Below are 144,179 nucleotides of genomic sequence, written 5' to 3'. Positions count from 1 at the left end.
CGCCAGTGCGTCATTTCCTTGATGTACTTGCAGCGTGATTCTTGCACCACTTTGCGCCGTATTTGCAAAGTGACGCATCTAGGCATATGTGTGACCTTGTGAATCCCTGTGCCACATTATACCTGCATCAGGTATGATGTATGCAGGGTGGGCGTTCCCACATAAAGAAAGACTCATAGGAGTGGCACAGTGAAATCCATCAGATTTCACTGCAACAGTTGTAGGATGCCACTGCGTCAGTACCTTATGCCTGCCTAATGGCAGGAGTGTGGGTGACACTGTGCGACAGGGATAGGCTGGCCCATGCATTGCTGGAGTTGTGTCATGCTTGTGACACTACTTCAGCAATGCGTGACTTTTAGCACTGACAGATACGTCAGGATTCCAGACGCATCTGTCATTAATTGCGACATGGAGCGCGTTACAGTGAATACAGCGAATCCATGATGCAAAACTGTTTTGTCGCAGCGATGCAACACCTTTAATGAATGAGGCCCAGGAATGCGCCCTATCTTATTGATGGTATGCATTCCTGTCCTGTAGTTTTGTCGCAGGCCAGCGCAGCAACATTCCTTGGAGCGCTGTCCAGCACCAAAACCTTCTGAAGCGTGGCTCCAAGTGTTTGCACCATTTTTAAGACCAACTTATTTCTGGTCTTAAAAAACTGCCTCTAACTGCAGTTAGAGGTAGTTTTTGGTGTTTTGCACCATACAAGGCATTCCTTGTTAATATTAATATCGCGAAGTGGGGTTAGCGGCAGTTTTTGCACGGGAATGCCTACCTTGAATCTAATTCTCGTTGACTCCCGCTAACAGAAGTGGCGATCTTAAAAATTCACGTTTTTGCCAGAAAACTGCTGCTAACTTAGGTTAGCGGCAACTTGTAAATAAGGCAATATAAAAAGCCACTGTAACCTCAAAAAATTGACGCTACGCCAGCGTTAACTCCTTGCACATATGCCCCGGGGTTTTGGGGAGACTCCTGCCCAGGACCGCCCCCGTGTCACAGAAGCACCCACCTCCCAAACGGCCTGAGCGCCACTTCAGAGTCAGACCGTGTGAGAAAATCTCCCGTGTGTGAAGTACACGCCAGGCATAGCTGTGAGGTAGTGATATTAACTTAATGCAATTATCAATAAGGTCATTACATTTTCTGACCCCTGGCAATGCTGGATGGCACAGGTATTCCGCGTTCCTTGCATTCCTCGCTGTGCAGAATGAGGAAATATTGTGTTGCTGAAAATTCCACCTGCATTCCACCTTTATTTTGATCCATGACAGGAAGATGTGAGAGCAGCGGAAGTGGGTAGAATTGCCTGAAGTGTCACTGCTGCATACTGGTTATTATATTTAAAAATATATATTTCTCTCACCCTTAGTGGAAATGGCTGTGAAATCCAATGACAAATATATGTATGTAATGTGACTGCTCAGTGGCAGAGTTCATCATATAAATAAGAGAAGGGTACATGGCAACTAGTATCTAATTTCACCAATGATCTTTTCACACTGTTATCTGTACAGTGCATATTTGGTTTCATCAAATTTGCCATTCAAAATTTACAAAGTAATGGCAACATTATTAACTTGTCTCTTTCAATAAGCATATGTTCACAGGGAAGAGGATTTCCTGTCACTGAGGAAATTACAGACATTATATTTCTCTAAGAAAGAAACATTTTAATATTCTTTAAGTGAGATGTAATATATGCAGTGTAAACCCACTTTGGTACTTTTATGTGTCTGGAATAAGGTTATCCTTCAGTTCCACTTATCATATATGCACTGTGGAAAGCTGTGCATATGATTCACATGCAAACAGATGTCTAACTAATGTGGCATGTAAAACAATTTGAAAATCAAAATGTATATGCTTCAAACGCAGCGTGTGGAGCTGTTCCTTGACTGGTAAGTGGCAGCCACAACAGATGCCAAACCCAACATTCTATTTTATAATACATTCTCCAAGGAAGACGTCTTGTAAGCTCGATAAGTAAGTAGTGATAACAGGGGTACACATGGGTCTCATGGGATTAGGAAAGGACACGCAAGGGTTGATGTGCTGGATTCACCCCCAGTCAAGAGATCCGGGTTATATCCATTGTTCGTTTGCTCACTGTGCCACCCCAGTTTGGTCCCAGCCATTTGCAAATCAGTCTTGACCCTGCTCCTCATTGGAACAGTCCAGCCCGAACTACCAAGCCGGGTCCTCCCTGGACCGTAAACAAGAATCCTGCGACCAGTTTCAGGGTATCACCCCTCATCAGCCAGGCAAGCTTGTATCCATTGACAGAGCAAGCTAGGGACTCACGTCTGGACATACCGATCCACTTAGGACGAAAAATGCTGCAGCAACTAATGATGGACGGAATGCTGAATAAATCAAACATTCACTGTCAGTCATGAGATCTGGGTTAAATTCATTGTTCTTTTGCTCACAGTTTGGACCCAGCCATATGCAAATCAGTCTTGGCCCTGCTCCTCATGGGAACAGTCTTATGGTATCACCCTGACAAACAATAACAACAAATGTGATGTTATTTTATTTTATGCCAAACACATTTTCGATGGGCTATGAACCGGCACAGTAACAATCAGGTGTATTATTTCTCCCAGCACAGCATTTTAAATGGGTGTAGTGGCGAACACAAAATGATGCTGCACCTCCCGGCAAAATGTGTTGAGAGACCCCTGAAACTCCCATATGTCACAGATTTTATACATCCTGAGGCAGAATAGGGGACCCCCAGGGCCGGACTGGCCGTAGCGGGCACCGAGCAATCCCCCGGTGTGCCGCACGGGTGGGGGCCGGTTTTGTTACAGGGCCGTTTTTGCAGCATAGCTGCAAAATCGGTCCTGTAACAAAATCGGCCGAAAACCGGCCCTGGTAAAGAGCTCGGCCGCTCCCCCAACCCCCTGGGGGGGCCGGCCGAGCACTTTGTCAGGGCCGGTTTTGGTTCCCAGTCCGGCCCTGGGGACCCCTGATGGGTGGGGGGGGGGGTCTCCCTGCACCGCAGGGGCTGCAGAGGCCTGTGTTACTCCCCTGCTGGTGTACAATACCAGGGAGGCTGTCAGACTTTGTGTTCTACAGGTTTACTCATAAAAAAGGAAAACAATCTGTTTCGCATCCGCATCTGCATGTAGAGTAAAAAATTGCTGAGCCAACAAATTAACAGGGAGTGCAGAGCCAAGCCAAGGGTTGTCTCTAGGAGCCCTGCATAAAAAGAGCCTTGAAAATATTTGGCAAGCAAATAATGCATCATGTTAGCGTATGATAAAGTCAAACTTTTGTATTTCCTTACACGCGGAAGGATTTCACCGTAGTACTGCACATTGTACTTCTACATTTAGAGGTATTTATTTGAAGTGGAAGATTTTAAACATGACCTGAGAAACATTCCTGCTCCCATTTTGCTAACAATGTTTTTAATGAGCTAAGATGCAAATCGGTTGTCATGCGTACTCTATATGTCGCTTAGATTCTCATCATAGATGGAGCAACATTAATAAGTTATTAAATCAAACACAGAACGCACATTTTGAACTAACACATTTGAAGGTTTTCTCATATGTGATAATTTAAAGGAATATATTTTCAGGCTGCATAAATTATGCAAAAAAAGAAATAGGGAACCATCGGAAGTTTTAAGTGCAGAGCTGGTCGTTTGTATGGAACACTACACCACACTACCAACACTTAAAAACTGCTCACCTCAAATGTCTGGTTTTCATGCAGAACTTCTAAGCATGGGATTAGCTTAGTGTCATCCACACCGAGCTAGAAACAAGACATAGTCCTTTGCCATTTTTGCAGCAAAGTTTTTAAGCATAGGATTAGCCAGCGCTATGTGATAATGTACAAAAAAGGAGGCCTGGTGAAATAAAGAATTTGCCAAGGATCAAACAATTTGGGAAGCTGGGATTGATCACAGATGTCACAGTTCCATACTGTGTGATTCAGCCTCTAGATTGATAACCCTTTCTGGCATCAAAGGCTAATACTTTGTCCTTAATTCCTCGTGGATGAGAGTGACTGACAGACAGAATCCACATTTTTTCCCTCAGTTTTACATAGCGCAGGACCTGCCCTGCAGCACACCTAAATCACCATTCTGGAATTCAGAAGGTGAACAAAGCAATAAAGACGCCTTTACATTTTGTTTTTATCTGGTCATATTTGCTGTGCATTCAAAGACAGAGGTCAAATAATAGGCTATGACTTGTGGCAAGTTGCTGCTTATTCTTTAACAAGGAGACTGTTGTTTAATTTCCTTTCTCTGACTGAAAATTAAGAAGATTTTGTAAAGCGAACTATGTGACAAATGTGCTGGTACACAGGGTATGTGAAAGGAAAGGATGTAGGATATCAGTTTACATTGTTTTTTAACATACAACCACGTTTAAATACCTGCAAATGAACTGTATAAACATTTCAATTTGTATCAGCAGTAAGGAAAACACAAAAGAAGTCCATTTTGGGGTAATTCTGCAGTGTGATGGAAACAAAGATTTTAATAGGATGAGAACAGACCAATACTCTTTACAGGTCACCAGCTGACTGGACTACAACTACGCACTCTACGCAGAAATCACTGCGCACCTCCTCAAGAGACTGCAGATGATACAGAACGCAGAGGCCAGACTCGTCCTAGACCTCCCCAAGTGGACACACATCACCCTCCACCTCAAGAAGCTTCACTGGCTCCCCATCCAGAGGAGATGCCAGTTCAAGATGCTGATCCACACCCGCAAAGCCCTGCACAACCAAGGACCAGTGTACATCAACCTCCAACTCAACTTCCACCTTCCTTCCAGACACCTGCTCTCCGCCTCCTTCTGCCTCACAGCAGCAACAGTCCTGAAGTCTTGGAACAACCTCCAATTTCATCTACGGACCTCATCCTCTCTGCAGGAATTCAGAAAATGACCCAAGACCTGGCTGTACGACTGAGCCTCTGCAGCAGTACTCAGTGCTTGGATACCCTCAGTTAAATTACATATCTGGGCAAATGCCCTGGTTATTTCAATAGAAAATGTGCTGTCTATAAATGATACTGTGTTGCCACACCATGCTTCGGCAATATATTTTTGACATTATGCACCACTGGCTACATACAACACCCTTAACATTTTCCTGCTGAATGGATGTGGCTCATTTGCTACGGTTTTTCTTTGTATGATGGTTGGATGTTTCACAATCCTCATGACTTCAGAGATGTAACATCGATGGAAGTACCCCGCACTCTGAAAATTGTTCCCGCTCTACTGAGACTTTCACAAACAGGTTAGGCTACTCCTTTTTTCTGGCCCTGGGAGATTAGCCATTCAAGATTCAAACCTGGTTTCCCATGTTGCATGGTCAGTGTCTGTAGCCACAAGGCTACGTCACCTCCAATGAAAGATTGGCTCGTTTTAGGGTTGAGATTCCAAGAGGGCCTTGAGCTGAACAAAAGCAAGACTTTTGGCTTGAGCCTGGATCAAGCTTTCAGTGGCTCACCCACCTCTAATGCAGAGTGTAGAAATGGCAGTAAGATGCCCACCTGTACATGGGCTCTGCAGTCATTCTTGGCACCCCTCTTTTTACTTTTGAACCGCTGGTAACACCCCTAACCCGGTGTCCACAGAGCAGGAGACATGGCATTGTGTGTCAGTAAATAAGAGGCAAATTAAAGCTATTTTTTAATCAAAAAATGTCATCTTCTAGTTTGCTCAGAACAAATGGCTAAATGCGCACCTTGTTGTACTCCAAGTTTTACTAACTCCTGATGGCAACTGTGGCGTGCAGACTAATTTGGTGCTCTGCCCCAAATGGCACGAACATATAATATCCAGAATATGTTGCACTTCCTCACTCACCAACTGTAAGTCTCACAGCCTTTAGAACGAGAACTTCTTCCATGCTTAATCCATTCACTAAAAAGACACCGTGATTCCATATTTCTTTAAAGGCCACAGCCATGCCCACCCAAGCCTTCGCTGTGGCATGTAGGGATTCACTGTTTGTACTGGGTAGCCTCATTTTCCACCCAAAGCATTTCGGGATCTACAGCCCTTCGTCAGGGGTAATTAATCTAAAAACCATGACCAGCAGAATAACTGTCTCCTCCTCTCTCCCTGCGAACACCATCATTGGCACTCCGTAACCTTCTCCATTGCATTCCCTGGCTGTGCGACTTACAGTTGGTGCGTGAGGACGTACCACATAGTGTGGATCTCCTAGATTGCGCCAGCCTGTGGTCCTATTGAGCTCTACATGTTGCAATGAGTTTACATAAGATTAAAAAGCGTAATAACTTAGGGCCTGATTACGAGTTCGGTAATCCATCGGACTGCCAAACCTGTGGTGGAGGTGCAGTGGTGGTCGGGATATGCTGTACTAGTGGTCAGACCGCCTTATTGCAACTACGGCTGTCGGACCATTTTGGGATCCCCGCAACTGCCACGGATCCACAATCCCTGGCGGTCTTGCGGCGGTCTGGGAAGCAATATGCTTGGCGGTGCCACTTCGGCACCGCTAAGCATATTACGAGTTTCCCAGCGCCAGCTTTTTCATGGTGTTGAGCCCGTCATGGAAAGGCTGGTGGTTGACAAACAAACTGGGCCCTACAGGGCCCCCTGCTGCCCCTGTGAACAGGGATGCATGCAGGTGGGCACATGTTGTGCCCCCTGTCTGAATGCACCCTCTTTCCTGCACAGTATGCCGTACAGGAATGGACTCAGGTACTCCCATTGCGGTGCCTTTTCAATAGGAACCACAAATGGGACTGCCGCCCACCCGCCAGACAGCGAGGACACTCATAATCTAGCGGGTGGGCGACGGGCGACGTTGGTGGTCTGGATGTGGGGCTCTGGTGTGGCGGCCTGCTCCCAGACCGCCAAACTCATAATCAGACTCTTACTCACTCCTGAACAGGTCCACAGCTAACTAGTGAGCAGGCCAAAGAAGCATGCACGGTTTTTGTTGGTCTGTATCCAGAGCTCTTACCGTGGCGCACTTCATAGCAGCATTAACATTAACAGCTTTTCGAGTTTAGTTGCAAGGGAATTTCATTAAACACAAAAACGTGCATATCACCTAAAGTGTTATAAAAACTCCAGAATGTGCGAATGACGGGCGCCGGGGTCCCTCGAGTGAGCTGTCAGTGTCCATCATAGTGGGGGAAAGGGCGGGAAGACGTTGCACACCGCTGGTGTGTGGTCCGGGGCCAACGGGCGGGGCTTCCATGCAGTTCACATGCCTCTTGTTTATAAAGGGCCGGAGACCGATCAGAGCAGCAGATGAGGAGACAGAACCTCCTGATGTCAGGAACTACACGGGGATTGCGCTTGAGAAAGTCATGGATGCACAGAGCTCCATCAAGGATTACAGCAAATTGTTGACGGTAGATATGGGGAGACAGCACACCTGCCTAGCCTCGACCGTGCTCATGAATGTTTTGTCTTTTGTGCTGATTAATGCGTTACTGAATTTGAGCTTCAACTCGGGCACCTGCTTTATTTACATCTGTAAGTGCTTCCTGTTGAGGTTTAATTTTTGTGACAGGAGGATAGTGTCAGAATGAATCCTGCCCTGCATATTATTTACCCAAAAAGATGCCACCGTTTTGTGCAATACCTCTACTCAACTGAAGTACTTCTACTGGCTGATCAGTAAGGGCACCTCGTTGGGTAAATGTATAGTGCTTTTCCTACACTACAGCTGCAAAAAGGGCCAGAAGAGTTGTCTCTCGTGACCATGTGTGTCTGTAACGTTGCCACCGTGCCGACAGTCACCGGGGTCACTCGAGTGAGCTGTCAGTGTCCATCATAGTGGGGGAAAGGGTGGGAAGACGTTGCACACCGCTGGTATGTGGGCCGGGGCCAACGGGCGGGGCTTCCATGCAGTTCACATGCCTCTTGTTTCTAAAGGGCCAGAGACCGATCAGAGCAGCAGATGAGGAGACAGAACCTCCTGGTGTCAGGAACTACACAGGGATTGCGCTCGAGAAAGTCATGGATGCACAGAGCTCCATCAAGGATTACAGCAAATTGTTGACGGTAGATATGGGGAGACAGCACACCTGCCTAGCCTCGATCGTGCTCACGAATGTTTTGTCCTTTGTGCTGATTAATGCGTTACTGAATTTGAGCTTCAACTCGGGCACCTGCTTTATTTATATCTGTAAGTGCTTCCCATCCTGTTGAGGTTTAATTTTTGTGACAGGAGCATCGTGCCAGAATGAATCCTGCCCTGCATATTTCTGTTCCGCCGCGGATCGCGTAAGCTTCGACATTTTCGCATTCCGCGCGGAACGCAAAAATGCCAAAATTTCGCAATTTCCGCAAGCGGAACGGAATTTGCCCCCCATCCTTAGTGTCTATAGAACTAGCTACCCTGTAATTGATAGTCATTCTGCTGCTCCTGAAATGATTTTGACACTGTGCCCCGTATACCATCTCCCAGTGTGGAAATTCCTATGTCAATCCCTGTTTTGTAACCCACTCAAGAGGCCACCTGGCGAAGAAAGCCCTACCACCCCATCCGCCAGAAGGACTGCCTCCATATAAGAATGACGACTTGAGGCACTGGCGGAAGAGAACCCATCCCCCTTCCACAATAGAAGAAGTCAAGCAAAGAAGTGTCGCCCATCGCCCAACGCTTTGTCGCATATGCAGGGTCATCTTCCACACTATACCACCAATCATTGATGATTAATAAGTCAGATGCTGCATAATAGCAGTATACCTTGGGTGCGGCAATACTGCCACAATATGTGGCCTGAAAACACACCCAGGGGCATATTCTCAAGAACGTGTGATAATCATCGCAAAAGTAACTTAACGCAACCTACACCATCGCAGTCTACCTAGGAAAATCTACGCCATGTTAACCAAGTATTCACAACACTGCGATACCATGCGATAGTCACCAGATAACGAGTCAAATGGCTGTGTAAAAATCAATGCCACGCCACAAAAATGCGAAACACGAACGCAAAAAAAGTTGCAATGAGGCCAAGCGCGATTCAAAAAGCTGTGAAAACCAGCCACAGGCCTGAAAATCCCACGCGTCTGGCGGGAAAATGCACTATAAAAGCAGAATACGTCAAAAGTGAGCAGCACCATGGATGCACCCTGACCGAGCGCAGAGGCCGATGCGAACCCAATAAGCCCCACAGACCACCAACAAGGTACAATGGGGTCGGTGAAGGCCAGGGAGAAGAGGGAGAAGACGGGGTGCAGTCTGCAGCAACACAAGACCAGCGTCACGGAAGTGACAGAACACTACCAGCAACTCTCCCACAATCAGACTACCTGGAATGCAGCCGAAGTGTCGAGGAGGCCAATGGAGGAGACCAAGAGACGCTGGCATGACCTGAAAACCTAAACCAGGCACAAACCCGCTGCCAACAGGAAGGCAGCAACAGCGACAGGAGGTGGGAGTCCTCCGCCACAGAAGGAGCAGGAGGAAATGGAGGCCAGTCATCAGTGTGGAGATGGTTCAAGGAGGTGGGAGTACGGACACAGCTCGAGAGGACCTGACACAACAACAACAGGTTGAGTAACAACCAGGGACTGGAGGGACGGGGGAGATGGGCACAATGGCACACATGCACAATCAAGTATAGCACACTGCACACCCACAATGACCCAGGATCATGTCCATCATCCCCGTGGCACACTGCAGCACACACACATAGCAATCACAGCACATCCCATGACAATGTGGCACCAAGTGCAATAACGATACTGCAGAACAGGGGACACAACAATGGGTCCGCTCATGCGCAGAAACAGGTCAATCACATTGGACAGTGCAGGGAACTGTGAGATGCATATGCACGGGTACAACCTCACATCCGTCATGTAGTACCAATGTCCACTCTCCCCCCCAAATAGACAGCACCGCCCAAACAGTCACAATGTACATTGTCAAACAGTCTGCATGTAAGCAAGAACAATGCGCAAACATAAATGTCAACACAATGTCAACATGCATCTCTCCTTCAAATTGCAGAGGGACAAAATTACCTCCAGCAGGTCAGACCAGACAACCCATCAGTGATGCCGGAGACGACCACCACACCGCCGACACCGACGCCTTACAACATCTCATGGACTTCTCAGGCAACCCACCCCCAGGAGCAGAGCAGCCAAGCTACATAGAGAAGACCCCAGCCCCTGCACAGACCACACAGCAGGAAGCACCCGCCACCACGGCTGGCTCCCAACACTTCATCGAGGCACACATCGCATTCCAATGCCAGGTGTCAGAATGCCAAAAGGAGGTGGCCGAACAGGTGCGGGTGGGGTCAGAGCTCGCGGAAGTAGATCACATATGTGGGCGTCTAAGTCCCATCAGGGACCACCTACACCCCACAATGGAGACCCACACCGCAACAGATACACATGCATGTGCACATGTCCTGCAATTAACCACGCCCAGAGCCACGGAATCATCATTCACACCCCGACGCAAGACCTCCGTAAGACGGCACAGTCCACTCCTCTTACGCATTGAGTGGGTGACGACAAAGCTACATGTTCAAGGTCTTACCCGCTGCCTGCGGTGGCATTTCTGTGTCCTCTGTACACAGCACAATGTAATGTCGTAGGGCCCAGGGCCCTCATGCATACAACAAGACCACAGGAACAGACACATATATCATGTTGAACTGGCTACGGGCACGTGCGCCCAGCCCCTTTATTGGCAGGGCCACGTGTACAGTGACGCCTGTGCTGGATGTGTGTGGGGTGAGTATAAGCCAGCCCGCAGGGAGTGCTTGGTAATGGAAACAACTTGAACAGTGGACACCAGTGCAATGGCAACAGAAAACACCTGCATAACATGGAGGGAGCAGGAGCAAGGACAGCGGTCACCCAAAATTCAAACAGAAGTGTCCGTGAGTTGCAGTGCACTGAGGTTGGGGCACTAGAGATGAGCACGATCATGTGAAGAAATTGCTAGGATTGTGTCCCTTCGGGTTAGTCCTGATGCAGATGCAGTGGGGTGTGTTACACAACTCCGTTAGTCTGCCAGTACCACTGTTTCGACTCTGGCAGATGGTGGATGGAGTTGGCCCTTGCGATGGTGATGTGTGCCTCCTGTGGTGATGCGACGTCCGGGCCGGTCAGGACTCGATTTGATGTGTGAGCCCTGGTGGTCCGCAGTTGAGGCACAAGGCAGCGGACAGCACAGGGCCACATTGCATGGATGACCCCAAGACCACTGTGACAGAGGTCATCCAATATTCATTCAGGCAGGGTCCCTGACGTGAGCTGCACAGAGTTAGTGGCCCCAGATGCACAGCGGTCAGCACAGGCACCTCCACACGGGACGGTGACTTGCGGTGCACTGAGATAGGGCCACACGGACTGGGCATGTCCTCATCGATGTTCGAGGTGAATGTGGCGGAGGGTTGCGGGGGACATTGAAAGGTGTCCTCCAGGGCATGATGCAGAGGTCTGATGTTATCCAGAAGCAGCAAAAGGAGGAGTGGAAAGCGACAGCCTCGTTGCCACCACCAATTCGGTGACAGCCACATGAGGATGACAACTACCCCCTAGTTCATAGACTCAGACTGCACAAATGTACGACCAGAGAGTGTCCATGAATGTCGGTTAACAGACTTAGTGGCACAGGGGCAGGCAGGGGGTGCAGTCTGCGATGATGCCGGCACACTGATTTGAACTCCGCCATTGCTAAATCAAGACTCTGTGACCTACTGGACCGCAGGCAGCGGTCAGCAGTGGCCCACAGCCACGTTTCGTTGGCTCGCGATGCACAGAGTTAGTGACACCAGGGCAGATGTCAGTAGTGTTTGATCACCTCCGTAACGATGATCCTATTCCCTCAGGACTGCAACGCGTCATCCTCTTATGCCTCTCCTTGCGTGCAATGATATGTATTCTGCCTTTGAATAATCGATGTCCAGTTCCAATTCTGTGACCTACTCGTGCGCAGCGTAGGCCGAGGGCAGTAGTCCGCGTAGGCCCTCCGACACATGTGGTTGTAATGCCATGCACAGACTTGGTGGCACCACATCGAAGGGAGTATAGTGACAAATAACTCTGCCTTAAATAATGTTCACTGCCATGGTGTAATCAAGACTCAGTGTCAAATGTGTGACCTACTTGTCCGCTGTGCATGCCGGTGGAGTACATCAACGAGTAAGGAGTACTGCGGGCCTGTGTTGCAGAGGCCGTGATGGTCTGAGGTGGCTGCCACGGTCGCAGGCCTCAGGATTGGAGATTGCACCAGCACGTGGTGGGCCCCCTTCGACACACGCCGGGGTCGGCAGGTGGGCATTGAGGGCTGGGCAGGGGCGGGCAGGACTGGTTCACAGCGCCGGCCTCGTGGCGGGATGAGAAGCGCTGCCCTGGCAGAGACGTTGGGCATTACAGAAGAGGACCATACCCAGAGTTATGTGCCTTTTAGTCACACCTCTACGCTGGCCTGGCGTACGCCGGGCCAGCCCACTCTGCTCACGCTTATGGGGGGGACATAACAAGCTACGTTTCCGCGATCTTCCCGACTGGCTGGGATGACATGGTTGTGGCCACTGTCCACTATACTCCAAACACCAGGTGTGCGCGTCGACATGGATATGTGTGTGGTCTGCATACTGCAGTCTGGCCAGCACATCCATGCCACATTTGGCATTGGGTACAGTCTCATTCATGGGTCGATTGCCTCCATCGCACATGCCTGGTCCCCACCTCTTCGGACATTCTGCTATTGTGTGACCGAGGTGCCATGCAGTTGATGGCTAATATACATGGCTGGCCAAGGTTCCCACACTGAGTTGTGCTGTTGTGTCTGGTGGGTGTGCATGTTGTATGTGAGCTGTGTGCATTTGGTATTGGCCAACGAGCAGTGCATTTCCGTGGCTAGCATCCTGGTGACGCAGGTTGATGATGGACTGTCGGAAGGTGTAGAAATCATGCACACTGCCTGGGTGGTTTGCGGCGGCATTGGCGGAGATTCCCAAGTGGTCCACTATTGCCTGCACATTGCTGGGATACGTGTGCTTTCTGTTGCGCTTCTTGTGTGCAGTGTTGTCAGGGGCCACTAGTAGGACATGTGTGAAGTCAATTGCCCCCTGACATGTGCGGGAAGCCAGCTGTGGCGTACACACCTTGCTTGGCCTCTGGCTGTTCCTGCGCAGTGTGTGGGAAGTATAGATAGTGGGGTACCGAGCTGATGGTGTCATCCATGACCGTTGTGAGGGACTTGGATTGCCCTGGCTGTGTGACTCCTCTGTCTCTGTCGGATGTTGGTTGGAGGATACCAGAGGCCAACACATGCAGCACGGCCAGCAGATGTGTCTGAGGTGAGATGTTGGTTGTCCGCTGTGTTGGTACCGTCCGCCTGTGGACAATGGTGGTCAGGATGTAGTGGAGGGTTGTCCCTTTGGGCATGTAGTGGGCAATGACATTCTCTAGTGTTGGGTCTGTGTGGTTGGTGCATTTTGGGAGGGTCGCTGTCTTTGTCTGCGCTGCCTCAGTGTTGGTCCGGGGGGGTGGGTGTACGGGGGTGGGGGATCCTGGGGGTGGTGGCGGTGGGTGTTGCAGCCGTCTTGGGTGTCCAGCACGCAAGTTCAGTGTCTCCATGGCATCTGTTGTTCTTCAGGTGTGGATCTGGGTTGTGCTCCCTTTTGTGGTGCAGGCTGCCGTCCGATTTTGCACCAGGTCAGAGCAGGTGTTAGTTTCCTGCTGCTAACGTGCCTTATCGCATGTTTTGTGATCTTATCGCCGATCTGTCTGGTCGTTGAGAATGTTGTGGAGTGGTGTTGTCGTGGCTTTTGGCACGGGAACGCCTACTCTGCATCTCAATAGCGATAGTTGCCGGGGTCATCTGTGGCGATGTTTTTTATGGCTGCTATCGCGGGTAAACTGGCGTTAGGGGCTGTTGACACCAGCTTGTGAATGGGGCAGAACTGTATTTATCTGTTGGAACCACATGGGGGGAACAGCGTAAAGGTAGCTCTGTAGTTGGTATAATATACTGGGCAGCAAGACAATCTTAAAAATCCTCGAGCTGCCCAGCAGAGTCAGAGGCAGTGGGGAGCAAGACTTCAACTACTCTTTAATGCGTGTTTGTATTGGGGCCAAATTGTGAGTCCAGGACACAACATGGTCTGGAGAAATGAATACCCCTAGATACTTAAACTCAGTTGTAGCCAACATTAGCCCAGACGCCCACATCATATGTGGACCCACCCACTGGGAACACCATCCGACTTCCCAACATTAATACAAAGCCCAGAGGTCTCACCAAAGATCTGCATAATCTGTAGGGTGCATGGGGCAGAAGTAATTGTTTCCATAATAAAAAACAGAACATTATCTATGTATAAAGCTATCCTGTTATATAGATCCGTGGTCGACTCAAAGCTCCGTACTTGGGCATCAACACTCACCCAGGCTGCCAGAGGTTCCACGGCCAGTGCAAACAGCAGGGGGAACAGTGGGCACCCCTGATGAGTCCCCCCATGGGTCTTAAAAGGGTCTGAAACCACACCAGCAACACGAAAACATGGGCCAAGATTGACGCTCTGAAGAAGAGCGGACAAGTACTCTCAGCCAACTGAATTGAAGGCTTTATCGATGTCGGTAAGCAGCACAGCGGCAGGTCTCTTAAAATGCTCTGCCATAGCAAGTGCATTGTAAACTTGTCAAATATTATGGTGTATGGCCCTATGGGGCATAAACCCTGCCTGATCAGGATGAACCAAATCAGACATATTATCATTAATCTGTTGGCCTGGGTTTTTGCGAAAAGTTTCACCTCAAAATTGAGAAGATAAATCGCCAGTAGGAAGAGTGGTCTTCAGGTGGGCGCCAGGTTATAGAACTTCACTAGGAAAGCTATCAGGCCCCGGGGCCATCCCAGGCCGCAGCTCCACCAGGGCCATGGTCAGCTCCTCCAATGTGATCTTCTCGTTGAGCTGTGCAGGGCGGCATCAGACAGAGAATTCAGGGGTAGGGTCTTAACGAATTCAAGTCAATTATGTCCATCCGCACGTATAGATTCCCATAGTATGCAGCAAAGCTCTGAGCATCCTCCCGGGGACCCAACAGTAGCCCACCCTGAGCGTCCCGAACCACCGGCACCGGAGAACCCGCATTAGCAGCCTGTCTGTGCAGCATTTTGTAGGATTTATCACCCCACTGATATATGTGGCTCTGCATGACTTGCCATGCTTGTACAGCATCATCAAGGAGCTGCTTTTGGTACAGCTGCTGGGTTTAGCTGAGTTGGTGCCGCTCTACATCCATCACCTTCCCACCTTCAGCCTTCCTCTTCCAACTGACGCATCTGCACCTCAAGTTCCACCAGCTTATTTATTTTACGCCTACGTTCACCTGCGCAGAAGCTAGATCAATTCCCCGAAGTGTCAGTTTAAGGGTTTCCCATAATATTATCCTGGAGGGTGCTATGTCGCCATTGATGGATAACTATTCCATGATAGACTGGTGTATGAGCGCCTTGTACGAGGATTCTACAAGTGCCAAGGTGACTTGCGCCAATGAAATGGAGAGCACTTAGGGCCCACATGGAGCTCAAGGGACACTGGGGAGTGATCAGACAACCCCTGCAGCAGGATGTCTTAACCTGATACTCATTGAAAATATCCAGTAGGGATCAACAGATAGTCCAACCTAGAAAGGGAACTGTGTACCATTGAATAACATGTGATGCCAGGCATCAGTCCAGCCCATTGCAGACGCTGGGGAAAGTAGCCTGGACCCCTGTGATTCCGCCCCTCTCCTTGCTTGCCATCTATCAATCTCTGGGTGGAGGGCATTGTTCCAGTCCCCACCCATCACAGAAAAACCAAATGGCAATTCTCCCCCCAGGCTAATAACACAGACTACAAAGTTTTGCCCCAATGGGCGAGGGGGGGCGTCTATAGTACCCAGTGTAAGTTGTTCTCCATACAGTGCCATAGGTATCAACCAATACTCCATGAAACTGAAAGGGGACCCTATGATGAATTAGGATGCCTGTACCATGTAATCCCCTTGTGAATCACAAGTGATATATTTGTGTATACCCATATCGAGCCAGACAGGGAAACTCTGACCCTAAGAGGTGAGTTTTCTGTAGAAGGAGTGTGCCTGCCGCTAGTCTTTTACCCTGCTTTGAAACAGCACTGCACTTAATCTTGTCAAGAACTCCTTGGACGCTCCAGGTAAGGACCTGGAAATGCCCTGTATGGCCCTCAGGGACTGTGTCAGTCATTGGTATCGATGGTGTACACCCAGGGGCCCTGCTCATGAATCTTGTAGGATGTGAGTGATAGGGATGTGCAGAAACATAATAAAAGAAAATATTAAAGCAAACCTTCTCCTCACCTCACCCCATACTTCAGTGAACAAGAAGTATCTGTCGTGGAAGACACCATCCCCAACCCCCAACAGGGATAGGGGGTGCTGCCAATGGATCCCCATATACCTTCCCCAATGAAGCATTTTTTCCAGGGAAACTTAAACCACGTCCCTCTAGAGGTGCAGTCGTAACACTAATGCCCACATTACAGAAGTATGCAAGAGATCAGCCACTCAAGTGCAGCCGAAAGTAGCAATTCAGTTAAATTAATCAAAACATACATGGAGTTGGTCAGACTATCAATCAACTATCAGTGTTCATCCTCACGGCGTGGATTTCTCCAGTATGAGCGGGACCTATTCCACTGCTTGATGGTGGAATTTTTGGGATGACTGCGTTTGTTACTCAGGAATGAGTCTGAGTCCATTTGCAGCGGAGTATGGGGCTTAAGCGGAACAATCTACTCTGTTCATGCAAATACTTCCTCAGGGGTATCAAAGAAAAGGGTGTGAAAGTACAAGATCACCAGCAGGTGAGTGGGATATAGCAACATATATTGAATCTGGAACTCCCTTATTTTTTGTTTTGCTACCAGGAATGATTGGTGTTGTTGCTGAATCATCTTTGTATAGTCCGGAAATATCATGATATGGCTAGATTAAAAAATGATCTTTACTTGGCTCCAGGCATGCTTGAGTATTTCGTCTCTGTCTAGATAGTTGAGGATTTTGGCGATCACTGATATTGGCTTTGTGCCTGAAGGTTTTTTTTTCACCAAGGCTCTGTGGGCTCTCTCTACCACAAAGCAGGACAAAAGGCACTTTGCAGGCACCACTGATCTGAGCGATTGTGTTAAGAACTTATCCACAAAGGAGCCTTCTCAACCCTCAGGGAAGCCCACACAGCGCAAGTTGTTACAACTGGTGTGGCCTTCAGCATCTTCCACCTGTGCCGCTAATTCCTTCATCACGGCCATCAGAGTAGTGACCTTTTGCTGAAGGATTGTCACCGAATCCTCAACGCTGAATACCTTGGTCTCCTCTTCTGTGATACGATCTACCGCCTTCCAGAGGTCCTGGCGCAGTAGGGCAAAATCAGTTCCAACTGCTCCTATTTTGGCATCCATCATGTTGTGGGATTGTGTGATGGCTGGCAGCAGCATGGAGTTATCAGGGCCAAGCCCAGGAGCCCAACCGAGTCAGCAACCCTGGCACCAATGCTGGTAATCTGATCCACAGTGCTCTGTTTGGCCGCTGACCTGAGACGTTTATCTTTAGACATGGCTAGAGCATCGTTCTGCCCCATATCCAGGAGGCTATGTTGAAGTCTGCAGCGTGCACAACCTACCAGGCCACCTTATGTATCTCCCAGGGGTGGCACAAGCAGTCTAAAGTGGACGGCCCTGCTCTGGCACCACTCGTAGTGAGCAGGGGCTTCCAGGGACCCCCCAGTGAGAGCTCTCCCACACCAACCACACCAGCCACAGCCAGTCCCCGTCCACCAGCTTCACCAAGGCCTGGCCTGACCGCTTATGTGAGCAGTGGACTGACTGCTACGCAACCCCCGAACGGAGTCCTGCGCTGAAGAGTAGACCATCAGGCTCTGTTTCTAAACCAGAAATCACACAAAGAAAATACATATATACGAGAGCACATTTATTGGCATGCAAATTCTGTATGGTCGCCCAAGGGGCTAGTCCACAGCGATAGCCCCTGGATCCAAGCAACATGTAAGGTGGGATACACCGCAAGACTTTAATTGTTGGCCAGGTTGCCATTCCAGCCCAGGAGAAAGTCCCGACCCCGTGGTCTAGTATAACTTGCTGTGATGATGGGGCTCCAGCACTCTCTGTTCTCTGAAGGGCCCCCAATACCACCAGCACAGTCGATGCCATACTACGGCCCCAGGCCAGCACGGCAAAGTCAGACAGGCCCAACTCCAGGTGACAATAGAAAGGAGGGGGCACACGCAGATCAAGCGCAAGGCTGACGAATATTGAGGACCCAAGCCTGCTCCACTAGGAGCCAGGATAGCACATATCCACGCAGGCAGTGCAGCCGCCACTGCCCCGTAGGCCGCAATGGGCCATCACATTAAAGCCACAGCAGGCCCCTGCAGCTCCAGCGCCGCACCCGACCTACCCCTGGGCCACACTAGCCCCAAGCCGGAACCACCTTCATGACTGAGCCCACCCCAGCCAGGGCACAGAAAGACAATCAGTGGCCTCCGTCGCAGGGCCATTCGGTCAAGCTGTCCTCGTCCAAGTCCTGGACACTGCCCTTGCTCCAGCAGCCTCAGCGCCAGGCCCAACTGCAACTCGGGGGCGCTCAACGCTCACAGCACTCCATACTCTCTGGCTACTCTGGGACCCGTCAACTGCCACAAATAATTTCAGGATGCTCCCGGCCATCCCCATCACACCGGGAGCGATGTTAAGTATATTTTGGTGAGGATCTGGGTAGGATAAGGGGAGCGACTGGTGGGAGCTCGCCTAAAACGTGTCCGTCATCTTAGCGCGGTAGGCCACGCCCCTCAAATAGTTCTATTTTAAATGTTAAAAAATTATTGAGTAATATTGACAGTTCTAGATGTTTTGAAACCTTTTAGCCAAAACCTGTCCCAGAAGTAAAAGGGATAGGAAATCGTTGAATCATCTGCCCATGAGAGTTCAATGATGCTTTTAGTTTTAATCAGAATATATTATAATACATTTTTATATATAAGAGCAGCTTGAGGGAGGGAACCATTCCAAATATCTTAATAGGTACATTTCATAGATGGAATATAGAATTAGGGTTTACAGAGAACGTGGAAACATATCACTGAATAGAATCACAAATTAAATTATATTCAGGTAAAAATGAATTTGGTAACTGATATTTCTGCTGTAAAAGGCAAGAGAGGCAAGGTCATTATCATTTCAAAATTGATACATGTATAGAACACATTTTTCTTTCCATTGTTTGAATAGAAAAAGACTTATTATATCCATAAATGAACTTATTACTCGAAATTAGCTAATTCATAAGAGTGAGAAAATAATTCCTTAGTTAGCAAAAACAGAGAATTTTAAAATAGGATAGTTTGCAATATATTGATAATTAGAAGTATGAACAATATCTTTAAAAAAAAAAATCATTAAAAAGGGACAGCATAAAAATCCATTTAGGAATAGGATAATCAGTGTAATCAAGCATCAAAGCACATACTGTCATGACTTTGGTTCAAACAATCCTAGAGGTTTTATTATCCCCAAAGAATTTGGAGAAAATATTATCAATCTGTTTAAAATAGGTCAAAATTATGAAAGGGAATTTTGAAACAACATAAAGAATATGAGGTGCAATCACCATTTTCATAATGTTTAGGGACCCCTCCATGATAAAAAAATAGAGGGGGGTCAAAGTAGCAATTAAGTTCTGCGTTTTGGATTTTAAGGTTGCGGAATCATAGTCAATTTTTTAAAAAAATATTAGACGAAAACCAAATCCCAAGATATTTACTTTTGAAATGACACCATACAAAATTAATATTGCAAAACATGATAATGTGAAGTTTAATGGAAGCTCTTCTGTTTTGATTCACAACTCAAGATCAAACTACGTACTATCCTGGAATATTGCAGACCTAAATAACAAGTAGGGCCATCGAGATTGGGGAAAAAAAAATAGATCAATTTGACATATGCCTATTGCAGGAAACGTGGTACATTGAACCAGCTTTTAGAGCTGAGGGAAGAGGTGTGGTGCCGCAGCCAGGGCGACTGATTCCGGAATCTGGGGATCATGGTTCGATCGCCGGCGGCAGATTAGCCCAGCACCATGTGACTCTGGGCAATAACTTGCTTAATCTTCCCGACAGCCCCCAGCGCCTAGAGACCCCTACGGGTGATTTTTCGCGCTTTACAAATGCGGATTATTATTATTATTAGAGCTGGTTACTTGGGTTTTAGTGCCCTGGTGCAACATAATGGCTCTGGCCGCCCAGCTGGAGGATTACTTTTATGGGTTTGGCTGTTGCTGAGTTTAGATATAAGAACAATTGAGGTTGACTCGTCAGATATTCAAAGTATACGTGTAGCCAGGAGGGAGGGATGTCCCTTTTGTATATAGAACATCTACAAAAGAGGAGTTAAAGTGGCAAGAGAATGTCGAATCTCAGAGGTTAACTCTATAGAGAATCATGATTTTATTAAAGACAAGGAGGGTAGCATTATGCATAACCTTTTATTTACCAATTTCTGAGCAGCACTTTAAAAGCTTCCAGTGGAACAGAATGAATTCCTGAAAAATAGAACATCCAACATAACATAAGTCCTCAACATTCCAGAATCATCCTCTTTTGTTTCTCTTCTTTTTCCCATGACTTTTCACTTCTTCTCTTCCCAAAATCTTCTCCACATTTTGTTCACTGTCTATCTGAAAAAAAATAATCCACAAAACATCTCAAAAACAAATCCTTTTTACACATTCACATAACTCCTATTTATTCGTATTTCATAAAATGTATTACAACATCCTTAATCGTCTCACCACCAACACAGGTGAGAGGGAGAAATAATGCTTCCTCATAGAAACATGAGCCTTGTCAAGCGCCATGAATGTGTGCACATGTTTTCTCATAGACTTAACTAGACCCTCTCCAAATATGAGTCCTTTCAACTCCTTTTTAGCAAAGTTGCACGATTTTGAGTCTGCATTTAAACCTGAATTGGTGTTACCAATAAAACAAATAGCCCTATGGCTCCATCATCGCAATAAATTAATTTCCAGTTTGGTCCCATTCAAATAGGATCCCTCCACCATGTCAAAGATCCTAGAAGAATGACCCAAAACATTCAGCAGTTTATCTTCGCACTACTTTAAAGACCTTTCTAGTCCTTTCCTAGGGTCAGGACCCAACTTAAACAAATAAGTAATAAGTTCAGGGTCTAGATTTGGAGTCATTGTTTCTTTGACATCAATTACTGGAACATTGCATTCAGCTCTCATACGGTTTCTCTCATTTCTTTCTAAAGGACGTCTTATACAGTGTTTAATATAATCTGCCATATGCCCCAATGGTCACCATTCTGAACTCCTTGGGTGCCTTATTTGTGCGGAATTGAATACATTCTGACTCAGAGGAACCTTCAACTCTATTATGCTATTCTTATTCGTACACTCAAATTCTAAAAGCTCATCTGGATCTTCATTATATCCCAAATCCAAAATATATTAGTCTACATCCTCATTCTGACCCCGAACCGACCAGGTGGGCTCTGCCCCCTTCTCCATCGCAGGGTTAACCTGCCTCTCTTTTGTGCCACTTTGGACACCAGACAATGATGAGCTTCCTATTTCTTTTGCAATATACCAGTGTTCTTTTGAGCACCATCTCTGTGTTTTTGTTTTTTAAAACACTTTCCATATGAGATTCCTCCTCCTCAGATAGAGTCCAAAACTCCTCTTCCTCTTCATCCTCTATCCTTCACTGACCTTCTTTAACCAGCCTGCACTTTGCTACCTATTTCCCTCTATATTAATCATTTAATAATATCCTCCTGCACTTCCTTGGAGGTTAATTTCCCACTTTCACTCGCTTTTCTTTACTTTACCTAGATTTATAAAAAAACATTTTTTTTTTAGATTTACACATTTTTCTTTGTATAATTAACCAAAGCGATCGGAACCCTCTAATCGGCAACAGTCAGCTGTTAACTGTCAGCCAATGCCGATCGGACGTGTGTTACCTGGCAACACTTGTTGACGCTTACGCGTTGCTTTCTGTATCTAAAACAAGCCCTAATGCCTTTCACGATACACGCGTTTACCCAGACGCTTGCCGATCATGCTCGGTTTCATTTAGAAATCAACCTGAGCGTAACAGGGCATCCAACTCCAGAGACAGAAAAATATGGGGGCAAGACATGTCTCGAGTGAGTTTTTTTTAAACTCTCCTGTCGCGCTACCTCTAAAACAGTAGGGTCAAAGAAACCTCTGTATAATAAACGTGATAGATTCATCAACCCACTGTGCTGTGTACTGTTACACCAGTCAAAAGACAATTATTGAGTATAAATTAGTACTCATTTGGGGTACTTTCAGATTACAAATTCGCGCAATAACCACTCCACGCTGAATAGCTAGCGTAAAAGGCCATTTATTAGGACAGGGTTGACACCAAATATACAACATAACATCAACAACCCTAAACAATCCCCCCAACCTCATGTCTTCCATTCCTCCATTCACTCCCACACTCCAATTACTCACTCCCACATCACCCAGCGACCTCTTCACTTATCCCATTTGCTTCCTCACTTCTCTTTCAACCTCATCCAGCATCTCCAGCCATTGCACTCCTGCATGATGCACCCCCACCTTGCACCTGTATCCCCCTCCCCGGAAGGGTGAGTATGCCCGTCATGGACTCCCCCCCTCCCAAGTACCGCCAGCACACTACCTCAACCCGTCCTAAACTGGCACGCTGTAACAAATAACCCCTTTCCCACTCCTTAAACAAGTAAGGTGGGCGGGTGATCAAAACTTTCCTAACCCCTAACCTAACGGCGCTGGGAGGCAGGAAGAGGAAGAACTTCCTCCCCTGCCCCCTTTTAAATACTTCCTCAATCCCACCCCCTCAAACTAACTATCCCACCCTGTCCTTGGTCTCGTGCAAATACCCCGGGGGAAGACTGGTCTGCCGACCTTGCTTCCTCATGTCTTCCATTCCTCCAGTCACTCCCACACTCCAATTACTCACTCCCACATCACCCAGCGACCTCTTCACTTATCCCATTCGCTTCCTCACTTCTCTTTCAACCTCCTCCAGCATCTCCAGCCATCGCACTCCTGCATGACGCACCCCCACCTTGCACCTGTATCCCCCTCCCCGGAAGGGTGAGTATGCCCGTCATGGACTCCCCCCCTCTCAAGTACCGCCAACCAGGAAACCCCCGGAGGGCGGTTACCTGCCACACCCAGTTCGAGTGCACCTTTCACCCTCAAATCCATCTACACCAAATTGACTCATTCCACAAACTACTGATGACAGCCCTCAATTCCATCATATAATAGGCGTTACACATATACGAAAGGTGCACTCCATCATCTCTAAAAAAAAAGGGCTCCTCGAGCCGTAATCCTGTGTGAGAAATCACTTTGACACCAGCATTGCTACAGAAAACTCTCATAGCCCTATTCAGCTTACGCCGTGCCCTCTCGACAGCTGCAGGCTTCAATGCTCCCCGCCAGGTCCGGCGCGGTATGAATTCAGTCCAAACAATACAGGAGCCTGCCAGATTGCTACGCATAGCTTCCAAGTCCCGTTGCATCAAATGTAAGAGAGACACCCCGGATTGCTTCACTAAGTCATTCTCTCCCAAGTGGATAACAATCATGTCCGGGCATCCCCTCTTCGACACCTTTTTGGTCAGCCAGGGCAACAGAGCTCCCCAGCGCATCCCGCCCTTGCCCCACCAGTGTACCTCATGATGGCTGCTCCACATGCCAAGGCTAAGGCCGTAAACCTGCCTGTCCGTGTATTTGGATGCCCAGTGTACAAAGGAATGTCCGACAATCCAGGTAACCGTCTTGGCTCCTGGCCCCGCAACGCAACCTACGAAAGAAACAGAGATTAGAACAGCGAAACAAACCCCTTCCATAACGTCAGCTCCATGGCCAAAACCACCGCCCGCACCTGCCTTCATTTGCGCACATAGCGTTCGCAACAGCTCGACCTCCACCTCCCGATCCGCCTAATCTCCTCCCCAGACCACCCTAGCCAGGCCACCGCTGTCGCCGATTCGAAAGGAATTCGTCCCATACTTCACCCGGTCCCTACCTCATTGCTTCAGAGCCATACGCACCAATGCCAGCAAATGAAAAGCTATCACCCGCCTTTTAGAGGCACCTGCAGACAAGACGCTCTCCATTCCCGCACCAGGCAGGCTCCTGCACAACCACTCTCACACAACCATACCCACTTGCCCCTCCCCACATGATCCATTTTTGAACGACCCAACCAGATACCAAGCCGAGCTCCATCCAGTCTCACATCGTCAAACACTCTGCCAGTGGAGCCCCTGGACCCCACCAACTCAGACACCCAAAAGCCCCAAAAAACATCCAAATCATGCACAGCCGGAACAGAGCCAACTCAGACACATCATAACAGCAATGTGGCAACTCCGCCAACACTTCTACCAACAAATCAAACGTAATGGCCTCCCTAAGGGCCCCCCCAACCTCCCCTTTCACCCTCCCCCAGCCTTTCAACATCCTGCTCTGCTATAAAAGGAAATCCCCGCCAGCTTTCCTGCAATCGTAACCTGCGACAGCCCCCTATCCATGCAATCCAACACAAATTGCACGACCCCCTGTTCACAGCTGCGCTGGGACATCCGCCAGGACATACTAATCCAGAAAAGCGCTGAATTCAGACCATGCTAACCGGTAGGAGCGCCGAGTGGATTCAGCTACCGACCTCTCTACCAAGCCCACTGCTCTCACTCTCCCCAAGCCCAGATACCCTCCGGCACCTTGGTCTTGCAAGCCTCTGCTCCCAGCGCCAGCCTCCTGAGACGCTGCCACTGCGAACGAGACAATGCATCCGCAATGTCATTGCTTGCGCCTGGAACATGTTGCGCACGAAAAAGCACAATAAATCGCAAACATAGCAGCATAAAACTTCGAAGCAAGCGCAGCACTCGCAGATCCCTTGCTTTTTGATTGTTCACTAGGTCAACCACCGTCCTGTTATCCACATGAAACAAAACCGATCTATTCTGAAATTCCCTGCCCCACACCTCCAGCTCAACCAGCAAAGGGAAGAACTCAAGGAACGCAATACTCCTGCCCTGTTTCAACCAATGCCCCGGCCACTGCTCAGCGCACCACCGTCCCAGAAAATGCCAAACCCTGCCGTCCCGGCCCCGTCAGAAAACAACTGCACCTGCCATACCATTCTGTCATCCGTGAAATCCAAGGACACACCATTGAAATCCGCCAAACAATGCCAAATCCGCAAATCAGCTCACACCCCCAAAGAGATTCGGACCATATTATGCGGAAGCACCGCCCCTGACATAGACATGACGAGATGCCGGCAAAAAGTCCTCCTGGCCCGCACCACTCGACACGCAAAGTTCAACAAGCCCAAAAGCTGTTGCACTGCTTGCAACGCAATCCTTCGCTCCCCAATCACGTGCAGCAAAAACTCCTGAATCTCCCCCACCTTCTGTTCCGGTAACCGTACCGACCAAGCCATGGAGTCCAGTTCAATGCCCAGAAATGTCAGACAACAGCTGGGCCCAGCCGTCTTCTCCGGTGCTAATGGGACCCCAAAGTCCTGGGCCAGTCGCTGAAACTGCCCCAGCGCTTCTTCACACTCCCCTGTCTGTTCCCTGCCAATGAACAAAAAATCGTCCAAATAGTGAGACACCAGCCGGTGCCCACTTCTGTCCGTGAACGCCCACTGCAGGACAGAACTGAACGTCTCAAACAGCGCACAAGAAATCGCACAGCCCATTGGCAAAACCTTGTCCACGAAGATGGCCCCACCAAACTGCATTCCTAGCAAGGAGAAATCCGCCGGATGGATTGGAAGGAGGCGAAATGCAGATTTAATGTCACACTTCGCCAGCTCTGCCCCTGGGCCGCCCGCTCGCACCAAACCGATCGCATCATCAACCGAGGCATACAGCACCCTGGAATCCTCTGCCGCAATAAAATCATTCACCGAGGCCCCCTCCGGCCAAGACAAATGATGGATCAGTCGAAACTCCCCCTGCTCCTTCTTGGGCACCACCTCCAATGGCGAGATGATGAGATCCGGTACCGGCCATGCGTGAAAAGGACCCGCGATTCTGCCCTCTGACACCTCCTTCGGCAATTTAGCTTCCACCACCCCCAGCAATTCCTTCACGGACTTCAAATTTTCCGCCCATCTCCGCTCCCTGGGACCCTGATAACCCACGCGAAACCCCTCCGAAAAACCCCAGTATAGCTTCAGCGCTGCTTCCCTATCAGGATACCTAGAGAGCCATGGACCCATGGCCCCCACATCAACCGGCATAGGAGCCCTTTGGTCCAGCCTGTCCCCGTCCCTTAGTGATCCGCCATTTCTCCGAGGGAGTGGCCAGTGTGAAACATTGGGTGAGAGGGTGGCGTCCGCCGCACTTAGAACATTCGTGTTTGAATTTGCATGGGTAATGGGTGCAGAAGCCCTTATTGAAGTTCCAACAAGCCCCAATGGTAACTCCACCGGGTTTAGATGACTGTCCTGTTGTCCCTTTAGGAACACTTTGTCCTCCCCCTGAACCCCCTGAGATTCCTTGCCCCCCTGCCCCAGACTGGGCGGGACGCGACTGAAACGGCCGATAAGAAACCGGAAGACCACTAGCCATATGCGTAGATGCCGACGACTGAGTGGAAGACATCCATTGGACCCATAGTTCTTGATCCACCTCCCTCCAAGGCTTGTCCGGGTTAATACTAAGCCTGGCCCTGAACTCCTCGTCGTAACTGAGCCATGCAAAGCCCCCGAAATGCATCTGGGCTTTGCGAATAATGTCCATATATTTCAGGAGCACAATCACCCTATCCGGATGCTTCTCGCAATAGATACTAGCGTAGATCAAAAAAGCCGACGTCCAATTCTCCATATTCACCGGCACCCTCGGCCGCCTAGTCAACTCCCATTCCTCCTCCTTCGAACCCTCCTTGGCCTGAATTTCCCTGTGCAACAGCTTGAAAACGTCCACATACTCGTGCTTCCAAATTCGAGACGGCGTCTTCTCCGATAAATGCGACCCCAATGGCATAGCCAAACCCATATATGGCAATTTTTTGCAATGCTTGTCCCCAGCGTCCTCCTTCCCCTCTTGGTCCCCTGGCTTGTCTGTCTGCACACCAGCACCCACCAACTGCTTCCCTTCACCAAACATCTCCGCCACTTTGGCCGGTGCTTCCGCATCCCGCACAGACCCCTCCCCCACCCCCACGGACCGGCAGGCCTTCTTCCGACCGACGCATCCCACCATGCACTCTCACCTGCAGGTTTCACGGGCACCGCATGTCCCTTTGCTCCTGTGACCGGCAACTGTAGGCTCTCCTTCCGGGTCCCGATGCTCCTGGCCCGCGGCGCCTGTAAAACACCAAGCCATCCGGTTGTCGCCTTCTCCCTTCCCACAGCCACATCACGCACTTCACTGTCCTCCAACTCCTCACTGTCAGAATCGTAATCCAATTGCTCCTCATGCACATCCTCAACATGCCCCTTTCGCACCACACTCACCACTTGCTTCGCACCCTTCCCTTTCATGCCAGGCACAAATTCACAATCCGGTGCTGACGATGGCCGCTCCCTCGATGGAGGGCAGGCCGCCGCGGACCCCCCTGCTGCTTCGCCCTGGCGTTTGGAGGCCGTCTTGCCCCCCGCAGGCCCACCCTTGCCTTTGCCAGCTTCCACTGCTGGCTTGCACCCCCCAGACCGTCAAAGCCTGAGGGGGCCCCAGCGCCATCAGGCCTCTGCGTCACTGCAGTCCCTACTTTGTCCACCCACATCCATTGGCCTCGTGCCCTAGCCCCCTTGCTCTGCTCTCTCTCCGGCGCTGAGTCAAAGCGGCTCGCCTGAGGCACAACCCCTCCCTGTGCACCCCCCCAGCCCATCTCCCTAGCTGCACATAGCACCTGCCACCTCAATTCGGTTTCCTCAATAATCTGTCTCTGCTTGCGGATGCGCTCCTCAAGGGACATATTGTCCCATCTATCTGACCAGCGCCCGCTGCCCCCCCCGGACCAGGCCCGCCCCCCCATCCCGCGACATACTTGGGGCGTTGCTAAATCTTTGCTCGGAGCCCCCCTGCCCTTGCGCCACCTTCAGGGGCCCTTTGCCCTTGCCCCCCAATCCCCCACCCCCACCCTTCCCCCCACCAGAAAGGTCAATAGGATGTTCCCCCCACTGCCCTTCCTCACCCTCAACAGAGTCACTCCCTGACAAGACTAACTCAAAGTCCTCGTCAGCCTGCTCCTCCCCCCGCTCTCTGCCTCCGTACCCTCGCTCGAGTCCTCGTGAAACCTTGCCGGCCCCTGGACACCCAGTAACTCCGCCTGCGCCTTGCCTGAAGCCTTTCCGCCCACCGGGGACACACGTGTGCTGCGCACCTCATGAAAAGCCCCCCCCCACCTGCCACCTCGCCTGCCGTTGCCGCTGCATGTTCAAGTGATGTAGGCGCGGGGAGGCTCAGACGCCGTCCCCCGTGCTTGGCACCTTCCACCTGCCGCCTGCCCCACCCGCGCCCCGCCATACCTGTCTTTTGCGGTGGTGGCGCGTCCAGGCATGCCACCACCGCCGCCGCCACTCCAGCTGAAGTGGACCGAGGCGTACGGTTCATCCCGACCCACGCCTGGTCCAGCACGCTGGGCCGCAGGAGATCTGTTCTCCCGGCCCGGCCCAGCACCAGCAACGCGGCTCTCACCGCCGCCGCGTCTGGCTCCACCATGTCGTGCTCGGCCCCTTCCAGCGCAGTCCTTCCATACCAGTGACCCGTTCCACTGGCAGGTACCCTCCGCCCTAGCGCTCACTGGGACACCAGTAGCGCAGCTCTCCTTCCTCCCGGTCGATATACCGGGTTCACCTAGGCCTAGACCTGCTCAAAACTTTCCTAACCCCTAACCTAACGGCACTGGGATGCAGGAAGAGGAATAACTTCCTCCCCTGCCCCCTTTTAAATCCTTCCTAAATCCCACCCCCTCAAACTAACTATCCCACCGGGGCCCGCAATCTTCCACTTTACGCAAAGAAAAATCTTGTGTGTTACAGTGGTTCAGATCACTTAGTAAGGACCCCCACTTTTTAAAAGAATCTCTCTGTTTTTATTCACTTTGGACCACTTAGGTAAATGCATGGGCTCTTGTTTGTGCGATCCCTACACTCCACAAACTTTCTCGTTCCTCCTACTCCTTCCTCCTTTTTCCACTTTGTTTTCTTTACTTCTCTCTCTTTTCTGTTTGAGGACTGATTCTTCTCAGCTTTATTACTAGTAAGAAGAAACTGGGTGTGTACCTCACTCATGAATTTAAATCGCTTTTCACCCATCTTGGCCTATTTATCTGTTCTAAAAATATGTCTTCTTGTGTTTGTTGTCAACTGAATTTATATATATACCTTTTAACTGTTTCCTTTCCTCAGACAAAAATATAAAGAAAATGGTATACGAGTGATTCTATTTTCCTATTCTTCTGAGGACACCTTTCGGGTTAATTGTGTTTACACACTTGTTGTCTTTTGGGTGGTGTAATAGTACACAGCACAGTGGGTTGATGAATCTGTCATGATTCTGTTTTTATGTAACTAACAAATGCCTGTTTTATTATGAGTCTTCAGTCAATAAGTGCTATATGTGTTTACTTATATGTGATGTACACTTGTCTTTTCATGTGTGCAGTATGGATGAAGCCTTTGTAAGGTGAAACACGTTGGCTGCGATTTTTTGAAAGTACACAATAAAGTAAGAAACTAATCAACAACCAAGACCCACTAGCATCTATTTAATGTCCAATATTGTATGTGTTCTTTGACAAGTGCTTCTGGTTGCCTCTCTATTTTTTGTACTAAAACATGTCTAATGTATGGTTAATCTGCAGCTGACCATTGAGGTGGGCAACGTCCTGTTTCTATTTATTGTTGTGTCTACATTAGGCGGTGTGGCTTTAAATTACCTGGATGCTTTCCTTCCTTGTTTAGTGGCTTAATATTGTAGGAGAATCAGTCTCCAGCCTGTGTGGAGATACGCTCTGAAGAAAGAATTTCAAATTGAGAAGATCAAAGTATTTAGTACAGCCGTTGAGAGTTATTTTATGAATGGATAAAAGATGAAGGATGAAGAATCCTGTTTTCAATGTGAAGTTGTACAATCAAGGGTCCCATAGCGAGAAATTAACTTTGACTAGCATTAGTAGCATTAGATACACTCTGTGAAAGAAAATAATTGTTGCCAGATGACATAAGTCTCTTTTTTTTCTTTAGCATCTTTAAGTGCATCGAGCAGGTCATTAAACTCAAGTAACAACATATTAATATCTCTAGGTTTGGAGGAATGAGAGTTATTCCAACCCCGATGATAAACACATTATAAGCTAATAGGAGGTGAACTGGAGATAATATGAAGCTCAGGAATATATTTTGGTAAGAAGTCTGGGAAAATGGATCCCTTAATCACCTTCTAGTAAACCATAAAAACTGAGGATGTTGCTCTGATTTCTATTTTCCAAATCCTCCATATGGAGTTTGAGTTTTTAATTGTACTGCTCTAGCATAAGGATTTGTGTAGCAACACCCTGTACCATACCAATACATTGCTCCACTTCACCCATTGTGTTTTCCGTAATCTATCCACTATTTGTAGCAATTTCTCATTGCCACCATTCTTAAACGGTGTAAGGTTCTAACTTTATCTAATATAGCATCTAAATTGGAATTAGTAAAAGAGCCTATAGGTGAAGGTTGGTCATTTTAGGTCTCATAGGCTTAATTCCTGAGGCAACCACTTTAGCACCATGAAGCATGTTATTGGCCATTGCCTTGGTTAAACATGTAGTGCTAGGTATCCTGTCATGATGTTTTTACTCTGCTCATAGAATAGTTCACACAAAAAGAACAAACCTATTGTGGTGGTTGTAATACAGGCTGCCAAATAGGATTAAATGTCACGAGTTATAGGCAGACATTACAATAACATGCTAGTATAAAAGTGATATGGATTGGGGTACAATGAAAGAGCAGGAAATCGAAAAGTTTAGAACACCAAAGGCATCACACATTATACCATTAAAAAACACTGCAGAGCAAGAACATTGTGAAGAAGAGCCTTGTTGAAAACAAAAAAACAGATATACCCAAAGAGTATTCATTTAAGCTTCCCAGGACCAGAAACGTAGCCTTCAGCTGAAGAATCATCAGTGAAGCAAAGCTGCATAATGGGTACAGGAACATAAGCAATAAATTACGTACATAGATGCAATAAGATTTCAAATGTTATGGCACGTATTTGGGAAAGTGTCTGCAATGTCAGAAGACCACCATTTAGTAAGTGCACAGTGCATAAAATGGCAGTATTGCATCAAAAGAATGCCGATTTATGGTGGTAAAAATCACTGCGGGAAAACCAGGGGGTTGTTACCCCAGAAGCACAAACATCTCTGAAAGATCGGGGCAGAAGGCAGCATAGTGAAGGAGAAATATGACATAATAAGTTGCAAAACTCTGAGAAAATGCTCCACGTTGCAACTGAGTTCAAAGGACCGCCACCATCTTGCCTGGTGTCCAAGGGACGCCCCCAAAGCATGACACATATGATCATGATATGGCACAAGATCTGGGCAGGGCACATAAAATCAAAAGCTGGCATATAGTGTCAGGAGATCGTATAAAATGGAGGAAGTCACATACATTGTGAGGCATGGCACATGGTGTCAAAGAATGGCAGGCCAGATCCGAAGATGATTTATAGGGTCAGTGGAAAGGAAACATGATCACGGAGGGTTAGGCGACACTACATGGAATAGGTGGGTGGCACACACGGTCATAGGATGGCACATAGGGTCTGAAACTTTCATTAAGGATGGCCTACAAGGTTAGGGTAAGGCACACATTGTATGAGGATTATACAGGTTCAGAATATAGTGTGTGTGATCTCTAGATACCACACCTTTTAAAGGGATGGCACATGGGATCAGGGGTGGCACACATGAGAATGGCCCTGTGAACAATCAGGGCATAGCACATGTGATCGGATGGTGTCACGTATGATCAATCATAGGAAACAGGAGGAGCAGGGTCTAACATAGAATCAGGGAAGAATACAATGGTTCAAAGAATATGGTTATATGGTTTAGGGGATGAAATACTGGAATCAGTGGATGAGACATGAGATTAGAAATTAGCACATAAGATCAGAGTAGAGCATACAGTATCTGAGGATGGGGCACAGTATCAGGGGATAACGCGCAGAATCAAAGGATAGCATACAGGATGAAAGTCTAACATACTGGATCAGAACATAGCAAGCAGAACCAGAAGATAGGGTACCAGATCAGAGGATGACATAAAGGGTCAGAGGAAAGCATACACATTCATAGGATAGAGCACTGGATCAGAGGATAGCATAAATGATCAGAGGCTAGCATGCAGGACCAGAGGATAGGGCTCAGGATCCTGAGATAACACGCAGCATCTGAGGTTCGAAGACAGGATCAGATGATAGCATAGAGGCTCGGAGGATGGGGCGTAGGATCAGAAGTTAGTACCAAAGATATGAGGACAGCATACAAATTCAAAAGCTCCCATACAGGATCAGAGAGGTGGGGAGCAGGATCAGAAGATAGCACACAGGATCAGAGGATAACATACAGGATCATAGGATAGCATACAGAATTAAAGGAGGAGGCACAGGATCAGAAGATAGCACACAGGATCAAACAATAGCGTTCAGGATCAGAAGATAGCATACAGGATTAAAGGGTGCACCACAAGATAAGAAGATAGCATACAGGATAAGAGGATAGCACCATGGCCGGCTCTAGGGTGGTGTGATTGGTGCGACCGCACCAGGCGTAAACTTGGGGTGGGGGCGTCATTTTTGAAAATGTATACTATCATTTTAAAAGCACCTGTTGCCGAGTTCCTGGCCTCCAGCAATTTTCAGACATCAATTAAAACGTCAAGATAACTCCGGTGATTTATCATCTTCCTGGAAAGAGACTGGATGTTTGTCTAGTGGACATTTGGACTCATCCTAAGGTAGTGCAGAGGGTTAAGATGCCTGCTGCTAAGAACGTGTACCATGCAGATTATGAAGCGCATATAATGTAAATAGGTCAGTGGGTTACTGCTTCTGTAAGAGAGCTCCTTTCGTTACTTGTTGTTTCTAAGCAAAAATCCTAACATAGAACATTGAGCTATTACCTATCACCCCAGAGCTGCTGCAAACTGCAAGGTATATGTTAAAGCTATAGGTTTTTTGCCGAGTCTTTCATCATGCTAATCTTGTGAAAAGGGTTCGTTTGGGTAGAAAACAATTCTTATAATGAAAGAGAACCCCTAACAATGATGTTATGTTTTAAATTCTGAATTTGTGCTTTTCCAGAATAAGGACTCAAACTATATTGCCCACTAGTATTGATGACATGTCACACCTACACTAGAACTTGTAGTCCTATCTGATGTAACATTTCCTATACACTGATTTACACACATTTGATTGCCTCTGTGCAATGTGGGTGTGATGTAAAGTGCTCTGACACCTTACACTGGTATGAGTGGTGCTATAAAACTAAATGGCACTGTTAAAGGGTGCTAGTGAGGGAATCCGTGGCAGAGGTGGTCATTGGGGGGGCGCCAACAGACATTGTCGCACAGGGCGCCACCAGCGCTAAAGCCAACCCTGGATAGCACAGAGGATTTGAGGATAGCAAACAGGATCAGAGAGTAGTATATAGGATCAGATGATGATATAAGATTAAAGGATGATGCTCAGGATGAGTGGATGGCAGAGAATCAGAGGAGAGTATGGCACACAGGATCAGGTGACAGCACACATGATCAGAGAATTACACAAGTGACCATCAGATATACACACTATGTGGTGTCAATTGATGGCACTTGATAATGGATCACTGTAAGGGCAGGGCACACACACCGACTGCACATGCTCCAGTAGTTTAAGTTGGAATTTATTTTTTCACTTCCTTCTTAGAGAGATTCCTGCTACACTAGTCCAATAGAGGAAGCCATTGTGCATGGTTGAGTGACACTAGGACTACGTCTATTCAGAGGCAAGCCACAATGAGTTATCTTTCTTTTTCATTCCTCTGGTCTTGTTTTAATTGGTTCTTCTCTCTGTGCTTGCTCCCTTTAGTTTCATCCATTTTATTCTATTTCCATGTTTGAATCCTTCTTTCTCCCTGTATTCCATTCCACTTGCTCTATGTTTCTTTCTATTTAGCTATCTATTGATCTTTCTTTTAATTTTCTTCCCACCTTTCATCCTTTCTTTCTCCCTCCCTTCCTCGCTTCTTCTTTCCCTCCCATCCTTCCACTCTTTCTCCCTTCCTTTGCTCTCTGTATGACTTATCCTTTTTTGTCACTCCAATCTTAGCTTTTACAGTTTTCATTGTTTTACTCACTGTCTTACGCTCTGCCTATTATTTTCACATTATGTTTGTCTCTCTGTTACCTATCATGCTTCCTCTAGCGGTGCATGTTTTCTTCTTTTCTTTTTGCAGCTCAGACACAGCCCGGCTAGCCGCAGACTCCAAGGTATCAACAATTAAGAGGGATCTCTTAAAACTGAGAGAGACAACCCGTTATATGATGTCGCTGGTTCGTTGCCACAAGGAGAGCCCCTCTCTGTGCACGTGGGAGCACGCAAGATTGTGGAAGTGATGATAGTTCTTAATTTATTTTTTAAAAAGTGCAAGGATCCAATGATTTATACAAAAGCTAGCAGCCACTGCTTAGTCTTGATTCCACCTCTTGCCTCTTTAATTCACCACAAGACACTCTCCACTTTTATATGTTCTTTTTCATCCCTGCTTTTTCCCTTCCTCACTGCTTTTCCATCTTTATCTTCTTCCTTCTTTCTCACTTTTGTATTTTTATCTTGCTTGCTCTCTATCAAAGTTAATTGAGGAAAATAAGTTCCATTCTCCAAAAATGAGTGTCAGTAGGACCCACCTGAAGCTAGCAGCACAAATGAACCCCTTTGCTGCTAGGCGTCCCACCCCCGTGCTAAGCCTTTTTTTTGGCTATTTGGGGTAGTTCGCTCTTAGGCCCCTGTAACGTTTTGTCCACATAAAACCCCATCAGTGGTAGCAAGCAGTATATAAATACAAATCTCTTACCCTCTCTTATCATGCCGCTACCCTTCTCTATCCAAATAACTGAATAACATATCCACCACTCAAATTACTTCATATTTCACTATACTAATTTTCATCGCTAATCCGTTAATGGGTTCCGGAGTTATTTTATTGTAACTAACAGTTGAACATAGTAAATATTGAAATTGAGTTGAAAAACACAGCCATTTGTGCCAACGTTTTCACCTGTAACTTCTTCTAAGTATGGCAGATTTTTGGAAGCTGGACCCTTCAGGTTGTGGCGATATATACAACTTGTAGGTTCAACAAGAACCCGAGGAACCCAGAGCCAATAACTGAGCTGCGTCATGCAATGGTTTTTCACTGTGTACCGGGTATATCGCAATTCATTTGGTAAAATATAAAGAATGAAAAATAGGTACCATGAAACCAATATATCCGAAATGGGAACAAAATATAGAGTTTATAAGCAGTGTTTTTTGCCCATCTCTAAAATTGTGGGTCCCCATACAAGCATGTGAATTAGAGATCATTTTTCAAAATGACTTCCATTTTTCCAAATTGTCTTACATTTGGAATGCAGAAATGCAAGGAAAGTCAATTGGTAATAACACTTGTTCTACTATTCTGCGTTCCCCTAAGTCTTCCGATAACAACACTACCTCGGTTGTGTGGGTAGGCCTACTGTCCGCGACTGGAAACAGCCCAAAACGCAACATGGACACATGAAATTCTTCCAGTGTAAACAGACTCTTTTTTTTTGCAATGTTCCTAGCTGTGGATTTTGTACCCTAGCTTAGGCGGCTCCTAGGGAAACATAGTAAACCTATACATTTTTTAAGACTAGACACCCAGGGGAATCCAGGATGGAGTGACTTGTGCTGCTCTCACCAGGTTCTATTACCCAGAACCCCTTGCAAACCTCAAACTTTGTTAAAGAAAACACATGTTCCTCACAGTTCTGTGATGGAATGTCTGGAGTCTGCTTAGATCCACAAACTTCCACCCATGCTGCATTCCCCGAAGTCTCCCGATAAAAATGGTACCTCAGTTGTGTGGGTAGGCCTAGTGCCCGTGACAGGAAACGGGCCATAACACAACACGTACACACCACATTTTTACAGTGAAAACTGACCCTTTTTTGCAAAGTGCCTAGCTGTGGCTTTTGAACCCTAGCTCTGCCGGCACCTAGGGAAACCTAGCAAACCTATACATTTTTGGAAAATAGACACCCAAGGGAATCCAGGATGGAGTGACTTGTGCGGCTCTCACCAGGTTCTGTTACCCAAAATCCCTTGCAAACCTCTAACTTTGTAAAAAAAAAAAGAAAACGTTTTCCTCACATTTCTGTGGTGGAAATTTCTGAAATCTGCATGGATCCACAAACTTCCACCCACCACGCCATTTGCGTTGCAGCGCGCGCAATGTCATTTGTTTTATTTATTAATGTTCTTACCTCCGGTTGGCCGTATGCCAGAGTTTACTACCCCCACCCTTCCCCTACCCTGCCCCACCGCCCCGCAGCACTCCCACTACGAGCCGCGACTGCCTCCAACGTTTTCCTACTCAAAATCCCCTGTAAACTTCAAATTTAGCTGAAACAAATCACATTTTCTACATATTTCTGCGTGGGATCACTGAGCTAGCACAGATGTTCTACCACACAGCATTCCCCTCAGTCTCCAGAGGCTTACAGACATCTAGGGCTTACAGACATCTAGGGGAACCTAAAAAAAACTGACATTTCTGAAAACTAGACACCTATTGGAGTCCAGGAATGTGTGGCTTGCATTGGTCCCCCAATATTTTCCTTTCAAGAATCTATTCACGCACACTGCCAGCCAGATGCTATCCATGCACACAGTCAGCCAAGCAACATCCACGCACACCGCCAGCCAAGCACCAGCCACACCCTCCGCCAGCCAAGCGCCATTCCTGCACATCATCAGAAAGCAGGGCTGGACTGGGAACAACAACCAGCCCTGCCAGATTGCTGCTCGACCGGCTATTGGAGGGGGGGGGTGTGCTAGTAAAAAGCACTGCTCCCACTTTTGTTACTGGGGCCTGATATTGTAGCACTGCTGCAAAACTGGCCCCCAGTGACAAAACCATCCCGGACGGTAAGAAAACCGCCCCCACCTTTCCGGCCTACCGGGGAAATGCCCGGTGCCCTCTGCGGCCAGTCCGGGCCTGCAGCCAAGCACCATCTATGCACACAGCGAGCCAAGCATCAGTCCACGTACACCGCCAGCCATGCGTCACTCCACGTACAACGCCAGGCAAGCACCAATCTATACACACCGTCATCAAGAGCGAGTCCACCCACACCATTAGCCAAGGGCAGGTCCACACACACTGCCAGCAAAATGCCAGCCTAAGGTCAGTACACGGAGACCATCAGCCCAACTCCAGTTTACACACACACACACACTCCCTGGTTTCTAAAGGTTTTCTGCCCCCGCTTGGGTGCAGATGAGACTAAAAATATCACTGAAACATCCAAACATGTGTGCCTTAAAAAGGAAGGGAGTAACCCTTGCCTATAGGGCTTCTCACTGGCATGCCCATAAACATATCCCTGGTGCCTAGTGGACTTTCTGCACCCCACCTTTTTTGGGGGTGAGGGCATTAGCTTGCCCATTCTCGGCAGCCCCAACACCTACGTATAAAAAAACTGCAAAATCCCTGGTGCCTAGTGGGCTTTCTGCCGCCCCGATGGGCAGATTAGGGATTATTGCCCCGCCTTGGCTAATTTTTATGGTGGGGGTGAAGCAATTGGCATGCCCATTCTGGGCAGCCACCACCCCTACGTATATTAAGAAACATAATCCCTGTGCCTAGCGGGCTTTCTCCCCCTCCCGGGGGGCAGATAAGGTGTTATTTCACCTATCTGCCTCCAGGGGGGGGGCAGAAAGACTGTGGCATTTTTGGGGGGGTGGGGGCATTGCCATGCCCATTTTGGGCAGATACACATTCACATAACAAATTTATCCCTGGTGCCTAGTGTACATTCTACCCCCCTGGGGGGCAAGATCAGGGGCTATTACCCCCATCTTTCTCCCAGGGAAGGCAGAAAGATTGTGGAATTTTACAGGGGTGTGAGGGCATTAGCATGCCCATCTCGGGCATACCCCATCCCTAAACACAATAAGAAAAATAATCCATGGCATCAAGTGGGCTTTCTTCCACCGGAGGGCAGATCGGGGGCTACTTCCCCCATCTGCCTCCCGGGGGGGCAGAAAGACTATAGAATTTTGTGGGGATGGGGCATTGGCATGCCCATCTCGGGCAGCCCCCACCCCTAAATACAATTAAAAACACATCCCTGGCATCTAGTGGGCTTTCTGCACCCGGGGGGGGGGCGGGGGTAGATCGGGGGCTGTTGCCCCATCTGCCTCCCAAGGGATGGCAGGAAGACTGTGGAAGTTTGCAGGGGTGGGGACATTGGCATGCATATCTCGGGCAGCCCCCACCTCTAAATCCAATTTAAAAAAATCCCTGGCATCTAGCGGGCTGTCTGCCCCCCCACCCCCAGGAGCGGTTTGGGCTGGCTACTGCCCCCATCTGCCCTCATGGGGGGCAAAAAGACTGAACTGCCCCAAAACAATTGGGGGGAGCAAAGACCCTTGCCCAAGGGACCGCTTCCCCCTCCCTGGTGTCCAGTGGGTGGATCCCTGCTTGGGGATCGCCCTCCTGGTGTGATCCCCAAGCATGGATCCACGTGCTCGGCGGGCTGAGATAGCCCACAGAGCACGTAGAAAGTGAAACTGAAATGAGCCTATCAGACATGCGCGCTGATCGTCATTTCAGATAAACCAACTAAACAGCCTCGGGAGCTGGGGATGCTGTTCACCAAATCCCGAGGCTGTTTACTTGGAAAGGGAATCCCTCTGGTGCCTGCACTATGGGGATTCTCTGTGCCACGGCATCTGATGCGCAGGGGCCGTCAGACGCACATGAGCACTTTTGCGTCGGACGGCTCCTGCTCGTCTGCCGCATAGAAAGGGTTACGTACTGGGTGAGTTTACCTGAGATCTCGCAGTCATTGTGGAAATGGATGTTTTCAGATGGTGCTTAACAGGTACCGCAGCTTGAAACAGTAAAATGATTAGGAAGATGTAGTTCTCCAATGGGGGCTAGACTCAGGGCCGGAGAGGGAATCTTTTGTTGGTTCTCGTTTATGCAAAGTGATGCCATGCAGCGCTATAAGAGACAAACAATAGCAACGACCAACGTTTAACCACAAAATAATTTTTTAACCTCACGTTGACAAGAGTGCAGTTCTAAATATTATTGCATCCTGTAGACAGAAACCCCTCACAATCCATGGAGAGTGAATGTTGTGGGCAAGGGTGTAGGAGACACTAAAGTTCTGAGGGGTTGGAGTATGTGGGTCACAGACTTCCCTTGGAAGAGCCGAGCCAGAACATGTAATCAGGCAACAAATGTCATGAACATTTTTTGAAAAGGACTTTAAAATGAAAATATGTATTTTTCAACATTTTCTAGTGTCTCAGTTAAATACATGCAATTATATCCCTGAAATGTGTGATAATTATTGGAAGCTCTAGATGTAGTGACATACAAAAAGCTAGAAAACGCATGTAGATTTCACCTCTGTAGGTTTACGTTCTGCAAAGCCTTTCTATGCACAATCGTATTACAGAGGTGGAAAACAGTGAGGGCATGTGTTTATTATCATTTTTAACATTAAACAAGGACGCTTGAAATATAAATTATTGCAAAATGTATGATTTTCTTGAAAATTACTCTGAGCAAAAAAACCTCTAAATTAAGGAAAGCAGCAAAGCAACCATCATTATGATGGTTGCTCAATAAACTTTACCAAGAATTACCAATGAGAATTTCAATGGAAAATAAACCTTTTAGAACTAGTTGTAATTTCCTATACCATTGACCAACCTGTACACAATACTGAAATAAAGGTAGAAATAATTTAGTTTTAGATATTTTACTCTAGATGTTTCACATGGTGGGGGCATGCTCTGGAACGGAATATGGCGGACATGTAAGCCCTTTGCTCTGCGCAGGTCCAATTTTAATCCTTTACGATCCGGAGGGCTGGTGGCTGGCCCGGTGGCTGCCTATGGGGTGCCGACACATCCCGTGACACACACTGCTGGGTGGCAGAGGATTCCCGCCATGCTTATCCTGGCCCCCGAGATGGACGGGGATTGCAGTGGCCTCCTATAACACAGACGAGAGGAGGCACTGGCTAGGGCCATGTGGAGTTTGGTGGAGGGTTCCGATCCCGAGACTACAGTAGTGGAACTGTTGGGGGCACCCAATCCCCAGACGTGGTTGCCTTGTACCACCAGGCCCCCTTACGCATATTGGGGCTGCGGCAGCGGTGCCTGAGCTGCCTGCCATGGGCTAGGAGGTGAGAGGGCTTGAAACTTGGACTGGGGCCCGGTGGTCAGCAGAGGTGGGTTGTGTGCGCTAGGGTTATGCCTCCCCTGGACGAGACCCGCCAGGAGTGCGTGGGCATGGGGCCAGTGCCTGCTGGATGGGGACCAGTCCCTTCTTGGGAGAGAAGCTTTGGGCCTGCGGGCCGTGTTAGACCCTGGTGGGGTTTCAGGCCTGGCTGGGCCAAGCAACCCAGGAGCGTGCAGAAGATCCGTGCTCCCTCATGGTGGTGATGCATAAGATGTCCACTAGTCATCCCTGAGATGAACCATGTGTGGATGTGATCAGCCTTAGCTGTGGTACCTGGGCGTGGTCCCTGAGGCCTGTGCCCGCTGCCTGAAACTGGCTCAATCAAGATTGCCCCTAACTGTGGAATATTCCTGGAGCTGCAGGTAGATACAGCCTGCACTAACAATGGAAATCCTGTGGCTGTGGACAACAGGGGCGGCCTAGGCCGGAGTCAGAACCTAGTGAGCCTACTGACTGAAGACGTTGCTGCATAGACTCTGGGAAGTGACTGAGGAGAAGTGCTGAGTTGGGGCCTAGGTCGGAGACCAGAAGAAACACTGTAGAGAACACTGTGTGAATCAAAAAAAAAAGAAAAAATCCTCCAGCTACATTTGATTACTGTCCAGTTGGATGTGAATCCCATCCTGTTTTGCTGAACTGCCCGTATTCTTCCCCACTTGGGCCTGAGTAACGCTGATTGCAGTTATGGGCAAATCTAAACTCAAATAGGGAGCTCCGCAGCCAGAGACAGGAGACTCCTCACTACCACCATTGCTCACTACCACCATTGGGGTTAAAGGACAATAGGAGGTAGATGATACCTCTATCCACTCTCACCTGGACAGGGTCTTGGACGCTGTAATGGACATTAAGGCTACGCTTCAACATGACATTGGTGCAGCCTCTGTGGGGCTGGGCCTACTGCAGCCAGAGCTCCCAAAACGAATAGACCGAGTCATAGATATAAAACAGTCTGTAGAGGAGCTTCTTCCCAAACAACAATCAAGCACAGCGCCTTGAGATCCTTACGGGTGACTAGTCATGCTATACAAGTACCTGATTGATTGATAGATTGGTTGAATTAACAGACAACAAAGTGGGAGTTCTCACTGCTAGAGTGCTCACTCTGGAATGCAGAGCTGAAGATGCAGAGGGCAGGAATCATATCAACAACATTAGAATGATTGGACTTCCTGAAAGGGTTGAAGGAACAGATATTGCATCCTTCCTAGAAAATTGGCTTACAACAACAGTTGCACCTGACCACCCCACAAAATTCTTTGTCCTGGAAAGGGTCTGCAGAGTGCCGATGCATCTCCTGTCACCGGGGAGACCCCTTGAGACAGTGATAGCGAGACTGCTTAAATATAGGGATCAAGACATTATTTTACAGAGAGCTCGCAGCAATGGCCCATTTACAATTGAAAATAGTACGGTGCTGGTGTTCCCAGACTTTATTGCCAAGGTGCAGATTCAGCGTGCCTCTTTTGGGGAGAACAAGAAAGGTCACCGTGAGGAGGGCATATTGTATTTGTTGATGTTTCCTGCCAAACTCTCTATCGTACTAGATGGCATAACATGTTTTTGTGAATCTCCAGAAGCAGTGTGGTCATAGTTGGAGTCATACAAGGTGGGTGCGCCACTCATGATTTCCCTTGGGGAAGTCCGGGACTTCAAAAGAGAGACACAAGAGACGGCTTAGGCAGCCAAACAGGAGCTGTAGTAGAAATAGTATAATCACAAAAGACTGAGGCTGGCATGGACACCCCTTCTGTTCATCGATCAACAGCTTCTGACTTGGGGAGCTCAGCCCTAGGTGGAAAGGGCCTCCCGGTTATAACTCCAAAGTCTGCAGATGATATAATATGATGTCTTTCTCAATTGATTTTCTTGCTCCTAGTATTTGAGTGCGACTATTGGTTTGAACCTGGGCATATAGTCTTATTGCATAATTTGTTCACCTCTAGTTGGGTCTGGGCTAGGGATGGTGTATGGGATAGGTGCTGCGGGGCGCCATAGTGTTGGCTTGCTGTCGGTGGCCCCTGGTGAACATACGCTCTGTGCTATTATTGTTGATGGGCCGGCACGTACTTGGGCTCTTTTTACTATCTTGCCTTTCTCCGCACGGATTGCCCCTCCAAAGAATCGGAAGGGGGCTTTCTCTTAACAATGTTGTTTTTTACAGGTTTGGACGACCAGCCATTGCTGGACGTCCCCTGGGGAGTGGGAGTTTGTAGTTGGGATGTTGTTATTTTGTCTCAGGGGTCATGGATAACTTTGATATTGCTGGGAGGTTTCAGAGGGGCTGGGAGGTGGCAGGACGGGAGTTTTATATTGTTGTCAGCCATGAGAGACCTTCATTGTAATGTAAAATTCTTGTTCTGGAATGTTAGAGGAATGAGTTCTGCCTCCAAACCGCATAGTATTCACTGACATTTGTTTTGCAGAGGAACGCAAATCACGATGTTGCAGGAGACCCATCTTACCGCAGAGGAAGCCAACTGTCTGCGCCGTAAGTGGCATGGCCAACTTTATACAATCTCTTATCCCGCTTATTCCTGGGGGCACTGCCGTGTATTCCGGCAGGAACCCCTTTTGAAACTACCCACTCTCTTATTAATCCGGAGGGCCGCTATGTTCTGGTTAAGGGCAGGCTCATGGGTAGGGAAGTTACTCTTGGTAGTGTATATACCCCATACCTAGACCAACTCTCTTTTCTGTGCTCTATCCATGGCTTTATCCACCCTCATAGCAGATTATCTCATTCTGGGAGGCGATTTTAATTTTGCATCTGATGTTCAATTACATAGGTCCACACCTACCCTACTTGGGACACTGACGTACAAGACTTCAAAGGGATTCTGTGATTGGATGGGGCATTTGGGCCTGACAGATACTTGGAAAGTGCACCACGGAGAGATTCGTGTTTACTCTTATTGCTCACACCTTTATAGATTACACACATGGTTGGATAAGTTGGTTTGCTCAACTTGTCTTAGCCCAAATGTGACCATACTGAAAATCTAGGGAGTGCACTATCAAATCATAGCCCGTTGCTGTTGACATTTCACCCCATTGTCGATCCCCCAGTCATTCCCACGTGGCGCCTTAACCCATCTTTCCTTGAGGATGCATGCTTCAGGAACTCCCTACAAGCTACCATCTCTGAATATTTTTTATTTAATCAGGGTACCACCTCAAATCCCCTTGCTGAATGTGATGCTTTTAAGGTTGTGGTGAGAGGTCACTGCATAGGGCACAGTGTTGGGGTTAAACGAGAGTTTAATAAAGAGCTTACCACCCTGAAGCATAGTTTGCATGACTTAGGTAATAGGCTGGGTTCCGACAACGCTACTCAAGTACAACTCACAGAGATGAAGGGAAGATATAATGGGAAGAGAGGATGTAGCCTTACAGCTAGAGCAGTCAACCTCGAAGCTGGGGAACCGGGTTTGAGTCTCAGCAACGACGCTCAACATCCTGTGATTCGGGGCAAATTACTTAATCTCCCCATGCCTAACAAAAATGAATGGCCTTCTGTAACAAAACTGGTGCTCATGTAAAGAGCTCTGATATCCGATGTCTCGGGTCTAGTTCACGCTATATAAAACTCTAAAAAATAACCAAAAATAAAAAATGCTGCCCTAGAATGCCTCCGGTGCCTTGATTCATGAGAGTACCCTTTTAAAGTACATGGATAGGGGGGGCGATCGGGCAGGCTCAGAGCATGGTCGGTGCGCACGGAGTCTAGTGAAATACCCATAACCCAGATTTTATCAGATGAAGGGATATTCCTTTACTCACCCCGTGCCATTAACACAGCCTTTTGTGGCTACTACGAAACCCTCTACCGGTACCCTGAGGTGATTTGGCCAGATCCTTGGCGGAGCTCCTGGCACCTTTGCCATTTTGTACGTTTGATCTGGTTCTACAGGAGGACCTGGTGGGGCCTCTGACTGTGCAGGATATTTGCCTGGCCATCACAGACACGGCTGCTGGAAAAACGAAAACAGCCCGGATGGATTGCCGGCAGAGTTTTGATTTACATTTGCTCCCGCCTTGACCCCTAGGTTAGAGGCATTGTATGTTGAGTCGTTGCACTTGCGATCACTGCTGGTATCATCTAGGGACGAGCTTGTGGTCTACCTTCCTCAAAAGAAGTCACCTGCCACGCGCCCATCTGTTTTCGCCCCCTCTGTATGCTAAAAGTAGATTTTAAGGTTCTCATTAAAATACTAGCGATGAGACTGCTTCTCCACGCATCAGGCCTCATACATGACGACCAGAATGGATTTATTCCGAACAGGTCCACCTCTGGGAACCTCCGCGGGTATATCATACCCTCTACCACCAGGATATTGGCCTTTATTCTGATGATTTAGTTATGTCAGTAGACCCAGAAAAGGCATTTGATTCAGTGAGATGGGATTTCCTTCATGCAGTTATGAGGCGGATGGGGCTAGGAGATCTGTTGGGTGTGCCAATTATACAACCCTACAGCGAGGGTTAGGATGGGTGATGTCATCTCAGCCTTATATGGTGTGCATCGGGACACCAGACAGGGGTGCCCATTGGCTCCCTTTTTGTTTTCTCTAGCTGTTGAGACCTTGGTAGAGCTCTTCTGACAGAAGGGTGTAGGTCATGGGGTAGTTTTGGAGGGCACGGAACATATCATATTTTTATATGCTGATGACTTACTGCTCTACCTAACAGATAGCCACCTGGGAGTTGCTAATGCCTTGACATTATTAAATGAGCTTTCAGTACTTGCAGGCCTCCGGGTTAACAAGTCCAAAACTCACCTTTTACCCATGACATCAGGGATGGCACAACCACCTGATATGTCATCTGGGCTCACCTGGTCAGCTCAGTCCTTTCAATATTTGGCCATCCAGGTGTTTCATACTTTGGATGATCTTAGAGAAGGCAATCTGGGACCGATTAAACGATCACTGAAGGCCTGTGTACATTTCTGGCGCTACAGTGACGGCTTGCATCTCTCCTTGTCTAAGATGATTATGCTCCCCGTACTCATATTTTTTGTAAATCTCCCGGTCATGATACCCTGCTCTTGGTTTAACACCTTGGATTCCCTACTCCGTGAATTGATATGGGATGGGGCGCAATCGAATCTCCCTGGCAGTACTCCGGAGAGCCCTGGGGGACGGTGGCTTAGGTGCCCCTGATTTTGAATTATACCAGTAGGCCGCTCAGTTTCAGTGGTTAGAGAGTAAGGACCTCAAACTGCTGGGTTCCGATCAGCTGGTTGATAAACAGCAGCTCCTGCTGGCAAAACTCCTTAATCCGAAGGTGGTTATCCCCAGGTGGTCTTATTGAGAGTGGCACTACAGTGCTGGCGGAGATGGTTATGGCGAACAACTAAAACTCCTGTCTATGTTCCAGAACAACCTTGATAGGGTTACCACATGGGGATCTTCTTTCCCCATTCATGAGTCAACAATTATCTAACTGGACGACAGCCGGTCTCATCACAGTGGTTGATTGCTTCCAATTGGGTGAGTTTATCCCACTGAAGGATTTCTTAGCACATCAAGACTTGCCTCCCGACCAGTTCTTGAATTATCATGCTCTGATGAGGACGTTCAGAAATTTGTGGCCCGAGAGTAGACGAGAGCCAGAAAAATATATTGTTCTCGAGACACTGGTGACCTTGGGCTTTGTACGCCACCTCGTGAAGTGGTTATAAAGTACAACTCGAGATGGTCTCGAAACTATTGGTTAAGACCCGGGAGAGGTCGAAAACATTACTGGGCAGAGACCTGATGGATGCTGAATGGGGTAAGATTATGGGGAGCCCAAAGATTAGATCCAGGAACATTAAATTTAAATATGTCCCATGTAACTATTTACACATGACTTATTTGACCCCCCCACAGACTGCAGGTCATGTATGGAGGGGCCTGGGAACCTGTCCCAGATATGGGGAGCCAAAAGCTGAGTTCGTACACATGACGTGAAGCTGCTCGGGTCTGCAAGACTGCTGGAATGCTGTAGTTGCTATAATTAACGGGGTGCTAGCTTGTTCCTTCCCTTGCACAGCAGAGATATGTCTCTTAGGATTGTTCCCTAGAACCAAGGCACGCAAGGTTGGCACTAGGTTTGTAGACCAGGCTTTGGACCTGGAAAGAAGACTTATAAAAATGAGATGGATGGCTGGGGAGGACCCAACGGTGGGTGACATAGGAAAGGGATGTTGACATGTGCCCCAGAACTGAAGAGACAGCACAGATTAGGGAAGATGCGCAAGGGATAAGGCGTCGTCCATTGGCAGACCTTTGGGCAGTGGTGCTTTGAGCCTGGGATAATAGGAATGGTGGCAATGCTGGAGAAGGGTAGATGGCACACACCAATATGAGGGTTTCATGGAACCCCCTTGATGCTATATATTTTTCTAACAGGAAACTGTTTGACAGGGGGGAGGCATCACTGGGGTGTCCTTCTTTCCTCCCCGGCCTCCAGTGTAGGATGTGAATGTTTTGGGACCATTGGAATCACTTTGCCTAAGGCAGGTTCCATTGCACTTTTTTTTTGTTTTCAGACCCTCTGGACAACCATGTTCTTGAGTTTTTTTTCATATACATAGCTCTTTTCTTTGACCATTATGCGTATTGTTTAAGGCATTTCTGAGACTACAAATACAACTCCCAATTGTCAATATATACATAGAACACTAAAGAGTTCCAATCCATAGAATCGCCACAAACATTTTTGGAGGATGTTAGGGGTTACTACCATACATATTAAGAGGCTCACTGAGACAAGGGTACATTTACGAATCTATTGCTGTCATGAAATAGTCCTCGATTACTTGGAAACCATCTTATGTAACTTTCCATTCCATGCCGGAAGCAGATTCGAAGAAGCATTGAGGGTGTGCTCTGATATGATCCAATATGTATATCAGGTATATACTCTTGCTCTTATATGCATGTTTGTACCACTCTATTCAAATGCCAATAGAAAGATGTTTTTTAAATAAAAAATAGGTTCCACATGGTGTATACTTATACCAATCCAAAACATTGTTTTATACAACTACATGCAGGACTAGTGTACACCACTACAAACTGGTCCTGTGGTGAGAGTGTTGCCTCAGCCATGGACTAAGACCATCTGTAGAAAAAAAAATAACATCCTTAATTATGTAGCTAAGAAGATAGATTTTCAGAAAAGAATGCTTCGCTTTGTTATACATTTATTCTTACCATAGTTGTCAGAAATGTTTGAGCTGTTGCCCGCAACATTCTGCTACGAATGGGCCCTGATTGCAATTAGAATGTTCAGATTTTGATTAGCTCTCATAGAAATGTGCAGATTCCCGGAAGTTAGGTGAAGCTCTGCATATGTGCAAGGGAATGCCATTATTTAAATAGACCATTATGTTTGTAGACTAATTGGCTGTCAGGAAGGACATCAAATTGAGTGTAACCTTGTCCCAGCAGCAACCAGGGTTTTACAAGAATAATGTCATATCTGCTATATAATGCGTTATTGTGACATCATTTTTGCTTCCTTAGCTAAGGTTGGTCGCACACTCCACAGGAGAACCCATTTTGCATTGCTAATAACCTTTCTCCCGCCAAACGTGGCACAGTTTAGTCAAGGGTGAGGAAGGTTGTAAGGAGATCTAATAAAGAGTGTTTTTTATAAGTTAGATATGGAAATATCCATAGGCAACGTAAGTCACCAATAACAGAAAATGCAATGAAAAACTTTCTGGTTGCCCAAACTTTCCCAGTGATTATGAAGATGATGGATGATGGCTGAAATCACTCAACAATGTTCAGAAAGTTGTCATTGTGATTCACTTCCACTTTACCTCCTGCCGAGGGCCAGTCAGATGGGCACAGGATAACACTTCCCACAACTGCGCACGCCAGTATCTTCCCAGTCATGCAAAACTGCAGCGGTTTATTATCAAGGGCGTCAGGGCTCTGCCCCCTTTACTTTCGCCTCATCACCAAAATGAAAGTAAAGCGTTTGCTGTGTTGTTAAAATGCACATACACAGTATTCTTTGTTCATGCTGGAGCTTCTGCACACTGCTGTTCTACCACTCACCGTAAGTCATTTCCACTAAGTGACACTTAAAACCTGCTGCTCCCCTCCTGGCCTGGGCTGACCCAAAGTCCACAAATATTGCCGGCTGGTGATCTCACAGCCCTGAGGCCTGAGGTCATCAGCTCTGCAAAGACTACAGCCTTGAGGACCAGTCTCCACCCCTGATGACGTGGGGGGTAAAATTATTCCCAAGCGTTTTAGATGGACGCACCATAGTGCTGGGGTTTCACGTCAATCGGGGTGGAGATAAGAGTAGGGTCACCCCACCCTTTCCCAACCCATCACAGGTGGGAAGCTGAGAAATCGAGAGCCTCATTTACGAGGCCCCTACTGGCACTTTTGCGCCCCCGGAATATCACTTTTTTGATGTTCCGGTGTCACAATGTGTGTACATTTGTAAGGCCATGTAAGGTGGCTTTTCGTGGCCTAATAAATATGTGCCGCTTTCACGCAGAAACCTGCGTGAAAGGGGCGTTCCATGGGTGTTGCTGTGGGTGTTTCCCACACAACACCCATGGGACCTTGCACAATCCCAGATTTACGAGGAATCGCAGGGGTGGCGTTAGGGAGGCGCAACAAAAAGAAACGAAAATATTTCTCCTCATGCTTTCCTCTTTCTATATGTGCTGCATTTTGCAGCACACATAGAAAAAGAAAAGCGCCTGAATGGATTGATTTTGTGCAGGAAGGTGTGCCTTCCTGCACAATATCAATCAGACCCGCAATGCAGGCACCCTTGCACCATGATGCAAGGGTGTATGCCTTGGCGCAAGGCAGCCCAGTGTGCGTCGGCACAGGGAAAAAGGACAGTAATGCGCCGTATCACATAGATACTGCTCTTTCCTTCGGCCGTTGGGCAGCGCAACAGGGAGGCTTTTGGCGCTGCCCTACGACAAAAGCTCACAAATAAGGCGCTGAATCTTTGCAATTTGTCATCAGGAGTTTTGAAGACACAATACACAGACTTGAGGTGTCTGCTTCCAGCGCTATGCTCTCTGAGGGATGCCATTAGCTCCGGTGCGTCACGCATGTATGTTTCACAGTCTTCGGACCCCGCCCCTCCGCCTGGAGCGACTCCTGGTGGCCTCCCGCCCTGGGACCCCCACCCACCACGATGGACCACGCTCGGAACCTCGGCATAATCTAAGACTCCTCCCTCTCCATGAACTGCCAAATCAACGCTATGTCCTCAACCAATTTTAACTGCCTCCGGATCCTACGTAAGACCTTCAAGTGGATCCCCCCAGACTGCAGAAAGACCGTCACCCACGCACTCATCACCAGCAGGCTCGACTACGGCAACGCCCTCTACGCCGGAATCAACAAATCCCTACTACGCAAACTCCAAACCATCCAAAACACGGACGCCAGGCTCATCCTAGGGACACAGCACAACAAACACATGACTCCACACCTGCGAGAACTCCACTGGCTCCCCGTCGAGAAGAGGGTCACCTATAAACTACTCACGCACGCCTACAAATCCCTCAACAACATTGGACCCAAATACCTCAACAACCAAATGAGCTTCCACGCACCCAAGCGGAACCTCCGTTCAGCCGACCTCGCGCTAGCAGAGGTCCCATGCATCCAGCGGAGCAGAGCTGGAGGGAGAGCTTTCTCGTACACCGCAGCCACAGCTTGGAACACTCTCCCAGTAGAAATAAGACGCTCGCCAACCCTACACACCTTCAGACGGGCTCTCAAGACCTGGCTTTTTGAGTGACCGGAGCAGCCTTCCCCCAGCGCCTTGAGACCCTCATGGGTGAGTAGTGCGCTTTACCAACCCTTGATTGATTGATTGATTGATTGACTGTCTGGCAATCAAGAGCAGATCTGGTTGTGGTGTGAAGTGAATGTGGTGTTGGTGCGCACTGCAGGTGCTTAAGTACGCTAGCCAAAAGCGGCTCCTGGAGGGAGTGCTGTGGGGCGGTGAGGCAGGGGAGGGGCAGGGTGGGGGGTAGTAAACTCCGGCATACGGCTGAACGGAGGTAAGTACATAAATAAATAAATAAAACTAATTACATTGCGCACGCTGCAACGCCAAATGGCCATGCAGCGTGCGCACTGTAATTCGTTTTATTTATTTATTTATTTATGCACTCACCTCCGTTCAGCTGTATGCCGGGGTTTACTACCCCCCACCTTGCCCCTCCCCCACCCCGCCTCACCGCCCCGCAGCACTCCCTCCAGGAGCCTCTACTGACGCTAGCTTGAAGACTCCTGACGGTGTACTGCAGCTCCCAATTCTGTGTACCCCGAGGTGAGAGGTTTTTAAGGCTGTGTCTGTTCCTGAAATGCTTTAGATCACCGTACTGAGGAAAAAATAAATAAATATGGGTAGATCTTAGCATGCAGAGAGCAATGTGACAAAATGACTAGAGAAACAAGTTTGTATGAGTCAGCATTACCTCCCGGAACTGCCGCCCAGTTAGTGTCAGGGCCTGCCCTAATGTGATCCGCCTCACATTACGGCTTGTGATAAGCTGTTTTTTAGGCCCGATCAGAAACCAGAAAAGAGGCAACAATATCTTGTGCTCTAAACTTGAACATGCAACAACTGCGCAATTTTTTTGAATTTCAATATTAAATTTGACCCTTTGTAGTGATCTTTTGTTTGTCTACTGGTGAAAAAAACAACAGAAAATTGATTTGCCAAATATTTCAGAAATATTTCAGATTTTTTGTTCTGAGATCTGTGAGACAGGTGGCGCATTATGTTTGTTTGTTGAATACACATTTTATTTTTGATTTTGTGAGCCTCATGGGTCTGGTCTCCTTAATCCTCACAGTAATATCAATGTAATTGCTTTTGTTATTTTAAAACTTTAATAAAGCCCTTTCATTTGATCCATGGCTTAAAGAGCTTGTGTTTGTGTTTTTCATTCATTTCAGTGCAGTGAGGGCGTGTCTGGGCAGTATGAGTGATGACGCCTTTGGAGGGGCGGCATGAGTGCAAACTGACTCTAGAACTGGAAGCGATTTGAGGCGCGTGCTATAGAAGAGTTATATTTAGGAGCAAAGTGGTACATTACGTCTATGTAGGTGAAATGGTTGGAGATGAATGGGGAATACATTGACTGCAGGAGCAGATTGCTATTCTCACTACACATGTGAATGGATTATCTGGTAAGTCAACTTTCTGCACTGTTGTGTTTTGATTCATGCTCATATCACCTTATGCAGACACCTCCCCTACTGTTTACTTTACCCTGGACAATGCATTCACAGTGATGATTCTGCTCCCACCGACACCCACAAAACCCCCCTTTGAGGTCCCTGAGTTCATCTTCTGGTTTGTTTGGGACTGGCATTGGTTGGTGTTGACTTTTCTTTTGGTCATTGTTAGACCTGGCACTTCTTGGCGTGATTACCCTTGACTTTTTGCCTCTACCTCTCCTATTTTTGTCTGGCTTAGATGCTTTGGACACTATCCCCTGCTAAACAGTGACAAAGTGTAAGAGTTCCCTGTATAAAGTTATGGTAATTGGTTGTCCATGATTGGTATGGTTGCCTTACTTAGTGAAGTCCCTAGTAAAGTGCACTGTGTGTGCCAGGGCTGGTAATGCAGCTGCTACTAGTGGGCCTAAAGCACTATTTGTGCCACCCGCACAAGTAGCCTTAAGAAGGGCACTCAGGCCTGCCATTGTTTGTTAAACTGCCATGTTGTTCTGTCAAGTGCATTCACTTGCCAGACCTTACCCTTCTCTTTCTGTGTACATCAGACACCCCTATGGTAGGTCTAGGGTACCCCCTGAACAGGATGCAGTGCATGTGAAAGGTAGGACATGTACTAAGGTGTGTGTCATGTCCTGACAGTGAAATGATCTCCATTTCGTTTTTCACTATTGAAAGGCCATCTTGCCCCTAGGATAGTATGAGAAGGCTGTGTAATATGTTTTCCAGCCTATCTTCCTAAAAGCTTAAGATGGAAAGGTGAAGTTTAGTATGCCTGAACTCACAATGTAATAACACATCTTTTTATATAGGTGGTTTTTGCATTGTGTATTCAGAAGCCAGTCTTTTAGAAGTGGCTGAGATTTTGTGCTCTAACATTTCTGCGTGTCTCTGCTTGGCTGTGGCTCCTTAAACCCTTAGAGGTGAAGAGGCCTGGGTTGCTGCTATAAAATAATTGGCTCATCTCCTGCGGAGTGATTGATAATCTAGACCCCCACTAATTAAAGGAAGAAAGGTGTCAGTGGCAGGGAGGCATTCCGAACTGGTTTGAACAGGGGTCAGTGCCCCCTAAAGCACACAGACTTCAAAGTCATTGAGGGGTGTTAGAACTGGGGGTCTCTAGTTGGCAGAGGTAGGTACCTTTGACCAAATAGGGCCCCTTCCTTCTAGTCAGGGAAAGGGGATTACACTCCTGGATAACCCCTGCTCAACCCCTTGGTAGCTTGGCACGAGCAGACAGGCTTTTCTCAGAGGCAGTGTGTAATGCATTTGTGAACACCTACAGTACTACAGTGAAAATACTACAGATGGACACCACACAGGGTTTATAAAAATAAATATTCTTTATATAGACTTAACATAAGACCAAAATGACAAAAATCCACAATACTGTAATAATACTTCAAGATGGTTCAAAAATAGGTTATTCACTTAAAAGCAGTCCTTAGCAACAGATAACCCCAACTGGAGTTATCACGACCTCAAGGTCAAAGAAATCCCAAAGTACCGCGAGGTGCGTGGCGGCGGGCCCAGAGTTGAAACAGACCCACAAAGAACAGCACCTTGGAAAGGCAAAAACAAAGACAGCTCATGGCGTCGGCGTGGCGGCGTCGGTTCCTTGATTTGGGGGAGATGATGCGTCGGGACATGGATGCTTGCACAGGCAGGGGATTCATTACAACAACCAGGGGAGGCATCGGTTCCTGACTGGAGAGGAGGTGACGTCACAATGGCGCCAAAACCACGGTTCCGTACAATGTCACGATGTCGGTGGATTCTTGACCACCCACGTCGACGATCGGCTCCGCAAGGATGTCGGCTTTGGAGTGGATGCACAGTAGCCGGCGTCGGGCCTACGTTGCAAGTCGGAGCAGCGCTCATGGCTATGGGAGGCTTACGATGTCATTCGTGGGCGTCTATGTGGCACGGCGGCCGGCGTTGAGTCTACGTTGTAAGTCGCTCACAGCATCTTTGCAGATGACAGCGTCACTCGCCGGCGTCGGTGTTGCAGAATTCCCTCTGTAGCAACTAGAACAGAAAGTTCCAGATGCAGGCAAACAAAGGGGGTGAAGTCTGGTATCCCTGAGACTTCGGTCAGGAGGCAAGCTCAAATCAAGCCCTTGGAGTAATATTCTGCAAGAGGATGAAAGTTCTTTAAAAGTTCCTTCTCCTTTCCTTGGCACTAAATAAACCACTGCAGGCCAACCCAGCAACACAGCACACTGGCAGGGGGGCAGTCCAAACTCCTGCAGCTTCCTAAGTTCTTCTCCTCAGCAAGGGTTCGTCTTGTTCCCAGAAGTGATCTAAAGTCCTGGGGTCTGGGCCCCAATATTTATACTGCAAAATCCATTGTCCTCTGAAGGCAGAGGGTCCTGTACCTAGTGCAAACCAGTTCTGGGTGCATACTGCCAGTGTACACCTTCTTCCTTTTCAGTGTGGGCCAGGGTCCTCAGACACACCACAGGAGGTGGAGCCAGCATTGTCGAAGGCAGGCACAGCCCTATTCAGACCCAGGTGCTACTCCTTCCACCACTCTGCATGCAGATAGGTCTATTCAGCCCTGTGCTGACTCACCCTGTCTCATGGAGTCTCCCCAGCCCCTGTCACTCACAAACCAGACATACAATGCACAAGCTAGCAGAGGCAGGCTGGATGATTAGGTAAGAAAATACCTAAGTTCTAAAAGTGGTATTTTCAAACACAGAATGTTAAAACCAACTTCACTAAAAGATGTTTTTATCATTCTGAGTTCAGACATACTAAACTCGAATTTCTACCATGTTCCCTGGGTCAGTTAGGATTATAAGATGTTATAATCAAACTACCCATCCTGGCCTATGGGGACAGGTAGTCTTGCAATAGTGAAAAGCGAAAATGGCTGTAATTCACTATCAGGACATGCCACACACATCAGGGCATGTCCTACCTTTTACATACAATGCACCCTGCCCTTAGACCTACCTTAGGGGTGTCTGAAATGCAGAAAAGGGAAGGTTTAGGGACTGGCAAGTGGGTGCACTTGCCAAGTCGACATGGCAGTACTAGACTGCATACAGTCTCTGCAGTGGCAGGACTGAGACACACTTTACAAGCTGCTTCTGTGGGTGGCACACTCAGTGCTGCAAGCCCACCACCAGCATTTGATTCACAGGCCCTGGGCACACATGGTGCACTATACTAAGGTCTGACACGTAAATCAAATAAGCCAATCATGGAGTCACTAATCAATACATCAATTTAACATAGGGGCCACTCACACTGTGGCACTGAATAGCAGTGGCACAGTGTCCAAAGCATCTAAACCAACAAACATATCAAAAACAGAGGAGGCAATCAGTAAATAAATGGAAGGGAGACTCAAACCAATGGTACCAGGTCTAACAAGGGGTAAAACTATGAGAGCTAAAGCCCCTGTACTTTGGAGAATGGCTTGATCAAGTGTGAAAAGACTGGAGCTACTTCGTGGTCAAGAGGACCTTTGCCAAGGAAGAAACAACTGAAGTGACTGAAGGATATGACTGACCCTTGCTGTGTGATCTGGGACTGGCCTGCAGTTTGCTGTTTCAACCAAGGAAAGGCTAAAGGCACTTTACTGTGTGCTGTGTCCCCCTACTTGAAGGATTTTGCTGTGTGCTGTGTCCTGAAGTAGCTATCCCCAAGGCCTGAGGTGAGCTGGCTCTCTGTTTGGAAACACAGGAACATAAAAGTTTCCAGGAGAGTCTCAGCATGCCTGTTGCAGTCTGAGACCCTCGTAAGAACTGCCTGTGATCGTGGGTGCCTGGTGTCCAAGTGAGTCTCAGTGACACTGTGTGAGTGTGCTTTGTGCAGCACTGAGACCTTCAGGAGGATCGGCCTGTGATCTGGGGCACCTGGAATCCAAGCAAGGATCAGCAACGCTGTGTGCATGTGCTTTGTGCAATCTGGACCCCGTTGTGAGGATTGTCCAGTGATCGTGTGCACCAGAATCCAAGTGAGTCTCATCAACGCTGTGAGCATGTGCGTTGGGCACGGTTAGACCTTCGTGAGGATTTGCCTGGTTATCGTGTTGTTAGACTTGGGGGTCTCTGGTTGGCGCAAGGTCGCCCTTGTGTCAAGTAGGAACCCTCTACTCTACGTCAGGGCGCAGGATAACCCCTTTTGAATGACCCTTGCTCACCCTCTAGGTGCGTGGCGTGAGCAGCCAAGGCGATTCCTCAGGCGTTGTTGGTTAAGCACTTACAATCACACACACAGTAAATACATCAATCCCCCCAGAAACGGACACCAGACTTGGATATGTAGAAAAATACGCTTCTTTATGTAAAAATAAGTATATATATCTCAGCAGACTTATCACAAGACCAATAACGTTTTCGCTATGCCACCAGGTTGTAAAAGCAGGCAAATGTTCTTTGTTCGTAGCTTCAAATGGATACTTTGTAGTCTCTTGCAAATGTTACTTGTGGTTCCAGTACTTACAGAGATCGACTCCTGCGAACGGGGAAATAAGGCGTTGCGGGCCCCGAGCCCGATACTGGAACTTCTTCAGTGATGTGGAGAGTCGGCACAGGTCGGTGCGACTCTCAGCTTGGGAAGTGGTCTTGGGTCCTCGATCAGCGGGTGTGGGCAGGTAGGCAGGCGCGGCCAGCGACCCTCAGCACGGCGGTGCAAGAGGGGTCTCCACAGCGGGGGCGGCGCGGCCTGAGGTGTCCGGGGATAGCGAAGCGGGGTCACAGGGCACGGTCAGTGCAGCTCGATGACCCGGCGTAGATCACAGTCGTCGGACGGTTTCCGGCGGGAGGGGTGATAGCGCGTTCAGCGCGCTCCCGTGGCAGGCGGTGACAGGGGTGCAGGCAACCTAGCCCGGGGACAGAGAGCGGCTCCGGACGGAGCGCGGCTCTCACGGGGTTGCGGCAGGCAAGCTCCTGAGTGTCACGGCCCTAGGAGGGGCGATGAGGGGCGCAGTCTCTTTCCAGCGGGATGCACACACGGCTCGAATCGGAGGACGAGCAAAAGCACAGAGAACCCACTGGTCCTGGGGTTCAGTTCAGGGGGCAAGCTCAGATCAAGCCCTTGGAGAATGTTTAAAGCACAAAGCAGCAAAGTCTTCTCAGTAGTCTCTTCCTCTCCTTTCTCAGCAAGGCAAGCAGCAGGCCAGCTCCTCCAGCGTCTTCTTCTCCTTCTAGTCGGGCAGAGGTTCTTTGTGGTAAAACAGGATTCTGATTTCTTAGGAGCCAGGCTCCTACTTTTATACTGTGATTCTTTTGTTCTTTAGCGCCAGGGGGCCTGGGCCTGGCTCAGTCCAGTTCTGGAGCACTTTGTTATGGTGACTCTGCTCTTTCCTTTCAGCAGCAGGGCAGAGACATCAGCCGCTCCACAGGTGGCGGCGCCGGCTTTGTGGTGGCAGAGCACAGGTCTATTCAAGAGTCAAGGTGTACTCCTTCCACCCATCCTGGTGTCATCTCTCTACCCACCACCTGGCAGCCAACCTGTCTCTGGGGATTCCCCAACCCTGCTCCTTACTGTTGCTAGGCAGAACACACACACACAGCAGAGGCGGACTGAGATGGCCAGGTCAGTAAATACTAACTTTCTAAAAGTAGTATTTACAAACCCAGGATATTAAAATAAACTTGACTACAAGAAGTATTTTATTATTCTGAGTTCAGGCATACTAAACTTGACATTCTACCATGCTCTCTGAGTCCACTAGGGTCACAGCGTGTAGTGACTCCAGCAGCCCATTCTGGCCTATGGAGAGCAGGTAGCCTTCAATAGTGAAAAACGAAAATGGCTGTAATTCACTACTAAGACATGCCACACACATCAGGGCATGTCCTACCTTATGCCTACAATGCACCCTGCCCTTGGGCCTACCAGAGGGGTGGCTAATATGTAGGTAAGGGAAGGTTTAGGGACTGGCAAGTGGGGGCACTTGCGCAGTCCGCGCGACAGTCCCAGACCGCGCGCAGGGTCTGCGGTGGCAGACCCTAGACACATTTTACAAGGCCGCTTTCTGTGGGTGGCGCAACCAGCGCTGCAGTCCCACTAGCAGCATTGGCATTCACAAGCCCTGGCACCCCTGGTGCACTTTACTGGGGACTGACAGTAAATCCAATAAACCAATCATGAACATCAATTACAGGTACACTTTACCTAGGGAGCACTTGCACTGCGGCACGGATTAGCCGTGGCGCAGTGCCCTGAGCGGACAACACCAGCAAAACAATCGAGGCACACCATCAAAAAGTGGAAGGGAAACTCACGCCAAGGTGCCAGGTCTAACATGTGTCCCCTCCAGCTGAAATGTGGGGAGAACTACCCTTACCCAGGGGGTTCCTCGTCACTAAGGCGGAAATACCTGGATAGACCATCAGCGTTGGCGTGATCTGTACCAGGACGGTGTTCCACCGTAAAGTCCATACCCTGTAGGGAGATGGACCACCTCAACAGCTTCGGGTTCTCACCCCTCATTTGCATCAACCATCTGAGGGGCCTGTGGTCCGTCTGAACCCGGAAGTGAGACCCAAACAAGTAGGGTCTTAGCTTCTTCAGCGCCCAGACCACAGCAAATGCTTCTCGCTCAATTGCACTCCACCTACTTTCCCGTGGAAGTAACCTCCTACTGATGAAGGCTACGGGTTGGTCCCAGCCCTCCTCAGTCATCTGTGAGAGAACAGCCCCTACACCATGCTCTGAAGCGTCTGTCTGCACTAGGAATTCCTTGGAGAAGTCAGGGGCCAAGAGCACAGGCGCCGTGCACATGGCGGTCTTCAGGGTGTCGAAAGCTTTCTGACAGGTGTCAGTCCAGATCACGTTCCTGGGCTGCTTCTTGGAAGTCAGCTCTGTCAAGGGGGCAACAATCGTTCCATAGCCCTTGACAAACCTCCTGTAGTACCCAGTGCGCCCCAGGAAGGCCCTCACTGCGGTCTGCATCTTGGGGGGTTCCCAAGCCAGGATGGTCTCAATTTTGGGTTGCAAGGGTGCCACCTTGCCACTCCCCACTTGGTGTCCCAAGTACACCACGGAACCCTGCCCGATCTGGCACTTGCTTGCCTTGATCGTGAGGCCTGCTTGGCGCAGAGCCATCAACACTTCCCAGAGGTGGCGCAGGTGTTCGGGCCAGGTGGCACTGAACACTGCGATGTCATCCAGGTAGGCGGCACTGAACGCATCCAGCCCAACCAGTACCTGGTTGACCAACCTCTGAAAGGTGGCAGGGGGATTCTTCATTCCAAATGGCATGACTCGGAACTGGAAGTGCCCATCTGGTGTAGAGAATGCTGACCTCTCTTTGGCCCCATCGGTCAAGGCGATCTGCCAGTACCCAGACGTTAAATCAAACGTGCTGAGGAACCGGGCAGCCCCCAGCCGATCAATGAGCTCATCAGCTCTGGGGATGGGGTGCGCGTCAGTCTTCGTTACTGAATTGAGTCCTCTGTAGTCCACACAGAACCGGAGTTCAGGTGTGGCTCCCGGCGCAGCAGCTTTGGGGACCAAGACCACGGGGCTGGACCAAGGACTGCTGGAGGACTCAACCACCCCTAGCGCAAGCATCTTGGAGACCTCCTCCTTGATGCAAGCTCTGACCCTGTCAGTTACCCTGTAAGCCTTGTGCTTCACAGGTAAGCTGTCTCCTGTGTCCACATCATGGACGCACCAATCTGTGACACCAGGAACCAGGGAGAACCTATCTGGAAACTGCCCCAGCAAGTGGCGGCAATCTTCCTGTTGTTCGGGCGTCAGGGTGGGTGAGAGGTTAACTCCATCCACTGACCCATCTTTCTCAGAGGCTACTAAGAGGTCAGGAAGAGGCTCGGTCTCCTCTTCCATCCCATCATCAGTGGCCAGCAGCATGCCCACTTCGGTCCTCTCTAAGTGGGGCTTAAGGCGGTTAACATGTAGGACCCTCAAAGGGTTCCTGGGAGACTGCATGTCCACCAAGTAGGTGATAGGACTTTTGCGCTCCACAACCTCAAATGGACCTGTCCACTTATCCTGAAGTGCACAAGGCTCCACTGGGGCCAAGACCCACACCTTTTGTCCAGGTTGAAGCTCTACCGGAGTGGCATTCCGGTCGTACCACCGCTTCATCTCCTCCTGGCTGGCTTCCAGATTTGCCTCAGCAAGTTGCCTGAAACGCCTAGTCTGGTTTCGGAAGGCCAGCATGTAACTGTATACATTCTGGGGAGGTTTCCTGGGAGATTGCTCCCAGCCTTCCTTTACCAAACTCAGAGGTCCTCTTACCGGGTGACCATACAGAAGCTCAAAGGGGCTGAACCCTAGAGACTTCTGTGGCACCTCTCGGTAAGCGAAGAGCAGGCATGGCAAGAGGACGTCCCACTTACGCCTCATTGGACCGTCCAGGCCCATGATCATGCCTTTGAGGGTTCGGTTGAATCTCTCAACCAACCCATTTCCTTGGGGGTGGTAAGGAGTGGTGAACTTGTAAGTTACCCCACACTCCTTCCACAGGGATTTCATATATGTGGATATGAAATTGGTCCCCCTGTCGCTCACCACCTCTAGAGGGAATCCCACTTGGGAGAAAATTCCCATCAGTGCTCGTCCCACCACGGGGGCCGTCACTGTCCTCAGAGGGATGGCTTCAGGGTACCGGGTGGCATGGTCCACCAAGACCAGGATGAACCTGTTGCCCAGGGCTGTCTTGGGGTCCAGAGGTCCCACAATATCAATACCCACTCGCTGGAATGGCGTACCGACCACGGGGAAGGGCTGCAGAGGAGCCTTGTGCTTCCCTCCGCTCTTACCACTTGCCTGGCAAGTCTGACAGGTTCTGCAGTAGGAATCTGAATTCTTGTGCATTTGGGGCCAGTAAAAGTGGGTGACAAGCCTGTCATAGGTCTTGTCCATCCCCAAATGTCCTGCTAAAGGCACATCATGAGCCAGCCCCAGTAGGAAGGTTCTGAACTTCTGGGGTACCGCCAGCACACGGGCTGACCCAGGTTCAGCAGCCTTAGGCTCGGAATACAGGAGGTCACTCTCCCAGTACACGTAGTGTGTTTTGGCCTGAACACCATTGGCCTGGTCTGCAGCCTGCTGCCGCATACCCACGAGAGAAGGGCATTCTTTCTGCTCCCTGCAGAATTCCTCCCTGGTGGGACCTCCTTCTTGCTGCCAATGGGTCAGCTCAGGCAGTTCTCCCAGTTCGGCAATCTGTTCCCCGGTAGGCTCCAGAGCATCCCCCTCAGGGTCTACTTTCTCCTGGGCCATGGGAACTTCCGGGGCCGGTTTCCCGCGCCTCCTGTGCCTTCTCCCTAAGGCCGGTTCCTGGACCTCTCCCTCAGGCTCCAGGACCCTCTCAACACCCCTACTGGCTGCCATGGACCGGGTGGTCACGCACGCCCAGTCGGGCAGACCCACCATCCTCAGATGCGTGGTCTTCTCCACCTTTTCCCAAGGGGAGCTCTCCAGGTCGTTCCCTAGCAGACAGTCTACAGGCATGTCAGTTCTCACAGCGACTTGTAGAGTACCAGAGACCTCCCCCCACTCAAAGGGAACTTGAGCCATTGGACAACGACTCTCTATGTTGTCAGCATTGACAACCCTACAGTAGGCATTGGGTACAATCTGCTCTTGAGACACCAGGTGTTGCCTCACCGAGGTCACGCTGGCTCCTGTATCTCTAAGAGCCTCAACCTTCTTTCCATTGATGGTCACTACTTGCCCATATTTCTTAGTGTTAGAGGGTAAGTAAGTTTCAGGGACCATCTCACTGTCTCCTAGCGAGACTAGGGTCATATGCGCAGGACCCCCACCCTCCTGGACTGCTACCTCCTCCCCAAAATTAACATTAGCTACTTGCCGGGGTGGAGCACCAGTGGGTGCTGTCTTACCAAACAGGCGACACTTAGGATCAGAGGCAATGTGACCCGGGTCACCACACCTGTAACAATTGAAGGGCCCCTTCGGAACAGGCCTACCTGTCGGGGCCCCGTTCTGCTGCGGGGACGGGGGAGGCTGAGAACCCTTCTGCTGGTTCCCTTGGGAACTACTTTGGGGGCCTTTTTGGAACCCCTTCTGTTTACTCCTGTCCCCCCCACTCTTCTGCTGGGGACCCTGCCCACTTTTGGCGGAGTCTCCCACTTGACCCTTGTGGACCCTGGTGCTGAGCCAGCGGTCCGCCTCCTCAGCAAGCTTCCTCGGGTTGGACAGCTTGCTATCAATCAGGTGCTGGCGTAGCTCAGGAAAACATTGACTGGACAAGTGCTCCCATGCAATTAAATCAAGCAGCCCTTGATAATCATTCACTTTGCTACCCTTCACCCAACCATCCAGTGCTCTGCAGAAAAAAGTTACATACTCCACATACGTACTCTCAGGGATCTTCTTAGTCTCCCTGAATCTCTGTCTATATAGCTCAGGAGTTAACCCATACCTGGTCATTAAAGCTTCCTTCATATGGGGGTATGAGGCTTGGAGATCTAAGGGTAAATCTAACAGTGTGTCACGCCCTTCAGCAAGGAACCTAACCCACAACCCCGCTCCCCAGTCTTTCTCAGGGACCCGGTGTGAAGACATGGCCACCTCATAGGCTCTAAACCACTGCCCTATGTCATCCTTTCTAAAATACTCCTTTACTACATCTTTGGGGATGTACACCTTGGACTCTACCTGCACCGGCGGAGTGCTGCCACCAGAAGGAGCGGCGTCCAAACTTTTCGCCTTCAGCTCCAACTCCTTCAATCTTATATCATGATCCATTTGGCGTTGTTGTGCCTCCAGGGCCAACTTCTGCTTTTCCATTTCCATTTGTCCTGCCAACTTTGCCATCTCCATTGCATGCGCCCTGTCTGCTGCCCTGTCTGCCAGCTCCTCTGGCGACCGGACTCTGCTGGGCTCCTCAAGGTTGTCGGGTGGAACGATGTCCCCCGCATTCTGTGGGTCTCTTGACTCTTTCCAGGCTCTCAACGCCTTGAGGTACTGGTTTCTCCTCCTGAATCCAGTATGGGCAACTCTGAATTTTACACTGTAGCCTTTCAATTGCTCTATCGTGTAGCCTTCCAGTCCCTCCCAATCCACCTCATCCATTCCAGAAATCACAGAGTGTGCTCTTCCAGCAGAGAGTGAGCCAGGCATGGTTGCAGTAATGGCAGATGTCTCAACAAAGTTCAACAAATAAAAACCTGTGGCTGCGTTACTTGGTCTGCTCTCACTATCTGGTGATTAATAATTCACTGTATGCAAATTACAAATGCAAATCCGAAATCCCAGCCGCTGCCAACAATGTTAGACTTGGGGGTCTCTGGTTGGCGCAAGGTCGCCCTTGTGTCAAGTAGGAACCCTCTCCTCTATGTCAGGGCGCAGGATAACCCCTTTTGAATGACCCTTGCTCACCCTCTAGGTGCGTGGCGTGAGCAGCCAAGGCGATTCCTCAGGCGTTGTTGGTTAAGCACTTACAATCACACACACAGTAAATACATCAATCCCCCCAGAAACGGACACCAGACTTGGATATGTAGAAAAATACGCTTCTTTATGTAAAAATAAGTATATATATCTCAGCAGACTTATCACAAGACCAATAACGTTTTCGCTATGCCACCAGGTTGTAAAAGCAGGCAAATGTTCTTTGTTCGTAGCTTCAAATGGATACTTTGTAGTCTCTTGCAAATGTTACTTGTGGTTCCAGTACTTACAGAGATCGACTCCTGCGAACGGGGAAATAAGGCGTTGCGGGCCCCGAGCCCGATACTGGAACTTCTTCAGTGATGTGGAGAGTCGGCACAGGTCGGTGCGACTCTCAGCTTGGGAAGTGGTCTTGGGTCCTCGATCAGCGGGTGTGGGCAGGTAGGCAGGCGCAGCCAGCGACCCTCAGCACAGCGGTGCAGGAGGGGTCTCCACAGCGGGGGTGGCGCGGCCTGAGGTGTCCGGGGATAGCGAAGCGGGGTCACAGGGCACGGTCAGTGCAGCTGGATGACCCGGCGTAGATCACAGTCGTCGGACGGTTTCCGGCGGGAGGGGTGATAGCGCGTTCAGCGCGCTCCAGTGGCAGGCGGTGACAGGGGTGCAGGCAACCTAGCCCGGGGACAGAGAGCGGCTCCGGACGGAGCGGGGCTCTCACGGGGTTGCGGCAGGCAAGCTCCTGAGTGTCACGGCCCTAGGAGGGGCAATGAGGGGCGCAGTCTCTTTCCAGCGGGATGCACACACGGCTCGAATCGGAGGACGAGCAAAAGCACAGAGAACCCACTGGTCCTGGGGTTCAGTTCAGGGGGCAAGCTCAGATCAAGCCCTTGGAGAATGTTTAAAGCACAAAGCAGCAAAGTCTTCTCAGTAGTCTCTTCCTCTCCTTTCTCAGCAAGGCAAGCAGCAGGCCAGCTCCTCCAGCGTCTTCTTCTCCTTCTAGTCGGGCAGAGGTTCTTTGTGGTAAAACAGGATTCTGATTTCTTAGGAGCCAGGCTCCTACTTTTATACTGTGATTCTTTTGTTCTTTAGCGCCAGGGGGCCTGGGCCTGGCTCAGTCCAGTTCTGGAGCACTTTGTTATGGTGACTCTGCTCTTTCCTTTCAGCAGCAGGGCAGAGACATCAGCCGCTCCACAGGGGGCGGCGGCGGCTTTGTGGTGGCAGAGCACAGGTCTATTCAAGAGTCAAGGTGTACTCCTCCCACCCATCCTGGTGTCATCTCTCTACCCACCACCTGGCAGCCAACCTGTCTCTGGGGATCCCCCAACCCTGCTCCTTACTGTTGCTAGGCAGAACACACACACACAGCAGAGGCGGACTGAGATGGCCAGGTCAGTAAATACTAACTTTCTAAAAGTAGTATTTACAAACCCAGGATATTAAAATAAACTTGACTACAAGAAGTATTTTATTATTCTGAGTTCAGGCATACTAAACTTGACATTCTACCATGCTCTCTGAGTCCACTGGGGTCACAGCGTGTAGTGACTCCAGCAGCCCATTCTGGCCTATGGAGAGCAGGTAGCCTTCAATAGTGAAAAACGAAAATGGCTGTAATTCACTACTAAGACATGCCACACACATCAGGGCATGTCCTACCTTATGCCTACAATGCACCCTGCCCTTGGGCCTACCAGAGGGGTGGCTAATATGTAGGTAAGGGAAGGTTTAGGGACTGGCAAGTGGGGGCACTTGCGCAGTCCGCGCGACAGCCACAGACCGCGCGCAGGGTCTGCGGTGGCAGACCCTAGACACATTTTACAAGGCCGCTTTCTGTGGGTGGCGCAACCAGCGCTGCAGGCCCACTAGCAGCATTGGCATTCACAAGCCCTGGCACCCCTGGTGCACTTTACTGGGGACTGACAGTAAATCCAATAAACCAATCATGAACATCAATTACAGGTACACTTTACCTAGGGAGCACGTGCACTGCGGCACGGATTAGCCGTGGCGCAGTGCCCTGAGCGGACAACACCAGCAAAACAATCGAGGCACACCATCAAAAAGTGGAAGGGAAACTCACGCCAAGGTGCCAGGTCTAACACGTGTGCACCGGAATCCAAGGGCGTCTCATCGACGCTGTGAGCGTGTGCGTTGGGCAATGTGAGACCTTCGTGTGGATTTGCCTTGTTATCATGTGCACCGGAATGCACGTGAGTCTCATCGCCACTGTGTGCGGGTGCGTTGTGCACCGGTAGTCTTTCATGAGGATTCGCTGTGTTGTTGCGTGCACCGGAGTAAAGTGAGGCTCAGCGATGCTGTGCGTGTGATCTTTGTGCAGCCTGAGACCTGTGTGTGGAGTGCCCAGTGATCATGCACCCGGAGTGAAGGAAGACTCAGCGACACTGTGTGCGTGTGCTTTGTGGCAGCCTGAGATCTTCGTAAGTGAAGCGGCCCAGACCGGCAGACCCGGAGGATTTGTGTTGCCGGCCCGAGCCACCATTGCCATTTCACAAAGCTGCTTGGAGGCCCAGCCGCTGGATGAGGAGAGGAGAGTGGGTTTGCGCCCACCAGGTAACGTGTGTCGACTCCTGGGGCGGGGCGCGGGTTCGGAGGGAGACGCTCTCGGCCTCTCTCACGTGTTGGCAGCACGAGCCTCTGCTTTGGCTCGTATCGCAGCCCTTATTCCTAAAGGGAGTGGTGGTACAGGGGCTGGAGTGTGAAGCTGCACTTTGGAATTACATAGTACTGTGTTGGGGGCAACTGTGAGAGGCTGACTGGAGGTCAGAAGAGGAGGCGAAGAGAAGGCCCAAGGCCCGGTGAACAGGGCCTGAGTGTACTACGTAGTATTCCATTTCTGAGAGCGGAGTACCTGACTGACATATTACATATTGCAACATTTCTGTATAACGAACTACTTGATTGTCGTATGACACATTGCCTTGTTCCTGCATAACGAACTACCTGATTAGCGTATTGCACATTGCATTATTCCTGCATAACGAATTACCTGATTAGTGTATACGCATTGCCTCATTATTGCAGAACAACATATCTGGTGGTTGGATTATGCATTGCATTGTTTTACCTTGCAGAGTGCCTGATTGTTGCGTTGCGCACTGCATTCTTTTCATTGCTGAGTGTCTGATTGCTACGTTATGAATTACAGTATTTTTACATTGCAAAAGTACCTGATTCTAGCATTACGAACTGTATGACGTGATTAGGAGTACATGAGAATGTTTAGAAGTGCTCATTGACATCTCCAGAACTTACAAGGGCTGGCTGGCCTAACAACCGGCCAGGAGAAATATTACACGACCTCATATGTTGGTTTTATATTGTGTGGTCTTATCGTATATCTTTTTACATAAGGTTTATTCTCGTTTTATAAAACTCGTGTGGAGTCTATTTGTTGTGTCATCATTGGATTATTGTGAGCGTGGTTGCGAATGCTTTACACATTTGCCTTGAAGATAAGCCTGGCAGCTCGTGCCAAGCTACTGAGGGGGTGAGTGGGGCTATCTAAGAAGGCCTTCCATTCCCAGACGTTGGAACGCGGGTCCCTATTTGGCCTAAGGTACCTACCTCAGCCAACCAGGGATCTAACAGTCATGGACAGTCCTTAATTTGTAAAACAAAATAAGTGCCTGGGCCCTCGTCAGGAGGCCAGTGCAGCTTGCAGCACCCATTACCTTGGTCAGCACTGCCTGTGACAGTATACACCTACTAAAACTACACTCCTACAAGCGTGGCACTTCAGACTATTCCAGGCCCCCAAAGCTATGAGTGGCTGGGGTGGTATTATTCCTTTTTAATGTATATTAAATCAATAAACAAATGTTGTATTCATCTCTAAATAAAACAAGCAGTGCCACCGTGTGGCAGGCTGTTATAAGTGCAGGTGTTGGCAATTAGGTGCCGGTGCCAATCAATGGAAACCACCATCTCAAATTAAGCACTGGTCATGGAGGACATGCAGTTACACAACTGAGGAGTTTATTATAGTTAGGGTGCAAGTGAGATACAAGGTACCACCGGTCTTTATTTTGTGGAGGTTTGTGCTGACTGCCACGTACAGGGCTTACATGACAATTGTCTTACCTCTTGGTTAGTTCACTAGTGGTTCATGTCTAAAAACTATCTCTTCAATAAGTACTTCTCAGTGCAGTGTTATAATGTGACATATTAATGTTATGTCATAGCATATTAAAACAAGCACAATAGGTTTCTGTACAACTGGCATTCTGAAAACACACATTTGAATGAGCTTTCATATGCAATAATGAAGTAAAAGAGTTTTGGTGAGATAAAACGTTTTCCTAAAATCACATAATTTAAGTGGGGAAGCCCTCATTTATCCACGAGTTCCAGTTTCACTTTATACAGATCAGCCAGTAATCTAGTATCTATTATAAGGCTTTGGTTTTTACCTTTGTGCATTTCGCTGCAGTTTTTATGCAGCGGCTGCAAGAACTCGACCCAAAGGTGTTGACAACGTTGCTCTGAACATGCTCTATAATAATCTGTTCCACGTACAGGGTCTACATGACAACTGTCTGGCCTCTAAGTTATTTCACTAATGGCTCATGTTTAAAAACTATTGCTTCAATAAATACTTCTCGGTGCAGTGTAATAAAGGGATAGGTAAGCATCAGGGAGATTTCACAGCATTGTCACACACAGGGAAATGAACAGGCTTTATGGGACATGTGGTCCCCTTGTCTAGGGTGAATTTCTTTTTAGCTGTGTGCTGGAAAATGCATCCTTCTATTTCAATTTTTGTGTAAAAAAAAGATTTGCACAGGAAATGGTGAATGGCCTTCCAAATAATGCTGTGCCGTGCCCCCTAACCTGCCCCCACCCAAGGCAAATCCGAGCCTCACCATTCCAAGGTTCAGCAGCAGCCACTGCCCTGGTCCTCTTCTGCTGGTATTTTTGGGAGTGAAAGAGGACAGGGACAGCTCAGAGGAGCCCCAGTCCCTGTGCAAATTTCCAAAATCTCAGAAATCCATCCCTCCTTCGCCTTCTCCAAGGGTTAGTGGGATATCACCATTTTCATTGAATTAACTGTTTCGTGCCATGAGGTTTTGTGCTGGTTGAAGTTTTCTACCATCGATTTTAACTAAACATCAAGCAGGTGATATGTATATTCCCATACAAAAATTAAAAATACAGAAAGAAGCCAAAGCTGGAGAGAGAGCAGAATCAATGAATTTAATACAAACAGGAAACCGAGTGGGCTAAAAATGCCTCATGGTCCTCAATTGTCATCTGTATTTAGTTGTATATAGGATCAGAACATAAGTCTCTACAAGGTAAGACTTTGACCGCATCATCTCACCACAAAGTGCTACTTTTGTCCGCAGGACTGTAGTTTGCATGAGTCCAGAGCACACTGCTTTCCAGGACTGAGTTTAGCATGAGACATATGGCTTTGGTCTGCAGAGTAGGGTTTGCATGCATCCATTACTTGCTGCTGTGATAAGCCAGACTGTGGATTGCATAATTCCAGGACATGTTGATCCAGCACTGGGCCACCCGCATGCTCTTGGTTTTCCGGTGGATCTTTCTTTGTCGACTGAGAGGTGAAGGGAGTTGACACTTGGGTAAACACTTCTGATTAACAGTATCACCCATTTGGCAACACAATAAGGACCAGGAATCAAATAAAGTCAAAAAGCGTTATTACTAGTTAGCAGTTAGGTTGGTGTAAATGAATCTCAATACCATGCTTTAAAGATCCAGAATAACAACTTGATACCCAAACCGCCTAAAGAAGTACAGGCACGTCAGTATGAGACAAACAAGAAGTTCAGTCACACCAATGTGCAAAATTAACAGCAGAATCTGATCCTCAGAGAAGAGTTTTCGATCTTCTCTTTTAAACATAAGTAATATCTAAAGTCATATAATTTAAAATCTGAAATCATCTAAAGTGCATAAATCACGAGAAGTCTCAAAAAGTTCGGGAAATGCAGAAAAAGGAATCATTTTGAGAATTATGTGAAGGTGTCAGCCTTTCAGAATCTCAGTCAGCAGTCTTATAGGGATAGGGAATTAAGTGCTAGCCTGGGCCACACTCAGCAAGGAATCAAAGAGGTAAACATAGAGGTCTGTAACTCTTAAAGTCCCAAAAATAAAGTGGCCAACATCAACCTGTGAGAACACCAGTTAATACCACACAAATCTTCTGCGTAACACCCCTTGATCACACCATCATGGACTCCATTATCCTTTCCATTTTTCACGTTGCGAGATGCAACAATAGTAGATTCTCCAAGATTAATCATGTTAATGACATCACCCTTGAGCACCTGCTACACCTTGATACATTACTGCAATTTAACCTTCTGGCTCTCCATGTTCTTTGCCAATGTCCTCGTCTCAGGCTCTCCATCGATAGTACAGTGTTACACCTATTCTCAAACTAATAAACCATGTGAACGTACCTGCAAAGAAAACAAGAATTTGCATTGCAATAGGTCTCGCATTTACACCAGTTCCGTAAATGCGACATCTATTGCATTACAATTGCAAGTTTGAGTAAACACCCGTGCGGCCTCTACAAAACACAATTCACACCCAACAGACTACAAACTCGAAAGACCATCCACACTAGTGGCAATGAACGTTACCACACCAACATCGGCTTAAAATCAAGCGTGCAATGAGCACGTAACAAACTACAAGGGGCGCACAAGTCCTACAAACAAGCTATGGCACCCAGGCGAAAACAAACTAGAGACCAGACATGCCCCTAGCCAACGTCACAGTACACACTTATGCAGCACGCATGCATTGCACGCACACACGTAGGGTTTACACACCACTAAATACACACTAGTTCTACATAATCAAGGTTTGTATTAATACCTCTTACATATTAGATTAATTACACGCATGATATTAATTACATGCATGATTCATGCTCCTAAACAATCGTCCTGCAAGCATGTTATTTTGCATTAAGGTGCAGAATTCAGATTCCCTTCTGCATGCGCGCGCACACGCTGCCCGGGCAGCCCCAACCTTAGAACTGACCCCTTGCCTCGGTAGGTCGCATGTGCTCTCAGGTGGGTTCGCTAGCAGTCTTCTGCTGGCCTCAGATACCGCAGCGCAAGCTATGCCTGCCCCCAGGATCCACTGCCACGCGACCCACAACAGGAAGGAACACAAGCAACTGGTCGCGTGGCAAGAGTGCTTCTGTCTGCACAAAACAAAAACATTTGAGGGGCCCCGGCTGCCTATTGGCCAATGGTGTGATGACGTTAAATTGGGGCGGGGATTATCGTCACTTGAAGTCCTAAACAAGCGCGGCTACGAAAGTGACAGCGACCGCGCTGTGTTTAATTATCCATGAAGAGGGAATGCAGGTGCCTCACTGAACACCGCTGCTCGTTCCCAAGACACAAACGCCGGGGGAGTGAATATTTACAGAAAAGGCGGGACATGCACCCGTCTTTGGCCAATAGCGTGCTTTCAATATTGAAAGCCACACGCATAGGCTAATGGAATGTGTGGGAGTTGCCATACCCACACGGAGAAGTCTCTGGGAAGTTTGGAGTGCTTACCAGCAGCCTCCCCATAGAGCAACGCATGCACGCTGCACTAGGCTCGACCTACAAACAATCAAGCAGAATAAATAATCAGTATTTATGTGGAAAGAAATACAGGTCTCCTTAGGTAAATTTAAATGTATACTTCAATGGTGCACATTAATACGTGTTATTTGTGAACATATAAGTACAAATAAAGGGCACATGTCAATACATAAATTCAGCATTAGATTCACGTTGCACTTTTAAGTAAATGTCATATAACTTTAAATGCATGAATATAAGTGTGACATAGAACTACATTATGAATATTACTGTGAAAACATTAGTGCAAAATAAAATTCTAGTTTCCAAAGTAAATACATTTTAATTGTGTGAGAATGATTATATCCAATCTCTAAGGACTACATTACATTTTAATAAGGTTAAAGCATGTGGTACATATGAATTTCGAGTTCTACAGTGAATACATTTCATAACTGGATTTCAGTCCAACATTTTACATTAATAACGTTAGGAAACACAAGTATGTAGTGCTAAGTGCACATAGATATTGCATTTTTTTTTACGTGTAAGGGTGGACCAAAATTATGATACTCCATTGTTTTGTAGGATCGAGGTTTGTGTGAGGCCAGAACATGTGGCTTTGGTCTGCAGAGCAGTGTTTGCATGGATCCAGGGCATGCTGCTGTGATCAGCCAGAGTGTGGTTTGCATAATTCTAGGACATGTTGTTTAGCAGGACTGAGGTTTGGATGCGGCCAGAACACGTGTCTTTGATCTGCAGAGCTCTGTTTATAATACTGGACGCGCTGCTGTGATCAGCCACGCTATGCTTCGCATGATTCCAGGACTTGATGCTTCACAGGACTACAGCTTTTATCTGTAGCATTGTGGCTCCATTCGTGGTCAGCATACTCTGCTTTCAATTTTAAACTGCAGGGATATTATTTGTGAAAACGACCATTGCTAGGACTGTTCAAAACTTGTATGATGTGAACTTTGTATCCTGCTGTTCCCAATTATTTGCCTATGTGCAGCTCCTGGAGTTTCCTGCTTTTCCCATAGCCTAATAGCCAGAGCTGCCTACTTTGGAGCTGGGGAACCCGATTCGAGCGTTGGCATCGGATCAACATCCTGTGATCCGGGCAAATCACTTAATTTCCCCGTGCCTACCAAAAATGAATGTGTCCTTATGTAACTTCATTGGGGCCGTATAACATGAAGTGCCCCGGCAGCACAACGGGCGTATGCCCCCGGGGCACTTTGGTATGACAGAAGAGGCCACAGCTGCTAGTGCGGCCCCTTCTATAATACTGATACAGATCAGGGTACCTAAAATATGCCCACTACCATAGATAGAGTAATTTCGCAGTTGCACGCACATGCATTCATCATACACTAGGGCCCATTTCACTAACATACGCTCCAATACTCTACCAGCAGCAAACCTGTGGGAAGAAAACTCCTAAAGCACCCTGCATCTATATCTAGGCGATAGGACCAGTTTAGTGGTTGCCTAACATAATATAAACAATCTATAAACAATAATCAAAAAGTATTCAATAAATAACAAGGAAAGAAACAACCAATACCATGTTTAAAAGTTATATTGCTTTATCTAAAATTAGTCAGAATAAAATCAGAATAAATCATTTCTCATAGTTACCTATTCTAACTAGTGTCAGAACGGGTCAGGACCAGTCTCTCAGAAAAGTCTTTTCAGGATAAGGTCCTTAGCATCAGTCCTCTGCAACGCAAGTTCATGCAGCAAGGCGACGAAAGAAAGTGCGGGGAGAGCCCTCCCTAAGCTAACATTTTATAATGCAAAATACAATGAAAACCCACATGAATTTGACAAGTAAAACTGTATCACTGAGCAGAACGAGAAGGAAGGGATGTAACTTTTGCAACATCTTGAAATCTCCGCTCAGGAAAAGTCATAATACGCAAATCTCGGAACAGGAACCAAGAACTAGAAACTATTAAAGTATCCATCTCGCTCATTTCCCTCGGCAAACCGGCTTTAGCACAATGTTCTTTCTGAGGTTCATTGTTCACCAAGGACACATCATTTCTTTTGGAGATCCTCCAAGCTTGCTGATGTCCTCCCGGAAATTTCCATATAAGGACTACCGTCAGTTTTTCTGTCAACTGAACTCCAGCAGGGGTCTCCCTTGTCACATCACAGATTTTGCCGGCACCAGAGCTCAGCCAAGCTTCAAATTATTCTCAGTTATTTCATGAAGGCCTCCATAGGCCACAATAAACCATCTTTAATTAAAGAGACAAAATAAAGATTACTACATCATAATGATTAAACAGTGTTAACCCCACTAACACCCTTATGTGTATGCATTTATCTAGCTTTGCAACATATAATGCATTAATTCAGACAGCATTTTGTGCTCAAAATAAATAGCACACAGCAACGTTTAAACATGAAAAACTTGCACGTTATTGTAAATACGAAAAACAGCACAAATAAGCTAACCCTTGTGTAACCTTCTCTTATGTTAAGACAAACAGGTTGGTTAATAAGACTCACTTGCACAAGACAAATAATTAGTTGTCAATTATTAATTAATTAATAAACGCATAGACATGCCAGAGCTTCAAAAAGCCCCAGAATTTTCTAACAGAAAATTCTGCTCCAGCAATCCCCCCTTTGGTGATTTTATCACCAAATAAACCCAAAAAAAAAATTAGTGAAAATTTAGTCCCATTTTTAGGAGAAATCGGAAATGTCTTTTCCCCTTACACAACATTAAACACCAGTCACTCTTTCATCATCTCTCTTAGTCTCTAAATAAACACTCTCCCTCAATTCTTCTAATTCAATTTCTTCTGGTTCTCTTTTCGAATTATTCGATTTCTTATTTTTTAAAATTTTCTCTTTCCCTCTCCTGTTTTTATAACACACACACATCAATCTCAGTATCAGCAAAGCAACAATTATACAAGACAAGGGAAACAATATTCTACCTACGATAGTACTACCTATTTTTGTAATAAAATCCTTAACAGCTATCATCTTATTAGCTAGTTTAGTCCATAAACTCCCAGTTTCAAGTGGTACTAAATCTTCATGCAAATCAGTAATATTTTTTATATAGACCTTCAGGTCTCTGCTTTCATCAGGAATGTAAGTGCAACAATGTTGAACTTTCAAAATTCCACAAACCCCACCCTCCTTAGCCAAAAGAATATCAAGGGCAAGTCGATTTTGCATAGACATGGCACGTACGGCACTTAACTCCGTATTTACCAAAAGAAATCCTCCTGCGGTATTTGTCGATAAACGATCAACCACTGTGGACAATTTCCGAATTCCATAAGCATTTAAAGAAATTCCCACTGCTGGAATCAAAACCCCAAAAATATCTCCCACAATTTCAGACCAAGTTTCTCTCTTAAAACGTTTTAATAGGTTAATATCTTCTACATCACTTATCCTATCTGTATGAAAAATTTTAGGAAAAACCAAACCCACATAACATGTGCCATACCAATGGTCAGGCAACTTGTAATAAGCCTTGTTCCCACACACATAGTACACCCCTGGAAAAATAGTATCTTCTCCACCTCTGAAACCCCAACCAGTCGCAACGAAGTATGTATCATGGCACTCACTAGTCCCTACAAAATATGTATCATATTGGGATCTCCTTCTGGTAATGCATAGTTTACCCTTCTGCGGTGCATCTAGAGCCAAAGTTGGACTAGCCCCATTTCTCAACTCTTTTCCCATTTCAATGTCCCAAATTGTCTCACTCACTTCATATTTCCCTGCTTTCTCATGCATGTTCACTTTCCTTTCCTCTACCATATCCAGGAAAGCTTTCTCCTCTTCTTTCAAACTGCAAGTTAAATTATTCTTAAAAATGTAATCTAATGTTAGTCCTTTTTCTTCAATAAAAATCTCACCAAAAGTGTTAGCTTCTTTAGCTGGATTCAGCTCTTTGTTCATTGGCAAATGCCCAAAAATACTATCTCTGTTAGACATGTTATAATCTATTTTCCCTAACAAATAAAAAACACTACTTAAAATACTACAAGAAATACCATATGTAGCTGGTAAATGGTGATAAGTAACACCCTCTGAAACGGATGCAGGTAATTGCATGCAGACATAGCAATCCCTCACTTCCATTGTCTTCACATATTCATATAACAGTTTAGAAAAAACATTACTAGAAAAATTGTTAATTGACCTATCCTTGTGTATGTAACTATTTCTAATTGGAACTACTTTTTGTGAATTCTTCTCTATATTAGCCATGTTTTCTGTATCCATTCCAAATTCAACCTTAAATGTAACCAATAAAACTAAAACACCCCATAGAAGCATTAATATTCCAGTACAACAGCAGCACATCCTGCACCACCTTCTAAAGAAGGCACATCTATTTGGGTTTTTCTCTATGTTAGCCATTCTGCTTTAACTTCTACTCCACTACAGTAATTAGAACTTCAAATCTCCAACGTTTGTTCCAAACTCTTCAGCTTCTTCAAAGATCCTTCCGTTCACTTAGTCCAAGTGAATCCTTTTTACTCAGTTTGGATACTCATCATTTTTCACTCCAATTTCTTCAACATCAAATTGTATCAAATCTCCAACGTCAGAATCCTCAGTATCTGACTTTTCTCTGATGTCAGTCAAGAGTACTTTCAGAATTTCACCAGTATTTTCCTCAACCACTTCTCTCAAGACCACTTCCGGATTATCTTGAGTCGCTGTTTCTTCTTTTCCTTCTTCAGACAATGTCACATAAGACCATTCCGGTGATCTGTACTTTTGGTTGGGTCTTTTAACTCTTTTTATTTCTACTGGTTCTTTTGTTCTTCTTGATTCTTCTTCTTCAGCCTTTGAAGTTTGACTGGATACCTCATTCACTTGTTCAGCTCCCGATGTGTTTGCTCTTATTATCCTGTATCTCAGTCTTTTCACTCTGTTGTTAGGCCAACGATCTCCTTTCACAACCTTTTTCAGCTTTTCCTTAACACTCCTTTCTCCAATCGAAGTTCTCTTTCTCAGAACTCGACCTTCTGTTTGTTCATTCTCATCATCCGATTCTGTTTCAATTGCCTTTTGCTTTCGTTTCTTAGCAGTTTTCTTTTCTTTTACAGATTCTTTCACCACTATTTGAGACTTCCCTACTTCTGTCCCTCCTCGGGTCTCCGACACGCAATCTTCTTGCTGTCTATTTGTCCCTTTACCTAGCTCCTCATCAATGTTCCCTACACCTCCTCGGGGGTCTTCCGCAATCTGTCCCTCTCTATCTTCTTTTAACCCTGTTTCTTCAAGAATAATCTCAAGTGGCTCTTCAATCTCCTCCTCTTCTGATTCAGGAGTAGTCTCAATGTGTTTCCTTTTTTCTTTTCTTTTTCCTCCACTGCTACTTGAAACTTCAGGCTCTTTCACAGAATCAGAATCTGATCTCCCTTCTGATACTCGCAGTGAATCTCTTGAAGCTTTCTCTGCTTCTTTTCTCACTGATTCTGTATCTTCAGGATCTTCACCATCACTGGAATCTGACTCTTCATAATACTCTTCACCAGTTCCTTCTCTCGGACTTGGAATTCTCAGAGTATGACTTGCATGTACCCAGTGTCTTACTCCAGCACACTTTACTGCAGTCGTTGTAGTCAGAATAACTTGTCTTGGCCTTCCCCACCTTGGAATCAAGCAATTTCTTCTTCTGTGCACCTTAATCCTTACCCAGTCACCTGGACTCAGATCATGGGCTTGCTTCTTCTCAAGTGTGGTAGCTTCTTCTCCAACCTGGTGAAACACAGAATGAACTGCGTCAGCCAGGCCTTTACAGTAATCCAAAATCATGTCATCAGTTATTGTCATCAACTTATTCACAGGCACGAATGCATGGCGCATTGCACGTCCCATAATTATTTCATGCGGACTCAATCCTGTAGTTCTGTCTGGAGTAGATCTCATAGTCATCAAGACTAGAGGCAGAACATCTGGCCATTTCATGCCAGTGGCTAAGCACATCTTTCCAATTCTGTTTTTGATTGTGCCATTAATCTGCTCAACCACACCAGAAGCCTCTGGTCGGTATGCACAATGTAGCTTCTGCTGTATTTTTAATGCTTCACAAATCAAACTAATGAGTTCATTTTGAAAGTGTCTACCTCTGTCAGATTCAACTGTAACTGGAAACCCGAACCTAGGAATCAACTCCCTCAACAGTAATTTTGCCACTGTTAATCCATCATTCCTCCTTGTCGGGTAAGCTTCCACCCACCTTGAAAACAAACAGACTACCACTAGGACATACCTCAGTCTGTTCACTTGGGGCATTTCAATGAAATCAATTTGCATCCTTGTGAAAGGACCTCCTTCTCTGCCAATTGTCCCTAAACTCACCACTGTCTTTTTCCCAGTGTTAAATTGCTGACAAATCAAACATCTTTGACAGATGCTTTCCGCAATTGTCCTAAACTTTGCATTATACCAGGTCTGTTTAAAGGACCTAATCATCGCGTCCCTCCCCAGATGTCCCTGGCCATGATACATCCTTGCCATTGACGACAAAATTGAGTTTGGCATCACTGGTCTGCCATCTCTGTAGACCCAAACATGGTCTGTTTCCCTTGGAGCACATCCTGCCTTAACCCAATCTCGTTTCTCTTCTTCTCCTGCCTCATCTTGTAACTGTTTTACTTCATCCCACGTTTCTAGGACATTAGTAAACATCACAGAAGGGAAAGACATTTCTTTCTTTTCTCTCTCCCTGTTAATTGATTGATTCAGTTTTGCACAATACTGTGCCACATCGTTAGCATACCTGTTGCCAACAGTGATAAAATCCTCTCCTGAAACATGTGCTGCACATTTCACAACTGCTAACTCCTTAGGCAGCTGTATCGCCTCAAGCAATTTTCCAATCAGCTCAGCATTCTTTATCGGAGTTCCACCCGATGTCAAGAAACCTCTTTGTAGCCACAGTTGGCCAAAATCATGCACCACTCCAAACCCATACTGACTATCAGTCAATACAGTTGTTCTCAAATCTTTCCCAATCTCACAAGCTCTCGTCAATGCCACTAATTCAGCAACTTGCGCAGATTTTACTCCTTTCAATGGTGATGCTTCCATAACCTCTGAAACTTTGCACACTGCATATGCTGCACAAAGCACACCATTATCATCTCTCAGGCATGATCCATCCACAAACAGCACATGATCATTCTCAGGCAAGGGAACATCCTTGATATCTGGTCTTGGTTTCGTACAGTACTCAAGCACATCCAAACAATCATGATCATCTTCCATCTTTATACCCACATTCCCAATATCCGGCAAAAGTGTCGCTGGATTCACATTCGTACATCTTTCAAGAGTCACATTTGATGTTCCCAAAATCACTTTCTCATACTTAGTCAACCGACTATTTGACATATGCTGAGTTCTGCTTCTTGTCAAAAGAATCGCCACATTGTGAGGTACGAATACCCTTACAGGATACCCCATTATGATTCCCTCACTCTGTTCCAGGCTTCTGCATGTTGCAGCCACAGATTTTAGACAACCTGGTAAACCCACAGCTACAGGGTCAAGTGTCGATGAGAAGTACGCAATAGGCCTTCTCAATTGTCCATGTTTCTGGATTAACACTGAAAGTGCACATCCATTTCTCTCACTGCAGTACAGTTCAAATTCTTTTTCATAGTCTGGCATACCCAGAGCTGGAGCTTCACACATTTTTGTTTTGAGCTCTTCAAATGCTGCCAATTGTTCGGCATCTAGATCCAATGGATCTGTCATGTCACTTTTTGTCAATTTAATCAATGGCTTTGCTATCAGGGAAAAATTAATTATCCACTGACGACAATATCCCACCATACCCAGGAACATTCTCACTTCTCTCTGAGTTTTTGGAGCTTTCATTTCTCTGATTATTTTGATCCTGTCAGTAGTCACTTTTCTCAGACCCTTCTCAATATTATGTCCAAGATAATGCACCTCTTTCTTACAAAACTGTAATTTGGCTGGGGATACCTTTAACCCTCCATCTGCCAGATGATTCAGTAAAGCTATGGTATCCACTTCACAAGCTTCACGTGTCTTTGATGCCACAAGTAGGTCATCAATGTATTGCACTAGCACTGAGCTTTCAGGCATGATCAGACTTTCCAACGACCTTTTCAATAACTGATTGAATATCGAAGGACTCTCCGTATACCCCTGTGGGATACGACACCATGCTAAAATACGCTGGCCAAACCTAAATGCAAAAATTGGCTGGCTGTCATGATGTAATGGAATTGAAAAGAATGCATGACACAAATCAATCACTGTATACCACTCAGCGTCATGTGGAATTTGATACAGAATCACCGATGGATTTGGCACGATGGGACAACATGCCACCACAATCTGATTAACCTTTCTCAGGTCCTGCACGATCCTGAACTTGCCATTAGGCTTTTTCAGTCCCATTATCGGTGAATTACACGGACTACTCAGTAGTTCTCTTAGGACTCCTTGCTGAATCATTTTCTCAATTATAGGAGTTATCCCTTCAATTATCTCTGGTGTCATTTTGTACTGAGGAATGTTAGGATATGCAATTCCCTCTTTCACTGCAATTTTCACTGGATCTACATTATTCATCAATCCCACATCCTCTCCTGTAAAATCCCAAACTGCTTTTTTCACTGTGTCTCTCAGTACTTGAGGCAGATCCTCCGGATTGAACACTGGAAATGCACCAATTAATTCATTTTCTCTATTTTCTAGAGTCATGCGGTAGAAAACATCATCATCTGGTGTCTCAAAAGCTATTCCATCTGGTGTACAGAAAATTGTGCAGTTCATCTTGCATAATAAGTCCCTACCTAACAGGTTCACTGGGCTTGTGTCACAGACAATAAATCTGTGCATGTCTGAAAATTTCCCTATCTGTACTTTCACTGGTTCAGTAAGACGTGTTCTGATTTGTGTATTGGCTACACCAACTACTTGGATTGCTTCATCCGAGAGAGGAAGATTTCTAACATCTGTTGACCTGACAGTTGATCTTGTCGCACCTGTGTCTACTAAAAAAGTAACACTCTCTTCATTTATTTTCCCATCCACAAATGGTCCTGCCTGGTCTATTTCTAGAGTTGCACCAAGTATGCACTCTTCTTCCTCTCCTCGGCACCGTCAATAATCACCTTCAGACTCACTCCCTTCACTCTTTAACAAGTACTGCTGTACTTTGTTAGTACGTCTTGGTTTGTTTACCTGCTCATCATTGAAGAATCCCGAATCCTGACTGTACTTTTGTACCCCTCTATTCTGCGGTAAAGGTGGTTTTGGCTCTTGACTCTGCTGCTGTCTCACAACTTTCTGCTGTTGTTGCTGTTGCTGCTGGTTATTCCCTTCATTCTGCACCTGTTGATTTAAGGATTTACCCTCATTTAATGGTGGATTAGGACATTCCGACCTCCAATGTCCCAGTTGGCCACAGTTGTGACACGGGAACTTTTTCTTTGCTTCCTCAAGACTTCCTCTTCCTTTTCCTGCAAACCTTGATCTATTCCCTGTATTATTTCCTGGATTATTTGCCTGTTCCACCAACTTTGCTTCCTGTCTTTCTGCAACTTTCACCTGTGCCCACATTGCTTTTTCTTTTAGCTTCCTTTGTTTTGCTTCAATTTCATCACTGAAATATTTTGCATGTCTCAGAATCTCATCTACTTTTTTACTCTGCCAATCCACTGTGTGTTCACGAATTCTCTCACTAATTTCAGGTCTCAGACCATATACAAATCTGTATACAAAATGACTCAAATCTTTGTCACCCAGGTGTTCATCTCCACTGAATTGTTTAAAAGCCAGTATCAGCCTTTCGTAAAAAGCATGAACTGATTCTTTTGCTTCCTGCTGTGTTCGATCTATTTTAACCCAGTCTGTCTCTTTTGGAGGAACTTTACTCTTCAGGTATACCATCACCTGATCGTACTTCCTCATCACTTCTGGATCTGGTGCCCCTGTTCTCGGATCTCTTGGATATTCCTCACTAGGCCAACTCACAACTATTTTACATTCAGTCCACAAGTCTGCTGGAACAATTATATCAAACAGACTATTCAGGTCAACCCACAGCACTTTTGACAATTTCACAAACCTGTCTACCTGCCTATACCACTCGACGGGCTTTTCTCTCAATCGAGGGAAATCATTCGTAAATGATAAAATATCCTGTCTGGTCCATGGAACATGTACATATCCTCCTCCAGGTATTTCTCTCATGGGATAATTTTCCACTGGTTTCTCCTTTTCTCTCACTGGAAATGCCGAGTAAGTTGTTCTATCTTCACATTCATCCCTTTTCTTATACCACCTATCCTTCCACTTTTCCACATCACCCCATCTACGCAATAATGCCACCATTTCTTTAATTTGTCCTGTTCTACCAGAATTATTCAAATTCTCTATGTCCCTCTCTGTGAAATCCATCCTGTACGTTTTCTGTAAAGCCTTTACTTTATCAATGTCAACTCCTTGCTCATTTGCTATCGCTCTCAGTCTATCATGTGTATTTCTTGCCCTCCATGTTATGCTCTTACACATGAACAATAATTCACCATCATGATGACTTTTCAGGATTTCTGTCGGAACCGTTCCTGTCACAAGCTCCTCTAATTCTATACGTAATTTAACCACATCAACAACTTGTGAATCTTTATCCTTTTTCTGAAGAACCTTCATCCAGTCATTTAGGTCATCAACTGTTATTTCCGCAGTTTTTCTCGCTGAAACTATTTTTCTCTGCGGTTCTAAAATTGGCATCCCTAAACTACTAGAATCACTAACATTCATGAATTCATTACCTGTGTCATGTCTTGTTTGTCTCAGGTCATTTCTCCCTGTTCCTTTACCTGAATCTCCTGAAGGACCAGCTGAATTATTTGCAATATATGGAACTACCAGCCCATTTTCACTTACTCTCTGTCCATCAAACATAGGAATTACCGGACCTATAGTAACAGGCACTGTAACAGCTTCCATATTCATTGTTAACTCTCTAATTTTCTCAGTCAGTTCTGTTGTCGTCTTCGCTAATTGTCTGGCATTTCTGGCATTTTCCTCTCTGAAAGAACTATTATTTCTTGATTCAGATGTCATTTTTTCTTTCTCAACTGTATCTCTTATCGGAGAAACAACTGGTGTACTCTCTTCCGATTCTGATCTATATGGAGGTGGTCTCTTGTACATCATATCATTCAGGACCTCATCTTCAAACTCTCCATATCTTCTCCTATCTGTCTCAGAAACCCCTTCTTCTGAAGGAGCCGAAGCTTCAACTGTTCTCATAGGATATAATCCATCTGACATGGTAGCATCTCGCCATCTTTTCATTCGATCCTGATGTGTCTCACGATCATGTCTCCTCCCAAACATATACCTGTACTGACCTCCAGTTCTCTGTCTTTCTCGATTTAATACTTCTTCTTCCCATTCCACTAAAGCCTCGAACTGTGTAGGTCTCGGCTTCGGGTCTAGATGTGCCATCTTTTCCCGTAAATTTCTCAACACGGCCAGATTAAATGAACCATGTTCTGGGAATGCTAAAACACCATCTTCTTTAGTATAGCCAACCCAATTCTGCAACCATATACAGGTATGTAATCCATATTTCGCAACCATGAAAGATGCAGGTGTCTTCGCTGGAGGTAGCAACTCACCCTCTCTTGTCTTAACTTCTTTATCCTTGCTAAACCACTTCTTAACCTTTCCAAAGAACGTCTTTTTCTTTTTCTCTTCTTGATAATACATCTTAACAAGCACTTATTAAACTCTCTACTTTTCTAGGTTGAAGACTCAATTCTCGCTAACGCACCAGTCCTGGAGCGTCTACGTCACTAAGCAGCTCTTCCAATCCCTGCGCGACTCACACTAACGCACCAATCCTAGCGCGAACCCTATTCTGAGTCACTATCCAATCAGTGCGCGAACCTTCTGACGTCAGTAACCGCTGCAGTCTCTGTCTCCTGTCTCTGTCACTCGTCTACCCCTCCTTTACAAAAACTCTCAGTAGACTTCGTGTGTCACAATTTCTACAAAATCTATTAGTTACAACATGGAAACATCTCCATTGTCTGCTTCGCTAACCACAGAATAGTAAAAAGAGAGTCTATTTCTCAAGAGTCAACAACTTTACATACATCTCATAACTGTTTCCTCTAGGACGTATCCAAAAGAGTCTTACAATCAATAAATGTATATGCATTCACGCACATTCATACGAAAAAAATATAGTACATGCACACAGAATCCTGCTTCCCGAGAACAGCACAACCTGTCTCTGTACAGAATTATAACTCACAACAACTAAACAGCTTACCTCTGCCCAGTTCCTCAAACAAGCTCAGAGAATACCTATTATTCCTCCCGCGATAAGCTTTAACGGCAATCCTTACGGATCCCTGGGACTTAAGACCAGAGTTTCACAGATAACCTTCACTACGATTCACACTCCTTATATACTAGAAATGTCTAATAGTAACATACAATGTCACTGATTCCGAACCCAGACAATGTGAACGCGCAACTTCAATTGTCACACGTAATTCCTTACAATCCCGCCTTTCCCGAGAGCAGCATATACACCTTCCTCTGCCCTACTACGGAACTGCTTCCACAGCTTCCAAGTTCCAGAAGCACTACATTTAACTCAACATAACGACTCCAACATTTAGTATTAGTACATATACCAAAAACATCAAAATAAATCAATAATCAATAAGCTAATTTACAAGCAATCTTATCTTATCAGATCAAGACAACCATCTAAACCATCCTCTGCTACCAGAGAAATTGATACAGATCAGGGTACCTAAAATATGCCCACTACCATAGATAGAGTAATTTCGCAGTTGCACGCACATGCATTCATCATACACTAGGGCCCATTTCACTAACATACGCTCCAATACTCTACCAGCAGCAAACCTGTGGGAAGAAAACTCCTAAAGCACCCTGCATCTATATCTAGGCGATAGGACCAGTTTAGTGGTTGCCTAACATAATATAAACAATCTATAAACAATAATCAAAAAGTATTCAATAAATAACAAGGAAAGAAACAACCAATACCATGTTTAAAAGTTATATTGCTTTATCTAAAATTAGTCAGAATAAAATCAGAATAAATCATTTCTCATAGTTACCTATTCTAACTAGTGTCAGAACGGGTCAGGACCAGTCTCTCAGAAAAGTCTTTTCAGGATAAGGTCCTTAGCATCAGTCCTCTGCAACGCAAGTTCATGCAGCAAGGCGACGAAAGAAAGTGCGGGGAGAGCCCTCCCTAAGCTAACATTTTATAATGCAAAATACAATGAAAACCCACATGAATTTGACAAGTAAAACTGTATCACTGAGCAGAACGAGAAGGAAGGGATGTAACTTTTGCAACATCTTGAAATCTCCGCTCAGGAAAAGTCATAATACGCAAATCTCGGAACAGGAACCAAGAACTAGAAACTATTAAAGTATCCATCTCGCTCATTTCCCTCGGCAAACCGGCTTTAGCACAATGTTCTTTCTGAGGTTCATTGTTCACCAAGGACACATCATTTCTTTTGGAGATCCTCCAAGCTTGCTGATGTCCTCCCGGAAATTTCCATATAAGGACTACCGTCAGTTTTTCTGTCAACTGAACTCCAGCAGGGGTCTCCCTTGTCACATCACAGATTTTGCCGGCACCAGAGCTCAGCCAAGCTTCAAATTATTCTCAGTTATTTCATGAAGGCCTCCATAGGCCACAATAAACCATCTTTAATTAAAGAGACAAAATAAAGATTACTACATCATAATGATTAAACAGTGTTAACCCCACTAACACCCTTATGTGTATGCATTTATCTAGCTTTGCAACATATAATGCATTAATTCAGACAGCATTTTGTGCTCAAAATAAATAGCACACAGCAACGTTTAAACATGAAAAACTTGCACGTTATTGTAAATACGAAAAACAGCACAAATAAGCTAACCCTTGTGTAACCTTCTCTTATGTTAAGACAAACAGGTTGGTTAATAAGACTCACTTGCACAAGACAAATAATTAGTTGTCAATTATTAATTAATTAATAAACGCATAGACATGCCAGAGCTTCAAAAAGCCCCAGAATTTTCTAACAGAAAATTCTGCTCCAGCAATACCAATAGCAATGGCGCACATTAACCACCAGCACTATCTGCAGGGGGCAATCCTCATTTGCATTGGGGCGTTCCCCATGCAAATGAGGGAATCCCTTTGCCACTGCGCCCGAGCTGTATCACAGAAGCGGGTGCAGAGGCACAGAAGCCCTCAGGAGGTGCACTGAGAGTGCACCATCTAAAAGGTGAAGCACTGTCAGTGCACCTCCTGATGGCAGACCTCTGGAGGGGGAGAGAGGGACCCAGGGACACCCCCCCAGTCATCCCCTTGCAGGCGGTGACTGAACCCACCTCTAAACCCTTTCAAAAGTGCAGGCGGTTTGCTGCCTCCACTGTGAAAACACAGAGTGGCTGTAAAGCAGCAGTTCCGTTTTTCACAGGAATGCACTGCCCCCAGGGCAGCAAGAGTTTGCAGCTGCCGTGGGGGCAGCGCTTTCGTGGTAATAGGGTGCATTTAACTGTTTACGCCCGGTGCACCTTTTTGAAGGTGCGCCCGGCGCAAACAATGAAACTGCACATTTACTATAAAACTGCCCCTGGTGCTCATGCAAAGCGCTCTAATACCTTCGGGTTGAGTTAGTGCTATATATAACCGCAAATTAAAATACACTTGTAGCGCTTTCTCTCACGAGGGCTAGTTGCAGGGGTGTAGCTTCCATTGGTGCAGCAGGTGCAGAGGCCCCGGGCTCTGATGCCCTAATGGCCCACTCAATCCTGATTATTGCATTTCACCATACAGACTTTCTCCTTCCTTGCACTGGGGCCCACTACTGGCTTCGCCACTGGTTTGTTGGCACCAGCAATTCACAAGTATTTTGTGCACTCACATAGCTTTTTCTTGTGATTATTTTTGAAAGCATGTTGTGGCAGTAGCTCGCAAAGAATGCCTCATGTGAGTGCACACATGTTATCACAAGTACTCTCAAACTGTGGCACGCTGAGATATATATATGTTTCTGTAATGCCGTTCGTTGCTTAGCTTTTCTGTCCAGTGAAACGACTCAAATAACATTTTAGTAAAACATGCTAGCAAAAGTCCCAGGTTTCATGTTTAAGCTAAAGTTGGGGCAAATCATGTGGTTTTCGTACTTTTATGAGAAGTATCAAAGCATTTTCTGGAAGGAAAACACAATTTTACTTCGCACTCCCCTAAGCAGGACATGCCAGCTTGATGTGTTTAATGTCCTGATTTCATGTAAACTGGCTACATCCCTGCAGATCAAACCGGAAAACATCATATCTTACTTTACAACGCAACCAAAGGCTTGCAAAATAAAAAAATATTTATTAAGGAATCACGGGTTAAAAAACCTGCTAAGCGCCTATAAAAAGCGGTAGATAACTGAATTTAGGCCACTGCTATTCAAACATTAATACATATTTAGTGTAACAAGAAACCTAAAACACCCCATTTCATCATTTGTTGATAATACAAGCTTTTTCAATGTAACACCTGGGCGGACCCTCTTCCTCTCTAATGTACAAATCTATGCTATGTGGAGGCTCATAAACTCCCTAATCGATAATTATGTCCTCTTTCTGAACATAACGATGCTTTCGGAGGGCAGCATATGGGAAGGCGGGTGCCCGTCGTCTGCCCGGATTCAGCCTCCAGTCGTCTACGTCCCAAGGGGCGGGGCTAATGATCGGCCATTTTAGAACCCTCGGCAGAAAGGCCCTGTAGACCCCCAGGGAGAGAGATTAGTACATCCGGCTCTTCCGATTATTTATTTACAAGGCTCCCCCATCTGTGTCCCATTTCATGAGCAGGATGTGCGAGAACCTTTCACACAAATCTTATCTTTAGTGAAGAGTCGGACCTCCTGGGATGCCGATCCAAGGGTCTGCTATTACGGAGGACAGGAAGAAACCCCACAAAACGGCGGCATTATTTTAATAAAAAATGTTATCACAGGAAAAAAATTATGTTACACATCCGCCAGCTCACACGCAGCCACTCGATGGCTCATCGGATCTGCATCTTTTCAGACAGTAAGTCGCGGAGAGCTGGTATCAAACAGCGAGCAGTGGTGAGATGGAACTGGCGGTCAAAGTGCATAAACAAATGTATATGGGACGTGTGGTCCTGAGCACAATAAGGGCGGGGTCAGAGAGCGTGGGGTGGACTCAGACGCGGCTAAAAAGAGCATAAGTTTCTGTGATTTTGTTGAGTTTTCACCTACAGGCAACCCCATGTAAAATATAATGCTAACACCTTAAAAAAATAAAATAAACTTAAATTTATCAGTGGGAAATGCATTTTCAGGTAGGAAAGCTTGGTTGGTTAATGTGACCACCTCAGATGGCTGTGGGTGTAACTGGAAGGTCACTGATTGGAATCTTGGTTAGTAATACGTTGTCTGTACCTTTTGTAGGTTTCCATTAAAAGAACAAATTCCAGATTGTATCAATTAATTCTAATACTGGCACCTGAGAATCCTTTAGATTTGCTGATTAACCAATTGCACACATTTAGGGGCAGATTTACAAGAAACTGACGCATCTGTAAAGATGCGTCAGTTTCTCTGCGCCTCCATACGAAACCCTTGCACCACCATGGATGCGCCATATTTACAATACGGCCCACCATGGTGCAAGGATTGACAGATGCGTCAGAAATTCTGACGCATCTGTTGGCACAAAGACGCATTGCTGGAGTTGCTCATGAAAGTGACGCAACTCCAGCAATGCGCCACAACAGATAGGGGAGTCCCATTCCTTACGCCTGGTCTGAGCAGGCGGAGGGATTTTAAAGCAGTGAAGGTGTAGAGCGACGCAGTGAAATGTTGTAAATTTCACTGCGTCAGTTCTACATGGCTTTTTGCGTGGAAACACCCACCCTGCATATATTATACCAATTGAGCAGGTGTTTAGTTTAATTCTTCTCTACTGGAAGGTGGTCAAGATAGGCAAAGGCAGTCTTTACCTTGCATTTATAGATCTAAAAACTGCCTTTGACCTAGTCCCTCGAGGGCGCCTGCGGAAGGTCCTAGCTGACCAGGGGGTTCCCAAGTATATTTTAAATCTCTTGGTGCGTCTCCACGAAGGTAACTACGCCCAGGTCAGATGGTGCTCCCAGGGGCAGAAGACGGACAGAATACCGGTGAACAGGGGTGTCCGCCAGGGCTGTGTTTTATCTCCCACCCTATTCTCTCTGTACGTGAATGGGGTAGTGGAGCACTTGCAGCGAATACCATCTGACGCACCAGCCCTGGCGGACAAAAAAATCCCCACCCTCCTGTTCGCCGACGACACCCTTCTTATCTCCAAGACCCCGAGGGGCTTGCAGAGTTTGTAGGACAGCTTCCATTCATTCTGCACCAATAGAGGGTTGATCATTAACTCTGAGAAAACCAAGTATTTGGTGCTGAATCCCCCTAAGAATCTTAGAACTCCACCTGTATTAAATTCTGTCCCGTAAGAGAGGGTCACCACGTTTGACTACCTGGGTATCCGCATCTCTGACTCCATGCTCTGGAGTACCCATATACAAAAAATGCTTTTGAACCACAAAAGGGTAGTGGGGGCAATACTCAAAGAGCATCGTACTTCAACAAGCAAACCTATTGCTCCCGCAATTGATATGTATAAGGCCAGAGGAGTGAGTTCAGCCCTTTATGGTGCTGAACTCTGTGGTTTTTCTAACTTAGATCAAATTGTGAGGTCAGAAAATAAATTTTTAAAAGATCTTATGATGCTGCCCCTTAGGACACCCACTAGGGCCCTACTGCAAGATCTAGGGTGCCACTCATTTAGAGATTTAGCCAGACTTCGCCCCCTTCTGTTGTTGGCCCGCTTGTGGCGGACCCCAGAAGTAGTAAATTATGCAGCGGGGTTAAGCGAAATAATGAACATGAATGAATGGCATAAAATCAAATGGCTTAAGGACCTAAAAACATTGCTGTATGACCTTGACCTTAAAGAGGCGTGGATAAACAGAACCGCTCCACTATCAGACATCAGCCTCCTGCCCGAATTGCGAAGCCAATCTTGAGTCAATAGCTCATGTCATGTTCATGTGCTCAGCCTATAAAGCGCCAAGGGAACGATGGCTTAAACCACTCTGCAGGGAGTTGGGTACTCGTAGCCACTTAGTGGCGTTGCGCATCTTAAGATCTGATGCACGAGCCCTACATGCGTGTGGTTTGGCCAAATTCCTGAGCTGGGCATGGAACATCAGATCGAGAACCCTGAAAGCCAATCTCTAAGTATTGTCGCTGCTATGAGCTACCTGCACCCCGTGAATTGTATTTTTCATATATTTTATCTTGTAAATACTATTTTTAATGTTACTGTCAATTATTCAATCACAAGGATTTTTTGATGAATTATGTTATTTAGTCACTTAGGGTACATTTATTACTTGATAAAATGTTTTGTACTTTTTATAATATAGCTTCTTAACTTGTGTCCCACAGCTTTTAAGATATGTTTTTTATCGAAATAAAGCTAATATGACTGACTGACTGATATATTATACCTGATGCAGGTATAATGTGACGCAGCGCTTAACAACGTAACACATCTCCTCAGATGCGTCACCTTGTAATTTGGCTCCACTGTTGCGTCAAAAAAAGTGATGCAATGGAGGCGCAAGGGGTTTATAAACCTGCTCCTTAGATTTCTTCAGCTAGCAGGCCCGGCTCCCTGACAAGAAGGGCTGTTTCTTCGTACACTCTCCCATAGAGGAGTCCCTTCTCTCTGCCTTTCAACCTGCTGCTGCTCAAGGTTAATGGATAGCTGCTTTTTTAGTCAAAATGATGTGAACTGTTTTGATCAAAGTAATAAAGCTCTTGATGTGTGCCCCGTCAGGTCTGTGGGCTTGAAGAGCCAAAGCCAGATCAATAAATCTTACCAGGATCTTTCACATTGATTGCTCACCTGACCTGACCTGCACTCTGGTAATAGCCTCTGTGATCTAAAGAGGAGGAGGGACACATCTGAAGAAATATTTAGATTCCATTATATGTAAGCATGTGTGCATGAACTCACTTGCCAGGCTGGGCCAGTCTCCACACCCCTGTGCAGCTGTGCTCAGCAGGGTTTCAAGCATGTGCCCTAAAGCCTATGCAAGGAATCCCTCACTGGCTCTTCCGATAATGTTTGGCTACTTTCAAATTGGCATGGTCCTTTTTGCACTCTGTTCGGATAACTTGTTTTTCTATAGCACTTACTACTACATTTCTTACTGTGTACAAGTGCTGTAAAAAATAAGTGTTACCATCACCCAGTTTAAAGGTTCAGACTTAAGAAATCTAAGGATAGATGGCTAACGCAAGCACCAACCAGCTATTGAACGTCTGCTTTGCCGCCGCCTCCTGCCGGAGCCCGAGCCCAGAGCCCGACAAGACCTGGACCTCCAGACCTCTCACAGCCCGATCCACAGTCCCTGCAAAGAAGGAACCCGTGGAGGCACCGAGACACGTGGAGCCAGCCATCTTGGAAGACCGACGACAAGCTGCAAGCGCAACGACAGAGGCTCCCTCCAAGTTGTGCTTTGGGTCCTGAGAAGCCCAACCATCGAGCAGCATCTGTACCAAAGGTGAGCCCTCCAGCATCTCCACGATCTGCGTGGGGCCCCTCTGCACTTTGCATCTCGACGCGCCTGCCCGGTCCCTGGCCCGTTGGCTAGTGGCCATTTTGGCGACGAAACTTGAAATCAACGACACTGGTCTGGTTGCTCCAGACTGGCCCTAGCTGCTCCCCAAAAGAGCAGCCCCTCTGACCTTGCTGGTCAGAACAATCAGCTTACATCTCTTTCCACGACTCCTGCCTTTGCCAAGGCTTGTTTGCTTCTTTCGAGTCGCCGACACCGCCGACAGCGAGAGCCTGCGTGGGACAGCTCGTGAACCGACTCCTGGACGTCGTCGACCTTCAGGGACCACGTGGCTGCGGAGACAAGCTACCCCTCATCATCTGTTTGCACCCGACATCGCCTGGTACCTACCTGGTGCCACGCCGGTCACTGGCTAGTGACTGTGAACACTGTCCCCTCTGCTTTCAGGTCTTCTACAACTCCGATCCACTCTTGGATCCACCGCATCTCTTCTGGACCGACCGCCTGCAGCATCTTTGTCATCAGGCTCCATTGAATCGATAGAAGAAACCCGACGCACTTCGAGACCTATGCACCCGCTTCCTGTGGGTGAGGTAAAGCTGGCACTCCGGTGCCCAAGTGTAGAGAATCATCTCTAGTGTCTGTGTTCCAAATCTTAAGATCGTAGTCCATTCAGAAGACCCTTTCTGCAGTAAATTTGTAACTTTTACGCACCCATTGAAAACCTATGGGAGCCCGCGTGTAACTTTCCTCACTGCACACGCGACCCGTGGACCTCCTGGTCACTAACTGAAGTTAGCTCCTTGTAGGCCCAGCGATTCTAGAGGCCCTAGGCCTTTTCCCTTTCCTGTTCGTGGTACTTATACCACTATTTTAGTATATGGTTTGAGTGGCCACCAGGGCCCATCCATATAAAGTGCAACTTCTGTGTATTATAACATTGTCTTGTTTAACGATTTGTGCTCCCGTGCTCATAAAGAGTCTAGGGGATACTTTGAGAAATAAATACATATATATTTTCAATATATATCTGTGTGGTGTCCTTTCATTGGTATAAAGGGGGGTTGCATTTGGTAAAACAGCCTGCTTAACACGCTTTAACGAGTTTAGCCTCAAAGACTGCTTAGCCTACGCTACCACTAGGGCAGCTAGTCCGAAAAGGTTGACTTACAACCACACCATAAGGGTTGCTTGGCATGGTACAAGGTGGTCACTTTAACTAGTGAACATCATATACCAGGCCAACTTCTCACATTGGTGAGCAGCGGTTGGATTTGAGCTTGCTGTGTTTTACCATTGTAATCTCTTGGTTACCAATTGAAAGATCACATAGGTACCTGTAGGTACATATAAAACAAGATAGATATACTTAAGTTCTACTGAACTTAGTTGTTGTAGAGCAAAGGGAGTAGCACACCCTGACTACAACTACTAGATAGGTTTAGTAGGTAAACCCAAGTGTAGGTAGATTGCAACACATCCACCCACACTTAAGAGCAATGGAGGGGGCAGAGGGGTCCAAGGTACACATCTCTGTCGAGAGTGACCCCCAGAGGGCACCAACTTTCTTTGCTACCCTAAATCAAAATGAGCTCAGGCAGTTGGCAAATATCAGGGGCCTTAAACAGGGAACATGAGGCCAGAATGCAGGAAGCTCAGCTGAGAATCAGGAAACAGGAGCTAGAAGTAGCTCTGATGGAAGAGAAACTGAGTAAGGCTAGGCAACCTAAAGAGAGTGGGTCTATACCCACTGGTGGCAGCATTGTCCCTAAGGACAAGGATAGGGTCTTTGACAATAGGAACCTGTCCAAGGTTGTGCCCCCCTACAAAAGTGGGGATGACATCCACAAATGGATGACTGCTCTTGAGAGAGCCTGCAAAGTGCAGCAGGTTCCTGAAGACCAGTGGGCAGCAATCCTCTGGCTCTCCTTTGAAGGAAGAGGCAGAGACAGACTCCTCACTGTTAGGGAGGAGGATGTCAGAAACTACAGAGTCCTGAAGAGTGTCCTAGTTGATGGGTTAGGCTTAACCACTGAACAGTACAGGTTAATGTTCAGAGACACCCAGAAGACACAGACTCAGGACTGGTCTGAATACATTGAATGTGCCACTAAGGCTTTGGAGGGTTGGTTGCTGGGAAGTAAGGTATCTGATTATACAGGATTGTACAATTTGATGATGAGAGAACAGATTTTAAATAACTGTCAGAACCAGCAACTGCATCAACACTTGGTTGACTCAGATCTGACCTCTCCCCAAGAATTGGGAAAGAAGGCAGACAAATGGGTCAGAACCAGGGTTAAGCAAAAGAACCAGAACCAGGGCCAAGGGGGTGATCAGAAGAAAACAGACCAGAAGGGTGGAGATCAGAAATCTAAAGACCAGAAGTCTTCAACAGGGCCCCAAACTAGTACTAACGAGGGTGGGTCCCAGCCAAAAGGGAAGAAGAAAGAAGGTCCAAAGAAACCCTGGTGGAAACATTGCAAGAATACAACTCACTGGACTAGTGATTGTAGGAAGGGTGGAGCCCCCAACACTGTTGCCCCTAAGGCACCTGCTCCCAGTACTACTGTTAGCAGTGTTGGTCCCCAAACAAAGGGTGTAGTGGGAATCACTATGGGAACTGAAGGAGATTCTGACTTAGACAGAAACCTGACACAGGCAGTCTTGATCTGTGATGGGGACATGGATTTGTCCCTGACTGTGAGCCCCAGTAACCTGGACAAGTACAGAGAGACTCCTTTAATTAATGAAAAAGTGGCTCAAGCCTACAGGGACACATGTGCCAGTGTCACTATGGTGACACCAGGCTTTGTGGACCCTGGACAGTACATACCAGGTGAGAATTACCTGGTGACCAATGCCAGCAATGCCACTACTTCACATAGTGTGGCAGTTGTTAACTTCTCATGGGGAGGGGTAACTGGCCTCAAAAGGGTTGTGGTTAGTGCAGACCTCCCAGTAGAATGTTTGTTGGGCAATGACCTAGAGAGTTCTCTATGGTCAGAAGTGGAGTACAGGACACATGCAGAGATGTTAGGTATATCACCACATGTCCTTGCTGTGACCAGGTCACAGGCCAAAAAGTGCCTTACTGAACCACAGGTCTTGGATCCTGGAACAATGGACCAAGCACCTACCAATAAGAAGAACAGGAGGGTTAAGGCAGTGCCTTCCCCCCTGCCTCAAGGTGATGATCAGCCTTCCCAGGAAGATGATCTAGAGGACCCTGAAGGAACTGTCCCTGAAGAGCTTGAACCTGATCAGGTTGAGTTTCTGGGGACAGGGGGACCTTCCAGGGCTGACTTGGGGCAGGCTCAGTTAACCTGTCCATCTCTTGAACCCCTCAGACAGCTGGCTGCTGCTGAGGCTGCTGGGAATGCTCAAGGTACCCATAAAGTGTATTGGGATGAAGGGCTCCTTTATTCAGAGGCTAGAGACCCCAAGCCTGGTGCAACCAGGAGGTTGGTTATACCTCTGCAATTTAGGGGCTTCCTTCTTACCTTGGCCCATGATATTCCTTTAGCAGGACACTTAGGCCAGAACAAGACTTGGGACAGGCTTGTCCCTCACTTTCACTGGCCTCACATGAATGAAGATACCAAGGAGTTTTGTCGCTCCTGTGTGACCTGCCAAGCCAGTGGCAAATCAGGTGGCACAACAAAGGCCCCCCTAATACCTCTACCTGTGGTGGGGGTCCCCTTTGAAAGAGTGGGAATAGATATAGTGGGTCCCATGGATCCTCCCACTGCATCTGGGCACAGATTTATACTGGTGATAGTGGATCATGCCACCAGGTATCCAGAGGCAATTCCCCTTAGGACCACTACAGCACCTGTTGTGGCCAGGGCCCTGCTGGGAGTATTCTCCAGAGTGGGGTTTCCTAAGGAGGTGGTTTCTGACAGAGGTACCAACTTCATGTCAGGATACTTGACAGCTATGTGGAAGGAATGTGGTGTCAACTACAAGTTCACCACCCCTTATCACCCACAATGCAATGGGCTTGTTGAGAGATTCAACAAGACCCTAAAGGGTATGATCAAAGGATTACCTGAAAAGCTTAGGCGAAGATGGGACATCCTTCTACCCTGCCTTCTGTTTGCTTACAGAGAGGTCCCACAAAAGGGGGTTGGCTACAGCCCCTTTGAATTGTTGTTTGGGCACCCTGTAAGAGGCCCACTGTGTTTAGTGAAGGAAGGATGGGAGTTACCTCTCAAAAAGCCTAAGCAAGACATAGTGGACTATGTACTTGGTCTCCGCTCCAGGATGGCTGAGTATATGGAGAAGGCATCCAAAAACCTTGAGGCAAGCCAGGCCTTACAGAAAGCTTGGCATGACCAAAAGGCTGTCTTGGTTGAGTTTCAGCCAGGACAGAAGGTATGGGTGTTGGAGCCAGTGGCCCCAGCAGCACTCCAAGACAAATGGTCTGGACCCCATACAATCCTGGAAAAGAAGGGAGAGGTTACCTACTTGGTGGACCTAGGAACTCCCAGGAGTCCCCACAGGGTACTCCATGTTAACAGGTTAAAAGCATATGTTGACAGGGCAGACATGGGCTTGCTCATGGCTACAGATGAGGGACAGGAGGAAGAGAGTGACCCTCTCCCAGACCTGTTGTCTCAGAACCCTGAGGATGGCTCAGTTGAAGGAGTGACCCTTGGAGGCAACCTCACTGATCATCAACAGATTGAATGTAGACAGGTTCTACAATCATTTCAACACATGTTTTCCTTGATACCTAGCCAAACTGACTGGTGTACCCATGTGGTGGACACTGGTGACAGTCTGCCTGTAAAGAACAAACTTTATAGACAACCTGACCACGTCAGGGACTGTATAAAGGCTGAAGTACACAAAATGCTGGAACTGGGTGTCATTGAACCCTCAGAGAGCCCCTGGGCTAGCCCAGTGGTTCTGGTCCCCAAACCTCACACCAAAGATGGCAAGAGAGAAATGAGGTTCTGTGTGGATTACAGAGGACTCAATGCTGTCACCAGGACAGATGCACATCCTATTCCAAGGGCAGATGAGCTCATAGACAAACTAGCTTCTGTTAAGTTTTTGAGCACATTTGACTTGACAGCTGGCTATTGGCAAATCAGATTAGCTGAGGAGTCTAAGGCCAAAACAGCATTCTCAACCCCAGGTGGGCATTATCAATTTTTGGTGATGCCCTTTGGTCTGAAGAATGCACCTGCCACCTTCCAAAGGTTGGTGAATCAAGTCCTTACTGGGTCGGATGACTTTTGTGCAGCATATCTTGATGACATTGCTGTCTTTAGCTCCACCTGGGAGGATCACCTGGTCCACCTGAAGAAGGTACTGGAGGCTCTGCAAAAGGCAGGCCTCACTATCAAGGCTACTAAGTGCCAGATAGGGCAGAGTAAGGTTGTGTATTTGGGCCACCTTGTAGGTGGAGGCCAAGTTCAACCACTGGAGAGTAAGATACAATCCATCAAGGACTGGTCTCCTCCAACCACCCAGACTCAAGTTTGAGCTTTCTTGGGCTTGACTGGGTACTACAGGAAGTTTGTTAAGAACTATGGGTCCATTGTGACTCCTCTTAATGATCTGACATCCAAGAAGATGCCCAAAAAGGTTCAGTGGACAGTAAGCTGTCAAAAGGCATTTGATGACCTGAAGAAGGCCGTGTGCTCTGCACCTATCCTGAAAAGTCCTGACTACTCCAAAGAGTTTATTGTCCAAACAGATGCTTCTGAGTTGGGTGTGGGAGCTGTGCTGTCACAACTTAATGTAGATGGTCAAGACCAACCCATTGCTTTTATTAGCAGAAGGTTGACCCCCAGAGAGAAGAATTGGTCAGCTATTGAGAGGGAGGCTTTTGCTGTGGTGTGGGCCCTGAAGAAGCTGAGGCCATACTTGTTTGGCACTCACTTCAAGATTCAGACCGACCATAAGCCCCTCTTGTGGCTAAATCAGATGAAGGGTGAAAACCCCAAACTGCTTAGGTGGTCCATTTCCCTACAGGGTATGGACTTTACAGTGGAGCACCGGCCAGGTACAGACCATGGGAATGCAGATGGTCTCTCCAGGTACTTCCACTTAGGACATGAAGACGAGACTGGTCAAGGCTAGTTTAATGTCCCTGCGTTTGGGGGGGGGGGGGTTGTGTAGGAGAGTAGGGTCTGCTATCCTATGGTCACCCCAAATTTTTGCTTTTTGCTTCACTGGTTTTTGACATATTGAGGCTGTGGGCCTGCCAATCAGACCCCCAGCCTGCTGTTCTCTCTACTAAATTTACACTATGCACCCTAGGTGCATAACCAATTGGAAGTGGATCACCCTGTGAGCCCCTGTACCAGTGTACACTAGGTACCCAGGGCATTGGTGTATCTAAGGCCTGCCAGGGGCTGCAGCATGTATTATGCCACCCCAGGCCTGGCCTAACAAATTTGACACAACTGGCTGATCACTCAGCTGGGGTAAGTTGGTGTAACCACCTCTTACTAAGGTGTAGTATACCTGTACCTAACCTTAAATGGGACACATGTTAACCTATCAGTCACTCCTATGGCAGGCCTTAACAATCCTGAAGGCAGAGTGCTTGGTTCCATGTGAGATGGTGCTCTGGCATGAGCTGAGCCTGTCTGCAGTGGTCGGAACAACTTCCTTCTACTGTTTCCAGATATCGTCATACCATATACTCTTAAGTGCATTATGAAACTCGCGGTTAAATGCTATCTTTGGTTTGGCTTTATCAAAACATGTCGAGTAAGGTGTCATACGAATTGGAATACTGACCCCTCGCCAATTCTGGCGACGGGGTTAGCATTCCACCCTCCTAGAGGGACACGACATGTACAGTACCTGAAACCCGGGTAAAATCAGACATAGCCTCAGCTCCACAAAATGGATGCTGCCACCACAGACACAAGTCTGCCCTCCTGCTGCTGGGAGTCCTTCCAGCTTGGGAGGTGTGGACAAAGGGTTTCCTGTCAGGGGAGGTGCGTGCACCACCCCAGACAGGATTTTGTGTATTGGTCAGGTAGGGCTTGAAAGAAACCAGACATGCCTGAGGCTCGCAAGGAGCCTCGGTGCATATGCCAGTTCAATCCGGTCCTGGGGCACACCAGCCCTTGACCTGGGGCGAGCTGGACAAAGGATTAGGGGTGTAACCACCCCCCTTCCTGGTCCCACCCTTAGGAAGGGACCTAGCAGGTAGTCCGGCCCCTAGAATCCGCTTAAAGGTAGGAGCTGTGTCCTAAGACTTCAGACATCCTGGAATCAACTTAACCACAAGAAGAAGACGGGAACTTCGACGCTCTGCTGCACAGAGGACTGAAGGAAATCTCCCCTATGGTCAGGGAGTGACCATCTTGCTAACGCAAGCACCAACCAGCTATTGAACGTCTGCTTTGCCGCCGCCTCCTGCCGGAGCCCGAGCCCAGAGCCCGACAAGACCTGGACCTCCAGACCTCTCACAGCCCGATCCACAGTCCCTGCAAAGAAGGAACCCGTGGAGGCACCGAGACACGTGGAGCCAGCCATCTTGGAAGACCGACGACAAGCTGCAAGCGCAACGACAGAGGCTCCCTCCAAGTTGTGCTTTGGGTCCTGAGAAGCCCAACCATCGAGCAGCATCTGCACCAAAGGTGATCCCTCCAGCATCTCCACGATCTGCGTGGGGCCCCTCTGCACTTTGCATCTCGACGCGCCTGCCCGGTACCTGGCCCGTTGGCTAGTGGCCATTTTGGCGACGAAACTTGAAATCAACGACGCTGGTCTGGTTGCTCCAGACTGGCCCTAGCTGCTCCCCAAAAGAGCAGCCCCTCTGACCTTGCTGGTCAGAACAATCAGCTTACATCTCTTTCCACGACTCCTGCCTTTGCCAAGGCTTGTTTGCTTCTTTCGAGTCGCCGACACCGCCGACAGCGAGAGCCTGTATGGGACAGCTCGTGAACCGACTCCTGGACGTCGTCGACCTTCAGAGACCACGTGGCTGCGGAGACAAGCTACCCCTCATCACCTGTTTGCACCCGACATCGCCTGGTACCTACCTGGTGCCACGCCGGTCACTGGCTAGTGACTGTGAACACTGTCCCCTCTGCTTTCAGGTCTTCTACAACTCCGATCCACTCTTGGATCCACCGCATCTCTTCTGGACCGACCGCCTGCAGCATCTTTGTCATCAGGCTCCATTGAATCGATAGAAGAAACCCGACGCACTTCGAGACCTATGCACCCGCTTCCTGTGGGTGAGGTAAAGCTGGCACTCCGGTGCCCAAGTGTAGAGAATCATCTCTAGTGTCTGTGTTCCAAATCTTAAGATCGTAGTCCATTCAGAAGACCCTTTCTGCAGTAACTTTGTAACTTTTACGCACCCATTGAAAACCTATGGGAGCCCGCGTGTAACTTTCCTCACTGCACACGCGACCCGTGGACCTCCTGGTCACTAACTGAAGTTAGCTCCTTGTAGGCCCAGCGATTCTAGAGGCCCTAGGCCTTTTCCCTTTCCTGTTCGTGGTACTTATACCACTATTTTAGTATATGGTTTGAGTGGCCACCAGGGCCCATCCATATAAAGTGCAACTTCTGTGTATTATAACATTGTCTTGTTTAACGATTTGTGCTCCCGTGCTCATAAAGAGTCTAGGGGATACTTTGAGAAATAAATACATATATATTTTCAATATATATCTGTGTGGTGTCCTTTCATTGGTATAAAGGGGGGTTGCATTTGGTAAAACAGCCTGCTTAACACGCTTTAACGAGTTTAGCCTCAAAGACTGCTTAGCCTACGCTACCACTAGGGCAGCTAGTCCGAAAAGGTTGACTTACAACCACACCATAAGGGTTGCTTGGCATGGTACAAGGTGGTCACTTTAACTAGTGAACATCATATACCAGGCCAACTTCTCACAACTGTCTAATGTGTTCTGTTGGGAGTTCTGATTGTTTGTTAATGTTAGTATTGTACCCGATAATGGGGATTATCTGTGCTATGCTGGATGTGTGCTCAGGGCTCATGTGTTCTGCCGGATGCCGTGTGTTGTTCCCCGGTGGAAAGTTTTGTGCACAGTTGACATACAACTACTGCTCGCATATGCTGAAAGTCATTTGTGCATCTCTCACAAGTGTGGATTGTTGATTAGAGTGTATGCTGTTATGAGCTCATCGATGCCCATGGGTGCAGAGGACACTCTTATGTGTGTAGTGTTGTATGCTTGTGTAGTTGGAGGGGAGTGCTGTTGCAAGGCGATCATACCTAACTGTATGGTGTATCTGCACTGTGCTGGATGCACCTGAAGGTGTTCTGCCTGTATTCCTTTGGGTGTGGCATCTGCTGTCCAGACGTTCTGCCCAGTAAGATGTGCCGGATGTTGGTTTGACCTGTGGAAACAGAAGAAAGAGGAGAGGCAATTCGGGCAGCACTGTCTCAGAGAAACACATCTGACATCAGCAAACCTGCCAGGCTCAAAACATTTATAAATACTGACCAAGAAATGTCCTGATATGATTTGCTTTACCCTTTTCTTGGTATATTCAAGTCAAGGAAACAGACAAATGTGAGACCAACTGAAGACCCCCCCCCTGTTCTCTTGAAGTGCAGCCACTCATCTATTCCTCTGTATCTCGTGTGGCGTCTGTGAGCATCGAGGTATGTTGACAGGCTCAGGGAGGTTTCAATTTAATTTAAAAACCTGAAGTTGAAAACACACGAGCAAAGAGGAACAGCTGATAGAGTAGTGGCGGGGAAAAAAGGAGGGGGAAGATGTGGGAGAGGAGAGGGAGGTGAGAAAGTCTGTGTCAGAATCCTCCGAAGTAAATGAAAATGTCTATAGGCATAGAGCCTACCTTAGGACATGACAGGCCTAGAAAGAAGGGATGAATACAGCCATACCTAACCTCACCACAGTAGTCTATCACGCAGAAAGCAGTGGCAGATGGGCACATTTGTGACACAGAGCAAAGAAAATCAGGGGCATTGGGAGATCACTGGAGGTCCCACGTCAGCTCGTAAAAATGATACGGACAATGAAACAATAGCAACATAGGGGCACCTAGGTCCCCAAGTAACTGATGGATGCTTGAAAGGCGTGCAAAGAGGTCTCACCGGCAAAGATTATTGAGCAGGTAGGGCAGGTGATACAATGGGACCATCTTCCACCATCTAACTAGCCTAGTTGGTCTGCCACCAGAAGGATAACAAATTCTTCTTCCAAAAGGTAGATGTCTGATCACATATAAGTAAAGCACAGGCAGCAGTAGGGACAAAGGCCCTTAGGGTGGCAAAACTGCTAGATAAAGATGGCACAGGCACTGCCGCAAAAGTAGGTGAACAACATGAAGCATACCATGATTCATAAAGAAGTACTGCATTGAAAATAAGCAGAAGTATATTTGAACAAATTATATAAGACATTTTCAAGAAAAAATAATCTATCAGTGTAGTGGGAGTTATGTGGATTGCTGGAGGCTCAAGGGTATGAAAAGGAATAATTTTTACCATGTATCAGTAATAGTGAGGATAACTATAGGCTCATCTAAAGGCTAAACTAAAGGCCCTGCGACCTTTGGTGATTTGTGCGCTATACAAAAATCTTTGACATTGACATTTGACATTGACATCATAGCTCTGGCAGTGCTGGTTAATGTGCAAGCTAACTGTTGGTGGACCAGCCTGGTTTCTTAAATCTTTCCTCTTCCACCCAATCCACCCTACTTTATGCCTCAGCCATGTACCAAGACAGTCTTAATGTGAGTCTAGAACAACATGTTCAACCTGCCTCCAGTACTCCAAGACCTCCCAGCACCATGTGATGTTACATGCATGAGTGCATATAGTGCTATTGGTAAATCATATATCTAGCATGAGTGCTATGGATATTTTTTGAAGTGTAGCGTTCTTTGAAGAAATAATAATTCCTCCTCCAGTTGATATGCCTCAGAGAGATAGGGAGAGCTTCACCCTAGGCTATTCTCGGCTTTCAGAGTGCAATTGACTCTAGGCTGCAGACCTGTGAGAATCACGTCCATCTCTGGAGAGTGATAAATGTAATCTACACATGAGGTCTCTTCCTCAGCTCCTCAAAAGACAAGCCTGGATTATTATTCAGATGCAAATGATATAAACTTCTATCTCAGATCAAAATCATTAGCAGACAAGGAGAAGAGAAGTGTGGGAAATCTGCTCTTTCTACAGGCTCACCCTATATTTTTTGCCTTTTTGCAGAACCTTGTTTTCAGAAACTATAGAACTCTGTGCACATTAGCCTTACTAACGATTGGCAAAGTGTTTGTGCTCCTCCTTTCAACGTGACAAAAATGGTATACTCCTGATTGGGAAATCGATTTGTATATAAGGCCTGTAAGTTAAATGTCACATATGAACTGCAGCACCGAATATGCCAGTGACAATGTAAACATAACTGCAGGCCTGCCACCTGTATTCTAAATGTGCAGATTTTAACTGCAAATTCAACCTGTCAAATTAACCCATTTTGCCAAGCCTAAACCTTCCTTTTAAATATTTGCATGTCACCTCTATATAGGCCTTATTTCCCACAAGGCAGGGTGCATTGTATTTAAAAGCAGAACATTTAAATGTTTAATGTTAAACATGTTATTACAGTGAGAAAACCTTGAAGCTAGTTTCAATATAGCAGGGTTGGTTGTACCATAGGAAAGCATTGGGATACAATATTAAGCTTAATACATGTTACATCTGCCTAGGAAAAAGCATCAAATTAAATGTTGGACTTTTTGAACTATTTATTACAAATGCAATTCTGGTGAAATCAGATGTGTAATGCATATTTTAAATAGATGACTTTACCTGTGTCCTGTCTGAAATCCCTAATAAACTAAATCTGCATTTTGCTCTCCCACTTCTGCCAGCCAGTAATCAGCATTTCAATTCGGCGTGAATGAGGTTTGAACTTGCTACTAGGACAGGGACAAAAGGCTTGGGTGTGGTGAGGTGTTGTGCCCTTGGTCTTGATTACCTTCAAAGAGACCTACCCTGTCACATTCAGATGTAACCAACACCAAGACTTGCAACCTTCTTTTGTTGCCCCAGCCACATCGGCCACTGTCAAAGTGGGGCTCATGTTAACATCACAGTGTCCGACTTTGTTACTGGAGTGTCAAGACATGCTCAACAGGTCTGCTGGGGTTTTTCATGTGATATTTCGGGTGCACTTCAAAGGGTGGAAACAGTATGTCAAAACATTTTGTGTGTGTTCACTGTCTGGTTGCTGAAAGCTCAATGTTTGTTCTACCAATCCTCTGTTTCTGAGTATGTTGGGGCTACAGGGACTGTCAAAAGCAGATTTTAGTCTTAGTTGTAGGAAGGCACAAGGATTACTATAGTACACACACGCATTCTGCAGCCCACATGGAAAGAGGAAAACGCCTCTCAGGATTGTTTTTGTGCAGGAAGGTACCCCTTACTGCACAAAAACAATTCTGCATACAACACAGAAACGCTTGCACCATGGTTCAAGGTTACCCGCATTGGCACTAGTCAGCTAATTATTGGCCAGCGCAGGTGAAAGGACAGGAATGCAGCATATTGCATAAATATGGTGTATTCCTGCCTTTTCACATTGGCATAGGGCAGCGCAGTAAGTGAAGTTGTGGTGCAGCCCTACACCAATTCTCCATAAATAAGCCCCTAAGTGCTTCCCCTCAAGTCCTTGGGGGCTTTAGAAGAGTACTCCTATGTATGATTGGAACTTAAAGGACTAATGTCAGAAGGTAAAATCTTTGACCAGAATGAACCTGGATAGTGTATCCAATCCTCACCGCATTTCGCTCAATGTCAAGTTGCCCCAAGGTCCTGTTCTACCACAGCAATTGAGTATCATTGTCACTTTGTGCTTCTTGGCACTATTTCTACTCAAAACTAAAACATGCATATCTCTGGTTCTCTTCATTGGATATTTTTGTCGTTTTTATTTTAGTTTGTGTATTCAGTTATACACTAGCTTTGTCATTTGTTTTACGTTTTTTATTGTTTTGCATTTCTAATTTATTACTGTTTTAGTACTGCATAAATACTAGGGGTGGGCGGTAAACTCTGCTTCTCCGGCAGAGATTGTGCCACTCCTGCTGCACTTGGAGCATGGAGTTCCAGAAAATCTCTGCCACTGCTATGTGGCTTAGTTTTTTCTCAAGTGTGGGATAATTGAGCTCTAGACTGCCTCCTGGTGAGATTTCTCAATGCGGATGGTCGCAGCAGGTCACTACTGGTCGCGTTGAGAAAGCTGCCGCTTGTGTTGAGAAAGATGCCACTATAGTAGAAAATCTACTTGAGCGGCAGAAAGAAGCAGCGCCCTCAGGTGTGCCACATGGTGCCATTCACGTTGAGCTTACAGAGCGGGACAAGTTCCTGGTGCTAAAAATCAGCACGAGCAGCGTGACGTGCCAAATTCTGCCGCCCTCAGAACTCACAGAATTTTTTAGGTAACTACACAGAATTCCACAGATTGAAACTCTGTGAGTTATGGCAACCACTAATAAATACTGTATGCATTGCCTCTAAGTTAAGGCTGTCTTCTCTATACTGTAGTTACCCAGGGAGTTTGAGCTAATGTCAATTTAGTAAATCTAAGTTCAAGATACTTATTAAGCCTGGGAAAAGTTTGCGGAGTTCCACAAGTGCAAACAAAATCCGCCGCACTACGCGAAGCTCCACAAGCAGTGGAGTGCATTAGATAAATGCTAGTTCGCGGTGCCAGGCGCTTGTCTGCACTGTGCAATCATCGCGAAAGTCACCATGCACAGTGCAAGCAGGCGCTGCTTTCTTTCTGCGCTCGAGTAGATTTTTCCTTGAGCAATGCGAACACACAGTTTCTCAACGCGAGCGGTCGGGAGCATACAGGACCACTTGCAATGAGAAATCTGACCGTCTGCGTTGAGAAATCTCACAGAGAGGTTGATTTTCCACGCTCGTCAACTTGATGTTGACGATCGCGAACAAGGAGAAATCTCGCCGGAAGGTGGATTTTCCTCTCCTGCGCTCGCCCACTGTTCGTTGATGAACGTGAGCAAGGAAAAAAAGCCAGTGATGCGGAATGCGGAAAACTCCGCAAACTCCACGAGCGGAGCGGATTTCACCGCCTAGACCTAGTACTTATCCCCTCAACTTATAACCCAATTCCGCACAGTAAGAAATGGTAGCTACGGCACTGATGCTTGGGAATCCATAGTGCCCACTAATAAGGCTAAAGGTCTAGGAGTGTGATAGTATAATGAACATACTGTTGAGGTGCAAAAGGACATCACCATTTGTGGTGTTTTATTCCATGGCTGCTGGTTTGATAGCATCATTCATAATAAGAATTCCAAAGACAGAAGAACAGATGTTTAAGCTCTAATAAACTTGTTGATCAACAACATCTGCTTTGATATACCAGGTACACTCTGCAACTGATGAAAATCTTGAAGATACACACACCGTGAAAATGGAGAGAAAAAGATCATATCATTTCCTCATGCTGAATGATCTGCTGGCTGCCAGCAGTGAACACGATCATGTTTAAGGTGGCCTGTTTCATCCACAAATCATAATTTGGATCTGCATGCTGGCTACTGAAGACAATGGGGAAACTATACACGCCTTATAACGCACTGAGGTTTGCCAACTTGGCCCTGTATGAGGACCCACCTTTTTAATATTTCAGCAATTGGGATTTTGAACTCCAAGCTGCTGTAAAATGGAAGAATGTATCATTAACACTTGAAACAGGGTAAGCAACTGTGGCCTCGAAACATCTGCTTTCAGCACTTTGCAATACATCACTCTTTGCTTCAACGGCTGCTAAGTATACTGAATGTTAAAAATATGCCTACCAGCATCCTTCTCCCAGCTGTTGGTATGGTCTGGTTGCAACCCCACTTAAACTTTACAATGATTACTAATGCTGGATTTATGTCATGTTATTAAATAGTAAAGCATCTTGATGGACCACCCAGAATAGCCAGAAGAAAAATATTCAATGCTACAAATGCTTCACTATCGAAAGGAAAGCATTGGTCACAGAAAAGGTAAAATGTACTGATGTTCTGCTTCTTGCACTGCATAAAATATATTCTAGCACAAAAAGGTCTATTTTGAGACATTAATATTGATAGAATGCCTTGGGTGAGATCCCTTCTTTGCCTAAGTTAGATGCCAGAAGCTGCTGGTTCATGCAAAATCTCAACCTGAATCCTTGAGGGTTTGAGATGATGAGATACAAGAATGATGATGTGTGTGTTGACAGAGAGCAGAAGTGAGTCTCGCACATGTTTAAGAGGTGTTGTTGAATGATTCTGCCAACCTGTGGCTTCCATCTTGAGTTCCTACACATTCACTGTTTGCTGAATATATAGTGTGAGTTACTGCACATTCACTGTTTGCTGAATACATTTATAGAGGAAGTTATTATTTTCGAATTAGGGTTCTTACAAGTGTATGTTATATAATTTAATGTGATTGGGTGATAGATGACCCTTAAACCGGGACGGAGATCTCAGATACGGGGTTCTTAGAATTTTAGAATTAGTCATAACACTCCAAAATCATTTAATGATTTACAGAAGTAAAACTTAGAATCCTGGGGCAAGAGTAGATAATAATTTAATGTTAACCATGGACATGTATGCTGTAGTAGTGGATCTGACTAGTGTATCATAGAAAAAGAAACTCAACCATTGACATGACAAATTACTGGATTTAACTTTAGCAACTATCCAGTTTACATTCATTGGTCCTACTCTGACTCAAGCAGAATCTTAGTAGAATCACAGTTTAAATATCAGTTTCTGGAAATAGATATCTTGAATTCTCAATTTCTCATAACAGGTTTACTAAAAAAGGCTGGTTAGTTTTCTGATAGTACATTGCAATTTTAATACAGAAAGATCGGACATCCAAAAAATACATCTACTGTTAATTTTTTGAAAGCAAACAAAGATGCTACCCATTCAAAATCGAGATTTGTGTCTTTAGTTGAATCTTTTACCTCATTTCTATATATAAATTGTTATGAATGTTGTCAGACTCGGCCCTTTCTGCAGGGTCATCCCTACACATTTTGCCTTCATTCTTATATTTTCTGAATTTGTTTCTGTTGGCTCTTAGGACTTTGCACACATTGCCACTGGTAACCAGTATTAAAATGCTTGTGACCTCTCCTTTAAACATGGAGAAATTGGCTTCAACCCAATTGGCACATGTAATTTACCTATAATTCCCTTGTAAAGTAGTACTACATGTATCCAGGGCCTGTAGATTAAATGCTAGTCGTGGTTCTGAAGCAATTATTGTGTCACCCACGTAAATATCCTTTTAAACATGCCTCAGGCCTGCCATTGCAGTCTGTGTGTGCAGTTTTAAACTGCCATTTCCGCCTAGCAAGATAAACCTTTTACCAGGCTTAAACCTTCCTCTTTTATACATATAAGTCACACCTATAGTAGACCCCAAACAGCCCAGAGGGCAGGGTGCAGTGTGTTTAAAATGTTGGAAATATAATTTAAGTTTTACATTTCCTGGTAGTGAAAAATGTACATTTGTTTTTCACAACTGCAAGACTTGCCTTTCCTATAAGATAACATTGGATTACCCTATTATATTTAACAAGTAATAACTTTCAATTTGGAGCAGGTAGGAATGTTGAGTTTGGTGTCTAAAGAATTATAATTTAAAACCCTCTTTAATGGTAAAGTCAGATTTTAAGTCACTATTCTGTAAATGCCACTTTTAGAAAGTTCATCATTTGTTCTTTTTACTTTTAGAAAGTTGTCATTTTCTTGTCCTGCCCATTTGGTGCCTTCAGCCTGTATCCTGGGTCACATGACTAGGTGTAGCTGGCAGTTGGTCGTTTTTTGTATTACTACTTGGAAGTAAGACAAAGGAGGAATAGGTGTTAGCGGGATGGGCCATCTCTGACTATATAAGGAGAGGAGCTGTCACCTCCCTCTCATGCACATCAAAAAGTTTCTGCCTCAACACACTCACAAAGGATTTGACACTGGTCTTTTGTGACCCTAGACAAGCCTGGAGCTAGGGTAGGAAAGTTGAAAATTCCAAAGATCTCTGGGGGGAAATCCTCCAAAACCTTCTCCTATTTCAACATCTTGGACCATTGGAAGCGGGCATGAAGCTGCTCTGCCAGCTCAGCTGTGGTTCTGTGGGCAGAACTGTTGCAGCGCCAAACATCCTCTCACAGCTCTGCTTCAGAAGCAGTGCTGCATTACACTTCACCAACGAAGGGACTCCTATCGCAGCCCATAGATTCCTCGGAACCGCCACTGTACGAAGCACCCTCAACACAGGCTTTCACAGTTGCAAGCCCCTCATTGACTTCATCCTTGACAACGACACAGGACTTCACATCGCAGTGCTGCAGCTTCCTCGAAACCACCAGTGCATAATACATCCTAGTCACAGGATCTTGCGATGCTCGGACCAGGATTTGAAGTACATTGTTCAGCTGTCCTAACTTGGTTCTTGTATCCGGCCCACACTCCATCACAGTTGGCCTGAATTTCTTACTTTGTTCCAGCCCCGCGTAACCAGATAACCACAGTTGCCACTTTGTGCTTCTAAGCACTATTTTAACTTAAACTTTGAAAATTGCATATCTCCGGTTCTATTGATTGGATTGTTGTTGTTTTGGTCTCAAATAATTTATTAAATTTTACTCTAGTTTTCTAATTTTGTATGGGATGTTTGTTGTGATTTGTTTTTGCATTATTATTGTTTGAAGTGCTGAATAAGTACTTTTCACATTGCCTCTAAGTTAAGCTTGACTGCTATTGTGCCAAAATACCGAAGGGTTAAGCACAGGTTAATTTTATGGTTGCTTGTGACTTCACCGAAACAAATACTATGGCTGTTTCATGGATAGGGGTTCTCCCCCTCAACCAGTAACCCAATTTCCTACAAATGTGAATTCAGATTTTCTGGAAATATGACAGTCTTTAAAATCTAAATTCAATTTTTTTTCATTGCTAAATAGCTCCACCCCTCCATAGATGCATATCTGACAGAATATCATGAACAAAAATTTCAAGAAAAACATATATTGAGTCAAAACTATTGTTTATTATAATATTGTGTTTCTATACTTATGATGGAAATAACAAAAATATTGTGTCGAAAATATGGTGGAAGGGAATATCTTCTGAAAATATATACAGCCACTTCCACCATGCCTGCAGGTGTCCTGTAACAAGGTGCAAGTCTCAGTATACATTACAGACCAATTTTCAAAGCAGAAGATAACAGCCAATAAAGAGTAGGCACATTTGGAAAAATTTACCACTTTTTATGGACTTGTTATAAAACTAATTATATTGAAATAAGAAGCTGGTTGCTCATGTGTGTTGGTTAAGGACTCATTAAGGAAAGTGATTTCGTCATATAACAAAATATGTCTAAATAAGACTGATGAAAACAACTGCTTTCTGATATATTTGTATACCTAAGTTCCCAAAGGTGTATGGATTGCTCTTGTTGCTTGAATGCAATTTTATGGCAAGCAGATGAGGCAAAGAAAACCGGACAGTTGCAAATGGCAAGTAAAGAAGCAGACACCGAGAGCCAGGGCCGGACTGGGAACCGAAGCCAGACCTGGCAAACTGCTCAGCCAGCGCCCCTGTGGGGCAGGGGGTTGCGACCGAGTTGTTTGCTTGAGCCAGTTTCTGCTGATTTTGTTACAGGAGGCTGATATTGCTGGCCCCCGGTAACAAAGATGCCCCCCCAGGGGCCCAAAACCAGCCCCCACCCTAGAGGCTCACCGGAGAAACGCCCGTTGCCCCCTTTGGCCAGTCCGGCCCTGCTGAGAGTGGATGGGCCCGATTCACAGAATTAACTTAAGACAAAGTTCTAAACTTACTACTTTTGGAATTCACAGAATGCACTTACTACTTTTGGTATTCACAGAATGCACTTACTACTTTTGGCATTCACAGAATGGATTTACGACTACTAACTTTACGTCCGCACTCGGGCCGGAAATTCCGGCCCGGAGGCGGAGCTTCAGGCCCAGAGGCGGGGCTTCCGGGCCGGAGGCGGAGCTTCTGGCCCGGAGGTGGGTATTCCGGCCAGTGGCAGACATTTAGCCATGGCCAAAATCTCCACCTCTGGGCCGGAAGCTCCGCCTCCGGGCCGGAAGCTCCGCCTCCAGGACGGAATTTCCGGCCCGAGTGCGGACATAAAGTTAGTAGTCGTAAATCCATTCTGTGAATACCAAAAGTAGTAAGTGCATTCTGTGAATACCAAAAGTAGTAAGTGCATTCTGTGAATACCAAAAGCAGTAAGTGCATTCTGTGAATACCAAAATGGTAGTAAGTTTAGGATTTTGTCTTAAGTTAGTTCTGTGAATCGGGCTCCTTGTCTCTTGAGGCCTCCAAGGAGGTCACTGCGCACAGTGAAACATCCAGGTGAAGCTAACACTTGTGAGCATGTTCAAAGAGCTGTATTAGTTGTAAGATGATGAGTTAATAAAACACAAAACACAGGCATCATTGTGCGCCAGCATTCCTACCACCAAGTGGCAGCAGTTAGTGGATATGCCCTACGTTGCTTGTATGACATATGCGTTGTGTCTTTATTTTTTTACTCTGACAAGTTATTCTCTATTTTCTTGAATTCATTGTTTTAAGTAGTTGATAGAAACTAGTTTTAACTTTTGCAAATACTTTTGCATGCAAGGTCCGACAGGGCCAAACTATTTCCCCCAAAAATGAAATATCAGTCATGACTTTCTCAAATCCACCGAAGACATGTAACCCCTTCTCAGTGAGGTTCTAGCAAAAGGAGACTTTTGCAACCCATAATCAACCTCATAAGTTGTCACCAATGTAAATCAGTGATGTAATCAGTCATTCTCATTGTGAGAAAGTGAATTATTGATTGGGGTGGATGGTGGTCTACTAAAAATTAAAATGTAATTATCCTATTCGGTCCAGTTAAAGATTTCAGAAATGTAAACCTGAGCTCCACTTCGGGTAGCTATGGCACAATGCAGAAAGGCTTAACTCACAGAAATATGTAACACATTTAGAAGTGTAAACACAGTTCAAAAGTAAAAAAACACAATGCAATAACAACCCCATTCAAATGTAGATACATAGAGAATAATCTAGAGAACAAAATGACACAAAAATAACAACAATCCAATATGGGGAACTGGAGATATGAATTTCAAACGTTTTAAGCAAAAATAGTGCAAAAAAGCCCAAAGCACCAATGGCCTCAGTAGGCTGGGAACTTGGCAACATTTCAGGATAACTGTGATGGAGCATGGGTAGGATACACCAAGCAGACTGCAGACTCACCCCATTGTAAGTTTTACCTTGGGGCTTAAATTGTTTCTGGAAGTCAAAATCTTTTAGTGCGGAAAGGTAGGAAACTGTAGCCAAAGAGGACTCTACTGCATTGGATAGGTGTTGGACGAGGTCCCTGTGAAGCCACTGGTTTTGGAAGTAAAAGCTCTGAGCAGCAGAAATTCAAATTTCATGCCCAGGGAAGTCCTCTTTCCAGGTGGATACTTTTGACACTTTCACCTGCTCAAGATTTCTACCTTCAGAGTTTTTTCGAGCTCGGAATCCTCCTGAGGGGCAAGGCTGTGGGCTCTATCCAAAGAGTGCTTCTTGAGGATTGATAGCTTCTTGGCAAGGTCCCACTGAATCCAATTTGCTGCTGATGAGAACTTCTAAGCGGGGTAAACCTGTTTCTTCAGCACAGCTGCAAAACACCTTCATTTGGTCGAATTTCCAGGTTTGTCCTGGTCCTCTGGGAGGTCTTTAGTGCAAACATTTTCAAAACCCCTGTTTTTTAACAGATGTTAGAAGGAGTACATGTTGACACATCCATGGGTCTCAGGACCACAGGAACAGCACTTGGAGGTCAAGATTCACTCCAACAGAGGCCGCTACAAGGGCCAAGCTCAGGTTCAGCTGGCACTGGTCATCTGGGCTCTTCAGGGACAAGGCCTCCTGCAGCTTTTGCGGCCCTGTAACTTACACAGGAGGTCAGCCAATTGACCCTTGGAGTCCACTTTGTTGTCCTGAATACAAGTTAAAGTAAAAGCTGGGCCAGCTCTTCAGGTCTCCTCCAAGGTCTCAAACAGGAGGTGCAGTCCTTTGTCTGGTCTTCCACAGGTCTGAGGTGTTATGAGGAGGGTGACTGGGGCTGCCACATTTATGCCTGGCACTATCTTGTGGGTGAGGGTGACGCCTGCCTCTCCCTAACCAATCAGGAAGAACTTACCAGAGGTAACCCTACCCACTTTTGCAGCAGTACCTATGTGCCCCATTCCAAACAATGTCACAGAGACCCTCTCTGCCTAAATCAAAATATGATGAATGCTTTTTTACTATGCAAAGAGAAGCCTGTGGGCCCACACCAGTGGTCTGGCAAGGGAAAAGAGCAACCCCTCCTCTGTGATCACTTCAAACCAGCACTGGGACGTAGCTCCATTCCCAATGGGATAGAAGCCTGGCTGACTGCTGGAATAAAGAAGTGGCCTATGCAGGAGTCATCTGACATCTGCCTGTGACAGGGGAGGTCTCTTTGAAGTTAATAAAGTTCATGGGCACTACCCAAATGGTTATACTGCCATAATAACAGAAACACTCAACATACTCAGGCCTTTGTCTCTGCTCTGGGAGCAGTTTTCACATCTCATTCAGGGCTTCAGCACTCACAGGGCTGCAGTTGGAGGCTAATGCAAATTAGCTCCCAGATGCTTCAGCAAAGGAAAGGTAACTTTCTGAAAGTAACTTTTCCTTGATATGTATTAAAAAGCTGACTTCATCAGTGAATTAGGCTTTTAATAAATATTGTACAGTGTCCAAGAAGGACACTTCTAGTAGTTTCCTAATTACAGATAGTAATATTAAATGTAATAGTGCATTGCAATATTTCTCTATGGAACAGTCAGACTCACTACTGTGAAAATAGCTTTTCAGTGGAATGCACTGTAAGGACATGTTAACTTCAAATTTATACATGTCCTACTTAAATACCATGCACCCTGCAATGTGGGCTACAAAGCCTACATAGCGGTGACTTAATATTTAAAAGGAAGTTTTTCTCCTGCCACAAAGGGTTTATTCTAACAGATCTGGTTGCAGTTTTAAACTGCAACTGCCAAGCTGCTCTGTTAAGCTTGGAGCCATGTTTGTCCAGTCACACTAGTGGATGGCACAGCAGTGCTGTAGTTCATAAGTGATGTTTAAATTTCCATGCCATAGATGTCCTTTGATCACCACATACTATTAGGTTTTAGCCAATTTGACATGTTTTTAGGGGTCAGAGCACATGCACCGGATCCTGGTTAGCAGTGTCCCAGTGCACAAAACAAAAATCAGCAGCATCCGTCCACAAACCATGGGGTGATCACACAGTAAGAGGCACTTATGGGACAGATAGCATGTAAAACATGCAGGAGAATACCAAAGTACAACCTCATCATATTGACCAGACATTCCTGTAAAATCATAAGGCTCACACAACTGTTTGAGTAAAAGCCAGTCCCTGCTCTAGTAAGCTCCAAAATTTCCTGAGTGGTTCTCTGGATAGGTGTCCAAAATTGAGAACTGTAATCTATAATCCCTGTACTAGACAAAATAACCAATCAGCTTCTAAAAAGCACTGTAATAATCGTTACAGGTGAGTTTACAGAAAAATAGTTAAAACTAATCAAACATCAGTCCTACCTGCAGACTCCATCAATCCATGTAGCTATGACCAGCTCACCTCACAATTCCTATTTTTTCACTCTGTTGCATACCACAAGCGAGCAAACTTTAGCCAAACCCACACCACTTAGATGGTTTGCGCTACTAGCCAAAGCAGATAAGGCTGCACTTAAACTACTAGTGACTCCTAATTACACCCCTGAGAAACAGCACATTACCTTCCCCCAAAGAAGCTGGAGTAATCCTGGAACCAGGAAAACTGACCCTGGATCTACCTCTGAGCAACCCCTGACGAGTGTTGGAATATCCCTTAAAGGCGGCTGTAGAGAACTGAACTGTGGGTACCTTCTGTCTCTTTCATTCAGGGCCCCAAGTTGTACAGGCTGCTAAGAATTTGAAAAAAGATTGATAATTATTTCATTTGAATTTAAATAAATGTTATTGCTGAAATAACAGATACGTAAGTTACCCCCCAACTTCCTAAATATTTTTAACTCAATAGCCACTTTGAAAAAGTAAAACCAGCATTAAAACAAATACATATCCTGGGATGTGTCATCACCTTTTCTAATATGGGCCAGACACTAGAGGCAAATGTCATGTTTGATCTCACCTTCTGGGTTTGAGGACAGAATCTTGAACTGGTTTGAAGAAATCTGATAAAACCTCACGCCCACACCATCCTCCCCGGGAGAAGCTAAAGGGATAAAGCTATATGATGTCTAGTCTTGGGTGGAATATGTAATTCACTTTTAGCCGAAGCCAATATCACAGAATCAAGTAATGGTGAAACTACTGTCACCATTAATGAAAAGAACCCCTGATTGACTCACTCTACAGACAAAACAAACAACCGTAGACATCGTGAGTACATTATTTCCTTCGTGTTTCAATGAAATTTTTATATGAAGCATAATATCACTTTAACAGGAGAATATGTGATCTGATAGCTAGATTGGCATCTCCGGATAAGACATTCGGATCCTAGCTTTCTCCATTTGTCTGCATTGTGTGATTCTGGGCAAATCACTTTATCTACCTCAATTCCCACATTTTACATAATATGGAGAATTTAATAACTGCCTCACTGTTCCTGTTAGATGCTAAATAAATGATAATGGACCACGCCGGGCACATCAATCAAGTTTTTTATTTTGTTCAAGGTTATGTAAGTGTCTAATAAGCCTTGGGGAAACTTTTTTCACACTCTATGGGAAGACTGCCTGCTCATCCTACACCCGATAGAGGTAGGACGGATTACCATAGGCATTTCAGGCCTCCTTCTTGGCCCTCATTTTTGACAAGCCTGCAAACATTAGCGGAGGGGAACGGATGTATGACGTTACAACGCATACATTTACATCGCGGTACATTACATCGCGGTTTTTACAACGCAAGTCGTTACAACGACTTGCGCTAGGTGGCGCTCTAGGACAAGGAATAGGACTTAGGAGTAGTATAATTTACTATTCCAACTCCAGTCTACGTACAGTAGGGAAGGTGTTGGATAGTAAATTATACTATTCCTTGTCCTAGAGCGCCATCTAGTGCAAGTCGTTGTAACGACTTGCGTTGTAAAGACCGCGATGTAATGGCATCGCGATGTAATGCCCGCGTTGTAAATGATGTTTCCCGAGGGGAACGACATACATTGCCTAAAATGTTAATCCCAGCTACAATTCACCCATGCTTAATTTATACAAAATATAACTTTGATTTCCAACCTCTCTCTACCAACTACTGATTTGTAAAAATAATAAATACTTAAGTGCCAGTGACAAAAGAAATCCTCAGAGCGTGGCACTAATGCCTAGGTTTTTATGAACAACTTTATTGGCATTTTGCAGGCGTAACAGACGTATAAGCATTGAGCAAACATGTAACATAGTACATGGTCAGTACAATGCGATAACATCTACATGCAGGCTCTTAAGGGCCATTATCTTGTTCCTCTGGCTGAGTATTCACAAGAATTTATGAGCATATGGTTGCATGAGATACATTCACTTTTATAGCCACTCAAGGGGCAGATTTATCATTATTTCACTCAGGGCAACAAAGCAAGCCACCTTGCTGCGCTGTGCTGCATGAAGGGGAACGGGCAGGAATGCACCATATTTACCGTTATACACCACATTCCTGTCCTTTCCTGGTGCTCGTGCACTTTCAGGTGCATTGTACCAACGCGGGCACCCTTGCACCATGGTTCACTGGGGCCAGCATTGTAGACAGGATTGTTTTGTGAAGGAAGGGACACTTTCCTGCACAAAAACAATCCAGAGAGGCATTTTCCTCTTTCTGCGTGTGCTGCAGAATGCAGTACACGTAGAAAAAGTAAAAAAATCTAGGAGAAATAAAGATATATCTCCTTGCAATGCCTCACCTGGGGGTAGCATTGTGAGGCATTCCCAGGCATACCACTAATGGTTAATCTAGAAATGTGCAAAAATCCAGAGGTGAATGTGTGGGAACACCCACACTCCACCTACAAAACGCCTCCCTACTGCAGAGTAACACAAGGCAATGATTTGAACTGCCTTGCGGTACTCTAGATTTATCAAGCCACGCAGTGCCACACAAGGAGGCCTTGGGTGGATTGATAAATCTCACTTAGGTTTTGCGTCCCCCTTGTTCGCCATTGCGTGGCGCAAGGGTGACGCAAAACCTTGATAAATCTAGGCCCTAAATATTTAATCTTAGGGCATGACTCATACCCATTGTCCTTGTACTTCAATGTATATCTACATTCCATCCAGTGTTGCTTTCAAAATCAGCCTTTATGCTATGGTGTTTCTGTATGCTCCTCCAGCCCCTATAAAGATATCTCCAGTTTCCTAGACTCCAAGTCCATCACTCTAGGTCGGGAGGGGACACTGCGCGGTTTCCAATAATGAGATGAAGATATATTAATGTATTAGTCTAGTCAAATTAGTTCAAAAAATGGGCTAAGCTAGAACTATTTGCAATACCATTTCTGTGAGTGGATTGTTATTGAAATTTTTCCGTAGAAAACGATGGTGAAAAGTCTACCACTCTATCATGACGCATTAATCCAATATGGCGGATTTTTCAAAATGGCTGCCCATTATTTGAGATATAGGGTATAACTGTTTATGTGGCCATGTGTGGTATCATTTTATATGTTTTTAGGGACGGGAAAGTCAAAAATAACATCAAAAATTGTTTCTGATGACCATAATATCAAATTGGGATTAATACAATAAACATCGATAACTATATGTTAATATGCAAAACATTGTGTTGACATTACTTTTATTTAAATTTTTTTAACATCATTTGAAAAGGAGAAACAAATTTCAACTAGATAATATAGCACTTCTCAATATGACACTGACAAATGAAAATTGTTAAAGCGATAAATTCAAACAGCACTCCTCAGTATAAGAATAGTATGATTTCAATCGTCGTCCATGTCCACTTCGAATAGTATGATTTCAATCATCGTCAATGTCCACTTCCATGGAATTGCAACAGCGTATTCCTCGACAATCCGTGCACGCATCTGTGCACACTATTCCCTGTCTTTGGCATATACATTGCAGAGTCGCACATTGACTCTTGCTACAGCCACATTTCACAAATGTTAATAAATGATCTGGTGCTGGTGCTTGACTCATTCTAATGGGAGCCAACCTTCCATCTTTCACTTCAAATCCCCACTGTAATGGATCCATATGAATACCCATCCACTGCTGCACCCGATGATGATATACTCTGAGTGAATGAAATTTGCAGGCATCCTCTGTAGGAGGCAAGACTTCCAGAATCACATGTATTGTTGATTTTGTTGCCTCTGAAGTGAAAGTTCGAAGTCTCATATCATGTAGTGTGCTGTCTCCTGTTATTCCTCCATACAACTCTATAATAGCATTAAGACCAGCATTTTCAATTTCTTCTGTTGATTTTTGTGAAGTTTGGAATACGGCAGCACTTTCTTTGAAGCTGCCTGATTTTCTTAGCAACTTTATAGAGTCACGTTTTCCTAATCCAAATGGTTTGGAGGTGGTATCACATCCTAATACGGCGTGAGCAAATAGATGTGAGAGCAGACGTCATTACCTAAAGCTTTTGCTAATTTCCTAATATCATACACAGTTATGTTTTTGGAAGATTTCTTAGGTTCTGGGCAAAGGAAAATATCAAATTGGTTTTCTTGAAAATGATGAAGGAGTAGTATGAGAAGATTGGTGTCCTCGCCAACAATGGCTGTAGGATGAGTTTTGGCCGACTCAATAGCCTCCAAAACGCCCATGAAGTCTGCATCACTATGAGCTTGCTTTGTTTTACACCCAGCTTCTTGTAACTTTTGCGATAATTGATCAATGAAGGCTTTCTTATTTTCATTATTACTCAGAAATAATTGTTTCTGGATGGCGATGGAGGTAGACATTATGAAATGTATTTTAGGTCCTACAATACCTCTGTTTCTTTTTAGATGGGCTTCTGATTTTGTAGCAAAAACGTTTCTCCATATCCGTCGAATACTATTATTGCCTGGCCATACTTTGTTAGCACATATCTCTCATAGGCAAAAAGCAGCTCATGGAATGTCTGATTCGGACTCCAAGGAAGGCGATATAGTAACCACCCACCATCAATGATGAACTGCATATTTTCAGGCATGTTAGCAACGGCTGGTACTTGCTCTTTAATATAATTGGCAAGCTGCGACTTCCTTGATTCCCTCATAAGTCCATGCTTATTGAATAAACTAGCTGGGTATGAGCAAAGCTCATAAAGAAACACCTCCTGCAAATCCAAGCCTCTAATCTGAGCACAAAGCAACAAGCGCTGAAACAATAGTTCAGGATCCATAACAAAGGTTTCTTCTTTCAATTTAACAGATTGAACTGATTTCATTACCTTCACCTGGTTGCTTTTTCTGAAAGAGAACTCAGAGACTATTTTGTCCGTCATCTCAATAAGAATTCTATTTCCAATTTCTTCTGCAAGTTCAGGATTAACATCACTGCTATAAGTAACACCCGTGACAATGTTACGCAGGTTGCTGTCTCGCTCAAAAACATTGAGCTGTTCTACATATACCAGTACTGTCTGTGTATCTCCTTTATCGCGTTCAATTCTTGAACTGGTCATAGTAACTTGCTACATGCTTCACTGAAGCAAAGTCCTGCATGCATTCATTCAAATGGGCGCAAATAGGGTGTGACATAACCCAGACAAGCTGCTGCTGTTCTGTCATACCTTTTCCATGGGTCATTCCGCCGAATCCTTTTATATTCTTCATTAGAACTTGTTCAATTACCAAATCAGTAGAAAGGCCACCCCAAAACCTATCACTTCTTCGGACAACATGCAGACCATTTGTAAATGCCGTGTATACATCAGGAGCTTCAAATTCAAGCTCAACCATTCTCTCATAATACAGTCGTGCAGAACTGGCATATAAATTATGGCCACATGCTGCAAAAAAAGGTAGCATATCCTTTACCATTGCAAGATGTAGATGCCAATTTCCTGTTCTTTCAGCTTTTAAGAATTGTTTCAGGATGTTGACCATTTCCAAATATTGCAACCAAAGTCGAGGAGTCCTGTAAAATTTAAGTTCATCTTTTGCCTTCAGCAGTTTTGTTGCAATTTCGACAACAGCATTATGTGTAACATCCTCAACAGAAAGCACCCCATTTAGAAGATTACTAAACAATGATCTAGCTGCCTGTAAATCGTCGTTATTATCTAGGGCTTGTGTTGCTAAAATCGTGTTGAAAACTGATGAAACAATAAGATGACCACGAATCGCTCTTGCAATAGCTTTACCAGAAAGCATGTGCTTTACAGCATTTCCTGCATATATGATCTCAAGTATATCAACCAAGCCTGCTCCACTCATCAAAAAAACGATGCATCCAAGAAAATTCATGATTGTGTGCAGGCCTCCTAGTCTCAGAATGACCTTTTTCAAAGGACTATCCTGTGATTCATTGGCTATGATGCTAAGTGCTTTGTGGAAAAGAGGCTGGTCGAATGTTATAATAGGGGTCTGGTTGTATCTCTTGGCATGGTCAGAAACAAAAAACAGTGTTGAGAGAATACACGTCTCATTTGTTGGATCCATGTTAATCATTGGCAGAAAGAGGACAGATGATACACCGGGATGGTTACCTTTATGTAGTAGTTGGCATACTCCTTGCCATCCTGGAACACTGTTGCTGAGTAGATGTGAGATGTTCAATAAAATATCCAGGTTTGCAGATAGGTCACTGTACGCGATTTCCTTAATGGTATTATACTTTAAGAAACGCATCCCACTGGCCTGTGAATGATATGTTTTTATTGGGATTTGCCCCAACCTCCTCAGTTCTTCAAATGAAACTTGACGTTTCTTAATGACCGTTGAAAATGTTCCAGTTGGAGTCACAGTGGCGATAATGCCCATCCCATGAAAAGTACCATGGACATCTATTGTAATAATATTGTGATCAATATTATCAGCTGCATATTGAACGAATTTCGGAGAACTTTCAGAAGGTTCCACAATGACAGGTATAGTATTTTCTCTTTCTGCTGCAGCTGAACGTTCAAAACGAAGAACTTCTGAGTAGGAGCTGCAGAATCCCATATAATTTACTGCTTCAACTACAAATCTCGAGCTTGTGTTGTCATGTAATTGAACTGCCAGCCCTAACTGCAACGGTGCAACTATGACTCGTGGGCGCACAGCTTGCATAATTACCTGTCCTATAGAAGCTACTTTTCTCTCTCTGTTGGTTTTATCAATAACAAAAACTGATAATAAGAGTCTTAACGAATCAGGAATATAGCTCACATTATAGTCAACACTACTCATGTTTTCAATGGGTGGATATGTTTCTGGTTCTACAGGGATGTCTTTAATATCATTTCTTATTATTTCAGCAGCTTCCATAAGGAGATTGTTTCGATCCTCTTCAACATCTTCATGGCTATGACTGTGGTACTCTTGCAATACATGAGCAGCTGTACTTTTAAAAGTAACGACATCAACAGTCCCTGCAACTGTTCCTATGAAGATTTCATCTTCAAAATGCTCTTTGAGTTTTTGTTTCAGATACTTCGAACTGTATGGTTCGCTATCTTCTGGCAGTAATTCTCGCATTTTATTAACAAGTTCTTTAACAGTAGTTTGTTCTTCATCATTTGCCTCCATGTATTTAACTACTTGAAGAAAAGTTTCCTGGTGAACTGAGTCCTCTGGTCGACCTGAAGTTATTGGAGGGTTATCAGTGAACTGCCCTGGAATGAAACACTGTTTGTGGTAGCATGCATCTACAGCATGTAAATCAGACACATTTTGGATACGTCTCTTAACTTTGCCTACCCATTCATCATTGCGTTCTTTGCATTTTTGTAAAGCTGATGACTTGAATTCAACTGTTCGTGCATTAAACCACACATTTATTTTCCTCGCCCTGAAGTATAAACTTAACTCAGTACCACATAAAAAACATTTTTTTCTAAAATCAAACGGGGTTTTACACGACCGTAGAACACGAGAAGTTGTGGGATCTAATTCTTTCTCCTGGAACGGAGTTTTCAAGTTAACAAAATGCGCTCTACATTTCTTGTGAACTTTCTGCCCAACACAAACGTGAAACTTAGATATTTTTCTCTCCGTGTATGTTTTTTTAATTCCAGTCACTCCTCTTTCAGTGAGTACAGATACATCATCATCTTCTTGAAACACCACATCACAAATGAAACACTTTTCTACGTCCATTTTCACTGTATCTCACAGCAACTCACAAGAACCTGTAACACATAAATGAAACATTTTTGATTGACAAAAAAACAAACAAACAATAACAACAATAACAACAAAGTTACAAAACAATATTTACGTTCCTTCACACTTTGTCATATAAGTCAACGAAAAAATTATACAAACTTTGTCTATCTGACATATTTCGTGATTATTTGATATTATGGTCATTAGAAACAATTTTTGATGTTATTTTTGACTTTCCCGTCCCGAAAAACATATAAAATGATACCATACATGGGCACATAAACAGTTATACCCTATATCGCAAATAATGGGCAGCCATTTTGAACAATCTGCCATATTGGATTTTCGCGTCATGATAGAGTGGTAGACTTTTCACCATCGTTTTCTACGGAAAAATTTCAATAACAATCCACTCACAGAAATTGTATTGCAATTAGTTCTAGGTTCCGCAACAAATTGAATAGTCTATATGGGTATATCTATTGGTCTTGTAGGATGTTGAGAGTGGCTGTCATAGGAGTGAGTTTCATTGGCCAACCTACCACATCTGACAGAGCAGCTACAACTTCCTGCCAAAAAGACAATAGTGCTCGGTAGTTCCTTACTGCTAGTTAACCACCGTGTCTTGATTCACCGCCTCAGCAGTGTAGGAGTGATGGGAACAGCCTTATTATGGCTGCAATCCTTCCTAGAAGGGAGATCCTTCCAGGTCTTTGAGAGTAACACCAACTCACAGCCCATGCCCTTACAGTGCGGAGCCCCACAGGGCTCCTCACTGAGTCCCACCCTTTTTAATGCTTACATGGCCCTACTGGCAGATGTGGTATCCCTCTTTGGGATCCACATGGTGACATACGATGATGATACACAGTTGGTCGTATCTCTGAGCCACCCTAGCCAACAGGCCAATGATCTCCTTTCCTGCCTAGAGGAAGTCGCAAAGTGGATGAGCTTCTCCCACATGATACTCAACGGTGATAAGACAAAGCTTATGATCCTTTGCAACTCACTAAGTTTCTTTCCAAAAACCTTGTGGCCTACCTCTAAGGGCCCGGTGTCAACTCCCAAAACAGAGATTAAAAGCCTAGGAATTTGGCTTGACCAGAACCTTACTTTCAAAGTACAGAAGAGGAAGACGACTGCTTCATGCTATGGCCTACTGAGACTTATTCGTAAAATTCTTCCTCTCCTACCCCTGCAAGCAAACAGGCTAGTGATCCAGGCACTAATTTTGTCCAGATTAGATTATGGAAATGCCCTTTATTTAGGTGCCCCAAAAGAGGTGATCTCAAAATTGCAGGTCGTACAGAATTGTACGGCGAGGCTGCTCACTGAGACCCCCAACCGTTGTTCAGCAAGACCTGCACTACGCTCTCTCCACTGGCTCCCGGTACAAGAGAGAATAGACTTCAAGGCTCTTTGCATAGCCCATAAGTCGCTGGATGGGAGTGGACCCCTAATCAATAAGGCCATGATTCGCCCCTACAGGGCGAACAGGAAACTCCGATCAAACAAACTCCATCTTGCTGTGGTCCCTAGGATCAAAAAGAACAGAAGTGGCGGAAGGCTTTTCTCACTTAATGCCTCCAGACTTTGGAATGTCCTCCGCTACATCTTCGGAGGGAACCAAACCCTCTGACGTTCAGAAAACATTTAAAGACTTGGGGGCCTATTAGGATGGCGGGCGGACGTAGTGCTGGGACCGGCCGCCAGTGGTGCGGCGGTCCCGCACCGGCAATTAGGATGCCACCGCCACAGTGGCGATGGCATCCCGCATACATTGCATTGTGGCGGGCGGTGCTGGAAGCAGCACCCGCCACAATGCAATATATGCATGTTGTGCATTTGCCTGCACATCGTGGCAGGCACCGTGTGGTGCTTGCCACCTTGTGCATGCAAATGCAGGGGGGTACCATGGGTACCCCCAAAGTGCACCTCCCACCCCCCCCAACGGGCCCCCAGAGAAAAATCCACATGCCCAAAGAAAAAACTACATGCCTTTCCAACATGGAAAGGCACTTCTCTGCCATTATAGTAATATGCAGGCACCGCCATCATATTGCTGTGCTTTTCCGCCCGGTAGGTAATCGATCGGACCGTCTTCCCATCTGCCGGGGTACCCCACCATCATAATGTGGCGAGGGGGAAAAGTTATGCGGGCGGTGACTTTTGACGGGTGGATCGTCACCGCCTACTAATCACCCCCTTGGCTTATTCCATAAGAGATCGGTCCTCTAAGTTACAACCTCAGCGCTGGGATGCTTCCAGATAGCCATGCGCTATACAAGTGTCAATTCAATTCAATGAAGTCTCTCTCTGAGTCTCCACATCGTAAACACATTGGCGGTATCACAGCAGAAGGACCAGAGTTTCTTAGGAGTTAGTATGTTCATTGGAGGTATTTGAACGGGATCATTCCGATGTGGGCCACCATAGCAGCTTCTCTCAGAGCCTTCAAAGCATCCAATCACACCTCTTCCATGAGAGAGCCAATTTCTGCGTCCCATGCCTACTGCAGAGCTGAGAAGGATCCGGGGCAGTAATCACTATAGAAAAGCAGAGTGATAACATTTTATTTGCCTATTTGACCCATTGTGAGCTTAGCCTTTCAGTGCATTAAAGTCTGTTAGGCCTTATGGTTGAGCTAGCAATCAACGAAGTGCATAGCAAAGTTGTAAATACCTAAGGAATTGATGCTTATGGAGACTGAAGTTGTGCAAAGGCATAACGTGGTTTCACAATTGAGCGGATTATGCGTAATGATAGCCTTATGTGCTACAAACATAATACAGTGAAGGGAGTTGGGGAAAGTCAGGCACAGTGCCCCCGCCGTGTAGAAAATGTTGCAGGTGAAAATCACTCTTTGCCCACCATTCACCTGGATAAATGGGGTGGGACCTTGGGCCAAATATCCAATAATTAACTGTTACTAAGTGAGAGGCTCAGTGGTATAATAAAATGTGTGCCATCCCCAAGCCACCAAAAAATGAGGATTGGAAAGATTTACCCATCAATACCCTAGGAATACTATTTTCCCAGAAAAAATTCTCATCAAAGAGTTGAGAAATGGGAAAAAATCCAAGGGGATTTTTGTGAGTAGAGGCCTGATGTTCATATAGAAGTTTAGGTAGGGAAACTATTTTGATGATAGTGCTCTGCCTCATAAAAGACAAAGAAAGGAGGATAATAATACGTCAGATCTTTTTGCAGCCAATCTAACGGGGGACTATGTAACCTGCCCACTTCTAACCTCATCTCTCAAAACAAATATATTTACAAACATGTGACTCTCTCATTTGCAGGCCAGATGCCCAACTCCACCCGCTGTCCCTCCAACTGGGAAATACACCACTGATTTCGACCAATTAATTTTAGGTTAGAAGAATTCAGCTTCTATTTGAAGCCATTCCATCATATACTGTGTGGTGACAGAAAAGTAGATGGAAGTCCTGTCTGATACTTCTATAAGGCCTCAGACAGTGTTAAGTTGACATGGACCCTGGCTGAGAGCTGTGTGTAGAGTTGAATATATCAAAAAAAGTTGGGCAAACTGTTTCCAGAATTCAGAAAGGAAACTCCCAGTCGATGGAATCAAAGATTATCTCAAAATGTATCGTAAGAAGAGCAAGGAAGCTATTTGGATGGTCCACTAGGGGTACAGCATAGTGGAGCTGTCAAATATTATAACAATCTGTTAGTCATGAATAAGCCTGGGCGTTGAACTACGCTCCGTTTGCGGAGCTTGTGAAGTTTAGGCAACTTTGCGATTCGCGTAGAGCGCAAAGTTGCAGATTGCTACCAATCTACCGCTTAGCGTTGTAGTTTTGCTTCCTCGCGCGCTCAATATTCATTCTCTCGCGCGCGGTAACGTCTTACCGTGATTCCGCGTTCGCCAACTCGCTTTTCTGTCCGTTCGCGTGCGGCACGAGATTTGTAATATGGCCGTCGGAGCCTGCGAGAGTGTGCGAGCGCGAACACGTCATTCGGGCGCGCGAGCTGAACATGCAAAAACTACAATCTGGCGAAGAATATCTCTCGAGCTTCATAAAACCTTCTCTGAAATGATCATTTTGCTCAGAAAAACTCCTCAAATTGTGATTTTACTGTAGTCTTTTGTGTAAGGAGTCCTTTAATTTTTTTTACTCTTTTTTTCAAGAGGAAGGAAGTGCCCCTGAGTCTCCAACTTCCTGTTTCTGTCCAGCAGGCTCCTCCCAGTGCTTTGTCCATGTGCTGTTCATTTTCATTTAGATTTGGAGCTGGAAGGATCACTTTTTGTGTCTGTCTGCTGCATCATACCATTGGATTGGATTTATTTGAGGAATTTTTGATTTGAGATTTAATTTACTACAAGTAAGTTGGAGAATTGGTGTGTTTGTTTCATTGGGGCTTCTTTATACCTACATTTTCTGGGATTTTCAGTGTTTTTAAAAATTATTGTTGTGGGTGGCCTGTACTTTCAATAGGGGCCTAGTTGTTTTTCTCTGCAATTTCAGCCAGTAGGGTACCCATGGGTCCATGTTTTGTGGCGTCTGTTGAATTTCAACATCATGTAGGGCATGTATGGCATAGGATTGAAATGCTAAATGTGGCTGTGGTGTATTTCACTGTTTGTGTGTGTGTGTGTGAAATACCTTTGTTGGATGTGTGCTTGATGTGTAACTTCTTTCCAATCCTTTCGTAGCCCTGTTGATTTTAATTTTTTGTATTAAAGCTGTGTTGTTTAGCAGGCCTCCTTTGTCCGGTCATATATAGGCCTGCTTCAGTTCATTGTTTTCCATGGCCTGTTGTGACTGTGAGTGGCCATGTGGCTTGTGGCAATTTTGTGGTGGTAGTTTAGTAGTGTGTGCTTCTTCTTCCATAAAGGCCTGCATTTCTTTTCTTTGTTCCCCTTGGCTCATGCTTGTTGTTGTTCTGTCCTGGCCATGTGTGTTGCGGCCATTTTGTCAAGGTAGGCATTGTGCTTTTGCCATAGGCTTACATTGTCTGTCTTCCATTTCTTGTTGTTGTGGGTGTGTAGCGGCCATTTTGTGGAGCCATCCAAGCAGTGTGCTTGCTTTTGCCATTCTGTTCCAAGCTTGTGGCCTAGTCTGCCAGTAGGCCCACAGGTAGTCATCCTCAAATCTTTGGTGCATTAAAAATAGTTTGTGTTCTCTGTTGAATTTTTTTACACCATGGATGGCTTTGGATTGAATTGCAAAAGGTGTTTTTTGGGGTGGAATAGCAGTTTTTGGGTGTGTGTTAAATAAATAGGGCTTTTCAGCCAGTAGGTAACCCTAGGGATTCAGCTTGCGTACTTTCGGTAACTCTGCACAGCGCGACAACACGGACTTACAGTTTTTGTCATTTTCGCGCTCTCAATATGCATGTTCACGCACGCGATAAAGACTTTTTGTACAGTTTGCGATCCCAAACACGCAGCATTTGCAATCTGGCAAACAATATCTTGCGAGCAACATAAAGCCTTCTCGAAAACGCTGATTTTGTGCATTTTGCTAAAAAAACTCCTCAGGTTGTCATTCTGCTGTAGTTTTGGAGCACGGAGTCACTTTTATTTAAAAAAAAATATTTTTAGGAGAGGAAGGAAGTTCCACAGAGACTACAACTTCCTGTTCCTGTCCTTTGTAATCACTTTTTTATTATTATTGTGGTGGGTGGCCTGAGCATGTGTTGCGGCCATTTTGTGGAGGCAGGCATTGTGCTTTTGCAACAGGCCTGCATTGTCAGTCTTGTATTCCTGACCTTTTCTTGTTTTTGTGAGTGGCCTGGCCATGTGGTGGCGGCCATTTTGTGGGACCAGCCACTGTGCTTTTTCCATAGGCCTCCAAGCTTGTGGCCTAGTCGGACAGTAGGCCCAGGGGTACTACTCATCAATCATCACGGGTGCATGGAAGTTAAACAACTGTTTTTGTGTTGTGTGTTAAATTTCAACATCATGTATGGCTTTGTATTGAATTGTAAAATGTGGGTTTTACTTTTTTTCGGGAGTATATTTCACTTTTTGGGTGTTGTAAATAAATGCCTTTAGTTTTTATGTGTATATGTTCGTTGTTGTTGCTCCCTGATGCTGCATCCATCCCATAAGATGCACACATTTTTATTTAGGGCAAACAGGCTACACTACATTTATGTTTTTGTTCTTTGCTATTCTTCTTCCTGTGTGTACACAGTACAAGTACACCAGAAGCCCTGGCCTTGTCAGTCTCATAAATGGCTATACTGTTGTTGTTCACTGACTTCATAAAATGTAATAATTGTGAACACCCACCAGACACTAAGAAGTTATATATTATAGTATTGATCTTTTGACTGATGTTCTTCTGGCATTTTTGCTTTTAGGTGCACAAAAGACGGAGCAGGTGTGTCATCATCATCGACCGTTGTGGTGCCAGACCGACGTCCTGCTGCTGTACACGACGTGACGTGTGAGTGACCTGACCAGGCATCTCTGCAACTTGTGCAACTGAGTGCTGAAGAAGATGCCTCCAAAGAAAGCAGGTAGCAGGTCCTCCGGTACCAAGAAAGTTGCCATGGAGAAGAAGGAACAGAAGAAGAAGGAAGTGTCACTTAAATCTGGTGTGCCTCCCAAAACATTTTTTGGGACACCAAAAATGACGCCTGCAGCAGCGGTGTCCGGGGGCCAAGCTAGGGGAAGCACCTTCGCATCAGTGGGCCCAACCCACCCACCCAGGCCCAAGCAGATGAGTGTGGAAGAGGTTGCCAGCCTTATGGTGGAAAGCAGTGATGCTGAGCCTGAACTAAACTTATCGCTAACTCAAAGTAGTACACAATCAACGCAGGAGGGAACACAGCAGATAAGTGGTCAGCAACAGCCACAACCACCGCCCACAATAGTAACTGTAGTTCCTCCCGAAGTAGGGGCAGTCCAGGAAATTGAGCCTCATGCAGAGAAAGAAGAGGAAGACACTCCTTCAGAATTTCCATTGTCTTCCAAATCCCCAGCAAGGAAAAGGAGGGTTAGTACATCAAGTTCTTCACCAAGCCCCCCTTCTGATGATCTAGATGCCACTTGGAAGCCACAAACTGAGTCTGAGAGGGAGACACGTCACAAGAGCAGGCATGGGAAAAGGAAGGTTCCAGAAAGCCTTACACTTATGGAGGTTGATGTAGAAGAGCAGGATGATGATGATTATGATGAGCCAGTCATCACGAACATCACTCCCGAGCCTGAGGAGATGGAGACCAACATTTTTACACTATCCAAAATGGCTGCGAGGGATGTAGCACGCATACCTCCAACACAGGTAAAACCAACACGACCTCCAGCTTCCATATTTACATTAGCAAAGGGCCGGCAGCGTCCTACATCCAGCACAAGCACCACCTCAGCAGAAGTAGGTAGTGGTACTGCACAGAGTCAAATTCAACACACACCCTCCAGTTCATCCGACATTGGAAGTGGCACCTCCAGCAGGAGACAAAAGTTAAGCTCCCCAGTGTGGGACTTCTTTACGGTTAGCGGAAAGGAGGAGAACATTGCTATATGCTCCGTTTGTCATACCTCTGTTAGTCGTGGTAAGCTTGGTACAAACTATAGTACCGGAGGCCAAATGACCCATCTGAAAAAACACCACGCAATCCAGTGGGAGGAGCACCTTAGTCGCATAAAAACCTGGAACCATTGCTGTTGGGGATAAACGAGTAGAAAGTCCGCTCACGGTGGAATAGGAAGAAGAAGATGGAGACATTCTCTGTGGTAGTGGTACACACAAAATAGCCCTGTCCCCAGCACTGCAGTGGTAATGCCCACATCCTCAGCCACATCTCAGTGGCACAAGAGTAATAGTCAGCCTGAGACACCAAGGAGTACTGCTTTCAAAAAAAGTGCGACGTTGAGCACAGGAAGAAATACCACGCAGCCTACCATTCTTAGCATGTTTACTAGGCTGGAGGGGCAGTACGAACGCAACCACCCAATAGCACGTTTGTACAATGCGAAGCTGGCTAAAATGTTAGCACTGGACCTTCTCCCTTTTTCTTTTGTTGAAGGTGTGGGTTTTCTTGAATTTGTGACCACCATCTGCCCAAAATGGAAGGTTCCCAGCCGCTACTATTTCGCAAGAGTTGCTGTTCCAGCAACACATCACGACGTGCTGGAATTGCTTGGAAAAGCCTTAAAACAGAGTGCTGTTCAGAGTATCTACCTGACAACAGACATGTGGACCAGTTGCCAAGCCACTGATTACATGTGCATCACTGCACACTGAGTCTCTTTTTCGGGTGTTAAAGATAAGATATCTGACGGTGTTGTTGACACCGCTGAGATTTTTAAAGACACTCGCAAACATGCAACTGTAGCCATGTTTGCTATGGAGAAATCGCATACTGCTGCAAACATTTTGGATGAGTTTAACAGCAAGGTGTTTGAGTGGCTGCGACCAAGAGGGCTTACCATTGGTTTTGTTGCCACGGACAATGGCAGTGATGTAGTTAGGGCCATGACAGATGGTGGCTATTTAAGGGTCCAGTGTTTGGCACACTGCATTAACATTGTTGTTCAAGACTTTCTGAAAAATGAAAGCAAAGTCAGCAGCTTACTGACCACCTGCAGAGGAATATGCACACATTTCAACCATTCTTTTAAAGCCTGGAAGCAGCTGAGGGTCATTCAACGTGAGCATAAAACGCCAGTCAAAGCACTCATCCAGGAGGTGCCAACACGTTGGAATTCAAATTATTACATGCTTGAGCGTCTGTTTGAGCAGTACATACCACTCAATGCTTATGTCATGAAAAGGTCAGGAGATCCTACTGTGAAAGGCATGACCATTGAGATGGCCCAATGGGACCTCGTTAAATGCCTGACAGAGATGCTACTTCCTTTTGAGGTCTTCACACGTGAAGTCAGCAGGGAGGACTGTACTATGGGCCAAGCTATCCCATTGTTGTACATGCTAGAGCGAGAGCTAAAGGAGGTGTCAGAAATGTACGCAGATATGGACGACAAAGTGGACGCATATTATTTGGCGGACACCTTAGCCGCTCGCTTATCTGACAATACAAGGATTCAAAATAACATTGTGTCACATCGACATTACATTACTGCCTCAATTTTGGATCCACGTTACAAATTATTGCTGTGCAGTAATGAAGTAATTCCTTTTTCAGAAGTGGATGTTGCCAAGTACAAAACTTTGATAGCTGAGGGAGCCACTGACTTTGAAAACGAACGGATCTTAATTAGAAGCCCGCCACCCCAGGGCAGAAAAAGTACTACAGGGCACCCAGAGAGAAGTTCTACTTCAGAGGCCGAGAGCAGTGCGTTTGCCTCCCAGTAGTCAACAACACTGCCAGCAATAACATCAACAGCACCAACAGGATCATCAGCCACATTTAAAAAAACGGCAGGTGATTGGTTTCTAAGGAAAGGGTTTTGTACGTCCATGACTGATGCAAAGGCAGAAGAGCCCAAGCAAATCGGAGCACCCCTGAACATTGAGCGAATGGTTCAGGCCTATCTAGATGACACAACAGAGGTCTTCATCGAGCAAAGCCCATTGGTGTATTGGTATGGGAAAAGAAGCCAATGGCCAGTGCTCAGCAGGCTGGCGATAAAGTATGTGGCTTGCCCTGTTTCAAGTGTCTCTTCAGAGCATGTTTTAAGTGCTGCTGGTGCCATTGTTACTGTGAAAAGGACCAGTCTCTCGCCCAAAAGCGTGGAGAGGTTAACCATGATCAAAATGAATCAGCACTTTATACCACCAGAGTACAAAATACGTGAATCACAGCAGGAAGAGGAGAGCGACTTCGATGACAAGTAGTGGGTTCTTACATGACGTACTTCTGTCCAAACCACCAGAGTTTGAGGACGAGCTCCTCTTCCCTGACAACTAGGCTTTCAAATTGTTCTCCCTTCCTTTATTTGTGTGTGACTGTGTATCTGTTTTTCTGATTCAAAATCTAATCACAACAAATCCATCAAAAGTCTCCTCTTTTTATTTCCCTATTGGAGTTGCACGTCAGTGCATAACTGTCCACTCCACTCCTCAGAGTCCTGCTCCATCTTCCTTACTCTCCCTAAATACATTTCAAGCACGCCAGACATTGGATGGAGATGGAGAATAGTACAATACATGTTGCCTCTAACAGTCCCTCCATAAGAAGTGAAACGTAACTCCAGCTATATTCCGTTTTGTTTCCAAGCTGAAAGAAACTCATCATTGACTGTCAGAAGGCTAGGCAGGCATCAGATCTGACAGCCAAAGAGAACAGCAAGACAGCTAATGAGTGATTATTGTGAATGATGGCATGCATTGCATTGGATGCTTGCTGACTACGAGTGAATGTGCATGAAGTCGAACTATACTAGTTTATCTACAAAGTAAAAGTGACTCATGTCAGGTGACAGTCAATGTTTCCTTGTTGTTTAATAACCATATTGTACTACTACCACTGCAGGTGCCGCCCAATATCCGTTGCAATTTTGTAATATGGAATATATTATAAACTTAATCAGTCACTACAGACTGAGTTGGTGTTGGAGAACACGTACCACACGGTCATGATGCTGCTGAGCATACTATCTTTGCACACAGGCAGTCAGTTGGATTGGAGATAATTGATGGAATAACTGCATTTCATGGACTGCCTTAAAAGGTAAACAGTTTCAACAAGAACCACAGCAGACCTAGGCTACATGTACGTGTAGTGGTGTGGACTGGAGTAGAGTGTAGTTGTATGAGGGACAGTGGCGCATTGATTTAGTCACTTAATTTGGAAAATGCTAGGTTGCTGCAGTGCATATGCCTTTTGTCTGGTTCGGTCCAAATTTAAGGTAAATGGGGGTAGGGTGCCTGGCCTGTGCCGCGGTTGGCCTGTTCTGTAGCTGTGCTAGCTCCTGTCCCGTTGTTGTAGCTTAATGCTGTAGAGTAGACACTATGTATCCTGTCCAAGCTGCCTCAGTCTGAAAGTGTTCTCTCAAGAGTCTTGTCTCCTCTTCTTGCACTCCACTGTAATTGAGTTTTTTTTTTAATTCAGTTATTTTTCAATACCCCTTTTGTTTTTCCATCTACACTACAGGCTGGCCTTTAACCTGTGCTATAGTGGGAGAAACAACTCACACGTACCTTACCAATCCGCATCAGGCAGGCAGTGGTACCCAAGATTGATGTGCGGAGTGTCCATGGGAGGGAGGACCAAGAGGAATGACGAAAATGATGCAACTCCACATTTGGACCAGGATAATACAGTAACTTTAGTATCATTCATCATTCGTCTTTAAATTTATTTGAATCCTTTTTTCTCTTCAATCATTACGACTGTGTTGTGGTTTGTTTGGTAATTGATCCCTACAACTATTTTTTCATTTCCTTTGCTAGCTTGAAAAATAAAGGTAAGCACGTAATTTGGTTCGGTCTGAGGGCGGCAGACAGGCAAGGCAAATTTCATATTAATAATTTCTGCCCTGTACTGTCTAATTGTGTAGTAGTAGTTAGTAAGTACAACTCATTATCATTAACCATCAAGTTCTCTTCCTCAGCATGCATGCATTTCCTTTTTCTCACTTTATACTTTGATAATGGATCATGGTCGTCTTACAAGATTGTGTTTTACTTTTGATGTGTCCATGCATACTGTCTGTTTTTCTTTCTCAAACCTTTCCCAAAACCCCCCTTCCCATCCATTCATCAATCCCTAACCCTCTTTCCCCGGGCTGTGTGATTTATATTGAGGTGTGATGTGACTACATTAAATGTACACCAACAATTGATCACACGCTTGCTGGGGCAGATGAGGTGAAAGCAACACTAATTGAATTTCAACTAAGGCAGGGCAAGGATCTTCTTCTGCTTGCCCACCCATGCTGTAGTTTACTTTGTTCTACTACTCCTCCCACAGTCTCTCAGTCAAGTGACTTTCTCTTTCTTTTTTCAAATGCTATTGCCAGTGTCTACTACTAACACCACAATAATGGCATCTTCTCCATTCATTTGGGAAACCAACCATGCAGCCATCAGTGTGCCTAACTTCATCATCATCAATCACAGGTAAGATAAGTTTGGTGGGAGTTATAATGGACTAGGAGGAGAGACTGACAGTACTAGTATGACAATTAAAAATAACTCAGTGAGGGGTACCGCATCCATCTGTTTGTGTGTTACAAAATCGGCAGATTTTTTAAATCAAACACTGGCTGCGGGCATGCAACAGCAAGGAAACAAAGTAACAAACCATGTAACTTACATTGAATTCGGAAAACAGTAACCCACCACAAACATTAACATCGTATGTTTAAGTAAATAATATAAAATTTAATATACCCTAACAAAAATAAACTATCCCACTCTGACCTAACCCACCCCCCTCCCTAACCCCAACCAATGTCCAAAACGAAAGTCCAAGTCCCAATGTCCGAAAGTGAAACCCCAACGCCCAAAAACCCACCCACCAACAAAAGGAATTAAAAAAGGGGCAAATGACAAGGTACTCTATAGTCGGCGGGCCCTCAGGTGTTTATCCACCAGGATTTTTACCCACTCCTCTAGGTTCTCCTCCAAGCGGGCCATCCGGCGGAGCAGCTGGTGGCGAAATGCCCTGCAGTTACATGCAGGGTGGGGGGCAGCAGTGGTAGAGATGGAGGCGCGGTGGCGGGCGGCTGCCAGACCACGGCGCCGTAAAACTGGAGGCAGGGCCTGACTGGGGCCCGGGGCATTGGAGAAGGCTGCAGCTGCCTCCTCCTCCACCTGAGCCACCAGCCGGCGATATTCATCGTAAATGGCCTCCAGTTTACGGCGCCGGGCCCTGGCAGCAAGCTCCTTCCTCGATGGTTTTGGTGTGGAAGGAGTATCTATATCAAGAAAGAAAAAGAACATGTTGTAACCAATACTCCTAGCAAAACAGAAACACTAAAATCATTCAACACATAGTGTCACATTATCACTATCAAGCACAGTACATAACTCCTACTTCCTCGGACTCTAACATTTGTGGGAGTTTCCGACATTATACTCGTACTATGTTCTCCAGTACACCAGTCGTGTTGTTCTTATCTCTAGTTTAGAGCAATTACATAACCTTGTTGTAGCCGGCATGCCAGCTCAGTCAGCTAAGCTTGCACCCAAGAGAAACAGATATAAGTCACATGATGCAGACTCACGTTAGTTTTATTTACTACTACTGTCTGCAGGTGGGGAAGCTCATATTTTTGTATTACGGCCGGTGGCACTGGCCATACTCTGTCTGTTACATGAGGGCACATGATCAATTTCACTTACACCCTGCCCTGGGTACTACAAAAAGGCTGAATATTTATCTGATCCAATGATGTTTATATTTATATTATAGATGGTAATACGACATCAGGTCAGTAGCGGTCGGTGGTGGGAGTGCTGCCGGGCAGTGATGTTGGAAGGTGCAGGGTGGGGGTAGTAAACTATGGATTATGGACAATCACAGGTAATTAAACAATACATATAAAAAAATTAAAAAAATTGTTGCACGCACTGCATCGCATTCGGCGGTGCTGTGCGCACAATTAAAATAATTTTTTTTTAATGTTGATTACCTGTATTTGGCCTTAATACATAGTTTAATTGCCACCCACCCTGCCTCTCCCCATGTCACTGCCCACCAGCACTCCCACCACCAACCGCTACTGCATAGGGTACTTTGCTTTAATTGATTGTGTAACCATAACCAACAGATAGGCCACCCTTCGCAGGCTGGCTGACCCAATCGAAAATACATTAACATAGGTAGGGAGTGGTCCCCGGAGTCGGAGGAAGGCGCTTCGGCTTGATAATATATAATTATATATATATATATGTACATATATATATATATATGACGTGCTTGCAAACTACTGCGAGTCAACTGTATTCTGAAAATACTACCTATATTCCCCTCCGCTTTGCTACTGTGGCGCAGTTTCTTTTACATTTTCTTCAAAGTAAGACTCTCCAGTGACACTTTCCACCTATGCTGTCTATTGATGATAGTACATCCAGGCATACATCCATTAAAGTAAACGTTTATCCTTCTTTTTTATATATCTCTTAACAAACCTAAGTTGGTTTCACCAACAACCACCCATGCTTCCGCTCCTTCCATGCTTGCCTTGGCATTGAGTTTGAACCAAACACCGCTGATTCTTGCTATCTAGTACCATCCACCCATACTGTGTCGCCCACCCAGGCAGGCATTCTCTTTCACCTTCCACCCATCCTTCAACAACCCATGCATCTGATCTGATTACTATCAGCCACCTATGCATGCTTCCAACATATCCTTCTCTGCCAGTCAGTCATATTATTTATCTCGCCCGTCCTTCCACCCTTCTTTCCCTCTTTGTTCAACACATCCATCAAGGTCATCTGATCTGAGTTTGTCTTCTCCATAAAACCTTCACAGCTAATTTTGGAGTCAAATAGAAGAGGCCATTGGTTACTCAACTCACGCTGCCAATGCTAAGTGAAGGGTGTCTTTTTCAACCGTTGTATAATGTTCACTACAACTTAATAAGTCGCACAGTACAGTGAAGTAGTGAACACACTTCCATCTAGTAGTAATGTCAAGAAGTAATGAATATAACTTACCACCGCCGGTCACTGCTGCTGTCTCCCCCCCTGTCGCTCCTGCAGGTGCCGCCAGTTCTCCTGCCCCCTCCGGAATGGCCGCATCGCCACTGGCCCCACCGGCACTGGTGGTTGGTAGTGTGCCTAGAAAAAACATCACAAATTTTTAGATGTCTGGAAACCTCCCCCTATTTTATTAGTGTTCACTAGGAACATTGAAAAAAAAGTTAATACAACATACAACAGCACTAGAGTAGTACAGTCAGTAGACAGACACTAGTAGTGATATGATTCCTAGAGTCATCTAGTCCTACTCTAATCTTTTGAAAGTTAGCCTGAGCTATGTGTAACCCTATTAGGTTCATCATGTCGACTACTACTCTTTTGACGCATATTTAATTATACCTAGCAGCTTATTGACATGTGCAGTAGACGCCTTTGAGGCCACATGACTGTTGTGTACAAGTGAAGAGGTCGAAAAACAAGCCACTTTGTTATTGAGTTTACTTAGTCCGTATTGCTTAGCCATCACATACATGTTACACTTTTTGCCATGACTGCAAAATGCTTGCATTCACCTGTATTCTATCTAATGGCTAACGCGCAGCATTTTTATCATATAATAGGCGGAAGATTCCCTTCTACAAACCAGAGATTTACAGAGTTTATGATGCATGATGTAACCAGTATTTCTACGTTCTACGGTGAGGGGTCTTCCAGAATTCAAAAGATCTTGTCTCTTGTCTCTTGTTGTCATGCACTTGTAAATGTTTACTGTTTTAATCTTATGCTTTTTGCTTATTGACGATGGCTGTAGTAAATTAAATTTCATATAACGACGTACAGAGCTTGTTAATTGTTTCAAATAAACCTTTTGAACTTGCTCATAGACTCTGTGGTATTTGGTGTGGTGGGGTGGACTTACACAAGTGAGTGAGCAAAATGGTGTTATGTTCTGGGTGGTCTGTCTCAGTCATGATCAACATTGTGTATCTTCTTCGTGGGGGGGCCGAAGTGGGACCCTAATGTGAGACACTAAAGCTAGTCGGTCAGTGGATCGTGGGTTCTTCGGACTGAGGTGTGATCAGTTAGGTTCAACCTCCCATCACCAACATCCTATTTTATTGTGCATAGTTCTGTATGTGGCTCTGCAGAATCACTACAACAATAGTAGTATCATGTACTATCCGATCCAAAATACTAGTCAAATATCTGGTTGGGCATTTTGTTTGTGGTAATTGTCAAAACCTCAACATTGAGAAGACTAGAAGAGGACAACCCAAAGGACAGGACACATTGGCTAGAGCTATTGGTCAATCAGAGTGTTATTATTCTAAAGAAAACCTTCAATAAAGAGTGGGCAACTGTGCAAGCTTCGCTACAGACAGAATAATAGTAGTAGTAGTACAGAGAGTCATAGCAGAGGCAGTTAGAAGGAACTTAGTTAGAGGCAGGGATAAACAGAATTTGGAAACAGATAGTCAAGGTCAAAGAAGCTTTTGTAAAAAATAGAATTAGAAAGTGGAACCATAATTTATAGTTCGGAAAAAAAAGAGGCAGTAAAAGTTAGGGAAATATAACTGTTAATATAACCACTGGAGGACTTACTGGGGCCAGCAGCAAGAGCCTCGGTAGAGGAGCGGTCCTTTGGTTCTCCCGCCGACTCCGACCCCATCTTCTTGCCCCTGGGTGGTGCTGATGATCATGTAAAATATAATAAAGAAAGAGACAAACATTAAGGAGTGCTGTGAAACAAATAATAATAAATCATTTGGAAAAATAAGTCAAAAAATATTTTAGGAAACAACAATTGCAATAAAATTGACCTATCTAATCAGATGCATTAATAAATGTCAGCTACTGCTAATTACTGGGAGTGGCATCCCAATCCATTATCATTTTGTACACCATGTCACCGTTAGTGAGACGGGTATGCCCAGACGTGCGTCCTGCGCACACTGTGTTACTGGAATCAAGCTATACCTGGCTGATGAGCCATAACTAGGGGATACCGGTCCTGAGTTTCTTGTGTTCCGGTTCAGGGAGGACCTGTCCCCATTGGAGTAGTCTATAGACTGATTTACATTTAGCTAGGTCCAAACTGAGGTGGCATGGTGTGCAAAATAGCAGTGAGCTGTGATGTGGACATAGTAGTGGTGAAAAATAATCAGAAACATTCAGACAAAGAGGAATGAGGTGGAATCCAGGATATGCAGTATTCGAAACCCGACCCTCCGCACCGCCCTGGGCTTCAGAAGCACTAATTGTTTTATGAATTAAGCACTTTCATTTAACCCAGTATTGCTCCCAGTTAGTACATTTCGTTTTTAGACTGCACAGTTCAGAAAGAGCTGCACCATCTGAAAATTAAGCTCTAACTCATATAAGTATTTAGTCAAATGAATAAAGTTCACATAGTGCAGTCGCATACAAACAGGCACTCGACTCTGCTGTGAAGCAGCGGAGCCTGTCATGGTAGGGCCTCTGAGTCTGCTTCCCTTGTTCCACAGTCAAAGGCTCTAGCCACTAGCATTCATTTCTTCACTTTGATTTTCATCTTCTGTGCTGCCTTGAAAGCTGTCAGTGTTTTCCTACTCAGTATTAAATGCACAAGCAGCCAAACTATGGAGTATTTAATACTCATAAACATAAGATCCACAGACCATCTACACTTCAGAGGTACTGAAGATTAGTGAGGAGCTTGCTCTTCCCCACATGACAACTGTACTCACAAGTCAAGAATGGATCACAACATTATAATCGGACATGACAAACTATACTTCTCACAGTATGGAAAAGATCTGCTGTTATACAAGTACACGTCATTATACTTTGAACTATGTCCACTGTTATAAGAGGATACATTATATATATATGGGAAATTATATATTATACCTTAAGATGCATGTGTATATCACACCACGTCAAAATCATAGCTTCTATGTACATGTTGGTGCACATATGCAACAATAAGTGGAATGTGTGTGTTTTTGTATAAGTTATTTACAGTTATTTGAAACCATAAACAATGGACCACAAGATAAATGTAGAGAGCAGACCGTGTAAATATTGCCACTTCAATATACATATGGCATATGGGTATTTATATTTAGGGGTTTAATAATGCAAATAAACCTGGGTCAAGCATTTTGTGTGTGTGTGTGTGTGTGTGTGTGTGTGTATGCGTGTGTGTGTGTGTATATATATACATTGTGCTATATAAAATTATCCCTTACATCCTTCCCATCCCTCTGACTCATTCCAAACCTTTCTGACTACTATGAACTCCCAAACATCCTTCTCAAACTTTCACCCTTCCTTTTTGGCCATTCCGCCCAACTAACAGGCACACATGACCACCACTCACAAAATCAACTTACTACTTCCCCTTTCAAATCCATTCTTATCATTATATCCCTATCAATCAATCAATAAGTCTTGAAGAGCGTTGCACCTCACCCCTGAGGGTATCAGGGTGCTGAGGTATAGGTGGTATAATTCGAAAAGCCAGGTTTTGAGTTCTCTTCTGACTTTTGCCAGGGAGTGAGATGCTCGTAGGTGGAAGGGCAGGTTGTTCCAGACTTTCGCGGTGAGGTAGGAGAAGGTGATGCAGATTGGGGTGAACAAAATCTCCCTACTTCCACGGATAGAGTAATTTCACAGTTACACGCACATACACTCACCAAACACTAGGGCCCATTTCACTAACATACACTCAAATACTCCACCAGCACTGAACCTGTGGAAAGAAAACCTCCTAAACACCCCACATCTACACTGAGGTCGAAAAGACCTAGTTATTGTAATTGTCCTGAGTCATAATCTAAACAATCTATACAACAATAATCAAATAGAGTACTCAATAATTGACAAGAAATAATCACCAACACCGTATTTAAAATTATGATTCTTTATCTAAAATTAGTCAAAGAAATTAATCAGAATAAATCATTTTCTCATAATTACCTATTCTAGCTAAATGTCAGAATGGGTCATCAGGACAAGTCTCTTAGTAGAAGTCTCCCGAGTCACCGTCCTCACAGCATCGATCCTCACCAACGCAGGTTTGGGAAGAAGTGGCAAAGTGGCCTCCCACCCTCTCTAGGCTAACAATATTTATAATGAAACTTGCAATATTATAGAAACATTAAATGATCTACACGTCCGCCGAACCGCTGAGCAGAGCGAGCAGGAAAGGATGTAGCATCGCTACATTTGGAAAATCTCCGCTCAGGAAAAATCACAAAAATAAAAAAACAGAACAGGAACTAAAAAATGTATCCTTCAACATCCACATTTCCTCAGAGCTAACACGATGACTTCAGAGTCCATTCAGTTCATTCTTTATGGCTCCTTTGTCCTCCAAGGCTATTCAAACATTTCTTGGTTCTTGGAGACTTGCCCAGCACTGCTACTGTCCTCACGGAAAGTTATAACCAGGCGAAGACTGTGGTCAGATGATTCAACCATATTCAGCAAGGCCCTCTCATCACAAATCTTTCACTCGAGGCCAGGCTGCAAACGGCGGACATTTTATGCTAGGCCAAAATGGACCATCTTAATTAAAAGAGACAAAAACAACGTTACCACATCATAGTGATTAAACAGTGTTAACCCCACTAATACCCTTATGTGTATGTAATTATCTAGCTTTTGCAACACAGAAAAGCATTAATTCAAAAGCGTTTCGTGCTTTAAAATAAACAGCACTCAGCAATGTTTATTTAATAAAACATGCACATTTATCAAATAGCAATACGAAAGCATTCCCTCGTGTCAGTTTTCTTCTCATTAGTTCACGTTGATAAGTTTAAACATATACACAAAACAAATAGTTAATAATTTAATAATTAGTAATTTTAATTATGACAAATAGACAAACCAGAGCTTAAAAACCCAATAGATTTTCATCAGAAAATCCTGCTCCAGCAATCCCCCCTTTGGTGATTTTATCACCAAATAACCCAAAAAAAGAAATTTCGTGAAATTTAGTCCCATTTTAGGAGAAATTGGAAATGTCTTTTTCTCCTTACACAACACTACACACCAGACACTCTTTCATCATCCCTCTTTGTTTCTAAGTAGACACTCTCCCTTAATTCTTCTAATTCAATTTCTTGTGGTTCTCTTTTCAACCTTTTATTTCTCTTTTCATTGTTTCTTTTAATTAATTTCTTTTTCCCTCCCCTGTTTTTACAACACAAACACACCAATCTCAATATCAATAAAGCAACAATTATACAAGTTAAAGGAAACAATATCTTACCTATAATAGTACTACCTATTTTTGCAATAAAACTCTTAACAGCAACTATTTTATTAGCTATTTTAGTCCAAATACTTTCAGCTTCAAGTGGTACTAATTCTTCATGCAAATCAGTAATATTTTTTATATAGACCTTCAGGTCTTTGCTTTCGTCTGGAATGTAAGTGCAACAATGTTGAACTTTCAGCATTCCACAAACTCCACCCTCCTTAGCTAATAGAATATCAAGAGCAAGTCTATTTTGCATAGACATGGCACGTACGGCAATTAGTTCCGTATTCACCAAAAGAAATCCTCCAGCGGTATTTGTCGATAAGCGATCCACCACTGTTGACAGTTTCCGAATCCCATAAGCATTTAAAGAAATTCCCACTGCTGGAATTAAAGCTCCAAAAATGTCACCCACTATTTCGGACCAAGTTTCCCTCTTGAAGCGCATTAGTAAATTAATATGTTCTACATCTTCTATTCTATCTATATGAAAGATCCTTGGAAAAACCAGGCCCACATAACACGTGCCATACCAATGGTCAGGCAACTTGTAATAAGCCTTGTTCCCACAAACATAATACACTCCTGGAAAAATTGTATCTTCTCCACCTCTGAAACCCCATCCTGTTGCAATGAAGTATGTATCATGACATTCACTAGTCCCAACAAAATATGTATCATATTGGGATTTCCCTCTTGTAATGCACAGCTTACCCTTCTGTGGTGCATCTAAAGCTAAAGTTGGACTAACCCCATTTCTCAATTCTTTTCCCATCTCAATTTCCCAAATTGTCTCACTCACTTTCTTTTTCCCTGCCTTTTCATGCATACTCAATCTCCTTTCCTTTCCTTTCCTTTCCTTTCCTCCATGTTTAGGAAAGCTTTCTCCTCTTCTTCCAAACTACAAGTTAAATTATTCTTAAAAATGTAATCTAATGTTAATTCTTCTTTCTCAATAAAAATCTCACCAAAAATGTTAGCTTCTTTAGCTGGATTCAGCTCTTTGTTCATTGGCAAGTGCCCAAAAATACTATCTTTGTTAGACATCTTATAATCTATTTTCCCTAGCAAATAAAAAACACTACTTAATACACTACAAGAAATTCCATACGTTGCTGGTAAATGGTGATAAGTAACACCCTCTGAAACGGATGCAGGTAATTGCATACAAACATAGCAATCCCTAACTTCCATTGTTTTCACATATTCGTATAGCAACTTTGAAAAAACATTACTAGAAAAATCATTAATTGACCTATCTTTATGCATGTAAGTATTACTAATTCTAGTTGGAACTACTTTTTGCGAACTCTTCTCTGCATTTGTCTCATTCTCAGTATGTATTTCAAATGTACCTATTGAAACTCTAAATGTAACTAATAAAGCTAAAACACCCCATAGTAGCATTAATAATCCAGTACAGCAGCAGCACATTCTACACCATCTTCTTAAGAAGGCACATCTACTTTGATTATTCTCTATGTTAGCCATTTTACTACTTTGACCTTGTCTTTTGACTTAGCCTCTACTACTCCACTACTGAAATTTCTCGAACTTTGGATTACTTCAGACAGCTGAATTTCAGACTTTCTCCTTTTCACTTTCTCCAAGTTATTTCTTCAGTTCATTCAATTTGGATATTCATCACTTTTCACTCCTTCTTCTTCAGCAACATCAAATTGTATCAGATCATCAACAACATCCTGTGCATCCGACTCTTCTCCAATGTCAGTCAGGATAACTTTTAAGATTCCAACAGATTCTTCCTTTTCCTCAACCACTTTTCTCAAGATCCCCTCCGGATTGTCTCGATTCACTGTTTCTTCTTCTCCTTCTTCAGACAGTGCCACATAAGACCATTCCGGTGATCTGTACTTTTGGTTGGGTCTTCTAATTCTCTTTATCTCCTCAGGTTCTCTTGACTCCTTTTGCTCCTTCCTTTTTACTTCGTTTTGACTCGACACTTCATTCACTTGTTCAGCTTTCGATGTATTTCCTCTTATCAGTCTGTATCTCAGCCTCTTTACTCTGTTGTTAGGCCAAAAATCTCCTCGTACGACCTTTTTCGGTCTTGTTTCTGTATTATTTCTTTCTCCAATCCAAGTTCTCTTTCTCAGAACTCGACCGTCTGATTTTCCATTCTCACTTTCATCCGATTCTGTTTCAAATGCCTCTTGTTTTTCAGCAGTTTTCTTTCGCTCCACAGTCTTTTTCACCACTATTTGAGACTTCCCTACTTCTGTCCCTCCTCGGGTCTCCGACACGCAATCTTCTTGCTGTCTACTTGTCCCTTCACCTAACTTGTCAAGAATGTTCCCTACACCTCCTCGGGGGTCTTCCGCAATCTGTCCCTCTCTATCTTCTTCTGACCCTACTTCTTCAGATATAATCTCAAGTGGTTCTTCAATCTCCTCCTCTTCTGATTCAGGAGTAATTTCTGTGGAACTGCTCTTTTCTTTTCTTTTTCCTCCACTGCTTTTTGGAACTTCAGGCTCTCTTTCAGAATCTGATCTCCTTTCTGAGATTCTCAATTGTTCTCTTGAAACCTTTTCTGCTTCTTTTCCTGAACTTTGATTTTTTCTCACTGGTTCTGGGTCTTCATCATCACTGGAATCTGACTCTTCAAAATACTCTCTACCAGTCCCATCTTTTGGATTTGGAACCCTCAGAGTATGACTCGCATGCACCCAGTTTTTCACACCAGCACATTTCACTGCAGTTGTCGTAGTTAGAATGACTTGTCTTGGTCTTCCCCACCTTGGAACCAAGCAATTTCTTCTTCTGTGAACTTTAATCCTCACCCAGTCTCCTGGACTCAGATCATGAGCTTGCTTCTTCTCAAGTGTGGTAGCTTCTTCTCCAATCTGGTGAAACACAGAATGAACTGCGTCAGCCAGGCCTTTACAGTAATCCAAAATCATGTCATCAGTTATTGTCATCAACTTATTGACAGGTACATATGCATGTCGCATTGCACGTCCCATTATGATTTCGTGCGGACTTAAACCAGTAGTTCTATCTGGAGTAGATCTAATAGTCATTAGCACTAGAGGCAAGACATCCGGCCATTTCATACCAGTGGCTAAACACATCTTACCAATCCTGTTCTTAATTGTGCCATTTATCTGCTCAACAACACCAGAAGCCTCTGGTCTGTATGCACAATGTAGCTTCTGCTGTATGCTTAATGCTTCACAAATCAAACTCATGAGTTCATTATAGAAGTGTCCACCTCTATCAGACTCAATCGTTACCGGAAATCCGTACCTAGGAATCAACTCTCTTAACAGTAACTTTGCCACTGTTACTCCATCATTTCTCCTAGTCGGATAGGCCTCAACCCATCTTGAAAACAAACAGACTACCACTAGTACATACCTCAGTCTGTTCACTTGGGGCATTTCAATGAAATCAATCTGCATTCTTGTAAAAGGACCTCCTTCTCTACCTATTGTTCCCAGACTCACTACTGTCTTT

The sequence above is a fragment of the Triturus cristatus genome, chromosome 3_2 (genome assembly GCF_964204655.1).
Source record: "Triturus cristatus chromosome 3_2, aTriCri1.1, whole genome shotgun sequence".
NCBI lineage: Eukaryota > Metazoa > Chordata > Amphibia > Caudata > Salamandridae > Triturus > Triturus cristatus.
This window is presented reverse-complemented; position numbering follows the sequence as displayed.